Here is a 144,179-nt window from a genome sequence, read left to right as displayed (position 1 = left end):
TGAGTTGCAATAATAACTTCATCAAGGAATTATTATAACCTGAGTTTTTGTGGTACAAGAACAAGCTTATATCAATGAAAAATCTAAGAGATGAACTGCAAGGTGGTACAGATGACCCCTGGGAAATTTTCCTTACGTCTTCGCCTTAAATATACAAAAGTGGGTGGTGGGTATTGCTATCACTGCTGTTGCATGGGATTGGGTGAACTAGAAGTGCACTGTTAGGTGAAGGATTAAGCCCTCTGAATTTAGCAGTAGAATTTGTGAAAAGCATCATGTAACGTTTTAGACAGCGAGAATTTTCTCTGTGCCTGGTGGAAATTTACCATTATCTCACGCTCCAGAACGCTGCAATATTCTGGGAAGCTTTTCTCCACCTACCCATGTTTAACACAACCAGATAATAATATGTGTACCTTCGATTGGTTTTGCATTTTACAGTTTTCAAGCATTTATTATGTATTATCTCATTGGAGCCTCACAAAAACCCCATGAGGTAAAGAGATATCATCAAAACTCGAAAATGGAAATGCTTTGCTTGCCAATTTCTTTCCAAAAAATTTCCCCCAGATGGCTTATGACTATAGCGAGTCTAATTGTCTCGAGGAAAGATGAATGGAATCACATTTCCAAAGAATTCAGCCACCTCCAATACTGGAACTGTATAATTCTCAGATTCAGCTGGAGAGGTGGTGAGCTGGGCCACTGGACACACAAGGAGAGCTGAGCCTTGGGAAGAGGTCAGGCTGCAAACCAGAGGGGTAGGCAGGTGCCAAGGAAGCAAGGGCAGAACACCTCACTGTGGTCACAAATCCTGAGTCATAACCCAGGTCACCGCATGAGACTGTTGACTGGTGGGTTTTGGGGGCAGTGGAGCAGACAAACCTCAGACTTTGTGAATTTCAGTGTTTTTTTGCCCCCCTATTAATGGCATACACTTCAGTAAGTTTCTTGACCTCAGAGTCCAGCAGCCCCATCTGTGAAATGGGACTGATAATTCCTGTTTCATTGTGCTATGCTGAAGACTGAATGGGATGACAGATATAAATTGCCTCCCCAAGTACCCAGCAAACACCTGACAAACAAGACGCTTATAATAATCATTGTCTTCTACCTTTAAAAACAGTATTTTAGTTTAAATTAGCTTAAAATTAAGTTAATATGCAACATTGACCATTGCATATTGCTAAGCCCCAGGAAATACTTCAGGAGGCTCTGATTTTAAGAAATCTGCTACAATCTACAATGAAAAAATACTGAATTTTTAGGATTCATTTAATGCAGTGGTCCCCAAACTTTCTGGTAACAGGGCCTGGCTGGTTTTGTGGAGGACAATTTTTCCACGGACTTGGGGAGGAAGGTGGTTTTGGGATGATTCAAGCACATTGCATTTAATATTCACTTTATGTATATTGTGATTATTATATCAGCTCCACCTCAGATCATCGGGCATTTGATCCAGAGGCTGGGGACTCTTGATTTAACAGACACAATTCCCACCAAAAAAGTTTAGATGAATTCAAAAAGTCAACATGGTAATGAAAGCCCCAAAGGCCACCTCATGTGTTTTTGGAGCACCTACTAAGTACGCAGACTGAAAGCCTGTATGGTCACCGTTTGTTGTAGCCCCTGTGCCGTGAACTTGGTATTTACACTGCATTCACCAGGTGCCTCACTGACTCCATCTCATTCATCCTCACGACAGGTTGGAGCGACAAGTAATGAGTATGATTATCTGCACTTTACAGCTGGCTCTACCAGCCACAAGAGGAGCAAATTCATTTGCCAGAGGTCACCAAATCTACGTTTCCCAGGATTCAGTCCTGTGCTCATAAACATATCCATTATGTTATAACCTCAGAAAATGAACATAGCACTGAGGAATTCTTAAAATGCTTTCTGAATAAAGTCGTATTTTAGAGAGGTGCTGGGTTGAAATTTGTGTTAGAACATAAGAAATGAAAAGTGTTATTAAAGCTGTCCATTACATGATATGCTAAATCTGCCCCATTATAAAGCATGCTCAGTATAAGCTAAAATAACAGTAATGATCATAACTAACATTTACTGAGCTTTTTCTGCTTACTCTTTGCTAAGCACTTAAAATCCAACAAGATTTTAAATGCTGTGTTAGTAAAACACATAATATAGATATACATATGCCTTAAGAGAAGTTCTTGTGAAAAGAACTTTTGCACTGAAGTGCACTACCCTATTTTGCACATTGAGACAGAGGAAGATAATTCTCTTTCACTGGGCTGGTATATTTTCACTGGTATAATTTTCCTATATCCAAGTTCATTTTCTCAGCCCCTCAAAATATATATTATAAACCATAGTATAGAAAAATGTCACAAAATAATCTCAGAATTAAAAAATGCCTACAAGATAGTGCTTGACACCATTCATCATCTTCCAGAAATACACTGTAGTTTCAATGACGTTGTAAGCATCAGATATCTGGTTTTTTTGTTGTTTTTTTTTCACTAGTCTCTAAACTGGAAAATCAATACCAGCTTTCCCATAGATTGAAGAGATAACACTTCTTGAGAACATGACCTTTTGCTTCCAAAAACAAACTGAAAAAAAGGATAGACAAGCACTTTGTTTCCTTACTCACTGATTAAATTAATAACCATCTAATCACTATTTATTAAGATAGGATCCAAAAGATATTTTCCTTATGCAAAGTGCATATGTTGAATTTGTTATGCAAGCACATAAGTGAAAAGAAACCATGAAAAATGAGATAAAAATCATTCTGACGGAAAAGTGTTTTGGAAGAACATTAACATATTTGTATTTAATTACATCTTCTGTACAGTTTCTTTTTATTTAATACTAAAATGGTATCACAAAAGAAAATATACCACTAAAGAATATAGGTATGGAAGATGTATAATAAAAATCCAAATCTACCTTTGATAAAATTTGAAATATTAACAAAGTATGAACATTATTTACAGATGTTGAAATCATGTTTTTCACTCAGACATCACCATCATCATTATCATCATTTTGTTTTTTGACTCAGAAACTGATGTTTAATAAATTCTTAGTCTTTATCCACATCATTTATTGCACAGGAGATGGATAAGGTAATGGTAATGTTAACATGTTAACATTCACCCACAAGACTAAGAGAAAGTATTGGAAAGATATATTACCTACCTTGGACAGTGAGTGACAATTCTGCAAATGTAATATCTACATGTTTACCGATGTAATAAAAGAAACAGAAATCATTCTGAAGCTTTCACTAATATAGGTATCCCCCGCTTATAACATTGGGACCTAGGTTTGATTCCAATATGGAGAAAGAGTCTTGCTTGCCTCTCCACCTAGAACACTGTCTGGAATATAGTAAGTTCTTAAATATTTGTTGAATGAAACATAAGTTTTATAGCTTTTAATTCTGGAAATAAATGTATAGACATAATATCTTCATGTAACTAGTTGACATGGTTGTTATCTATATTGTGTGTATTAGTTTCTATTCCATCTCTAAAGGAAATATAATAAAATTCAAAATTAAATTTTGATTTTCAGGTATACATTTGCATGGCTGGTAGCTTACAAAACAGTGTGAATGTATCAGTAGGCTAGGTATGAAGTTTCTCATAAATAATTTTAGCATGTTAATTAGATTGTTTAGGAACTCTTGTAGTGAAGTAAAATAAAATGCAGACTAACTTATACTAGTTCTAGCATTTGTAAGAAGACACATTAACTTTATAATTTTTAGTTAAAAATAATAGTAAACCAAAGTTCAACTTCTCAAAGACTTTAGAGAAATATTTGCTGTGAAAAATAGTCTCTTCAATGTTGTTGTATCTATACTGATATTTGTTATCAAGTCACTTAATTAAAATATGTATTGAGAATCAGATCAGAATAGGATTAGATTTTTAGAACAATAAAGTGATGAGTTTATCACCCTACTAAAATGGTCTTAAACCAAGTGATAAAATTATATAAAAGTACCATATTTTAATATATCAACTTTTCAAAAAGTAAATTAGATTCTTTCAAGAAAAATTAGAAGTATATTAACCTGGGTAGATTCATTGGTGTTCAACCAAGAATCACCTTTGTGCCTTTGATAACGTAAAAACTGGTTAAACTTTCATGTTCACTTGCCTGTTTTCTTTGATTAAATTTATAGGACCATGAGAATTTCAAGTCTCATAAACTAGCAATTAGTTTTTAAATTAATCTTATGGATTAATATTTATATAATTGTCTTTCATGATTAAGGAAAATTACAAGTGTTCTAGTCCAATTCTGCGGGATCAAAGGATTAGACTTATGAAATTTAGAAAAAAATAATGTCTGGTGCATACTGTTACCCTGAAGTTCTAAATAGCTAACAAATAAGTCCTAAGTCTCACAGAGAACTTTAAATAAGCAGTACAAAATAGAATGGAAAGTCCCAACATTGCTTTTTGTTAGTTTCATTTTTTCAGTAGTTCAAAAGGAAACATATAGCATCATCAGTAACCATTAATGAAATAGCGCTATTTATGATACACATCTTTAAAACATTTCAAGTGTTATTTCTTTTTAAATAATGTGAAAGGTCATCAGCAGAACTCTAAATATAGCCAACCAACTGTAATTTAAACTGCTTACATGAGCTTTCTCTTTGAAAGAACTTCCATGCAAAATACTGTAAAGAAGTAAAACATACATGGATGCCTTATTTTTAAAACTGCATATATGCGGATTTTCTACACACACACATACACACACACACACACACACTCGTTCTTCTTGTGCTTGTTTATTTTTAGCTGTCTCAATAAAATGTTTTTCCATCCTCTGTTTTACTAAAACATGCCTATCTAGGAAGGGAAACAGATGTAGAATTGGACAACCACGTCTTGTTTGGGTTTTTTCCCTGTCAAGTAGAATTTATGATCATTGTCACACAATAAGAGAATCTAAATGAAACGGACAATAAGTCAGGAAGCAATTGCTGGATACTTGAACACTGTAGCTTTGGAATTCAGGATTTGGTTACTAAAACTTCATTTGATTAAGCCAAACAAGGATACAATATCCTTTCTTACACAAAAGCCTCGGAGTAATTGTAAAAATAAAAGAAGCAGTGTCATGGTGAGAGAAGAATCACAATAAACTCCTTTGTAAGAATCTTAAAACACCTTTAAAAATTATTCCTTAAACCCCAAACAGGGAATCATTGTAGAAGTAATTCACATGCACTTTCTCCCTCTTCTGCTAGTGATAAGCAATAATTTCATTTAATTAATTAGGTTTTCCACAAAACATCTGTCATTCCAACTTTTCAATGACACATTATATGTTAATTGCTTAGACATTTTTTCCAAAATTAACCAACTTTTTAAAAACTGAATTGTCCTTAGTAAGAAACTTACATACTATCCATGTAACCTAACAAAGATTAAATATGAAAATACTTCATGCAAACATTTTTCATTTAATATTTTATCTCTGAACCTGTCCCTAAACAAATTCTGCATCTTCTCAGGCAATAAGAAAAAGATTTTTTTTTTAAATGAATAATCAGCTTACACACACCTTTGACAATAGTACTCACAACATACTTCTCTTGGGATGCTAAAATCTCTCTGTCCAGAATTAGAAAAATGAAACTTAATGGCAAAATATTTACAGTGATTATCTCAGCATACCCATATGAATCTCAGTTTTTAAGTAAAAAAAAAAAAAAATAGAGTAAGACCTTTGACTTTTTTTCCCCAACAGAAAAAAAATGTTTCATTTATTAAAAAATATTGATTTTAAAACTTGCTTCTGGAAACATTCTTAAATGATAGTGAAGAGACACAGTAACTATTCAAATAACGCTTCCAATTCTTGGTACAGTCACACCCAGCAAAGCTTTTAAATACTCATTTTGTAATGTCTTTCTCCAAATATCTGCCAGTTATTTTAAGAGTTCACTGCGCCCATGCACATGCCAGGGCTAAAGTCTAATGAGATACAACCATCCATGGACATGTGCCACCGCAGAGCTTTTATCCCTTGTAAAGTGTACTCCAACTGGAGTAAAACGGTTGAGGGAGAGGAGAGATAGAGAAATGGGAAGAGAGAGAGAGAGAAATGCAGAGAGGCTTTTGTCTCTCCTTGAGGAACTGGCCTTTCTTTCTGAAACTCAAAACAGCAACAAGTAGCAGCGGCAGAGAAATTTTCCTGCAGGCTCCCACATTTCACATTGGTGAGAAAGTACAGGGAAGAGTTGCCGTGTCAGAGAAACTTCTGCACACTGAGCTCCCAGGAAGAGCCCAGAAGCAAGAGCACAGCATTCACCTTCCAGGAAATGCAAACATGTTAATAAGAAACCCTCTTGCCCAGCAGAACCAGAAGCCCAGACTCATCGGAAGGCTTTCTCCTCCATCTGACCACTGGGGCTAGGCTGGCCATACCCTCCCCTTCTAGAATAAAGTGCCCATTGTCTCACACTGTACTAATTGAGGGAAAACAGCCCTTGCAGTAAGCATAATAATTATCAAAGCCAGCAAGCAAAAGCAGTCAAGATGTAAATGAAAGGGGCAGAAGGAGAGGAGAGGAAGAAAGAAAGAAATGGAAGAAAGGAAGGAAAGAAAGAAAAGACAAACACTAATGCTCAGATGAATTAACCCAAGGATGAATTTAATATTCGTACTGGAATGCTTTCCTGCAGAACGTTTGCCCATTCATGTCACGACTATTGCATACAAGAGACCATTGTCCACACAACAGAAATCAGTAGATTGAAGTTTTTCGTGTAGCAATTTTTTGATCTGAAAAGTTTCCTTTCCCAAAGCCATAGCCTTGAATCCCAGCATCCTGATTAAAGAACATTACAACTTCTCTCGTCTCAGTATTATTTTTAAAGTTGAATCACCGGATTTTTCAATGTCCTGAATTTTTATGTTGTTTTTCCTCTTCCCCAAATTTGCAGCTGGACAAATATGGAGATAAAAAAAACCCAGCAACAACAAACCCACACACATTTGCCCGAGCAAAGAAAAATAATGAACTGAATATGCATATCCTCATTAACTAAATTTAATTACGCTGAGTGGCATAGTAATCAGTGGTTGCTCCAGTTACAGTATTCACTGAAAGGGAGGTGGATTCCAAATTAAGGCGAAGCATGGGGGACAGTCGCATACTGATGAGGGAACCGCACACAACATGATACAATACGCTATCTAAATCATTATTCACAGACGCTGCAGAAAGAAGTACATTACCCTGTTCTAAGACTAATGCAAGAACAATTAGCCAAGAAGGCTCCAGTCCCCCACTGACTGTCCCACCTCCATACATTTCACACCAGCCAGCCTGGGGCCGACTGTACCATTTGCATTTTTTTTTTTCAAAAAGTGAACAAAAACTCACACTGTCTTTTTTTTTTTTTAAAGAAGGCCTATGTCCCTGGCCACAATAGCAGGGAAATCCTATCTTACACACTGGTGTGCGGAGCCACGCCAGGCTCTCACAACTTCAGCCTGAACTTTCCCCAGGCAAGGGAACTTTATAACACGTGCATTGAACAACAAAACAGGGAGGTGAAAAGTTTGGTGGTGGGGGGGGGGGGTTGGGTTAAAAATAATGGGATCACATCAAACTTACCATCCACCAGGTCCTGGCCGACATGTCATAACATAGCTGCCATTTTATGGAGCTGTCCGACGTTTTCCCAGCCATTATGCTGTCAGCGGTCTTCATCAGATGCAGCTCATTGGAAGATAAGACACCTAATCAAGGAAACATCGGCGGTGGCTTTCTGGACTACATGTAGGCCAATCCTTATCACACTGCATCATGGGAAAAGCTCCTTTATTAGCAGGAGGAACTACTGCAACCTCACAGATAGAAAGACAAGGATCAGTTCTTTCCTTTTTTTTTTTTTTGGTCTAAAGGGATTGGTGAAAGTAGCTAGCGTTCTTTGTGTATCATGTGTACAAGAGTTAAGTATCTTGCAAGTGGGCGGCTAACTGCTTTGCTGGGCTATGCAGACTAAAGTTTATTTGCATTCTTCTCTGTTGTATATTGTTTGACATGGTCCATGGTCCTTGCTGAGCAGATGAAGGGAGGGGAAGGGGGTGGGAGGGAGGGAGGGGAGAGGGAGCCGTAATTGCTCAGAATTAATATCTCCCCCAACAAAGACATAACAGTTTCATTGACACAGTCGGAACATGGTTCAGATGTCAGTGCACACACGGGCGTGCGGGTGTGTGTGCCCGAACACACACACACACACACAGTGGAACACACAGGTAGCAGCTGCAGCTGGATTCAGCCGAGGTTGCCAAAGGCTACAAACTCCACTCTCATGCTGGACATATGGAAGCAGTTTAACTCTTTGAAATCTCTGTTCAAGAAGAGCCCTGCCGTCTGCAGAGATAAATCAGCTTTGAGAACACTTTCTCAATCAAGAGGCATCAGGCTCAGGGCTCTCTCCCATGTGAGGATAGCCTGGAAATATTATTTCCTTCATCTAGGAAAAGCTGATAAAAAATGAGAGGAGAAGGGCAGGTTTGCCTGTAATCTCAGCTCTGGACTTAATTCCTCACTCAGTCCCTCTCTGTCCTTCTCGTAGAAAGGGATTCCTTTATTTTCCCAACTGATCATTTTTTCTTCATCCTGGACTTAGAATGAGTTCTTCCAATCAGCATGCACAGAAAACAGGAATCAGCCTTTGCTCAGAAAACCACTTGCCCTGAATAGCTTTTCTTCCTTTCTAAAGAGTAAAAAGAAAATCTGAATATTTCAGGGAGAAGGAATCATACAATTAGAAATCCAGACCAAGAAAATACACTCCTGCTCTTCCTTTTAAAATACAAAAAAGCAAAGATACCTCTGTGAGTGGTGGTACTGATTTTCTGGGCCTCTACAGTCCACCCCCAAAACCAAGCCACACTTTTTAAGGCATTAAATCATCTTTTTTTCCTTCAGTGTGCACTAAAATTCTCCAAATGACTTTTAGGCTTAGAATTTACATTTGCTGCAGACAATTTAAAAGGACAAATTCCTACTTGATTCAGATAGAGTGAAGGGAGCAAAAAAAAAATTGCTGTATTACCGGCGTTTTCTTTTCTCTGCATGCGGTGCGTGTGAGGTTGCAAAGGCAACTTGTTTCAGCCTGGGAACTTCAAAGAGGAAAAGTAACTGCTGTGAGGAGCCCATTTTTATATTCACGGGGGAGGCCTGTCAGCCACGGTCTCATGCGGGACAGGAGCTCACAGAGGCCTGCCTCTGGGCTGGCAGCGAAATAATCTGCCCTTCACAGCCCTGGTGGATCCTCTCCTGGCCTCTCCCTCCTCACGTCGTTGGTGTGTTTATTCTCAGACGAGTGGGTGGGGGCAGGGGACAGGAATGCCCACCCAGGCCTCTGCCTTTGAAGTATCCCATGACCCCAAAGCCTCCTTTTTTCCTCCTTTCTCTTTCTCCACCTGCTTCTTCACGTCTTATTATTATTTTTAAAATTTTGAGCAATGATTGTATAATAAGTCCAGGAATGGAAATCACGCTTTTCTGTTTTAATTTTCTCAGCTAACAGCAGCTCGGCCGAACGCCTCCTGTGTGTCCGGCAGCCCGCAGGGGACACTGGGGCTGCAGAGGTTTATGAGATATAGTCCATGTCCCATTCCTCTCACAGCCGTCTTTACCCAAAGTTGCGACAGGCGGGCTGAGGGGAGGGGATGGGCCCAGGAAGGTATTTCGTCCTGCTGCTCAGGGCCAACATCTCCCTGTACCCAAGACCTTGCTCTACATGCATTTCCAGGGCCTTCTTGGGGGCCAGCTTGTGGGGCTGGATATGAGGCTAGTGTGGCTTGCACACTTCCTCCCTCTTCCCTGCAATCAGACCCTGCCATGGCCCTGTCACCCGTCTCAGCTGCCCTGAGTGGATGGAGGACCCGCATCCTCCTTTTTCTGCTGCGCTGCCTTCGAGGGGCTCTGTAGGGGCAGAGCCCGATGGTGGGGTGCTGGTTTGAGAACACTCTTCAGCCGCCAGCCCTTTGCTGCCTGCCTCAGAGTCCTTGAGGAATCCTGGGCTGGCTAATGCTCAGGTCTGTCTGCTGAGAGTGTCCGCTGACACTGTCATTTTGTGGGGACACCTCTGTCAGTAAGTTAACAACTGCACGTGGGAAATAATGAGATGACGGGGTAGCAGAAGCCGGTGGGGCAGAGGCTGCGGCGCTTCTCTACAAATGGGGAACCCATTGTAGAACCCGTGGGGACCCGTGGGGAACACAGCCATGGGGGCAGAAATAACAAATCTGTGTGTCTCACTTGCTCGGCTGGAAAACGCCAGGGAACAGGAGACTGGCGGGGGAGGAGGGGGTGGTCCCTGGCAGAGCTAGAAAGGGGGTAAACTCAGAATTGGGGTCATAGTCAGAAGACGCACACCTAGGGCTGATCACTCACCATTTGCGCGCCTGGAGGATGTCTTTCACCAACGGGGAGCTTCTGAGTGTGCCCATGTAGTCCACACACAGAGAGACCAGCCCAGCAGGCTCACGAGTAGAAGCCAGTGTGACTGGATTCATTAGCTGAACTAACCTCACCTGACTCAGGTCAAAAGTTTCCTCCATGTTACAAAATAATGAACTACGCTCCCAAAGCACTAATGACCAATGAGGAAGGCTTATGGGGAGGTGAGAGTTCTATCCCACCTGGCTTAATTCCATAACATTCCTCCAATCTTGGGCTATTCCCCCTTAAATTCCTCTTTCCGAAGCCTTAATCCCTACCCAGTTCTCTCCCCAACCCCTAGTCTCCCATCCTCTGTTTCCAGCCATGCTGCCTGTAGCCACCTCCCACAGTTTCTTCATTTCACTCAGTAAAACAAAAGCTCCAAAAAAGCCAGACCTTTAGCCCTAAGCAATGACCAATTATGTCCTGGGGGCTGGGGTGGGAGGTTGGATTCTTTCTCACAGACAAATAACCTAGAGATCAGCCCAGAGCTCAGGTGGAAGACCCTAACATTTGCAGACAGGCTACTATGCCCAGCAAGGCTTCCCTAGTGGTTCAGGCATAAAGAATCTGCCTGCCAATGCAGGAGATGAGGGTTTGATCCCTGAGTCTGGAAGATCTCCTGGAGAAGGAATTGGCAACCCACTCCAGTATTCTTGTCTGGGAAATGCCATGGACAGAGGAGCCTGGAGGGCTACAGTCTAGTTAATGTTAATGTCAGTCGCTCAGTACTGTCTGACTTTTTGTGACCCCATGGACTGTAGCCCACCAGGCTCCTCTGCCCAGGGCACTTTCCAGACAAGAATACTGGTGTGGGTTGCCATTTGCTTCTCCAGGGGATCTTCCAGACCCCGGGATCGAAGCTGAGTCTCCCATATTGCAGGCAGATTCTTTACTGCTGAGCCACCAGGGAAGACCTACAGTCTGTGGGGTCACGAAAAGAGTTGGACAGGACTCTTGGAGTGACCATACAACAACAATGCCCAGCACTGCATTGGGGTATTCATCGTCTCCTCTTTGAGAAGCAGTCTGGGGTGAGGTCAAGGATCCTGAAGCCACGAGCCTGGGATTCAAATCACAGTTTTGTTACCTGCTAGCTGTGTAACCTGAGGCAAGTCAGTCAAACCTCGTTGCCTCAGTGTTCTCATCTGGAGAATGGAGTTTTTAATAAGAAAGACCTTATAATTGACATGAAAATTTCCATCAATTAGTATAAGTACAGGGCTTAACCTCGTGCCCAGTGGACCAGATCTATGTGTGTGGTGGTTGCCATTAGACTTTATTTACAGATAAATAAGCAGAGGCCCATAAATTGACCAAAAGCACATAGATAAAAAATTAAGGGGAAATGAGAAAGGAAGAAACAATACCCTCCCTCCCTAAAAAAGAGAGATGTTTTTAAAACAACATATAAAAAAAGAGCTATAAAGATAATTGAAAAAAAGAGAGAGAAATAAAGGGATACAGAGATAAAAAGACAGAAGGACAGCCAGAGAATGAGAAGCAAAACTGAAGCCCTTCTGGTGCCCCCATAGCCCCTGGTAGGGGCTCTGAAGTCGACTCTGCTGGCACAGACCCTCCACAGGGTCCCTGCTGGTCAGTGGTCCAGACACTGCACAGCTCCTAACTCCTAACTCCCATGGGACCCATGGATGGGCGGTGTTACTGCTGAGGGCTCTTGACCCATGAAGGCTACAAGTTTAGATGTTGTTTGAAGACTCATTTCCTTAAACTCTTGTGACTTATTTAATTTTTAGGTTTCTGGCCCTGATATTCAATTCTAATCTAAAGCTGAGTATGTTAGCCTTGTGCTCAATAAATAGTATCCTTTCTAGGGTCATTATGAGGATCGAGTAAGACCGTGTAAAGCTCCATCACAAGACAGAGTTATTTTTAAAATCAGGACAAATTACAGTGTTGTGTTATCTGCTCCAGCTCCATTCTCAAGGTTAGGGAACTGACACGTCCCAGAAGTCACACTGAAAGGGAGGAGCTAAAATTCAGTCTTTGCTTTCTGACTCCTTCATCTAGTGCCTCTTCCCTTTCCTACCACCAAGAAGAGAGACAGGATGAAGATGTAGTTTGGAGAGTTTATTTGTTACTTTGCTGGTTATTTTATTTGTTTTGCTTTTAATGTGCTGGACACTACACTGGAGAATGAACTGGTCAGCAAAGGTGAGAAGGAACAGAGAAGCCCAGTGAGAAGGTCTGGGTAAGACCGATGACGACTTTAATTTCCTAAACTCTCTGCTTGAGGAGGGCAGGAGGGTGATGACTGAGTTCGCACATCACCCATGCCCAGAGGCTGGCACACAAACACTCAAATACTTGTCAAATGAATGACTGAGTTCAGACAGTGGTGATGCCTGTGGAGAGTTACTACAGAGAAGAGAATGGCAGGTCTTCTGTGTGTGGGCTGAGGGAGAGAGGGGGCCTACAATGCCTCCCAGGGTCCAGGCTTGGGATCCAAATGGAAAAACGTGGGAGCATGGCAAGTCTGGCTAATAACAGGAAGTGATCATTTTCCATGAAGAACCTGTTTGAAAGAGTCAGACACATTCTATGATCATTTACCTAGACCTGGCAGAAGAAGCCAGGCTGGGGTCAGGAATTTCGGTGAGCCTCCCACTGGGACCAGGTCAGGTGAGGGTATCAGAGAAGGGAATGAGAGACGTGTGACAGGGAATGACGCCAAGGGATCTACATCATGATGATTCTCCTCCGAGGGAAGCAGTCCCACTTTGCAGCCTCTGTGAGGATTCTGGGAGAGACAGTGGTCTTTTTCTACTTCCCTTCTTCCTTGGGTGCTGTCATCATACATTGCAACCCCCTCAAGTCAGAGCCCTCGCGATCTGAGCTCAGGGAAGAAGGGAATACTCCAAAGGGTGGACCGAGAAGGCTTCCTGCCCCAGGGGCTGCCTCTCCAGTACCTGAGCCCATCAAAACAGTCAGTTGTAATCCACAGTGTTACACGTTGCTGACCCTCCTGGTGAGGGTGTCAGAAGGGGGTCATGGCCCCTGGGCATCTCCTTTCGCAGGAAGCCCAGACTGAGCCAATCCCATGCCCACCCACTCAGAGGGTGCCACTCCCCACCCCATGCTGCCTTGGCTTCCAGCTGCCTTCCCACTGTGTCGTCCTGACCTGAGCTTAACTGGTCTCATTCCTCCCTAATGAGTCCCAAAGGAACTCCCTGAGCCCTGTCCAGCAAGCCGGACAAAAGGCCGTTTTTGAAGTGAGAGGCAGACTTCTTACCTGTCCAAACAAGGAGAGGGAGGCTTGAATGGAAACAGCCGGTTCTTGAAGTTGGAGCCATCACAGTAATGACCCACCTGCAGCTTCTCCTACAGACAGGTGTTAGTTTCCAGAGGGTGATTTGACTGAAATCACAAACAGTCTTAGCTTCCCTTATAAACATTCCTTTTTAAAAATAAGTGACTCTGGAATTGAAGTGTGCTCATTCTTACTAGCTTTTCTCAAGTAAGTTTCCCCACAAATGACACTTTTTCTGAACATAACAGTTTGAAATATTTTGTTTTATGTACCCATTTTCGAGAATATGCAGCACCTCTGGCCACTAACCCAGGAAGACTTTTGACTTAGATGCTGGTAAAGAAAAGAGGGTTTGCTGGATAGCATGATTACATTTTTGATCAACAGCTCCTATTGTATTAGCATATTCATTTATGCATATTGACACAATAATTAACAGGAGGAACTTGCACTGTATATATGTTTGTACTCTGAAATTTTATAATACTCATATATTACATTACATTTATAAATAAAAATAAAAAGTAAGGTGAAAAGTGCATGGGACCTTTCTGTACTTTTTTTTTTTTTTTGCAACTTATTGGGAATGTACAATTACTTCAAAAGAAAATTTTGGTAAAAGAAAATAAGTAAATACACTTCCAACTAAATATTTAAACTTGTGACCCCTAAGCCAGGGATGGATGCTCTATAGAGAACTGTCTGTTGCTATAAGCATCACGAGTCCATGGCATGGTACTTTGCTTTTGTGCTTTGGAAGGCAAAGAATAAGATAAAGAGGCAGTGAAGGCAGAGTAACAATATATTGCCATGTTGCCCCTTTTGAACAAGGCAAACCTTGCCAAAAGATAGGAGAGTTTCACAGCTAAGATTCCTAAGAACACTCAGGCAGGCTGTGCAAGTTCAGCGTATGAATAACACAGGTAAACATGAAACCCCCAAGTCCTGATGGAAAGCAGCGATAGGCGGCCTGGAGTGCCCTCCAGTGAGAAAGTTCTTAACAGGGAATAAAGGTGACTGCTGGTTTCTTAATCACTGTGTCAAAGCCTCCCCCTGCAAAGATCCTCAAGGCAGGGTTCTCGCTCCCAGGCTGCCATTAAGACAAATCTCAGGCTACATACAGTCCATGGGGTTGCAAAGAGTCGGACACTACTGAGTGACTTCACTTTCTTTCTTTCCATAGTTCCTTTCAGAGAAGGAAACGGCAACCCACTTCAGTGTTCTTGCCTGGAAAATCCCATGGGCAGAGGGGCCTGGTGGGCTACGGTCTATGAGGTTGCAGAGAGTCAGACACAACTGAGGAACTAACACAACACACATGCCTGACCTCCCCAACATCCACCCCCTCCACTCTTCTCTACATGCTATAGACAAGTAAAGGCTGGTACTAACCAACTTAGGGGAAGGGCCAAGGGGAAAAGAAAGCCCCCAAGGCAGTCTGGGGGAGCATATATGTATTTGAAATCTCAGAAGGGAGTGATGGGTGGATGGCAGAGTTTCACTGTTTCCCCTCCTTTTCCCAGACACAGTTTATCCAGCAAATATTTACTGTGCCAGGCACTGTGCCATGTGCTAGTGAGTAAAAGTACTACATGCTGCTCTCCCTGGAGCTGTTTATCATCTAGGGCTGGGGTCAAGGCGTGCTGTCAAATACAAGAATCAGATCAGATCAGATCAGTCGCTCAGTCGTGTCCGACTCTTTGCGACCCCATGAATCACAGCACGCCAGGCCTCCCTGTCCATCATACAAAGTGACATTTATGATATGGGTGCTTTGCCAGAGAAGTACCATGAACACTTGTAAATGGGAAGGCGGTGGGTTTGCAAGAGTCAGGGAAATGGGGAAAATCTTTCCAGAAGTGACCAAAGGAGAGAGCTGAACACTATTCCTCACAATGACATTCAAGGCAAGGATAATTCTCTTCCCTGTACAGAACTGGAGGCTCAGGAAAAATTAAGTCATGTGTCCCAGAGTACATGCTAGAATTTGGAATGCAAACCGGGTCTGTCACACTCTAAAACTAATCATTGTTCCTGAAGTTCACAGGGCTTTTATCTCAGAAGCTGATACTATGTTTCAGGTTTTCAGTTCAGTTCAGTTCAGTTCAGTCGCTCAGTCGTGTCGGACTCTTTGCAACCCCATGAATCGCAGCACTCCAGGCCTCCCTTTCCATCACCAACTCCCGGAGTTCACTCAGACTCACATCCTTCGAGTCAGTGATGCCATCAAGCCATCTCATCCTCTGTCGTCCCCTTCTCCTCCTACCTCCAATCCCTCCCAGCATCAGAGTCTTTCCCAATGAGTCAACTCTTCACATGAGGTGGCCAAAGTACTGGAGTTTCAGCTTCAGCATCATTCCCTCCAAAAAAATCCCAGGGCTGATCTCCTTCAGAATGGACTGGTTGGATCTCCTTGCAGTCCAAGGGACTCTCAAGAGTCTTCTTCAACACCACAGTTCAAAAGCATCAATTCTTCAGCGCTCAGCCTTCTTCACAGTCCAATTCTCACATCCATACATGACCACAGGAAAAACCATAGCCTTGACTAGACGGACCTTTGTTGGCAAAGTAGTGTCTCTGCTTTTGAATATGCTATCTAGGTTGGACATAACTTTCCTTCCAAGGAGTAAGCGTCTTTTAATTTCATGGCCGCAGTCACCATCTGCAGTGATTTTGGAGCCCCCAAAAATAAAGTCTGACACTGTTTCCCCATCTATTTCCCATGAAGTGATGGGACTGGATGCCATGATCTTCGTTTCCTGAATGTTGAGCTTTAAGCCAACTTTTTCACTCTCCTCTTTCACTTTCATCAAGAGGCTTCTGAGTTCCTCTTCACTTTCTGCCATAAGGGTGGTGTCATCTGCATATCTGAGGTTATTGATATTTCTCCCAACAATCTTGATTCCAGCTTGTGCTTCTTCCAGCTCAGCGTTTTTCATGATGTACTTTGCATAGAAGTTAAATAAGCAGGGTGACAATATACAGCCTTGACGTACTCCTTTTCCTATTTGGAACCAGTCTGTTGTTCCATGTCCAGTTCTAACTGTTGCTTCCTGACCTGCATACAAATTTCTCAAGAGGCAGATCAGGTGGTCTGGTATTCCCATCTCTTTCAGAATTTTCCACAGTTGATTGTGATCCACACAGTCAAAGGCTTTGGCATAGTCAATAAAGCAGAAATAGATGTTTTTCTGGAAGTCTCTTGCTTTTTCCATGATCCAGCGGACGTTAGCAATTTGATCTCAGTTTCCTCTGCCTTTTGTAAAACCAGCTTGAACATCAGGAAGTTCACGGTTCACATATTACTGAAGCCTGGCTTAGAGAATTTTGAGCATTACTTTACTAGTGTGTGAGATGAGTGCAATTGTGCGGTAGTTTGGGCATTCTTTGGCATTGCCTTTCTTTGGGATTGGAATGAAAACTGAGTTTCAGGTTCTGGTATTCCTTAAAACAAGCTGACAGGGTGATCACCTCCTGGAACTAGAAGCTGGGATGAAAGCATTTTTGATTCACCATGTTCGAGGGGCAGTTCTGTCTTGAGGAAATGAAGATTAGAACTGAAAGTTCTGCTTTTAGGGTCCTCCCAAGCTCCTCCTTTTACAATGCACCCAGGAGGACTGCAAGCCATAAAGACAGGATTCCTGCTGCCATTTATCATCTTAATAAATGGGAACCCACTCTAGTACTCTTGCCTGGAAAATCCCATGGGCAGAGGAGCCTGGTGGGCTATACCCCATGGGGTCACAAAGAGTTGGACATGACTGAGCGACTAACACACACACACACACACACACACAAAGTTCCTCTGAGGTACCATTTACATACAACGTTCTGTACAAATCTTAAGTGATGAGTTTTTGCAAACATATTCACCTGGATAATCCACATTCCTATTAAGATACAGAACATTTCCAATGCCCTGAAAAACTCCCCGTTGCCCTCTCCAAGGTATACCCACTTCCCCCAAGCCATACATGGCTACTGTTCTGATTTCTATCATCATTTATGTATACCTTTTCTAGGCATCTGTATACATGGAATGATTCAGTATCAATTCTTATGTGTCTGGCTTCTTCCCCTCAACATAATGTTTTTGAGATTCATCTGCATTATTGTACAACACTGGTTTGTTACTTTTTACTGCTGAATCTTATTCTATTGTATGATTTTACCACAATTTGCTCATCCAGTCTCCTGTTGATGGACATTTGAGTTGCTTCCAGGTTTTGACTATCATGAGAAATGTTATGAACATTCATGGACAAATCTTTTTCTGGGCATGTTTTTACTTTTCTTGAGTAAATAAACAATGACATTTTGGGGCATAAGATAAATGTATACTTAATAACAAACTGCCGTACAGCTTTCAAGAAGAGTTGTATCATTTTACACAACTTTGGGGGATCTACAAAAGCTCCTATCATTTATTTTTCTGGAGTTGAGATGTAGGAGTTGCTTGTATATTTTTGACAGTATGGTACTGGCACAAAGACAGAAATATAGATCAATGGAACAAAATAGAAAGCCCAGAGATAAATCCACGCACATATGGACACCTTATCTTTGACAAAGGAGGCAAGAATATACAATGGATTAAAGACAATCTCTTTAACAAGTGGTGCTGGGAAAACTGGTCAACCACTTGTAAAAGAATGAAACTAGAACACTTTCTAACACCATACACAAAAATAAACTCAAATGGATTAAAGACCTAAACGTAAAACCAGAAACTATAAAACTCCTAGAGGAGAACATAGGCAAAACACTCTCTGACATACATCACAGCAGGATCCTCTTTGACCCACCTCCCAGAATATTGGAAATAAAAGCAAAAATAAACAAATGGACCTAATTAAACTTAAAAGCTTCTGCTTTTAACAAAGGAAACTATTAGCAAGGTGAAAAGGCAGCCTTCAGAATGGGAGAAAATAATAGCAAATGAAGCAACTGACAAACAACTAATCTCAAAAATATACAAGCAACTCAGCAGATGAATGAATAAGAAGGCTGTGGTACATATACGCAATGGAGTATGACTCAGCCATTAAAAAGAATACATTTGAATCAGTTCTAATGAGGTGGATGAAACTGGAGCCTATTATACAGAGTGAAGTAAGCCAGAAAGAAAAACACCAATACAGTATACTAACGCATATATATATGGAATTTAGAAAGATGGTAACAATAACCCTGTGTACGAGACAGCAAAAGAGACACTGATGTATAGAACAGTCTTATGGACTCTGTGGGAGAGGGAGAGGGTGGGAAGATTTGGGAGAATGGCATTGAAGCATGTATACTATCATGTATGAAACGAGTCGCCAGTCCAGGTTCGATGCACGATACAGGATGCTTGGGGCTGGTGCACTGAGACGACCCAGAGGGAGGGTATGGGGAGGGAGGAGGGAGGAGGGTTCAGGATGGGGAACATATGTATACCTGTGGTGGATTCATTTCAATATTTGGCAAAACTAACACGATATTGTAAAATTAAAAAAAAAAAAAAGTTCCTATCATTCCAAATCCTTGTCAACTCCTTGTGTTGTCAGACTTTTTAACTTTAGACTTTTTGGTGAGTGTGTGAAGGCATCTTATTATGGTTCAACACGCATTTACCTGATGACTAATAGTTTGGAGACCTTTTTCACCCAGCCATTTGTATCTCATCGTTTGTGAAGAGTCTACTAAACTCTAATGTCAATCTTCAACTTTTTATTATTGAGCTGTGGAAGTCCTTTGTAAATTCTAGATACAAGTCCTTTGTTAAATATTTGTATTATGAATATTTCTCACAGTCCAGAGCGTCTTTATTTTCATTCTGATGAAGTCCAATTTATCTTTTTTTTTTTCATTTTATGACTAGTGCTTTCTATTTCCTATTGAAGAAATTTTTACTTACCAAAGGTCATGAAGATGTTTGTCTTCTGTTGTCTAGATGCATCATAATATTAGTTTTTATATTTAAGTTTATGATCCATCTAAGGTTAACTTTTCTGTTTGGGGTAAGGTAGAGATATAAATACATCTTCATATGCAGAGGTGTTTTTGTTTTTCATATGAATACCCTAATATTCCAGAATAATTTGTTGAAAATAGTTGCAATGCTTTTGTACTTTTGACAGAAAGCATTTGGTCTTATACATGTGGATCAATGGCTGGACTTTATTTGTTCCATTGCTAGATTTGTCTATCCTCTAACAAAAGACACACATTGTCTTGATTATGGTCACTTTTGAAAAGTGTAAGCCTATTAACTTTGTTTTTCTTTTTCAAAAATCTCTTGGCAATTGTAGGTCTGTTGCATTTCCATATGCACTTTATAATTGCCCTGTCAATATCTGCTTAGATTTTTTACTGGGATGGCACTGACTGTTCATGTCACTTCAGGGAGAACTGACATCTTAACAATTTTGAGTCTTCCTATATATGAATATGTTATACATTTCCCTTTATTTAGATTTTATTTTATTTTTCTCAGCAATATTTCATAGTTTTCTCTGTAGAGAAGTCACATGTCTTTCTTTAAATTTATTTCAAATTTTGGGATGCCATTGCCAATGGAATTTTATATTTTCCTTTCCAACTGTTCATTGCTAGACTGTAAAAATACAATTGATTTTTATATATTGACTTCCAATTTTCAGAAACCTTGCTAAATTTGCTCATAACTTCTTTTTGTTGGTGGTGTTGGTATGTGTGTGTGTTTTGGAACATTTCTTAGAATTTTCTTTATATGCAATCATGTTATCTGTGAAGAGAGTTGTACTTTCTTCTTTTCAAACTGTATGTTTTTTACTTCTTTTTCTTCCATTATTTCAGTGACCATAGCCTCCATGTACAATGTTGAATAATAGTGGTGAGAAAATACCTTCTTGTTCCCATCCTTGAAAGAAAAGGCTTCAATATTTCATCATTAATATGATGGAAACTATAATTTTTCCCAAGTGACCTAGATTGAGGAAATTCCTTTCTATTCCTAGATGGATAAGAGTATACTTTTTTTTTTTTTAAATCATGAATGTGAGTTGAATTTTGTCAAATGCTTTTCTGCAACTACTGAGAAAATCATAAAATTCTCCTTTAATCTCATAATATTGTGGACTAATAATTAATTTTGGAATGTTAAGCCAATCTTGCATTCTTGTAATAAATCCCCTTTGGTGAAATATTATTCTTTTTATACATTGCCAAATTTGACTTGCTAATATTTTAATATTTTGTATCTGTAGTCATAAGGGGCATTTTCTGTAATTTTATTGTAAACTCTTTGTCTGTTTTTGATATCATTGCAACCAAGCCTCATTAAATGAACTGGAAACTGTTCTGTACCTCTATTTTCTGAAAGAGAGTGGTGTTATTTCTTCCTTAAATATTTGGTAGAATTCACCAGTGAAGCCATCTGAGCCTGGAGTTTTCTGGAAAAGTTTTAAACTAAATTTAATGTTTTTAACAGCTACAGGCTATTCAGACTTCCTATTTCTTATTGTGTCAATTGTGACAAATCATATTCTAAAGAAATACATTCATTTTATCTAAGTTTCCAAATTAATTAGTAGAAAATTATTTATAATATTCTCATTATTGTTTTCATGTCTGTAGAAAATATCATGATATATTTCACTCATGAAATTGGTAATTCTTTAAATTATTTACAGTGTTCTCTTATTATTGTCTTCATATCTGCAGAATATATCACAATAACTCTTCTTTCATTCTCAGAATTGGTCATTCTTTTTCTCTCTTCCTTTGCTCAGCCTGCGTGTGTGCTCAGTCACTCAGTTGTGTCCAACTCTTTGTAACCGCACAATCAGCCTAGCTAAGGTTTAATTAATTTTACTCATCTTCTCAAAGAACTAGCTTTGAATTTGTTTCCTCTATTGCTCATGTTTTCTGTTTCATTTATTTCCACTCTTAGTTTTATAATTTCCTTTTTAAAAATTGTCTTTGGGTTTAATTTTCTCTTTTCCTATTTGCTTAAGATTGACCATAGATCACTGATTTTATACATTCTTTTTTTTGTTATATAGTCACTGAAACCTACTAGTGTCCCTCTAACCACTGCTTTAGCTGCATCCAACAAACTTCAATATATTATCTTTTATTATCATTTATTTCAAAATATTTTCTAATGTCTTTTTTTGGTTCATAGATTATGTTCCAGTGTATTTTTAATTTTGCAAATATTTGGATATTTTACAGACAGTTTACTTATGTTGAGTTCTAATTTCATATTGGGTGGCCAGAGAACATCTGCTATATAATTTCTTTCCTTTAAATTTATTGAGATTTGTTTTATGGCCTAGACTATGATACTATTATTCCTTGCTTTTAGACCCTTAAAAAGTGGTCCTCTGAATCTCTTGCTCATGTCTTCATGTTCCCACCCTTTTCCACACTCTGATCTTTAAGCTTCTCATTTTGCTGAAACACCTGTCAAGGGCCAGACTCACAGCCTTGTCTTCCTTACAAGCGTCTCTTCTTTTTATGTAAACTAGACTTCAGATTTTTTTTCAAAGACTTGCAATCAGACTGATTCTTTGAAAGATAGCACTTAGGAATATATTCCAAACCTCTAAGAAAATGGAAATCTGGGAATTAAGTTTATGTTTTTAAATATCATAGAGAAATACATGAACTGAGAATAACAACAGTAATAAAATAACAATAATGAACTCTTTAACATTTCCTCCAGTGATTTACATCTTAAATAGTATCTGAAACGAGATCATCACAAGGGAAAGATAGCCTAATATTAGTATCTTGAAGGTGTGGGTTGTATTCACCACCCCCAAACATCTGTTTAGTCATGTTTAGTGAGTTGAAAGGAGAAGACACTGCCATTGTTTCTCAAATGGAAACTCAAGTATGTTCCTGTAGCCACTTAGCACTGTTGCTGGGTAGCAGTAAGATGTGTGAAAGGGTAAAATCAAAATGGAAGTAGAGTGGAAATGACTAGTGCTGTGCGATTACGCTCACTGGTATTATGTTCACACCAGGAAGCCTCTCATTTCTGGGCACAAGGAAGACTATACTTCCCAGACTTCCCACATCTAAACAAGATCACATGACTAGTTCTGGCCAATGGGATATAAACAGAAATTATGTGAGTCACTTCATGTTATGGTTGGAGAAGGAAATGGCAACCCATTCCAGTATTCCTGCCTGGAGAATTCCATGGACAGAGGAGCGTGGCAGGCTACAGTCCATGGAGTCAGACACGACTGAGCAACTCACTCATCACTCAGGTTAAGGTAATAAATAGCACACAGGCATCCTTTCAACATCTTATTTTCCTGACTTGGCAACGAATGATATTCCAGGTAGGAAAGTCATTGTCAGTTTAAGTTCCTGAATGGCTATGTGGATGGCATCACCAACCTGACTTACTTTAGATATACATCAAGATGTAAAACCTTTATTTTGTTAAGCCATTGTGGTTTTAGGATAAAATTGTTGCTGCAACCCAGCCTAGCTCCTTTTGACTCAAAGCATCATCCCTGGACCAGCATCAGCATCACTTGGAGACTGAGGTAAGCTCAGTCTCTACATTGGACCTCTTGAATCAGAATGTGCCTTTTAAGAAGATCTCTGGACAATTTATATATTAGTTTTCTGGGACTGCCATATCAAAAACACACACACACACACACACACACACACACAGAAAAGGTGGCTTAAACCACAGAAAATGATTTCTCACAGTTCTGGAGTCCCAAGATCAAGATGTCACAATAATTGACTTCCCTTGAGGCTTCTCTTCCTGGCTTTCATGGCCGGCAGCCGTCTCGTGTCCTCACGTGGCCTTTCCTCTGTGTGCATGCACTCATGGTGTTATCCTAATCTCCCCTTCTTATAAGGCCACCAGGCAGATTGGATTAGGGCCCTCCCTGGTGGCCTCATTTTAACTTAATTACCTCTTTAAATACAGTTACATTCTGAGTGGGTGTTTAGGTATCAACATAAGAATTTTGGGGGAACACAAATTTTCCCTAACAATTCATATATATTAGGAACACTGACCTAATCTAGCCAAATGAATAGCAAAATGTCATCCTGAGACTATACAATGACTACTGTGGTCTGATTTGTGCTTAATTTAACATAACTACAAGGTTCCTTCCTGACTTTGGGTGTTTTTTCATCATTTAGACTTAACTTCCCATCAGTTTTTGAAATAAGTAATCCTCAGATTGCCCCCTTATTCTGCTTCCAAGGGTTGATAAGAAATCAATGACACAGCTCTGAAATGCAGATTTTTTTTTTTTGGTAGTATGGTTTTGACATCCCAACATCAATTCAAAGGCTAAAGGATCCTTACTGGATGCTTCCAAAATAAAACAAGAGCATATGTTATTTTCTTTTGCAGAGCTCCAACCTCTATCTACTCATAGGCATCACACAAGGGAGTTTATCTGTTGAATGCTGGACATTTAGACTAGACAGACATCTTCACAATGGTGCCAAAATCCATATACTGAGGTCTAAATTTAGATTTAGAAGGGAATCATGCAAAGTTTAAAAACATACTTTGTCATTTCAACTCACAGATTCTTAGGGATGTAGACGTGTAAGCCAATAATTTGCCCAGGCATGGGTTGACTTTACAATGTGCCCACCAAGTTACTGTGTACTCTGCATCAACAGCTCTAGTTCCAGGGGTCCTCTGTCTTCGATGCTGGCCTTCTCTCTCTTCCCACAGAGCTGTTTTTTAATCCATTGTTATCCGTGTGGTCATATCCACTGTTCCCAGCCATGACCCTTTTGTCACATAGAAACCTAGTGCTTTCTCATAAAATTGCCTTTCAGATATTTTGCTGAATAATAGCTCCCAATTTTCTCCTTCTCAGGCTAACCATACCTATGTGACCTTGGGAGGGGAAAAAAAAAAGGTAATCAAATACTCGTTTAAATCCTAATACCATACTTCTTAATAAAGTGAACATAACAAAGGGTCCCTTATAAAACTTCTTTTCTGTGACTCTGAGCGTTGATCCTGCATCTCTGATTGGCAGGTCATTTGGTATTATTTTAAAATTTCACAAATTGCAAGTTCAGAATACCATTAAATCCAGAGAACTGACACCAGAGAGCACAGCACAGGAGTCCAGAACCATGCTATCCGCCATGGCAGCCACAAGTCACACATCTGAATGGTCAGGCAACTCTTTGCTTTAATTTCAATTCTGCCACTTGGAAATGCTACTTAACCAGTAGAGTCTTCATGTTTTTTCCTCTGAAAAGTGGGAGTAGTAATAGAACTCAAAAACAGAACTCACTTTACATTACCGGTTCTTGTTATGACTTCATGTGATAATGTGAATAAAGTGTTTAATACACTAAATACACATTCCTTCTCAGAAGCTGAGAGATTAAGTAACAGGATTAATGGGAAACATCAAGTTGGGGACAGTCCATTCAAACTTTATCAATTTTATGACCAGAGTACCAACAAACCTGATGATCAGTGGTAGCTGGGAGAGAAATTGGACTGCACAGTAGCCAGGTTACTATGGCTGGAGGCTGTCATCTTAGATATTAAAAAAAAATGCACAAAAATAATAGAGTGGAAATGCTGGAAGTTAGAGCAAGGCTAAAAGGAGATGTAACAGTGCGGTCAGAAGTGGAGGGTATAGCCATGGAATGGGCCATGAGGGTGGGCATGGGAGGAGTACCACCTGGAGGCCTTGCAAGCCTGGGGTTGGAGCCCCAGGGTCAGTGTCCATCTTGAATATTTAAAACTACAACCAACAGGGGCTCCTGCGGGCATTACAACAAGCTAAGGCTTCTTTCCCTCTCCCACTTAAAGATTAAAATTCTATTCTCACTATTCCAGATTCCTTTGCTAAGGATAAACTGTGTGTATATGAACCAGCACAATTTCCTCATTAAACCAACATCATTTCTCTTTGACCAAGTGCGCATGAGCTAATCCACATTTACAGAAACACAAATGATTGTAGAGCAGACCACAGTGGGGAAAGGAACTGAGCGTGGAAGTGGAAAACGTTAAGGTCAAGCCCTGGCTCACCCGTAAAAGCCTTATCAACCACATGTATCATTCAACTTCTCTGGACTGCCAAGTCCTCTCGCCTGTAGGGTAGTGTTCCACGCCTGATAGTTGCATGGATTCTTTGGAGGTTCAGATAAGAAACTGTGGAGCGCAGCACCAATATAAATTTCCTGGGAGGATGGAATTTGAATGAGGTCAGTTTGGCTCAACTGTGACAGAGAGACATGGGCGTTGCCAGCTACAGTTCAGCTCTTGGAGTTCTTAGATGATTTAGGAGATACAGGGTATTTCTTTGCTTCCTTCTCCTTACATCACCAAGAAACTGAGCCCCAATCACCCCCTCATTCTTGCTGCCTCACAGGGGACTCAGAAACCTTGGACAGGTGCAAGAATCTCTGATCAAAGAAGCCCACAGATCTTTGGGCCAACAGAAACCTATTTTGCTTTTGATTTATGCATTTTCCCATACTTTCTGCAAATGAAGCAACACTTGGGAAAAAATCCTCTTCCCTCCCTCTCTCTGCTAGTCCCCCAAGGCCAAACCCACTCATAAATCCTATCTGGGCACCACCCACCCCCATTAACTGTTAAGGTCAGTGTTTCAGAAGGGACCCATTTTCTCTGCCTGTTCTCCCCTAAATGCAAAGACATGATGGAGAAGAAAGATGACTCAATACTGCTTTGTTTTAGGCACTTTGGAGACAACAGACCAGTTTTGCACTGGGTTTTTTAACATCTATCACTTGAGATAGAGAGCCTTTTCTCTGGTACTACTGTCCTTATGCAGTCTACCCTTCTCTCTCCTCTATCTCCTCCTCTAATTTCCCCACTTGACTTACGTCAGACCACATTCACAGATAAAGAATAGCAGCTTCCTGCCCTCCCAGGGGAATGTCACTTCCACAACTACAAAGGGAATGTGGTCATTAGTTTGTTGTTACTCGGTGGGGCAGAGCCTGGATCAAGCCTGGAAGATGCCAGAAGGCTGGCTTCTCGGTGGTCTCATCTTCGCAGATGTCACTGTATAATGGAAGAAACATGAAGTGAGAGTCTGCGGTTCCTTCTGCTCCTAGAATTTCTACAATCAGCTGTATGAACTGGGTTAACTCACTTCTCCATAGGCCTTCACCTAGTCTCCTTATCTATAAAGTAACAATGGTGAGTAATGATGATGTTACTATCATCTAATGAGAATTTACTATGAACCAGAAATGTGCTAAGCTTTTTACACGAATTTCCTCACTAGTATTATTTATCACATTTCTATGGATAAGGAAATCTGCCCAAGGTCCTGGAGTTATTTTCTCTGTAGAAGTGTGATTTACATCCAGGCTGTTCCACTGCCCGTGTTGGGGACCTCTGTGTGTACAATCATTATTTCTTCTCTGAAGACTTCTTTGTTGACCAAATAATTATAATGCATATTTTACTCTATTACTTTCACTTATCACACTGCAATGCAGAGAAGTTTGAGGGCCTGTATCTCCCATTCAGTTCAGTCAGTTCTGCTGCCGCTGCTGCTAAGTCACTTCAGTCATGTGCTACCCCAGGCTTCCCCGTCCCTGGGATTCTCCAGGCAAGAACACTGGAGTGGGTTGCCATTTCCTTCTCCAATGCATGAAAGTGAAAAGTGAAAGTGAAGTCGCTCAGTTGTTCCTGACTCTTAGCGACCCCATGGACTGCAGCCTACCAGGCTCCTTTGTCCATGGATTTTCCAGGCAAGAGTACTGGAGTGGGGTGCCATTGCCTTCTCCATCAGTCAGTTCAGTCGTGTCCAATTCTTTGCAACCTCATGAATCGCAGCATGCCAGGCCTCCCTGTCCATCGCCAACTCCCGGAGCCTACTCAAACTCATGTCCATCGAAGACAGTGATGCCATCCAGCCATCTCATCCTCTGTCATCCCCTTCTCCTCCTGCCCCCAATCCCTCCCAGCATTAGGGTCTTTTTCAGTGAGTCAAATCTTCACATGAGGTGGCCAAAGTATTGGAGTTTCAGCCTCAGCATCAGTCCTTCCAATGAACACCCAGGACTGGTCTCCTTTAGGATGGACTGGTTGGATCTCCTTGCAGTCCAAGGGACTCTCAAGAGTCTTCTCCAACACCACAGTTCAAAGGCATCAATTCTTCGGCACTCAGCTTTCTTCACAGTCCAACTCTCACATCCATACATGACCACTGGAAAAACCATAGCCTTGACTAGACGGACCTTTGTTGGCAAAGTAATATCTCTGCTTTTTAATGTGCTATCTAGATTGGTCATACTCTTCCTTACAAGGAGTAAGCGTCTTTTAATTTCATGGCTGCAATCACTATCTGCAGTGATTTTGGAGCCCCAAAACATAAAGTCTGACACTGTTTCCACTGTTTCCCCATCTATTTCTCATGAAGTGATGGGACCAGATGCCATGATCTACGTTTTCTGAATGTTGAGCTTTAAGCCAACTTTTTCACTCTCCTCTTTCACTTTCATCAAGAGGCTTCTGAGTTCCTCTTCACTTTCTGCCACAAGGGTGGTGTCATCTGCATACCTGAGGTTATTGATATTTCTCCTGGCAATCTTAATTCCAGCTTGTGCTTCTTCCAGCCCAGCGTTTCTCATGATATACTCTGCACAGAAGTTAAATAAGCAGGGTGACAATATACAGCCTTGATGTGCTCCTTTTTCTATTTGGAACCAGTCTGCTGTTCCAGTTCTAACTGTTGCTTCCTGACCTGCGTACAGATGTCTCAAGAGGCAGGTCAGGTGGTCTGGTATTCCCATCTCTTTTAGAATTGTCCACAGTTTATTGTGATCCACACAGTCAAAGGCTTTGGCATAGTCAATAAAGCAGAAATAGATGTTTTTCTGGAACTCTCTTGCTTTTTCAATGATCCAGTGCATGTTAGCAATTTGATCTCTGGTTGCTCTGCCTTTTCTAAAACCAGCTTGCCTTATGATCCAGCAATCCCACTGCTGGGCATACACACTGAGGAAACCAGAAGGGAAAGAGACACGTGTACCCCAATGTTCATCACAGCACTGTTTATAATAGCCAGGACATGGAAGCAACCTAGATGCCCATCAGCAGATGAATGGATAAGAAAGCTGTGGTACATATACACAATGGAGTATGACTCAGCCATTAAAAAGAATACATTTGAATCAGTTCTAATGAGATGGATGAAGCAGGAACCTATTATACAGAGTGAAGTAAGCCAGAAAGAAAAACACCAATACAGTATATTAACGCATATATATGGAATTTAGAAAGATGGTAACAATAACCCTGTGTACGAGACAGCAAAAGAGACACTGATGTATAGATCAGTCTTATGGACTCTGTGGGAGAGGGAGAGGGTGGGGAGATTTGGGAGAATGGCATTGAAACATGTATAATATCATGTGTGAAACGAGTCGCCAGTCCAGGTTCGATGCACGATACTGGATGCTTGGGGCTAGTGCACTGGGACGACCCAGAGGGAGGGTATGGGGAGGGAGGAGGGTTCAGGATGGGGAACACAGGTATACCTGTGGTGGATTCATTTCAATATTTGGCAAAACTAATACAATATTGTAAAGTTTAAAAATAAAATAAAATTAAAAAAAATAAATAAATAAAACCAGCTTGAACATTTGGAATTATGTCTTCCTAAGATTCTGTCCTAGCACAATTCTTGGTACATAATAGCTAGTGAGGACATCATGAATCAGCAAACAGCTTCTGCACATCATATCTGAAAGCACTAATTTGACTTAGTAACTAACTGCGCACCATTCTCCCTTTGAATTTAAGCTCTCCCACCCACCATTCTCCCAGAGTGGTGCTTTAGCCTCCAACCTTCACTCATGGGGAGGGGTGAGGAACAATATGTAGAGTTCACCAAAGGTATGAGATAATTTCCATGTGATGAAAAATAAAATGTTTAGTTTAACCAACATTATTTTAGTATCACTGCTATCTGCTCCTTCAATATATTTAGACTTAAAGGTAATAAGTTATAAGGAAACACAGCCAGAAAAATGCATAACTCAATGAGATGTGGTTTCCAATAAAAGACAGAAAGTTAGGCACAGATTTTAGCACATTTAAGGGAGATATGCTTTAAGTCTGATTTTATATAGCTTGAGGAATTTATTTCCATACTTATCACATGGTACTAAAGGACCCAAAATAGATAAATCTTTGGTTATGCCAGGAAAGCAGTTCATCTGTGATTATGGAGAAATACACATTTAATAGTCCTTACAATTTAGCATCAGCACAGCCATTTAGACTGATAATGTACGAAACCCTCCTTTTTCCTCTCCTCAGGCACAGTGAATGACTCCCTGTGCTGGATTACCTTCCACTAAGCAGATTTCATAGCTCCAAGCCTCAGTAGGGAAAATGTGAGGCTGAACCAATTTAAAAAATAAAAACCATCCCGGAGCTCACAAAACCACATAATTAAACTGAATCACTTAGCATTTTGATTGAGTGTTTGAAAAACCTGATACAAAGACTCAGAAATTGCCCCAAAATGCATCACAAACATGGTGATGCTTTTACTTATGTAAACTCTAGGCAAAGATGAATGCAGAGAGAGGAAGATGAACAGAAATGTAGGGACAGATACTATTGCTATTTCCCCAATCCAACTCCATCAATTATTATTTTTGGTGTTTAATAATTTTCATTGCCATTTTACATTTTAAATAGCAAATTGTCATTTTGCTTGTAGAAATATGCAGCAGTGTAACCACACTGTTTCTTTCAGAGTGTCTATTTGTACAAAAGTACACAGACCACTGGTGGTGATCAGACGATGGAGTTTGACACTACATTTACCCTAAGATATGTCATTCAGTCATTTTTGGTACTCAGTATTTCCATCAGTAAAAAAGGGACTGCCTGACTACCTCAAGATTAGAACTTAAAAAAGGAAATTCAGCTTGTTAGTCAAAGCCACAGTATAAATACTAAACCGGTATAGGGGACAGCACGTACTGCAGTGTGCTATCATTGCACTTATTTTTTGACACTGAACCTGAATGCATTTTTCCCATCCACTAGCTCTGCCAGCCCCTGCCTCCCCATCAGTGCCATCCCCATGCACTTGGTAGTATCAGCCTTGTCCTCAGTCTTCTCATGTTACTTTGCTTTCAGACAAAAGTCTGTCTGTAGCCAAGTGTGGTTAGGTTTCATCCACAGAGATCTCGCACAGGAACCCAAGATAGAAAGGTGCTTGATGGAAGCAAAGAATAAAATTAAAATGAATGCTTTCATGGAGGCTAATAACCTCAGGGAGGAAACTGGAAAAGCAGAGAAACACAAAAGAGAGCCCGAGAGCAGGGATGCAAAAGACACAAAGCAGAGGAGAGAGAAGGAATGAGCATGTTTTGGGGGGCCAGGGTGTAGATATATAGACAATGGCTTTTTTAAAAAGTTAGTTAATTAAAATATTACCTATAGAAATCAAACTGCACTCACTATCTCTTCCACATAAAACAAAATTTCTTTTCCTTCAAGTAGAAAAACAAGGTAAAAGAGATACCCAAAGAATTAATGTTAAAACCTTTTTAAAATGATCAGAAAAAAAACATTAGAAATAATCTAATGTTCACATCAGAGTATAACCTGCCAGACATATTCATAGCTTGTTTATTTAGGTTTTGACTTTTATGCAAAAGAAAATATTTTATATGATGTTTTATAATTTTCTTTTTTGATTTAACAGCACATCAAAACTAGCTCCCCATGTCAGTAAACATATATCAATGTCATTATTCTTGATGGTTATCTCATTTTTCAATGCATGAATGAATTAAGTTTCATTTAACCAGTCTCCTATTGGACACACAAGTGGACTGGTTTTTGGCAATTACAAATAGTGCCTTATCAATTAGCTTTCACCGGATACAAAACCACCCCAAAACTTCACAGTTTAAAATAACAACCATTTTTGGGGACCTAATTCAACTCAAAAGCTTTTGCACAGCAAAGGAAACCACAGACAAAACAAAAAGACAACCCATAGAGTTGGAGAAAATATTTGAAAACGATGTAACCAACACAGGATTAGCCTCCAAAATTTAAAAACAGTTCATGTGGCTCAACATCAGAAAAAGCAAACAACCCAAAAAAAAAAAAAACGGGCAGAAGACTTAAATACTTATTTCCCCAAAGAAGACATACAGATGGCCAAGAGGCACATGAAAAGATCTCAACATTGATAATTATTAGAGAAATGCAAACAAAACTACCATATCACATCATATCAGTCAGAATGGCCAGCATCAAAAAGTCTACAAACAATAAATGCTGGAGAAGGCGTGGAGAAAAGAGAACCCTCCTACACTGTTTTTGGGAATGTGAATTGGTATCACACTTAAGGAAAACAGTATGGAGGTTCCTTAAAACACTAAAAATAGAGTTACTATTATGATCCAACAATCCCACTCCTGGGTACATGTTCAGAGAAAAACAAGGGTCAAAAGGATACATGCACCCCAGTGTTCACTGCAGCACTGTTTACAATAGCCAAGACATGGAAGCAACCTAAGTGTCACAGACAGAGACTGGATAAAGAAGATGCGGCACATACATGCAGTAGAATGTCAGTCATTGAAAAGAATGGAATAACACCACCTGCAGCAACATGGATGGACCTGGAGATACTAAGTGAAGTAAGTCAGATTGAGAAAGACAAGCGTCATATAGCGCTTATATGTAGAATCTGAAATGATACAAATGAACTTCTTTAGAAAACAAACAGAGTCATAGACTGAAAGAATGAATTTATGATTACCAGGAGGAAACGTGGAGGAAAGGGATAAATTGGGGAGTTGAGATGGACATGTACATGCTGTTATATTAAAAAACAGATAACCAACAAGGACCTACTGTATAGCATAGGAAATTCTGCTCAATATTATGTAATAAGCTAAATAAGAAAAGAATTTGAAAAAGAATAGATACATGTATAACTGAATCACTTTGCTGTACACCTGAAACTAACACATTATTAAGCAATCATGCTCCAACATAAAATAAAAATTAAAACAACCATTTTTTCAGCTAACAGTCTTTGAGGAAACCACAGGAGCTGTCACAGGTGACACAGCTGGGGCCTCTCTTCACACGGCTTCTCATCTTCCAGGGGGCTGTCCTGGACTCCTTCACATGGCTAAGTTCAGGCAAAATCACTCAGGTCTCCTGGACCCAGCAGAGAAAGCAGCTGAGCAGGAAGAGAAAGCCCAGCAAAGTGGGCAGTGCCTTGCCTCAGGTCTGAAGCCAGAAGGACACAATGGGAGCTTAACTAAGTGGAGTTCAAGTCTCGGGGAAGGCGGAAACTGCCTACATCCCATTTCCAGTTGCCTGTGTATCACTATATTTAACATATTATATATTTAACTATATTTAACATATAATGATAGAAATTGTATGCAGTTGAGTAAGCGGTGTACAAGGTAGGGTCTTACTGGGTGGGAGTCTAAGGAAGAGTCTGGAAGGGTTGTGCTAACGGTCCTAGCAGTTGGGATTCCAAGGCTACAGAACAGGGGCTGGTACCCAGTGAACCTTCAGTAAATATGTCACATGAACATCTAATAGGGTTACTAGACAGGGGAGGAGACTGCTCAGGACACTGTGTGTCTTGATTTTGACAAACAGCAGATGAAAGTCTGTGAGTATATCCTGTGCTAAGGGCACTATGTGGGGTGGGTAAGAGCTCTATTATGTGTATTTTTACCTGATTGACCAAAGGCAGCCATACTATGGATTAATAGTTCAGGGTATATGTCAAAGGGCTCTGCCTTTGTTTTTTTCTGGTTTAATACATTCACAAACAATCTGAAATTTTATTTCTCCAAAGTGATTTCTTTTTAAAAAAATTTTTTGACAGACCCTCATGGTGCTAGTGGTAAAGAAACTGCCTGCCAAGGTGGGAGACGTTAGAGATACAGGTTCAATCCCTGGGTTGGGAAGATCCCTTGGAGAAGGGCATGGCAACCCACTCTAGTATTCTTTCCTAGAGAATTCCATGGACAGAGGAGCCTAATGGGCTACAGCCCATTGGGTCACAAAGAGTTGGACACAACTGAAGCAACTTAGCACACACACACATGCAGTGTTTGATTTAAATTATTTTAATATTACTTAAATATAGACACAAATAAGATTCAATGTTGCTGATGGCTTTTATATAACTCCAGAGCTAAAAGTTAAAAATAAAATGCAAACCCCATGAAAGTCAAGTGAATGGCATTAACATGACAGGTGATATTCCCTGGCTGACATGAAATCACTGGTTTAGGTCACATGGTCCTGACAGTGGCAGTGGGTGCTTTCGAGCTCAGCAAGGTAATCCTGGAAGGGTTTGGGGATGTCTGTGAGTCATCTTTCCACATAGCCCGAGGCAGTGTAGTCAGCCTCAGTTCAGCTTGGCACACACACACCTAATTGCCTAATTTTCTTTTCTCATCAGCCTGGACCACTTGTTACAAGGGCAGTCTTAAACACAAACTCATGCACCAAATACCACATTGGTCTCAAGACAACTAGAGCTTTCATTTTTTTATATGTTCATTGAAAAGAAAGCAGAAAGTTTCAGATTCCTATAGAGAACTCATTCAAACAAGAACAGCTGAGCACCAACAAGGTGCTGGGCAGCTGCGAGATGCTGTAGGTACACTGAGGAACTACACCGAGCACGCTCCCACCCGCAGGATGAACGAGATGCTGTAGGTACACTGACGAACTACACCGAGCACGCGCCCATCTGCAGGATGAACGAGATGCTGTGGGTACACTGGCAAGCTACACTGAGCACGCGCCCACCTGCAGGGTGAACGAGATGCTGTAGGTACACTGGTGAGCTACACTGAGCACGCGCCCACCTGCAGGATGAACGAGATGCTATAGGTACACTGGCGAACTACACTGAGCACGTGCCCACCTGCAGGATGAACTGAACTGGGGATGCTGGGATTTGCAGCTGACACAGGCTTGGGGCAGGGGAGCAACACAGGAAAACAGGACCTGGATTATAAAGAATCCTTACATTTTTTTCTCATTGTAATATTTTAAAATTCCTAAATCAACTACATTTATTGTTTAGAATTTGCAAGTGATACGAAGTCTGTAAAGCAATAACTGTAAGTTAGTGCCCTCTAATCCAACTCTTCAAGAGTCACAACTGTGCTAACTTGAACCTTACGGACTTTTCCATGAGATCAGAAAGCACTGAACAAATTGATTGTGTGCAGAATTCCTTAGTCTCTTGCCTTCTTCTCCCCTCAGTGACATTTTCTAAAAGGATTCCTTCTTCTGTGAGAGAATCTTCCTGGATTGAAGCTACAAGGAATCATAGAGACTGGCCAAAACTCTTCAATTTTGTAGAATCATTACCTTGTTCTAAGATTCGTGAAAAGAACTGAAGGTACTGTATACAAAACATCCGGCATACAGTAGACACTTAATAAATGTTGACTGCCATTATTATAATTTAAAATATTTGTTGTTCTTAAAATGTACCAGCTCTTTAGTGTTCTATGTTCTGATTATGGAGTGATGGCAGTTCTTTTTCCAACAATCCTGGAAAAAAATCGTCTTTTCATGTGGCTGCCCATTGGGGATTACAGCTTTCCATAATCTTTGGAACACCACTTCGTGGTTGCCCTTGCATTTAATATAATATCCCCTTGTCCCCACAGAGGAGATGTTGGAGGAAGGTAGAGGTTTGGTCATTTGAATTGAGACAGGGTGTAAGTGTCAGGACCATATTTCTTTTCCAACTCTAAAATCTAATTTCCTCAGAACTGTGTTTAACAGTTCAACATTTACAGCTCAAGTTCCTGGCATCCCATCCGCTCACATTCACCACATCACTTAGGTAATGCTTGGAAAGTACTCTGGAGGAAATGGGCCCAGAAGTGCTAAGTAGAATTACACGATACGAGTCGACAGTGGGGAGCCACAGTGAATAGATAAAATCTCCTGTCTGCACTACATTTCATTTTCTCCAGTGGATTTTATGGAACCCTCATGTGTTACACTGGAAATAAAGCAGGAAGTCACATTTTTATGAGTAATATGTGTGTTGAATATCGAAAAAAAAAGTAACAAAGTAGTGAAAGGGATTATTTGCACTCAGTTGGGCATAATAAAAACAGTCGGAAATTAAGGGTCAGTCACTTTCCATTAAGTACTATTTTTAATAAATAAAAAATAAAGATAAGAGGAGGTAAATCGTGATGGGGAAACAGCTTGGGAAAGTTTTCTTATTCAGGGAAAGTAGTTCTGGAGAATTTAAAAGGTTCTTTGTACATGAAGAACTTCTTAAGAACATTCACCCATACATTCCTTTGCTCATTAAATCAACTTTTACTACATCCTTCAGAGAGCCAAGTGCTGGGCTAGAGACTGATGTAGAAGGTGTGCTCTCCTGGAGGCAAGGTAAACTGTGTCCCTGCAGGACACAGAGAAGGAAATCCTCTGAGACGTTCATAGAGAGTGTCTCTGGAGGAGGTGACATCCGAACTGTCACAATGATGAGTGTTTTGTAGGTGGAGAGAAACAGAAAGGGATTCGTGGTGGTGGAACAGCAGTAGGAGAAGCACAGAGGTGAGAAAGGCAAGGACAGGTGAGGAAACAACAAGGTTTAATGACCTGGAACCATCATGTTATGTCTGGAGGTGAGACCACAACAAGACGCTAGCTCTCATTTTGCAGCACCTTGTAGGGATTGCTAAACATGAGCGTCCTTCCTCCCTTCTTCAGAGAGGCCTATGCTGACATATCTGTGGAAAGGGTGTGTTCCACTCAATTAAATTCAGCAAATATGCCCAGGGCTATCCTGAGGACATGGAGATGAACATAAAAAGATTCCCATGGTCCAATGTTTGCAACGCAGTGGCACAGTGTTCTTCCACACGCTTTCAATATTCACTTCAATCATCCGTTGCTCTATCAGTGGGTGCCACATGCTGTGCATCACTTCTAAGATCAAGGGCAGGACAGCACCTTGGGAAGTGTGTGCGAGGTGTGGGGCTCTAGCGCTGGACTTCCTAAGCTCAACTCTCGAGTCCCACAAATACTAGTCTAGTCGTGTGACTTCCGGCAAGCTACCGGGTTTCCTCCTCTGCCAAATTGGAACCCTCATGGTTCAGACTCACAGGGCTGTTGTGTAGATGAAGTGCGAGGAGGCAAGCACACCACTCAGTTGGCACCTGGCAAGTTATAAGCAGTGGAGAAATGGGCGCCATTGTTACAGGCACATCAGATCTGTGCTCCACAGAGGACCCGTGCCGCTCCTTAGGGAAGAAACCACTTGTGCCCTCGGCTCCTGTTCTGGGGCTGCTCTCTGTGTACTCAGAAATAGGTAAGATGGTAGACTATATGTTACAAATATTTTGCCACAATTAAACAAAAATGTTTTTAAAGCAGGCAAACAGGTCAATGGCCAAATTTATGCCTTGGGCCATAGTTTGCCAACCCCTGGTCTGAGGTTGGGGGTGATGATAATCAAAGAATAGAAAGAAAACTTTTGTGTTAAGAGCTGGTGAGCGCTGTGGAAGCAGGGCATTTTGGAGGCCTCTCTGAATCTGTGTGGGTGGTCAATCACAGACACTCCCGACACATCTGATGAATGAACTGTAGTTCCTGAACAGCAAACTCGTGGAGAGGGTTGAGTCTGGAGTGAATCAAACAGGGAGGGAAAGAAGGGAAGGAGTAACAAACATCATTTCCATTGGAGGAAAACTGGTTTCAGTAACACCGAGGCTCTCCCCCAAAAATAAAAGTTCCAATCACCCACATTAAAGGTATCCCATGTCCAGGGATCCTGTAATAAGCCTCTGAAAAGCCACCATGTCTGTCTCCTGTACAGAGCTGCTTTCTTTTCTGTGTTCATTGCATTAAATGGTGTTTTTCCCCCATAGCAGTAAGTTGAATCACTATGCAGTTACAGGAGAAGGCAATGGCAACCCACTCCAGAACTCTTGCCTGGAAAATCCCATGGATGGAGGAGCCTGGTAGGCTGCAGTCCATGGGGTTGCACAGAATCAGACACGACTGAAGCGACTTAGCAGCAGCAGTAGCAAGGCCATGTCAGAAAATCTTTTGGGAGGATTTCCAACTCTCCTGCTGTACTGTAAATGCAAGGTATCTAGGTTTAAAATAAGAGAACAAAGTCATCACCAGTGGCCTGAAGACCCACATCATATGCATTCTCTTGGCGCCATGTTACCCGAGGGGGGAATGGGTGACAAGGGGGTGGCTTGGTTTCCTCACGCATAAACCCTGGAAGCTGCCACCTCAGGGACAGCATTCATGTCCTCCACTTATGCCCACGCTTCCCCATTCTCTCTGAACTACCTATGGGCACAGTTGTTCTATTAAACCCATTTCTTTAAAGTACACCTCCCCTCAAGTTTGGAAAAGATTTTACTGAGAAGTGGAAACGACACAGAATCACATTATCAAGGAGCATCTAAAAAATTTCTGGAGCCTTCAGAACTAATGCTCAGTTCTTAGCCTTCCTCTCAGAAAGCCAGACCCGGGTCGGGCATGGGGAACTCTAAAATCCATTTCCAAAGCCAAGACCTGCCCCCGTTTTATAAGGTTAAATGTTGAAAGTGGATTTGATCGCTGGCTCTGCAAAAATGGAAAAGGAAGAAAAGGGACAAAAATGTGGCTTTTCGGGGTAAGACTTTTATCCAAAGCAGGTACACTGTTCAACCCAAGCTGAGAGACAAAGGGCGCCTTGTGTGGCTCCCTCCACAGGTGGTTCTCAAGCTGCAAGGGGAGGAAAGGAGTCAGGGAATGTTTTCTGTGTGCCCGGGAAAAGAAAGAGCGATTCACGAGAGCTGCACACAGGACCTGGCTCTGAGGTGTGCCTGCAGGCCCAGCTGGGCCAGCGGTCGTGTTTCATCGTAAGGAGAGGAGGCTTGCAGGGAGCCAGGCCTGAGGGAGGCAAAGGTTTCCCCATGGCCCAAGGGCAACGCAGCCTCTCCTGAAAACATAATCGGAGCAGGCAGGAGTTCAGCAGGTCCCTGTGCAGGCCTCCCCAGGTCTGGGTGCCCAGCAGGGAGGTGCAGGTGATGAGAGACAAGCCTTCTGCTTGGCAGTCTGTTCTCTGAGGCACTTCCGAGCGCAGTGGACCACACCGTCCACCACGCAGCCACTGGCCAAAGGCCCCCACTGAGGGCTGAAAAAGTGGCTGCTCTGAGATGAAGTGTCCTGAAAATCTAAAGGCAATTCCAAGAAAATGAGCTCAAAATAAGGAGCTGTGAAATGTCTCAATAATTTTACAATTGGTTTTGAGCTTTTGAATTGTTATGAGAGGATATACCAAGTTAAATAAAACATATGATTGATTTATCTGCATCGTTTTACTTTTTAATATGGTGACTGCTAGAAATTTTTAAATGGTATATATGGTTCACATTATATTTCCTTCGGGCTGTGCTACCTTGCAGAATGCTCAGCCAGAATGGCTCTGACATTCTGAACTGATTTTCTCTGGGGTATTGGATAAAGGAGAGATAAGAGGCAGGGACACATCGAGTCAAGAATGTGCTTATGGCCCCGAGCCCTGCGGCTCCTGATTTGACGAAGCTCATTCCTAGAGCACCAAAGCAGCCTGTCTCCCTCTCTGTGCTTGTGTCTCTCATGTCTGATTCACACTGTGGTCCCAGCACCCAGCCTGGTGTGGAGAGTGGAGACAAATCCAGCACCCACCCTGGGTTTGTCCTAGGAAGGGGTATCTTGTCGGGTCTCGCTTAAGCTCCCTGTGTGTGTGGTCATCTGTAAGTCACCCCAATGGCTGCTTCTGGGGACTGACAGGCTATCAGCGAGGGGGACAGAGAACACTGGGTCGCATGTCTCTCATTCTCCAGCAGCATACTTGAGCTCGTGGCACGTGGACAGGTTCCAAAATGGCAAGTAGAAGGTGCAAGGCCCCTGTGGCCTAGTCAGAGCCATACACCGTTCCTCCTGCCACATTCTGTCGACCAGAGCCATCACCAGGCCAGTCCAGATTCCAGGGGCTGAGGAACAGACTCTCCTTCCTGACGGAGGAAGCTTCAGAGTCATATGGTAAGAACTATGCCTCAAGGGAGGGAAAATTCGGTTCATTTTTAAAAACCAATCTATCACAGGGGCTGTCTACTTCCCTTGGTTATCCCTTGTCCATTATAGCCTAGACTCCAGCCAAACTGTAATCCTCACTTCCCAAACACGATGCCAAACACTTTCAGACATCTCTGTTCTTGCTTGGACTTGTTTCTTTGACCTAAACTGCCTTTTTCATCCCCTCATGCCTTCACAATTACTTAAACTGTCTTTGAAAGGGTAACTTACAAATCCAGATTTAAAGGAGCTGATTGAAGATGTATCCTCCTCTGCTCCTTCTTGAAAACCTAGGAAAAGGATATAAAGGGGACTTTTTATAAAGATGCATAAACCCACAAAGGCAAAGAGAAGAGAAACTGACAGCTGGTAAAGTATTTCAACAAAATGCAGGGATGTGGAAATCAGATGCATCGTGCCTAACTGAGCAGACCAGAAAGGGATGTGTGCCCAAAGGAATGGCAGTCAAGCGATCAATCTCCTGCAGAACCCGAGCATCCAGGAACCAGGGGCTGGGTGCCCGGCAAGGCAGGGTAGGAGGCGCTGAACTGTGCATTTGTTGAACGTACAGGAAGCCACTGATCCCTGGATCTTCCCATCCTTCCCACACAGGCAGGTGAATAGCCTTCTTCACCCAGAGGCTCATAGGTTTCATTCTCAAGAGGCTTAGCCTGAGGAACTCTGGAGTTGGGAAGAGCAGGCATAGCTTATGGCGCCATTCTGAAAAGAGAGATTAAGGAGATGTCTTTGCATGAGAGGGTGAAACTTTTAGCTGCATGCCCAGCCTGGCTCTGGAAAAGCTGGCAACCAGCTTTATACATCCTGAGCAAGAGCCCAGAAGATTCCTCTTTAGGGAAACGGACCAACTCAAAAAGAAGATGTAAAAATACTGACATTTGTGAGCTGCTCAATAAAATATCAAGATAGCTGCCTGATTCCCCCATAGGGAGGCCTCCAGGAACAGGCCTAGCTAGCTCTTCCATACAGGTTGTTCCAGGCAGCTTGAAACTGGAACTATTTGCCAAGGTCAAGAGACATTCGAACAAAGCCTCTACTATGACAGACAGCAATAAAACCAACAATAACCAAAGAGATGGGGAGGTGGGTGGCAGAAGTCGGGTAATAAGAAAGGCAAGGCTAAGTTTGTATAAACAAAAGTCAATATACACTACTTATCTCTGAAAATATTAAGCAGTAGCATCATAAGCATATTAGTTAGAAATATATTGGTAGCAGAAATAAAACTGGAAAGTGCTGGAAATCATTGTTTCTAAGGAGGAAAAAGAGGGCTTGGCTGATTTCATGAAAAGTCATAAAACTATTAGATGGACTCAACTCTGTACATGCATTACTTTGTCAGGAGAAAAAAATATTGTTTTTTTAAATAAACAACACCTACTTAAACATCCTGTCTTCTGAAAAGACTTCCCAGTCTCCCAAGCAAGCCCATGGCTATATTTTATGTGTTTTCCTGTGACTACATTCAAAGGACTATGTTCATAGTTTATTGAAAGTCATAAATGAATACACTGAGGAAAATACAGTCATACTTTTAACCATGTTTTATCTGTAATATATCTGTTTGACTGCTTACCTTTTTACTAGGCTTTATGCGGAGAAGGCAATAGCACCCAACTCCAGTACTCTTGCCTGGAAAACCCCATGGACGGAGGAGCCTGGTGGGCTTCAGTCCATGGCGTCGCTGAGGGTCGGACATGACTGAGTGACTTCACTTTCACTTTTCAGTTTCATGCACTGGAGAAGGAAATGGTAACCCATTCCAGTGATCTTGCCTAGAGAATCCCAGGGACAGCGGAGCCTGGTGGGCTGCCATCTATGGGGTCGCACAGAGTTAGACACGACTGAAGCAACTTAGCAGCAGCAGCATGCTTTTTGAAGTCAGAGCTAAGCCTTAATTTAGCATTGGGCATTCAGAAGATGTTCCCTACATATGAGGGGTAGGGAATGGAGATTAAATTACATCCACTTCATAAGGCAAAATTTTCTCCCTTTAATTCATTTTCTATTTTATTTTTAATTTATCAATTTGTAATTAGTCTTGTTCCTAAAAGGAATCTACACTGACTTGTTAAAACATATCCAGGTATTAAAAAAAAAAACAAAAAACAGTGAAGAAATCAGGGCGCATGGGAAGCCTGTCTTTAAAAACTTACACCAACATACTATTTAAAACAAGAAAGAAGGAAGAACTGGGGAGGAAGGGATGAGAAACACAAGCAGGACAGCAGGAAGGAAGGACATTTAATTCACTCAAATGGCCAAAAGAATTTGCCCAATGCTTGCACTTCATATCCGCCCCACCATCCACTCTGGAAATTTCACAGCCAGCTCTTCGCTCAGGCTGTCTGTCCTTCGCACTAACCAGTCCTTTCCATTGGCCAATGGCTGGTACCGACTCATTCTATGAGACCAGGCCAGTCAAGGTGTAGTCCGTGGATGTGTACCTGTCTGTTTTCTGCATTGTTTTTAAATTGGGGTATAATTGCTTTACAATGTTGTTTCTGCTGTACAATGAAGTGAATCAGTTGTATGTACAAGTATACGCCCTCCCTCCCTCTTGTACCTCCCTTTGACCCCCCATTCCAACCCTCTGTTATCACAGAGCACCAAGGTGAACTTCCTGTGCTATGCACGGCAGCTTCCCATTAGCTATTTTAAACCACTTAATTGAGGTAAGCCTGCAAGTTGAAAGAGAGCATTTAGATATGTTATAATATGTTAATTTCATATCTTTTTACTCTAATAACAAAGTTGGGCTTGATTTTTAAAAAAATTTTACTTTCCTAGTCAATCATTTTATTGTATCTGCAAGGTAGACTGAAAATTAAAAAGAAAAAAGCATTAGCCGTTTAGTATAGTTTGAAAAGCTACTTTAAGACTCCTTTCAGATATCACCTCCTCCAGGAAGCCTTACTATTTTCTCTCAGGTTCAGGGAGAGTGCTTCTCCTTGGCTATACTTTCACAAAGCCAAGCAAGTTTCTGACTTTGTGCAGTTCAAGTATCCGTTTGTAACTATTTCCTCCAACAACTGTGAGCTTCTTGAGGGCAAGCACTATATCACCATATCTTAGTTATCTTTGCATCAAGGAAAAAGCCCACAGCGGATGTTTAATAAATGTTTGCTGAATATAAGAAACTGAGCAGTCTTGCTTGGGTATACATGGCCAATATGGGATTCAGTAGTACCTGCTTATCTAAGTTTCCACTATTAATCAAATCATCTTCTAACTGACAATCTTTCTTTAAAATATGTTTAATTATTAGACAGCTATTAGATTAGATCTGATAGGCAAACTGCCTAAAGAACTATGGATCGAGATTAATAACACTGTATAGGAGCCAGTGACCAAGACCATCCGAAAGAAAAATAAATGCAAGAAGGCAAAACTGTTGTCTGAGAAGGCCTTAAAAATAGCTGAGAAAAGGAGAGAAATGAAAAGGAAAGGAGAAAGGGAAAGATATATCACACTGAATGCAGAGCTCCAAAGAATAGAAGAAAAAGATAAGAAAGGCTTCTTAAGTGAACAATGCAAAGAAATAGAGGAAAACAACACAACGGGAAAGACTAGATATCTCTTCAAGAAAATTGGAGATACCACGGTAACATTTCATGCAAAGATGAGCACAATAAAGGACAGAAACAGTAAGGACTTAACAGACCAGAAGAGTTTAAGAAGATGGTGCAAGAGTATATAGAAGAACTGTACAAAAAAGGTCTTAATGACCTGGATAACCACCATGGTATGGTTACTCACCTGGAGCCAGACATCCTGGAGTGTGAAGTCAAGTGGCCCTTGGGAAGCATTACTATAAATAAAGCTAGTGGAGGTGATGGAATTCCAGCTGAGCTATTTCAAATCCTAAAAGACGACACTGTTAAAGTGCTGCACACTGGAAAACTCAGCAGTGGCCATAGGACTGGAAAAGGTGTTTTCATTTCAATCCCAAAGAAGGGCAATACCAAAGAATGTTCAATTTTGAACAACTCATTTCACGTGCTAGCAAGATAGAACTCAAAATCCTTCAAGCAAGGCTCCATCAGTATGTGAACCAAGAACTTACAGATGTACAAGCTGGATTTAGAAAAGGCAGAAGAATCGGAGATCAAATTCCCAACATCTGTTGAATAATAGAAAAAGAAAGAGAATTCCAAAAACATCTACTCCTGCTTCATTGACTATGCTAATGCCTTTGACTGTGTGGATTACAATAAACTGGAAAATTCTGAAAGAGATGGGAATACCAGACCACCTTACCTGCCTCCTGCAAAAGCTGTATGCAGGTCAAGCAACAGTTAGAACTGGACATGGAACAATGGACTGGTTCCAAATTGGGAAAGAAGATTGCCAAGGCTGTATAGTATCACCCAGCTTTTTCAATTTATATGTAGAATACATCGTGTGAAATACTGAGCTGGATGATTCATAAGCTGGGATCAAGATTGCAGGGAGAAATATCAATAATGCAGATGACACCACCCAAATGGCAGAAAGGAAGAGGAATAAAAGAGCCTCTTGATGAAGGTGAAAGAGGAGAGTGAAAAAGTTGGCGTAAAACTCAACTTACAAAAAACAAAAATCATGGCATCTGGTCCCATTTAGTTCAGTTCAGTTCAGTTCAGTCACTCAGTCGTGTCTGACTCTTTGCGACCCCATGAATCGCAGAATGCCGGGCCTCCCTGTCCATCACCAACTCCCAGAGTCTACTCAAACTCATGTCCATCGAGTCGGTGATGCCATCCAGCCATCTCGTCCTCTGTCATCCCCTTCTCCTCCTGCCCCCAATCCCTCCCAGCATCAGAGTCTTTTCCAATGAGTCAACTCTTCGCATGAGGTGGCCAAAGTATTGGAGTTTCAGCTTTAGCATCAGTCCTTCCAATGATCTCCTTTAGAATGGACTGGTTGGACCTCCGTGCAGTCAAAGGGACTCTCAAGAGTCTTCTCCAACACCGCAGTTCAAAAGCATCAATTCTTCGGCGCTCAGCCTTCTTCACAGTCCAACTCTCACATCAATACATGACCACTGGAAAAACCATAGCCTTGACTAGATGGACCTTTGTTGGCAAAGTAATGTCTCTGCTTTTGAATATGCTATCTAGGTTGGTCATAACTTTCCTTCCAAGGAGTAAGCGTCTTTTAATTTCATGGCTGCAGTCACCATCTGCAGTGATTTTGGAGCCCCCCAAAATAAAGTCTGACACTATTTCCACTGTTTCCCCATCTATTTGCCATGAAGTGATGGGACCGGATGCCATGATCTTTGTTTTCTGAATGTTGAGCTTTAAGCCAACTTTTTCACTCTCCTCTTTCAATTTCATCAAGAGGTTTCTGAGTTCCTCTTCACTTTCTGTCAGGGTGGTGTCATCTACATATCTGAGGTTATTGATATTTCTCCCGGCAATCTTGATTCCAGCTTGTGCTTCATCCAGCCCAGCATTTCTCATGATGTACTCTGCATAGAAGTTAAATAAGCACAGTGACAATATCCAGCCTTGATGTACTCCTTTTCCTATTTGGAACCAGTCTGTTGTTCCATGTCGAGTTTTACCTGTTGCTTCCTGACCTGCATATAGGTTTCTCAAGAGGCAGGTCAGGTGGTCTGGTATTCCCATCTCTTTCAGAATTGTCCACAGTTTATTGTGACCCACACAGTCAAAGGCTTTGGCATAGTCAATAAAGCAGAAATAGATGTTTTTCTGGAACTCTCTTGCTTTTTTGATGATCCAGCGCATGTTGGCAATTTGATCTCTGGTTCCTCTGCCTTTTGTAAAATTACTTCATGGCAAATACATAGGGAAACAATGGAAACAGTGACAAACTTCCAAAATCACTGCAGATGGTGACTGCAGCCATGAAATTAAAAAACGCTTGCTCCTTGGAAGAAAAGCAATGACAAACTAGACAGTGTATTAAAAAGCAGAGACATTGCTTTGCCAACAAAAGTCTGTATAGTCAAAGTTATGGTTTTTCCAGTAGTCATGTATGGATGTGAGAGCTGTACCATAAAGAATGCGATTGCCAAAGAATTGATGCTCCCCAATTAGGCTGTTGATTGTGCTCTCAAGATTCTTGATAGTCCTTTGGACATCAAGGAGATCAAACCATTCAATCCTAAACGAAATCAACCCTGAATATTCATTGGATTGTCCAATATTCATTGGACAAATGCTGAAGCTCCAATACTTTGGCCACCTAATGTGAAGAGTGACTCACTGGAAAAGACCCTGATGCTGGGAAAGATTGAGGGCAGGAGAAGAAGGGTATGACAAAGGATGAGATGGCTGGATGGCATCACTGACTTAATTGACATGAGTTTAAGCAGACTGTGGGAGATGGTAAAGGACAGGGAAGGTTGGTGTGCTGCAGTTCATGGGGTTGCAAAGAGTTGGACACAACTTAGGAACTGAATATTACTATCCTGGGAGCCATTCTGACCAGTTTGTTTAGCATAAAGTTGTAAATCCTTTCTCTGTATTTCATTTTGTGTTGATTTCATAGATTAACTTGAGTAATTTTTCTAATTTTTGAGTTCAAATGAAATTTTTGCTCTACTGCACTGCTCATATGGGAAAATGAAACCATTTCCTTGTATCACTATGAGGAAAATAGCATATAGTATATTCATATAACAGTACTATACATAGCACATTTTAGACTTACAGTAAGTATTTCTTTCCAGGTATGGCAAACTTTAGGCATGCAACTTCTTCCCCTTGTATCTGAGGCAAACATTGCTAAGCAATCATACTTTACTATATTAACCTAAACCACCAGGTTTCCCTGGTGGCTCAGTGGTAAAGAACATGCCTGCAATGCAGGAGATGCAGCAGGAGATATGGGTTAGATCCCTGGGTCAGGAAGATCCCCTGGAGGAGGGTGTGGCTACTCCAGTCTTCTTGCCTAGAAAATCCCATGGACCTGGAAGGCTGCAGTTCATAGGGTCACAAAGAGCCAGACACAACTGAAGAGACTTAGCATGCCTGCTGCATGCACCCACTGGCATAAAACAGACCTAGGCTGCTATTCAGCCACCATCAACTGAAGAGAAATGGAAACACACACCTTATTTGTCACCCTCAGTACACATCATGCAACTTAGGATGTGAGTGTAGTCTAAGGCTGAAACGAGTGATGATCCCAATTCCAAACAAGATTTTAACAAGTATAGGATAGCAAGTCTAGTCAGCTTGCATTAGATGGTATAGAAAATGAGAACATACTTCTCTTCAGATTTCCTGAAGATGCAAGAACTATCACACTATGGAAGGAGAGGCAGGAAGTCCTTCTGGATGATAATGCAGTCTCTGATTCTAAGAAACCAGAAGAAATGTAAACAGGTTACAGCTGGATTAAGATCTAACATATCAGACTTCCCTGGTGGTCCAGTGGTTGGGAGTCTCCCTGCCAATGCAGGGGACATGGGTTCAATCTCTGCTCCAGGGAGATTCCACATGCCATGGGGCAAGTAAACCAATGAGCCACAACTACTGAAGCTCGAATGCCCTAGAGCCCATGCTCCACAACAAGAGTTGTTGTTCAGTTACTCAATCATGTCTGACTCTTTGAGACTCCATGGACTGCAGCACACCAGGCTTCCCTGTCTCTCACTGTATCCCAGAGTTTGCTTAAACTCAGATCCATTGAGTCAGTGATGCCATCCAACCATCTCATCCTCTCTTGTCCCCTTCTCCTCCTGCCTTCAATTCTTCCCAGCACCAGGGTCTTTTCCAATGAGTCAGCTCTTCCCATCAGGTGGCCAAAGTATTGGAGCTTCGGCTTCAGCATCTGTCCTTCCAATGAATATTCAGGGTTGATTTCATTTAGGATTGACTGGTCTGGTCTCCTTGCTGTCCAAGGGACTCTCAAGAGTCTCCACCAGCACCGCAGTTCAAAGGCATCAATTCTTCAGTGCTCAGCCTTTTTTACTGACTGGCTCTCACATCCATAGATGACTACTGGAAAAACCACAGCTTTGACTATATGGACCTTTGTAGGCAAAGTAATGTCTCTGCTTTTTAATACACTGTGTAGGTTTGTCATTGCTTTTCTTTCATGGAGCAAGTGTCTTTAAATTTCATGGCTGCAGTCACCATTGGCAGTGATTTTGGAGCCCAAGAAAATAAAGTCTGTCACTGTTTCCATTGTTTCCCCATGTATTTGCCATGAAGTGATGGGACCAAATGCCATGATCTTTGTTTTTTGAAAGTTGAGTTTTAAGCCAGCTTTTTCACACTCCTCATTCACCTTCATCAAGAGGTTCTTTAATTTCTCTTTGGTTTCTGCCATAAGGGTAGTATCATCTGCATGTCTGAGATTATTGATATTTCTCCTGACAATCTTGATTCCAGCTTGTGCTTCATCCAGCCTGGTATTTAGCATGATATACTCTGCATATAAGTTAAATAAGCAGGGTGTTCAATATACAGCTTTGATGTAGTCCTTTTCCAGTTTGGAACCAGTCCGTTGTTCCATGTCCAGTTCCAACTGTTGCTTCTTGACCTGCATACAGGTTTTGCAGGAGGCAGGTAAGGTGGTCTGGTGTTCCCATCTCTTTAAGAATTTTCCACAGTTTGTTGTGATCTACACAGTGAAAGGCTTTCGTGTAGTCAAAGAAGCAGAAGTAGATGATTTTCTGAAATTCTTTTTCTATGATCCAATGGAGGTTGGCAAGGAGTCACTGCAATGAGAAGCCCAAGCACCTCAACTAGAGAGTAGCCCCTACTCGCTGCAACTAGAGAAAGCCCACACAGTGATGAAGATCCAGTGTAGCCCAAATAAATAAACACAACCTAACCAACCAGTGCATTTCCCTCAAGAGAGAAGAGCTGGTCAACACCCGATTCCCAATAACTACGTGACAATGTATGAAACCTTTGTGTCACTCCTTAGGATGAGGCCTGGAGAGCGAATGGGTGCTTCAGACATAAAACTAAAATGAAAACCATATAAAACTGTATTAGACAGTGAGTACAATTAAGTAATAAATACGCATAGCATGAAAAGACTGGATGGGAATACATCAAAATAAAGGCTGTGGTCTCTCTTAGAATGTAGTTATAGACATTTTTTTCTTGTTTTGGGGTTTTCTATAAGCAGTTTTATTAAAAATGGGGAGGGAGGTTCAAGAGGGAGGGACCAGCTATATACCTACGGTTGGTTCATGTTCATGTATGGCAGAAACCAATAAACATTGTAAAGCAATTATCTTTCAATTACAAATAAATAATTTTTTAAAAATAACATTAAAAATGAATTAACTCTTTCACATCCTACAATAGTCTAAATAAAAGAACACTTAAGAATAGGGCAAACAGGGGTCTCTTTAGCTGTAGGGGCCTGAAGCAGGGAAGTTGAATCAGTAAGCAATGAGCATTTTGTTGGTTTCCTGAATCTTTCCTGGCTAGGTACAGGAAGAGAGAAGACAAACCCATCTAAAGGAAGCCATATGCCAAAAGCATAAAAAACTGAGATTCCCATATCCCCCAAGAAGGAGAGATCCTGATATCTCAATGAGAGAAGTGAGGTTTGATCCGTTAACTGCTATTTTAGTGTGTGTGTGTGTGTGTGTGTGTCTTTCAAGGTCAGAGGTAAGTCTGGACCATCTGGGATGAGTCTCTTCTTTGCATAACCTGGTTTGATTCCAGAGCACACAACAGTATTACCACATCCACACAGCTTATGAACTGGAAGTTTGTGAATCCTCTTCAAATATGCCAGTGTCAACTGGGGGTTTCTGAAAGGGCCCATTTAAACCTGACCATCACTATAATGCGTTACTGAGACAGCAGCATGCAAAAAAAGTATCAAAGGAAAACAAAAGAATGTTGTCCTTTTATTGTAATCCGTTGGAAGAGAGGTGACGAATGCTTTGAAACGAAGCATTTAACAGGAGAACACTGAATACTGTGTCACTAGGAGGAAGCAGTCTTGTTTAATCTACAAGATAAGGGCCTGTGTTGCCAGGTGCATTGCTAACTCTTTCCAGAAACTTGGTGTCTGGGTTGGAAATGACCTGAGTATCTCTTCCCCCAGAGGCTTTGGTTTTCTAATTATTAGTGGAATGTGGTATAAAGGCCAAAGTTGTGATCTTTTATTGGGTTACAAGTTCATTGCCAGCCTGAGGTATTGTATTTTTTATCCATTTTCTTTAGAGTAACTGCCTTAGAGGTCTCCTTCATGTTGAGTCCTAATGCTTTTTTTTTTTTTTTCCTCCAAGTCTCCTGAAACCTAGATAAACTCAACACATACCCACATCCTCTAAGGTACAACTGTCAGGGGCTCTTTTGCATGCTTAAGAGACTGAAGTGACGGCGTTTAGATTGACAGGGCAGGCTGGGCACTCACTGAGCCCATGAGAACCTCTCATTAGCACACACGCACCAGCCATGAGGCAGGGCCAGATCCCTGTGAAGTTGCCAAAATTCAGACACTAACTATAGATGCTATCAGATGGGCTGCTAGGAAGGGCTATTGCCATGTGAACCTCCTTCTCCTTGACTATCTGTTCACCCTTTCAGCTTGATAGTCAGGAGTTCTTTTCTGTTGGTTGGTTTTGTATGTTTTAGGGGACGGGGAGCATGATGGGAAAAGGTACTCATTTCTATACTGTTGCGGCTACTAAAAGGCAAAGTTGAGGGTAGCTGCCAAAGGCTACTCCTTTCTCTTCTTTTTGTTCACTTGATCTGTTTGGACCAATGCACAAGGGAAAAAGGCAGACAGAATGGCTCTGAAAAGTTGCATTCTGTTTTAAAGCTGATAAAAGGATATGTTTCAGCTTAGGAGAAAAATACATTATAAAGTGCCTGAGCAATTAAACAAATGGTATTTGCAAACATCTGTCGTCCAGTACTGTTGCCTGTGTTCAAACAAAGCCTCCCAGTGTCTTTGGCAAACCAGGGTGAGATAAGCTGGGTGCCATTTGCTAAATGAACTCTTCCAGATTACAGTTCTATGGCCTGAGGGAATTCATTCAAACCCACATGGGAAAATTAATTGCCAAAGAGGTAGTTATTCCCTTAAAAAAAAAAAAAAACCCTAAAAACAAACAAAAAAACTGGACCCTGGAGTGAAGTTGGCAGTAAGTCAATGAGTATTTTATTAATCTTTGCCAAACCATGTTTATTATTTACATCTGAATCACAGAATCCTAAAGTTATAAAAGGGAAAAATGAGACTTCTGGTTGAGAATGGCTTCTAACAGGACTACTGCTTCCCTTGCAATTTCTCCAGTCCATACCTATAAAGATAAACCCAAAGATAGAAACTTTCAATAGCATCAAAGATGACCAGTCCAATGCACAATATGGGGAAAATGGCTAAAAATGCAGACGCATTCTGAACTTTGGCTCTCCTATTTAATAGTTGCGTAACTTTTTCTCATCTGCAGAGTAGAGATGATGGGGACATTTTCATAGGCTGGTTATGAGGATTGGAGAAGATATGCCTGTAAAGCCTTCACCACTATGCATGACACCAAGTAAATACTTAGTAAATGTTAGCATGAGTAGCATAGCTTCATGGTTATTAATGTTGTCATTATAAAACAGGATTTCCTCTGTCGTCCTGAAATTGTAGCAAATGGAGAAAGTAATGGCAAAGAATGTTCTAGATTTACTGAGAGGTGCTCATTTTAGAGGTGCTCCTATTCCTAGTCCCAGTCCTATCTGCAACTAATATAAAGGAGAAACTGGCAGAGAAGTGTGTCCTCTGGGTGAGTATTTGGAAAAAGAGACTATAGTAATCTCCCCTTCCCCATGGGGGAAGACACCTGATGTTTCTTCTCTAAGAGGTTAAGGGAGGGAGATCCTAAGAAAAGTTCTAAGTTTTGGGGTTTACAACACCCCATTTTTCATTAACTAAAAGACTTAATGACTATCCTTCCCCTGAAGGTTGGTGAGGCAATAGGTCTGCTGAGTATCCAATGTGTTCCTTGGTCTTGGAGAAAAGACAGGAAAGAGATGGTAGAGTTGATGGAAGAAGTGACTGAGAGGCAGCTTAGATTTCCACTGCATTCACGGCAAGGCTAAACGAATGTTCCATGGTTGGGTGGACACCACCTTGAGATGGCTGGCCTTTTTTCATTTCATCTATGTCTCAACAAGCAGCCCCATCTACCATGTAAAAGCAAGAGGCTGTTGGAATCAAAAGTGGGGAGAGAAACCCAATCCCTCAAATCAAGGGCTCTACAGAGTCCAGGATCCTTTGTCTCCCAGCTCCTCCAAAGAGACCATCAGAAAGCCAGAGCCGGCAGGATGAAACTGGCCACACAGAAGTGTCAACGATCCACTAGCTGCAGTCAGAGAAGCGGAGACAATGAACAGTGAAAGGACCTGCTTCTTGTCCTCTGTCCTGTCCTTCTTTCCTACTTAAATCCCTTGAGAGGAGACAGCTCTGTAGTGCCATCTTTGCAGTAGGGATGGGGATAGAACGAGCTTTGAATTGCATGTAAGACTGACACTTAAAACTCATTATGAGTGAGGCTTATTAATCTGTTCTAATAATCAAAAGTGACTGAAAACACTGCAGAATCTGAGCAAAATACCAACAAGGGAACCATCACCCAGTGGTGGAAATGGCAGTTAACAGCACATATTTAGAAAAACTTTCATATTTTTGATTCATTATGTGAGATTTCTCAATAAAGTATCAGTTCAGTTCAGTTCAGTCACTCAGTCGTGTCCGACTCTTTGCGACCCCATGAATTGCAGCACGCCAGGCCTCCCTGTCCATCACCAACTCCCAAAGTTCATCCAGACTCACGTCCATCGAGTCAGTGATGCCATCCATCCACCTCATCCTCTGTCGTCCCCTTCTCCTCCTGTCCCCAATCCCTCCCAGCATCAGAGTCTTTTCCAATGAGTCAACTCTTCGCATGAGGTGGCCAAATATATGTTATTATTATTACTAGTTATAAGGCTGATGGGGCAAGATTTAAAAAGAGAACTGCTGGCTTTAAATCATGAAACAGAAATTGTCTGAGAAAAGGCATAAACGATGCCAATCGTTCTACCATGAGCCTACTGACCGAGATGATCAAGCTGACACAAACCAGAAAACAGGGCTACTACCCTTCTCTATCCACTAGGAATGCTCTGTGAAAACGTTTTTTCCGCAGTAGTCCTCATCAGCATCTTCTTGTAACCAAGCAAGTAACAGACACACACAAAAGACCTTGCTCAGAAATTTAAGGACAAACCGTGGTGCTGTCTGAAATCTAGAGCCCGCATCACAAAGCGCTGGTACATGGAGGGAGCCTCGACAGTGTACCCTGATCACTATACTTCTCCATTCCTTTTCTTGGCTCAGAATACCAGAGAATCACACAGGAAAAGAGGCAGCATCTGTTGAGGGCAGAGGTTCACTAGGTCAAAGTTTCTATAAATGAAAAACACAACATCTAAAATGAAAAATTCACTGTATGGGATTAGTAGTAGATTAGACACTGCACAAGAAAAAGTGCTGAACTTGAAACATCAAAATAGAAACTATTCAAACAGAAAGACAGAGGAAGACTGGAAAAAGTCTTAGTAACCTGTGAAACAACACAGAGTGTTACAGTGTATGTTTAAAAGTGATGGGGCAGACAAAATCTTTTGAAGATATAATGGCCAAAGTTTCCAAATTTGATAAAAATAATAAACCCATAGATTTAGGGTATTTAATAAATGTAAGCAGCATAAACACAAAGAAAACCACACCAAGACACACTGTAATTAAATTGCTGCAAACAAACGGGTAAAAAAATTATAACACAATTCTCACCAGAAAATAGGCATGCCAGAAAACAAGAGAATGGAAGGGGCTGAATGTGTGTCTTGTGGGGTGAGGTGGGGGGTACAGAAACCCTATACTTAGAATTCTATATTCAACAAAAACATCCTTCAAAAATTAAAGTGAAATAAAACTTAACCAGACAAACAAAAGTTCAGTAAATTCATTACCAGCAGGCCTGAATCATAATAAATACGAAAAGAAATTCTCAAGTAGAAGGAAAAAGATTTACTTACATCAAGATCTATAAATGAAAAAAAGAAAAGCACCAGAAGTGGTAAAGAGATGAGCAAATCTTTAAAATATTTTTCCTACTTTAAAATTTTTTAAAAGACTATTGACTAGTAAAAGAAAGGTAGTAACAACATAGTGAGGTTTATAACACACGTATCAGTAAAATATATTCCAACGAGATCCAAAAGGGGAAAAAAAAGCAAAACAATATATGCTTTTTATATCATACATGAAATAGAATAATATTTAAAATTAGACTAATAAATTTAAAAAGGCGCATTATAATTTTGAAAGAAACCATTAAAATTAAAAAGAGGTACAGTTAGTAAACTAATAGTGGGGATAAAATGAAATATTAAGAAAACACTAAATTAATCCAAAAAGGTAAGAAAACAGAACAAAGGATAGGACAAACAGTAAATAAATAGCAAGATGACAGATTTAAACACAACTATAAAACTATAAAAGGGTTCCCTGGGTAGCTCAAATGGTAAAGAATCTGCCAGCAATGTGGGAGGCCTGGGTTTGACCCCTAGGTTGGGAAGATCCCCTGGAGAAGGGCATGGTAACCAGCTCTAGTATTTGTGCCTGGAGAATTCCATGGACAGAACAGCCTGGTGGGCTACAGTCCACTAGGGGTCTACAGTCCATGGGGTTTCAAAGAGGTGGACACAACAGTGTGATTCACTCACTTTCACCCATAAAAGCAATTACATTAAGTGTAAATGACCTAAGTGAGTAGCTCTAAAACTGTGGTCTACTTGTCCCTTAACAGAAATCAACATAGAACATCAAACTGTATTGGCAATCACTGTACTGTTCATTATCATTAAATGCACAGAGAAAAGAGTCAGTCTCACTTAAGAAAATGTTTCATGTAGCAGTACAAATTATTGACATTATTAAATCATGACCATTAAGTACCTCTTTTATAAAATATTCCTGCCTCTTTGTCTTTTGTAATATTTCACAGCATAAAATCTATTTTGTCTGACATCATTATAGCTATATTATCTTTCTTATGATTACTGCCTGCATGGTATATCTTGTGTAATCCTTTTATTTTTAATCTATTTATGTTTTTGGACATAAATTTTGTCCCTTGTAGGCAGCAAATAGTTGGATCTTGCTTTTTTTATCCAGTCTGACCTTCTGTGCCTTTTGATAGTTGTTATTCAATTTATAATAAAATAGTAATTGATATGGTTATATTTACAGTTAGGAAGATATAGCAATTACAAGTCCAGTCTCATCTAACAACAAAACCTTAAAATAAAATGGTGCAAAAACTAAAAGAATTGAAAGGAGAACTCACAGTTCAACAATACATTTGATCACTTCAATAGTCTACTCTCAATAACTGGCAAAGTAACTAAACAAAAAGCCATCAGGGATAGAGACTTGAACAAACATATTAATCAACATCCCATAACTGACACTTGTAGACCGCTGCATCCAAAACCAGCAGAATATACATGCTTTTCAAACTTACTTGGAACATTCTTCAAGAGGTCCAATATGCTAGACCATAAAATAAATCTCAAGACATTTTGTAAAAGTTGAAAAAGTGTACTTTTCAACCATAATGAAATTAAATTAGAAATCAATAGTTGAAATAAATTTGAGAAATTCCTAAATTCTTCAAATTAAACAACACGCTTCTCAATAATCTTTGGTCAAAAAATATGTCATCAGAGAAATTAAAAGTATTTAAAATTTAATGAAAAACTACAGCATATCAAAATTATGGGATACAGCTAAACAATACTAAGAAGGCAATTCATAGCTTTGAAAAATCCATGTTAAAAAAGAATAATGGCTTCAAATCAGCAATTTAAGCTTTCACCTTAAGAAACTAGAAAAAGAAAAGCAAACTAAACTCAGGATAAGCAGAAGAAAAGAAATAGAGTGGAAATAAGAAATTATAGTACAAATCAATGAAATAGGAAAAAGGAAAATTCTGAAAAAAATATCTTTTACAAAAATCAGAAAATTTACAAAAAAGAAAAATTGGTTTTCAAAATTAAGAATAAAAGAGGGGACATTGCTACTTAAACTACTGAAATGAAAAGACATCTAAGGGAATACTATCAACGACTTTGTGTCAACAAATTAGACAAGTTGGATGAAAAAGACAAATTTCTAGAAAGATAGAAATTCCCAAAACAGACATAAGAAGAAACAGATTCTATTTGTGTTTTTTTGTTTTGTTTTGATTACTCTAGGAGATTAAAAAAAAATACTGCTGCAATTCATGTCTAGAGTGTTCTGCCTGTTTCCCTTCAGGAGTTTTACAGTATTGGGTATTACATTTAGGTCTTTAAATCATTTTGAGTTTATTTTTATATATGGTATTAGAGAATGTTGTAATTTTATTCTTTTACACACATCTGTCCAGTTTTCCCAGCACCATTAATTCAAGAGACTTATCTTTTCTCCATTATATATTCTTGCCTCCTTTGTCGTAGACTGATTGACCATAATTGTGTGGGTTTATTTCTGGGCTTTCTATTCTGTTCCGTTGATCTAGAAGTCTGCATTTTGTTTGTTTGTTTTAACTTTTAATTTTATATTGGAGTATGCTTGTTGACAATGTGTTAATTTTGGATGTACAGCAAAAGGATTCAATTATACATATAATGGATCCATTCTTGTTCAAATTCTTTTCCCATTTATGTTGTTACATAATAATGAGCAGACTTGCTTGTACTATACAGTAAACATCTGTTTTTTGCCAATTCCACACTATTTTTACTACTGTAGCTTTGTTGTATAGTTAGAAGTCAGGAAGTGTGATTCCTCCAGCTCTGTTCTTCTTTCTCAAGATTGTTTTGGCTATTTGGGGTCTTTTGTTTTTCCATATACATTAAAAATTTTTTGTCTTAGTTCATGAAAAATGCCATTGCTAATTTAATAGGAATTGCATTGAATCTGTACATTGCCTTGAGTAGTATGGTCATTTTAACAATATTGATTCTTCCAATCCAAGAACACATATATCTTTCCGTTTGTGTCACCTTCAATTTCATTTTTCAGTGTCTCATAGTTTTTTGAGTACAGCTCTTTTTGCCCCTTAGGTAGATTTATTTCTAGATATTTTACTCTTTTTGATGCAATGGTATATGAAATTGTTTCCTTAATTTCTCTTTAAGATAGTCATTGTTAGTATATAGAAATACAACAGATTTCTGTATATTAATTCTAGCAATCTTATGAAATTCACTGGTGGGCTCTAATTTGGAAGCGTATTTAAGATTTTCTATGTATATTATCCCCTGGAGAAGGAAACGGTAACCCACTCCAGTATTCTTGCCTGGAGAATTCCATGGACAGAGGAATCTGATGGGCTATAGTCCAGAGTCGCAAAGAGTTGGACACGACTAAGTGACTAACACACACACATGTATATTATGATCTCATATGTGAACAGTGACAATTTTACCTCTTCTTCTCCAATTTAGATTCCCTTTTTCTTCTCCAATTGCTGGGGCTAGGACTTCCAAAACTATGTTGAATAAAAGTAGTAACAGTGAGCATCCTTGTCTTATTCCTGACCTTAGAGGAAATGCTTTCAGCTTTTCACCATTGAGTATGATGTTAGCTGTGGGTTTGTCATATATAGCCATTATTATGTTGAGGTATTTTCCCTCTATGCTCACTTTCTTAAGAGTTTTTATCATAAATGGATATTGAATTTTATCAAAAGCTTTTTCTGCATCTTTTGAGATGATCATATGATTTCTATTCTATAGTTATTTAATGTGGTGTATCACACTCATTTGCAAGATTTTGAAAATTCCCTGCTTCACAGAAATAAATCTCAAACTACTCAAGGCAGTCTACAGACTCAATGCAATCCCTATCAAAGTATCAATGGCATTCTTCAAGACAAAAAATTTTAAATATATATGGAAACACTGCTGCTGCTGCTGCTGCTAAGTCGCTTCAGTCGTGTCCGACTCTGTGCGACCCCAGAGACGGCAGCCCACCAGGCTCCCCCATCCCTGGGATTCTCCAGGCAAGAACACTGGAGTGGGTTGCCATTTCCTTCTCCAGTGCGTGAAAGTGAAAAGTGAAAGTGAAGTCGCTCAGTCGTGTCCGACTCTAGCGACCTCATGGACTGCAGGCCACCAGGCTCCTCCATCCACAGGATTTTCCAGGCAAAAGTACTGGAGTGGGATGCCATTGCCTTCTCCATATGGAAACACAAAAGATCCCAAATAGCCAAAACACATGTATTGTTGAAGTTGGTTTGCTAGTATTTGAGGAATTTTGCATCTATGTTCATCAGTGATATTGCCCTTACAATTTTCTTTTTTGTGATATCTTTGGTTTTGGTATCAGAGTGATGCTGGCCTCATAGAATAAGTTCAGAAATGTTTCTTCCTCTGCAGATTTTTTGGAATAGTTTCAGAAGGACAGATGTTAACTCATCTCTAAATGTTTGGTAGAATTCACCTGTGAAGCTATCTGGTCTTGGGCTTTTGTTTGTTGGCAGTTTTTAAATTAATGATTTCATTTTAGTACTGATAACTGGTCTGTTTATATTTTCTATTTCTTCCTGCTTTTGCACTGCAAAAGAAGCCATAAACAAATTGAAAAGACAACCTATGGACTGGGAAACATATTTGTAAATGATGCTATTGACAAGGGATTTATTTTCAAAATATATAAACAGCTCATTTAGTTTAATATAAAAAACACAAACAACCCAATCAAAAATGAGCAGAAGACTTAACCAGACATCTCTCCAAAGAAGATAAATAGATGGCCAACAGTCACATGAAAAGATGCCTAGTATCATTAATTATTGTTGTTTAGTCACTAAGCTGTGTCCAACTCTTTTGCAACCCCATAGACTGTAGCCTGCCAGGCTGCTCCATCCATGGGATTCCCCAGGCAAGATTACTGGAGTGGGTTGCCATTTCCTTCTCCAGGAGATCTTCCCAACCCAGGGATTGAACCAACATCTCCTGCATTGCAGGTGGATTCTTTACCACTGAGCCATGAAGGAAGCCTTATCACTAATTATTAGAGAAAGGCAAATCAAAACTACAGTGAGGTGTCACCTCACACCAGTCAGAATAGCCATCATTAAAATGTCTCCAAATAATAAATGCTGGAGACAGTGTGGAGAAAAAGGAACCCTCCCATGCTGTTGGTAGTGATCTGAATTGGCATAGCCACTATGGAGAACAGTATGGGGGTTCCTTAAAAATCTAAAAACAGAGTTATATGATCCTGCGATTCCACTCTTGGGCATACATTTGGAGAAAACCATAATTTGAAAAGATATATACACCCCAATGTTCACTGCAGTAGTGTTTAGAATAGTCAAGACACGGAAGCAGTCTAAATGTCCATCAGCAGAAGAATGGATAAAGAAGATGTGGTACGTATATACATCTGAATATCACTCAACCATAAAAATAATGAAATAGAGCCATTTGCAGTGACAAGGGTGGATCTAGAGATCATCATATAAGTGAAGTGAGTCAGAAAGAGAAAGGCAAATATCATGTGATATAACTTATACGTGGGATCTAAAAAAATGATACAAGTGAACTTATTTACAAAACAGAAACAGATGCACAAATATAGAAAACACACATATTTACCAAAGAAGAGGAGGGGAACACAGGAAGAAGTAAATTAGGAATTTGGGATTAACATAAACACACTACTATACATAAAATATATAAACAGCAAGGACATACTGTATAGTACAGGGAACTATATGCAATAGCTTATAACAATATATAATGGAAAAGAATATGAAAAAAGATATATTTATATACTATATAATATATACATATGTGTTACTGAATAATTTTGCTTTTGCTGTATAACTGAAACTAACAACATTGTAAATTAACTATTTCAATTAAAAATGGTTAAAAATTTAAAAAAAAAGAAGAAATAGAAAACCTGAGTAGACCTCTAACAAAGTAACAAATTGAGTAAGCAAAAATTTTCTAGCAGAGAAAAGCTTAGGTCCAGTTAGTTTCACTGGTGAAATCTATCAAACATTTGAATAAATAATATCAATCCTTCCTAACTATTTCAGCAAGTATATTATACTAAAAATTAGGATTATTTATAAAACAAAATACCGCTGTAAGAAAAGGAAACAAATTGATACTCACAATATGAATGAATCTCAAAAATATAATGCTGACCAGAAACCTGTCCAAAAAAAGGACATACTATATAATTCCATCTATATGAAGTTTTAGAAAAGGCAGACCTATAGCGAGAGAAAGCTGACCAGTGTTTTCTGGAACTGGGAGTGAGCTTCCCCAGGGGACTTTCTGTGGTGACTGAATATTCTGCGTCTTGACTGTGCTGGTCGTCACAAGGTATGGCACTAACCGAAATGTGGGCTTCCCTGGTGGCTCAGACGGCAAAGAATCCACCTGCAATGCAGAATGTCCAGATTTGATCCCTGGGTCAGGAAGATCCCCTGGAGAAGGGAAAGGCTGCCTACTTCAGTATTCTTGCCTGGAGAATTCCATGGACAGAGGAGCCTGTCAGGCTACAGTCCATAGGGCCATAAAGAGTCAGACACGACTGAGTGACGAACACTTTCACACACACACACAGCTAAAATGCACATGTAAAATGGTTACTTTATATTTCATGCAACTTACCTCAGTAAAACTGATTCTAAAATGAAAGATATAAAATATTATCTGACTTTAAAATTTTAAATTATATTTATTATAAAATAAGTGGAAATATGGAATGAAAAAATAAAAAGTTTCTTGCTTCAAATGGGTAGAGGTGTTAAAAATACTATTTTTTAAATGAAGGTCACAGTGAGGAAAATACAGGTGAATGCTTCTGAAATTTTAATCAATAATTATTAGAAGCATTAAATGCACACTACATATATTCAAGAATATAATTAACATTATATATCATATATGAAAAAGTGAACTGTGCAAAAAATTGTGTTGGTGATATGCTGTGTATGTAAACAAATTTAAAGTTAGTCTTCTGTGTGTGTATGTGTGCTCTGGCACTCGGTCACGTCTGACTTTCTGTGGCCCCATAAACTGTACCCCCCCAGGCTCCTCTGTCCATGTGATTTCCAGGCAAGAATACTAGAGTGGGTAGCCATGCCCTCCTCCAAGGGATCTTCCCCACCCAGGGATCAAACCTGCATCTCCTGCATTGCAGGCAAACTCTTCACCACTAGCGCCACCTTTCTAATATACACTTATTACAAAAACAAAGGCTTATAGAAATACACAAAAACACTGAAGTTTTAAAAAATTAAAGTTACACTGGAGTTTGTAATAGTAAATAGATTCAGCAGCCTAATACAAATGAGTAACATTATCAAAGTTTTCTGAGAAATAAAATACATAATGTTGATTTAGGAAAGACTTTTTTTAATAATATAAAACCCCAGATATCTTATAATGCTTAAATTTCAAGTTAATTTAATACTTCCATAAACCATAATGATTGTGGCAAATTTTATTATCCATATTTGTCCTCAACAATATCTTCCTTTTAAAATGATTTTCCTGTTAAATGTGAACTTGACACTCTTCCCCAGAAGAGTGTCAAATTCTCTTTCACTGAATCTGGGTAGGCTTATGACTTCTGAAACTAGGTCACAAAAGGTGATACAGCTCTCACCTGGTTCTCTTGGGCCACTCTCTCTTCTGGAACTCAGCCATCATGAAGTGATGAAGCCCGAACAGACTTATGGAAAGAACCATGTGGAGGTCCTCAATGACAGCCCAGTTGCAGTCCCAGCTGAGAATCAGCATCAACCATCAGACATGTGAGCAAATGATGCTCTGGATGACTGTAGTTTCCAGTAATACATCCCTTCATAGTCTTCAAAACTTTCTGGCTGAGGCCTGACACACTATGGAACAGAGAAAAACTGCTGTGCCCTTTCTAAATTCCTGACCCACAGAATCTGTGACCATAAGGAAATGGTTGTTTGTTTTGTACCACTAAGCTTGGGGTTATTTGTTACACAGCAGTAAAGAAAAACCATAGAGAAAAAAAGAGCCTAGGCTAAAATATAGAAACATGTTGAATAAGTTAAAAAATAACATCCAGAAAATATGAAGAGTTAATAACACTCAATAAGGAAAAGCAAAGAGTCCAGTCAAATATTCAAATGCCATACACAAGGAACTTGGAGAAGAAATAAATGAGCAGATGCTCACCTCTATTAGACTGACACGAATTTTAAAGATTAATAGTACCCAGCGAGGCTGTGTGTAAACACTAAAGAGGTTTAGAAGGCAATTTGGTATTTTCTATCAAAATTTAAAATATGTACATCCTTTGACTTGTCCATTTCACTTCTAGAAATCTACTTACAGAAATACTAGCAAATGAATGTAAAGATTTTTGTACAAGGGTTTACTGTAACATTGCTCCTAATAGCAAAAAAGAGTATATTTGATGTTCATTGTAGAGGCATAGTTAAATATATTATAGGATACTGATATCATGAAATCTACACTAAAGGTAGAAAGAATGGGGGAGACTACTATGCCTCGATATGGATGATCACTAAAATACATTGTTAACAATGAAAACCACAGAAAAATTAGTTTGGTCTTCCCTGAAAGCCAGTTGCAGTCCCAGCTGAGAATCAGCATCAACCATCAGACATGTGAGCACAATTGTTTAATTGTGCATGTGAAAATAGGTTGTTGGGTAGGTGGGTAGATATGAGATATGTGAAGATAAGGAAGAGAAATGATGGATACTAAGCTACTGTCTGTGTGGATCACAATAAACTGGAAAATTCTGAAAGAGATGGGAATACAAGACCACCTGACCTGCCTCTTGAGAAACCTATATGAAGGTCAGGAAGCAACAGTTAGAACTGGACATGGAACAACAGACTGGTTCCAAATAGGAAAAGGAGTTCGTCAAGGCTGGATATTGTCACCCTGCTTATGTAACTTACATGCAGAGTACATCATGAGAAACGCTGGGATGGAAGAAGCACAAGCTGGAATCAAGATTGTCGGGAGAAATATCAATAACCTCAGATATGCAGATGACACCACCCTTATGGCAGAAAGTGAAGAGGAACTCAAAAGCCTCTTGATGAAAGTGAAAGAGGAGACTGAAAAAGTTGGCTTAAAGCTCAACATTCAGAAAACTTAAGATCATGGCATCTGGTCCCATCACTTCATGGCAAATAGATGGGGAAACAGTGGAAACAGTGTCAGACTTTATTTTTGGGGCTCCAAAATCACTGCAGATGGTGATTGCAGCCATGAAATTAAAAGACACTTACTCCTTGGAAGGAAAGTTTTGACCAACCTAGATAGCATATTCAAAAGCAGAAACATTACTTTGCCAACAAAGGTCCATCTAGTCAAGGCTATGGTTTTTCCTGTGGTCATGTATGGATGTGAGAGTTGGACTGTGAAGAAAGCTGAGCACCAAAGAATTGATGCTTTTGAACTGTGGTATTAGAGAAGACTCTCGAGAGTCCCTTGGACTGCAAGGAGATCCAACCAGTCCATTCTGAAGGAAATCAGTCCTGGGTGCTCAATGGAAGGACTGATGCTGAAGCTGAAACTCCAGTACTTTGGCCACCTCATGCGAAGAGTTGACTCATTGGAAAAGACTCTGATGCTGGGAGGGATTGGGGGCAGGAGGAGAAGGGGACGACAGAGGATGAGATGGCTGGATGGCATCACCAACTCGATGGACATGAGTTTGAGTGAACTCTGGGAGTTGGTGATGGACAGGGAGGCCTGCCATGCTGCGATTCATGAGGTTGCAAAGAGTTGGACACGACTGACCGACTGAACCGAACTGAAGCTACTGTCAGTAGCTGCCTCTGGGGAACACAGTAGAAGTGGGGATTTTTCACATTTTGTTCTAAATGGTGTTAAGTGCTTGGAGAAAAAAAAATAGCAGGGACAAAAGATAAATGCTGGTACCAAAACTGAAAAAGACACATGTACCCCAATGCTCATTGCAGCACTATTTACAAAAGCTAGAACACGGACGCAACCTAGCTGTCCATCAACACATGAACAGATAAAGAAGCTGTGGTACATAAATGTAAGAAACGCATGTGAGTCAGTTCTAATGAAGTGGACAAACCTAGAGCCTATTATTCAGAGTGAAGTAAGTCAGAAAGAGAAATATAAATATCAAATACTGATGCATAAATATGGAGTCTAGAAAGATTGTACTGATGAATTTATTTTCCGGGCAGCAATGGAGAAATAGACATAGAAAACAGACTTATGGACATGGGGGGAGGGGAGGAGGGTGAGGGTGAGATGTATGGAGAGAGTAACATGGAAACTTACAACACCATATGTAAAGTAGCCAATGGGAATTTGCTGTATCACTCAGAGAAGTCAAACAGGGGCTCTGTGACAATCTAGAAGGGTGGGGAGGGAGATGGAAGGGAGGTTCAGGAGGGAGGGGACATGGGTTCACGTATGGCTGATTCTTGTTGAGGTACGACAGAAAACCACAAAATTCTGTAAAGCAAATACCCTTCAATTTTTTTAAAAAAAAAGTGGAAAAAAAAAAGAAATGCTAGTGAGGAGGTTTATTAATCAAAATATATTTCTCATCTTTACACACATGAAATTACAAGAACACCTTTGGAAATAATACATGCCAAATTTAGAATAGTGTTTGCTTCAATGGAGGGAAAAGGGGAAAATCCTCTAAGAGTTTTAAAGCCAGGAGATGTGGATACCTGAGGCCCTCTTAGAGATTATCTACCACAGAGATCACCCAAATTACTGAAATTATTTTCAAATATCAAAAAATACATACAGAAAATGAATGGCAAAAATTATAGCACTTTGTATGGATTGGTATTTTCCATATTGTGGGTAGGTTTTCCATATTGAGATTTGAAATACTTTGAAACACTTAAGAACTCCCTAAATCAGACATCAAGTTATAGTGTAATAGACCACCCCAAATTTTTGATATTTCTTATTTTTAGCTACCATTAAAACATGAATCTATTAAATGGAATGAGGGTTATTTGGCCCAACTGCTACACAGCTTACATAATTTATAGAATGAAATTTATTAACTTGATGGTCATTCCTTATTCATCAAGATTACTCACCCATAGTTTCAAGGCTGAACTATAAAAACTCCACATTGTAATAGATCCTCAATCATTCAACGTATGCCAAGAACCAGCACTAGCTAGAGGGCCCACTTGTAGTTACAAAAATAATAAATTTCAGTATTAAGAAGGCTAAGTTTCACCTGAACCATTCCACAGTTTACTACTAACAACACACATAAGCACTTACGCACAGCACCATCTAAATGTTTGGATTTGTATAATCCAAGTTTCTCTATTTCTTGAATTATTCTGGCTTTTTTACATGCAAAACACATTACTATTTGGGTGTTTGATCTTTAAGCAGAGGCACGTTTTTGTTTGGAGAAAAGGACTAATTTGAAAAATACTAGGCAACCAGAGGACATATAAAGAATGTGCTGTGACTGATACAAGTATTTTTTTAAGTAAGCTTAGATGTATTTTTTTTCCAAAGCAACACACATCCTCTATCCTTCCTCGGTCCTGTTTGCTCAGCTGGATGTCCACAGGGTCCAATTTTCCCTCCAATTGCCCTTGCACGCTAATATAATTGCTGCTCATATGGGTAATTGGTCAGCCTAGAGCAGCATTTGTATGCATTTGTTCACTTACAGTATCTGGCAGCTTCTCAAATGATTTTGCAGTATTATAATACTGTCATGTGTTTTTAGTTTTTGTCTCTTTATAACTAGCTAAATAGAGGTGAATCCTTAAGAATGCTATATTTTAAGTGTTTCAAAAGCAGGCATATAGAAATACAAATTCTCTTTTTAAGCAGCTCATGTTCCTTTTCACTTATGAAATGAAGAGTAAATGAACTGGAGTCTCAAATGGATAATGTTCTGTCTTACCTTCCCTCATTGCTTTCCTCCCTGTGTATGTGTGCTCAGTTGCTTCAGTCATGTCCGATTCCACAACCCTATGTACAAAAGCCTGCTAGGCTCTTCTGTCCATGGGATTTTCCAGGCAAGAAAACTGGAGTGGATAGCCATGCCCTTCTCCAGGGGATCTTAAATTAAGTAGATTCAAACAAACTTCAGCTTAAAAAAGAAAATGACAAGCCAGTTTCACTTAATATGCCCTTGATGAATCAGTAAAAATAATAATTTTACTAAATCTCAGCCTTTGAGTACATTTTCAATAATTTCTTTGACAGCATAGGAAGTAAACACGAGGCACTCTACCTGTATTCCAAAGTATGACTCTTCATTCTGGAGGGAAAAAAGCACTGGTGTAACTTTTGAGTTGCAAGCTGAACTAACCACATTTTTCATGGATAGCATTTTTTACTTGAAAGAATAACTGGCAAACTTTCATTTTTCAGGCAAGGATATATGGCAAATATTTTCTCAAGATGAGTGAAGTGAACCTGCCACATTAAGGGAAATCACTGAATCTGTGGTTACCAATAATAAAACTCAAGTTTTCACATGAAAATTAGGATTTTACCAAATGTAATGCATGAGCCGAACAGTGTTCTAATACTTACTTTTCCTGAACAAGATCAGTGGTGATATTAGTTTTAAATTTTAATTTAATCTAATTTTTATTTTTATAGAATGAACGTGTCAACACTTGAAAGATCTGTGTTACTCCAGTAGCTTCTAAATGACTAATGAACGATGTCACAGAATCATGTATGGGTTAAGAGAACTTTCCAAAGTGAAAAAGAGACCAGTGGCTTTTAATGTAACAGAGTTGGAAAAGTCCTTGGTATTGTTTCTGGTTCTACAATGTAACTAAACTTTAAGGAACAATAACTTGTTAAGATTTTTATATTATCAAAGAAGAATATACACAGACAATTGAAAAGACTATTAAAATATTATTCCTTGTTCCAATTCCATTACTTGAATGAGATGAGATTTTTCCAGATACTTCAGCTAAAATAACAATGCAATGGATTGAGTGTTCTATGAAGATCCAACTTTCTTTTTTAAAGCCAGATATTAAAGCTTTGAAAAAAAATTTAGAATCATGACTCTCTAAGTAAAAATCATTATTTACGTTAACAAGCAATAGGTTTATTATATGTTTAAATGAATAAATAAGCATTTAAAATACTTCTCAGTTTTAATTTCTAATATAGTCAATATTGATAAAGACATTCTATATAAGCAAAGACTCTTTGGGGCATGTAATAATTTTTATGAAAATAAAGAAGTTCTGAGACCAAAAACTTGAGAATTACAATTTATCATCACTGAGAAAGCACAATTATCGTATACGCTGCTTAGAATCAGAGCAAAGGAAACTGAAGAAGGAACAAGAGTAAAGTTTTACAATCCTTTAAGACTTGTCAGCAGGCAACAATTTGCTTTGAATTACCAACGCAGCAAAGTTGGTACTGAAATCCTACTAACTTATTTATCTATTAATTCAAAGTATTTATCAAATTATTTTTCTGGTAATGAAAATTTAAGAAGGGGTTTTAAAAATAAGAGTTAAGCCCCTATCTTTCAATCTCAGGGTAGTTTCTTCTACTTCTTTCTTCCTAACACACACTGATTTGTGTTTTCAGATGATATTTTTGACCCATTTATACTCATTAATATGTCTCTGTTCTGATTTCTTGCATATACATGTAAAGTAACTAGTCGAGACTTAGGAAGGTATTTTTAGAACATAACTAGGTAAGAGCAGAAGCTCTAAGTAATACCCCTAGAAAATAAACAATGCCTAGACATATACTCTCTGCATTTTACCTTACATAGACTACTCCACAAAGAGAAAATATTTCCATAAAATAATGTCTGACACAATAAATGCTAAAGGGATGACTGAATATAGTCAGCTAGGTCATCTCTACACAAATATGCCTAACTAGAAATACTCTGTCAATTTCAACTCCACTGTGTATACTGTTTTTCTTGAATATGTAAACAATTCTGAGATTATGAAAGAACAAAATCCTAAGGGTACTAAGTACGAATAATTATCCAAATTATATAAAACTAAACAAAGTGGCCAGTCATACTGAGAGTCCTAAATTCTAGAATTTGGGTTTATTTTAATAAATACAGAGGTGTGAAAGAAAAATAGTCCTATGTTTTTAAAAAATATTTATTTAAAAATAAGATATCTAAAAATACAGTACATAATACATTTTGAGAGAAGTAAAAACTTCACAATTGAAATTAAAAAACAATCTGCAAAGAAAATAGAAATATTACATGAATAAAACTAAGTAAAATAAATTAAAAACAAAACAAAACATCGTTCTTAAGGTAGATAGATACATGGTTTGTTTTCCATTCAAAAACCAGTGTAGACTTTTCAACAAGTGTATCTCGGATACATGGCTCCCACTTATCATTTTCCTCCCTCTTCTCAATCTAGTTTCATATCCCTCAACAATATTTTCTTTATTACCTTTAGCACAAGAAACGTCAGTGACAATTTTTCTTTAAATGCTGTTAGGGGAACTGACAAGGTAACACAGCGGACATGCAGCAAAATAACACTCAGATTTAAAGAGATGCACTGAATGTAAAAATGCCCAACAAATTTAAGAACAGAATCTTCACATGGCACTTGGAACATACCACTATCAAAATAAAAGTCTTTTATTTTAAGGAGGATATGATATTAAACATCACGAGGTTGACACAAAATTTTAAGAGCCTCAAAATATCACAAATTTTGCCTATTCATTAAACTTGCCAGTCACATTTTAAAAGACTAATTCTAGGGACACAAAGCCCATACAAGCAAGATCATCTACACTCAGTTCCTGCAAAAGTCTATTTTATTCCCTCAGGTTAAACTTACAACTCACTTGCCTGAGTATCTCCAGTTGTAGAGAAAATTCTTCCTATGATATCATTTAGTCACTTTATTCTACCTATGCTAAAGCAGACATTTCTTTTTAATACTCTAGAGGACAACAGTTGTGAATCTTCTACTACCCAATAACTTAAATAAATGACTGCATTTAGCCACATTAAATTAAGTAACACATAAACAATCTGAGTAACTCAGAACTGATACTGCAGCAACAAGATCTGGAAAATATATTTGGATAATTAGAGACAATGTTGTTTCTTCCCAGTTTGCGTTTAAATTTTGTCTTTCCCCCTAATAATATATACATCTGTATTTCAATATATCATTCACGTGATCCTAAGTCACATTTCACATTAGTTTTAGGCATGATTTTTTTCCATTCAGAATTCACTGCAAAACCATATATTATATCTACATTCAAAGACAGAACGATTTTAGTTGATTGAAAACTATGCGGAACATTCTCAAATGTGATTGTCTACTTTCCTAATACGCACACTCAGTTATCTTCTTGCCAGAATTTTTAATCAATTCAGCTACATTTTTTAGGGACATTAAATGAATGCTTTCAAGGTTTGTGGGGAAAAGAACAGGGAAATAGGATAGTAAACATAACAGTATTACATTTGGACGATTACAACTACTTCTAAAGGATGTTGTCTTTCATTTTTTACAAAATGAATCACTAAGCAGAATTAGTTTTTAAAATACTCCTAACTATAACTTATGTGAAGTGAGTAACAACATCTAGGTTTTTTGGGGGGACGTAAAGTTCAATTTCTTATTAGTTTTGTTTAAATCAAAGTTTTGCATTTCCTCTTAGAGAAGCATATGTGTGTGTGCGTGCATGTGGTGTGTGTGTACACACATATACATGTGTATATTTTACCATTTCCTTTAATTTTATCTTTATTTGCAAAATAGAAAAATGGCAATATCATTCTTTAATACCACTAATACACACACAGAGATGCAGAAACCTTCATCTGTTATCAGAATGAGCCCTTAACTTTTCCTTTTAGCATTTTGCTTCAGAATTTATTAAAAGGGCCCAACAAGCCATACAGTTCATTTGTAGGACTAGTAGAGTTCTTATTATTTCTCATTTATTCCTGCAGATTAAGACAAAAAAAAAAAATCTTGTGAAAAGTGTTTTAATTAACTTCTGTAAGTTCAACCTACCATACTACATTTTAAAGTGGCCAATCTGTATGAAAATACAAAATTAAATGTCATACTAATCTTCCTAACTAAAAAACAGAAAGTCCAAATGAGAGACATTTAAAGCCAAATAAATTGAGGCAGTAGTGTGCAAAAACTAACATCTATTAATCAGAATTGTTCTTAGTAACATCAAATTCTTCTTTATAAACACAAGGATGTGAGAAGAAAACCCTCAGGGAACTGAAAAGAAAATTAACTCTTTGGTACGGGAGTTAAAAATGTCACTCAAGGCTAAAGTGAGTAGCACCAGGATGTTTTAGTTATTGAGGTTGTAAAACACTAACTTCAGGCACCAGTAGTGCAAATACCACCCAACACATACTGGCAAGAATGAGCTTGCAATATGCAGGCAAGCTTTCCCTTTAGTTAACAGCCTACGCAATTAAACCCTGTACTTAGTCAACAGACAAGCAAAGCCACAAAAAGAAACACACCTTTTGTTGCTACTGTTTTGTCCACATCTCTGTTTATATATAAAGCTATCAACACCAAAAAGATCAGAGCGCTGCACGACTGTGGTAGGCACCGTATTACATGTTGCAGGAATTCACAATACCAATAGCTATGGAGACCCTCAAGATCTCAAAATATCTGAAGTAGTCCAAACTTTAAAGTGAAAAATCACCCTTCATATACAAACAGTTGATTTTCTCTCTGTTGACAAATTCTACTTTAATACATGGTATCCTTTCTCCATAATAGGAGACCTATAATAAGGTCCTAGTTTTTTCAGTCAAACTTTAGGCAACCTATTCACTTCTCCTTGGCATTAAATAGCTATACTACCACATAATTCTTGGAACTTCCTGACGGCAGACACTATACGATTATGATGTTTAAAATTAAAAAGAATTTCTCAAAGGCATCTGACTAGCTGACAAGAATCAGCAATATAAACTCCTTAGGTAAAATAACTCAAACTAAATGCTTACATGCATTAACAACTCTTACAGTAAAACGGTATCAACAAGAGATAAGGCTAAAGTGATTGTAGCAGGGAAATTCTGTGTCCAGTAAACCCTGCTGTTAAGATGCTGATTATACATAGTCTGTCTAGCCCTCTCTCTCTCTCATTATGGTCCTCTACTCTATCCAGTTTTGGCTACTCACTCCTCATTTATACCTGTACTCTATGGTAGTAAAAGGAAAAAGGAAATAATATAGCAAAAAAAAAAAAAAAAAAAAGATAATGGAAAATACCGAAAATACTAACAACATAAGAATAAAGATCACTATTATTTCTGTTTCAAATTAGCATAGCAGGCAGCATACTATAACATCTGAAGAACAGACAAAAATGCACTAAATTTAGTTGTTAAAAATTGCACAATGATAATGAAAGGAGACATAAGAGAAAACTTTCCTGAAGTTAAACCATCACCATCCCAAACACAGCAGAAATGTTAAATACTGACTGATATACAGAACAACAGCATTGGTTCACAATACTTCAAGCAAGTTGGTTCTATTACTTTTTCATGTTCTACTGAAGAATATTCTAGGATTCAATTGAGAATGGCTAAATTCAGAGTTCAATGAATTTAGTGATTTACAGAGAAATTCAGAGGATTCTTAGGATCTAAAGTAATAAATGTGGACATTAAATACTACATTCATTCATTTATTAGTTATATGGCTACTAACACTAGCAAGTAGAACATACTAAATGTGTATGACTTACTAACTACATTTGCTAATACTTATTTTTTTAAAGCAACAGTAGGAGAATTGGGTAAAAAAATCTCATATCTAATAATAAATTATTTAATGTTTATAAGTATAAACTGTACCAAATAAATTCTAGATATATTTACATATATAGAGGTCATGTCAAAAACGTATTTAATAAAGCAGCAATAGTTTAGTAAACTTGAGTTAAGTAGTCTACTCATACAGGAAGCACTAAGGGAAGTAGACAGTAGAGAAATGTCCAGGGAAAGACTAGCAGCTCTGTTAATATTAACGCTTTTGTAAACTACAGCTGCATACATTGTGATTTTATACCAACGTAAGTGAGAATATTCAAACCACTCCATTATCTAACACATAGAAGGCTACATGCTTAAAAATCAAAATTACTTCATACGTCTTGGGTGGAGGTGTTCTCCTAACTCAAGTCTTCATGATTAGCATCAAAACACCCTTTGGGGTGAAACATACCTTCAATTTATTATTTGTACAAAAGTGGCCTGAAAAAGCCTGATGAAGAATAGTTAAAATTAGCCACGATCCTAGAGAAAAATACCCCTAAGCTTTAGCAAACAATCACTAATGCCCATTCTGACAGAAATTTTAACTTAGCTGTTATACTAAACTTTACCTACGCTTATGTTTTCTATTTCTATTATTTAAAACTATGTTTTCTTCTGCTTAAAGAGATTAATATATTACTATTTTAAATATACCTATTTCTTAAGTTAACCACAAATATTTTTAATACAATTCTTAAGCAAAATAGTTATTTTTCTTACAATGGAACATCAGCTGATTTAATATTTTTAAAATTTTGAACTCAATTTTTGCCCACAATCTTGAGCCTATAAAATATTTTTGTTTGCATAAATAAATAGCAACAAACATAACTGTTCAAGAGATGTAAGTTCTAACAATCACTTAAAAATCTTTCATTTCCAGAAGCCCAATTAAGAACATCCTTTAACATACATTTCACTTAAAATGAAATGGAATGTTTATAAGGAAATACTTCATTCAATATATAGATTACATCAATAATCTCACTGCTCATAATTATTTTCTAATGTTCAACATCATTAGTTATTTTCATGGTTATCCAGAATACGTAATAAATCGGCTACTAAAGGTACAGTTCTAACTCACAGTAGGATAATTAAAAGGAATGAAGAAAATTATAGAAAGAATTAGTAATCTCACTATTTTAATGCAATTGAATCAGTAAAAAAACAAAGTCATTCCAAAACTGGGATTAAAAACTAAATGTACTTTTTTATATATTCAGTAAAACACACTAGATGCTTGCTTGCTATAAACTACAATAAATTTTTTTGTAGTAAATTGGTAATTTTAAGGTAATGGTTTTTTCAATTCTAAGGTTTAATATGCCAAAATAAGGTTCAAAATAAAATTCATGAAATGGTTTCATATGTATTTATCCTCATCTGATATAAATCTGACAGTAAAAAAAATACAATATGAATACACATAAATGAAGAAAAGAGGTCATACCTGGATGAACTAGACATCAAAATCATAAACAGGAACACATTCATTTTCATAAACCCTTATATTTTTTACACAGACTTCCCTTAAATTTGTACCTTTGAAATGTTCAGAATTTGACTATACAATTCACTTGTGGGGCAATAAATCTCTAAAGCCAGTATAATTACATCAATTAGCCAAAAGAGGGCGCAGAGAGAACACTAGAGTTTATGCACTCCCTAGGAAAGTGCCAGGTGGCTTCTCTCACGTGGTCTACCAAGAATCACAAAACCCAGTCATGTGTGCTAACTTGAAAACACTTAAAGTTACAGCATAAGTATATACAGCTATACTTTATATAGATTCTTATATAAATATATTGATATGTAGCATTTCTGCCATTCAAAGAAAAATAAATATATGCCTTGCCTAGTGTATTAGTTTGCATTTCAGTAACTTAGAAGAATCAGCTACAATGGGATCAGGATCAGGGAAAGTAAAGAGAAAGAAGCAAAAAGAATGTGCCCGATAATTGGGAAAGCTAAGAAAGCCAGAAACAGAGACCCTTAGAGTAGGAAAGAGACCACCTCTGGTTCTCATCACTGAGGCAGAGGTTGGCACTGACCTCCCCAGTACCTTTCAAGGTAGCTACTGCTACTACGTGAAGTATAAATACATCCAAAAAGCTCTTTAGGAGTCCTCACTTGGCTACGCTGTTTTCTCAGGGTCCTCATTTGAAAGGAATGTACACAGCATAAGGCATTTGACTGATATCTATCTACATTATCTATACTCCTTATAACTTCTGTCACCAGGCCAAATTTGGTCAATATGTTAGCTTGCACAAAACCCTACCCATTTATTTGCCTGGCATGAATATACTAATTTTGTGGTTCATTAAGCTCTATAAATATATTTCTTATATTAAATTTACTATGCAACTTATCAGCACCAATAAATATTTTTATCTGCCACGTCTAAGTTTTTAAATAATAAAGCATTGTAATCAGAACATGAGAGACTTGGCACTTAAATCTCTGAGAAGACCTTATTCTATCACTTTAGAAGACTATTTACAGTTTCTAAAAACTAAACACAGCAGAGTTAACTAGCTGACAATGGTTAACCTTCTGTTCCATGATTTCTCAGGTATGACTCCTTACTATCAAAATTAACTAAAAAGAAAATATTGCTATGCTCCAAGAACACTAGACACCCCTTCAATCTTCTCTTCAAGAGAAAGACTGAGTACATAATTTCTTTAGAAAAGATATATGGATTTTGCAGTATTCTAATGGAAAAAAAATTTAAACTGAATTTTTTTTCAAAATATACTAAATATTTTTTTCACACAAATGTTCTTTACTTTCCAAGAGACCATCACTATCAGCAATTCAAATTTTTATAAGGCTAATCATGAATACAGATCACTATATTTTCTTTTTTTTTTGTGGTGGATTCATTTTGATATTTGGCAAAACTAATACAATTATATAAAGTTTAAAAATAAAATAAAATTATATTTTCTTATTTTAAGGTCATTTCCTAACATTAGCTACAACGAAAGGTCTCTCCATCCAGATTACATATGGGCAATTAAAATTTAATTTTAATTTGGGTGATTACAGGTACACAAAAGTTACTTACTTTTACTAGTAACTTTCTATAAATAAAGTTTCAATATTAGTTGGCCAATATTTATTACATAAAAATCTTAAAGGTGTCATTTTAGATCTAATAGGTACAAGTATAAAGTATACATTTTTTTCAAAAGCACAATACTCCTCTTTATACTATACATACATATTATCTAGTTTACTAGCATTTAAAAAACATAACACATTCTAATATAACTACACGAAAAAAGGTATCAGTGGAATTATTGCAAATTCTTTACCCTTTTGCTCATCAAAATCTTAGGGTAAAATAGGAACACGTCTCTTTAGTCAAAAATTCTTCCTTGGAGCAAACATCTCAACAAAAACCAATAATTACAACAGCAGAGGGAGAAAAAATGGGAAAGTTAATGTGGAAAAAATTAATTTTTACTTTGAAATAAGGTAGGTAGTTGGTATTTTACTTTAGTGGTGTTTTTATTTAGTTTTTGGTGAAGAGAAAAAAAATCAAAAAGCTACTTCTAAGAAAACACAGTCCTTTTTTTGTGCTGCTGCTTTTGGTTTTTGTTGCTGTTCAATCTTATATGCTGCATTTAAAAAAAATCTTGCAGCACATATAAAAGGGAGTATATCATATTTTAAACTGTATTTGAAAAAGAAAATTTACATAAAAGGTACATCAACTTTTGTAAAATTTGAAGAATTAAATTCAGATTTGGTTAGTACTGCTTAAGAGTGAAAATTTTAAATAAACATCTGAAGTTTCCCATAAATTGAAATCTGTAACACTGTTAGTACTAAAAGAAATTATGTACAATTATTTCATCCCAATCAGTGCCTTTTGAGTTTAATAACAAAAGCATTTAAAGAAATCCCTGTGGAAAGCTAATTTGAAAGTAAACATGCTTTAAAACTTAAATATAGATCTTTTATTAGTCCCACAACAGGATCAAGATCACTATTAAAATAAAGCCTGGGGCACATTATGATGCTTAAGATTGGTGGGTGGATTTTAATTGACTTGAAGACTGTCATAGTTCTATTATCAGAAAACCTGTAACGCATTTCCAGCATGGAGGACCCATCTGTGCCCACCATCCATCTGTTTAGACGTGATTGGCAAAGTGGTAGGGAACTCGCAGTGGTTGCCTCCGCCTGAAAGGAATAAACCACAGGATCTTCCAACGAGTGCCAAAAACTTCTGAGAAGGTCTGCTGCCATGGCTTTCGGGGCCTCGATCTACAGAAGACAGCATTATTAGTGAAAGACAGCACTCCCATGGTGCACTTCAGTCAGCTAAAACAATACAGGTTGGCTGGGGATCCATTACTGGACTCTGATGAATTGTGTCCCAGCATCACAAATACAGCTTTTCTTTCATTATGGCATGCAGCTGAGTTTTAACTCTGGATAGCAGATATTGTATCTGTGTCGTCAATCAACCTAGGCAACTTTTGAAGCAGAGGAGAATCTCAGGATTAACAGAATGTGTGTCAACAACACAGTAGCAAATCTCTTTTGATGTACTTTCAGGACAAATAATTTAACTTACTTTAGTTAGACAAGGGACAAGAATGATCAGTACTTATTTTGTTTGAAAACTATTACAGCTAGAAGACCCCTACTGTAAGACTGGGTCATGCTTGTCTAGCTCAGACCTTAGACAAGGTACCGAGAAAAAGCCATCATTATATTATCTTTTCACTACATGCACACATTTTTCAAATGTAACCAGTTGTTCACATTTTTAAATAAGAACATTACAGAGTTCACTTTTATACTTACATTTCTTCACAACAGTTTGACATCTTTTCAATAGATGTTGTATCCTATCAAAAATTTAAAAAATTATACTCAGGTATAACAAAGTTTTCAAGGCTTTATTCTATATCTATTTTATGGGCTTTATTCTATATCTACTTTATGATGTTTTTAATCATATTAAGAGAATATTCTGAAGAAATAAACAGTCGGTACTAAGAACTCTAAGTTATCTATGTACATTGCTGAAATTCCCTTGGAAAAACAGAATCAATATTACCTTGTGCTAAAAAAAAAAAAAAAAAATTCAATTACAAACCCCATTCCCCAAATTGTAGGAGTCTCACTTCATTAAAAAATACCTTTTATTACATTTTCCTTGTTGATAATTCTTTTAAAGCCTATAGTTAATTCAACTGTCACATGCATTCAAAATTAAATATCAAAATATTAAATTAAAGACACTAGTGAACAGAAAACTTTAAAGAGTCAAAAATTGCTACTGGTTATGGATTTCTGTAAACCAACACAAAATTCAACAATGCAGTGTATGCATTTACCATGCTACCGCACTATTACTTGAAAAGTAAAGCTAACTGATTAGTATTTAGTAAAAACTGCTTCAAAAGAAAAAACAGTCCCTTCATAATAATGCAATTTCTCATTATGTGTTTTCTAAAAGGCTGTTAACACAAATATATAAGAAAAAGAACTCAATAAAGAGAATAAAGTTTCTAGACATACTAGTCTAATTCATGTTAATGGAAGACTTATCATTAGTCTGAGAAACTGGGATGGATAAGGAATATAGAAATCATTAAAAACACAAGTTACATAATCTTATTTTATATATATATTTACATTTTAAAAATACTTTTAAATAGTACAAAAGAAATTTATTCTTTTTAAATATACAAAAAAGTTAAGAGTTTTCCTCCCTTTACCCTATTTATTAGCTTTCTCATATACAGCAGGTGGGCTGCACTATTATTAAGCAGTACTATTCATGCAAATATTTCTAACTGCAACTCCAATTCCAAGAACTTCTTTACATGTGATTGTCTTCCAATACTACTACTAAAAAATATCTTTGCTTCAAAAAATTCTTTAAAAGAAGTTACATGAATGGCTCACAATAGTAAATTCTTACATATGAACAGCTGTCTAACTTCAGTTGGCCCACACACAGGAAAACAAATCTATGGTTTTTTTAGATGACTAGTAACCAATAACAGAGTTTCACTTGCAGATTTGTCAGGAATGTGTGAGGAGGTTATAGATTAGTTACTCTATATTCACTAATTTCCCTAGCATTTTCTGAAATTCATGATATCCAATGACAATTCTACTCATAATTAACCTTTCCTAGTTCTATTGCATAATTTGCTCAAAATAATGTTTTACTTTGTGAAAACACAGTCTGCAAATACATGTAAACATTGATTAGAGACTCAGAGGAAAGTTGGGGCTCTGGTTCTGTATCTGAAAAAAAAGTGAAGAAAGTAATTTAAATAGTTTCTTAGAATTGATGGCGACAGGTTATTATGAAACAATTAAGACAGCGTGCACAAAAATATGAAGGAAGAAACAGAAAAGAAATTTAAAAGTGTTATGAGGAAAGGTGTATAAATGGCCCTGAATCACAGGTGTGGATAATATTTGAAACTAAAAACTATTTCAGGATAAGGAAAGCAATTATAAGGTTAGACTATTATAACTAGCTAACAGTACGGGAAATTTTTTACCATGCCTAAACTCACAACTTGATTATAATTTTGAGGAATGTGTTTGTGACAGTAAAAGATCAACTTAAAAGACTTTGTATTTAGACTTCCTATGGGGAAAGCTCTTACTTTCAAGTGCTTTTGTTGATATCTTTCTAGAATCTGGTTCAAGAAATAGCAGGAATACTACCTTTCAAGTCATCATAAACAGTTATTCTATCAAAGGATGTAGTGGTTTACCATGACTTTATGAACAGGATTTGTGAGGCAACCTATAAAGGACTATTTTTTTCCTTCTACAAAGGGCAAATGCTTAGCTCTCAGCTATCCAAAATACTATTATAAGAACAATAAATGGCCAAACATGTCATGAAGTTTTTGCACTGGCCTTTATACAACATACTCAGGGCAACAAAAGTTATCAGCTATCACATTCATACACACAAGAGAAACAGTAAACTAGAAGAGAGATTACTAGTGAAGGAACGGTGACAATCACAAGTTATTTTCAAGTGCCAAACTACGTTCAGTATACTTTTTGTTTTGATTTATTTAAGCAGGGAATTGTGGAATATTTCACAGAAAAACTAAAAATAATTTAAATAGATTTTGTTGCAAATAATTCTATTGAACATAAAAGACTCAATACCTTTAGTGACTATCACAGAAGGACCACTAAGATAATTACTATCTTCAAGGAGTAATAAATAATACAATCTTTTAAACTCCTGCTATATGTAGGACAGCTATCTAGAAAAAATAAAATTCCTCAAGGAATGATAAGAAACACATTTTTATTGTGTGTTGTCTACAATCAAAATACCTTATTTCCAATGAAATATTTATGTCTTGTTTATGGTCTAATGATCAAAATAGCCAAGACTTGTGTCAGTCTGTATAACTGAGATAAATGAAAATCCTTTCCTAGTTTAAAAACCAGAAGTTTTCTAAAAAAAAAGAATAAACTAGAAACAAGCAAGACTTACAGAAATATAGTCCTCATATATTTTTATCAAATATACTTTGTCTTCTCCTGATGGCTGACCTTACTCTAAGAAATGATTTTTCAGTTTGAGTCTAAGGAAATATGTTTGACTATAAAAGAACGATGTATCTCTCAACTAATTAAGACTATAACTGAAATTAAAAAAAAGTTTCTAATAGGAAGGGAGAGGGAGGTATTATTGCCTATGGGAAAAACTGGGGGTGAGAGAGGTGAAGAGCAAGTATTTATCACCAAACATTTCCTGGTTAACAGATCTGAGAATCTAGTCCTCTTGGGATAGACTGCTTGATGATACAATTCATCCAACTAACTCACTCTGCCTTGAGTTCATCCTCACCAAGCAACACTTTGCTGTGTACATAGCTGTACAGGAGAGTGTACTGCAGAGTCCTTTGGTACCTGACAGTCGTACATAAGGGAATAAATAGTCACCCTGGCTTATATGACTATCACTTTTGCACCTAGAAATGAGAGTTACTACTTCTAGGCCTGATTAACCCTGGAAACATTTTCAAAATGGAGTTTTCAAATCTATCAAAACAAAGGTCTGAGGGAAATAAGAACATTCTATCAGAAAGAAGACAGTTCAACCTAACTGCCTGCTCTCATTCATCTTAGTATAGGTCTTCTTGATAGTTTTTACTCTGCTGCACATACCTGACTCAATAACTGCTGATTTAACCTGGAGTAAAAAACACTTTTAAGGAAAGTTTATTTCAACTAGAGATGACATACCTGTTGTGTCTACTAATAATTTCTGTAATTCTAAAACAGACATTAGTTGACTTCCTATAATTTCTGATCAACATACAGAGAGCAACTCATTTCACTTTGTATCTTTCATAGCACCAAACCACACAGAAAGTGGATACTCAATAAATGTTTGCAGCACTAAACTAATCGAACATGGACAGAAATAACATTATTTCTTATCTTTTTTTTTTTTTCAATCCAGAGAGAGAAAACTTCCTCCTAACCTTAGACCTCTCTTATCCTTTGAAGTCAAACTCACTATATTACTCACTTGGAAGAGAAAGTTCTTTAAAAATCCATCTTTCACAAAGGATCAGCTATATCTTTTATTAGAGATCTTAAGTTCATATAAACATTTAATCAATCATGAAACCAAACTGATAAGGCAGTAGATCTTACATTTATAGCCACTGAAAATTTCTTTCCAAAAGAATTTCTATACTCCTTTTGTGTGTGTGCTTGGTCGCTCAGTCGTGTCCGACTCTTTGTGACCCCGTGGGCTGTAGCCTGCCAGCCTCTTCTGTCCATATGGATTCTCCAGGCAAGAACACTGGAGTGGGTAGCCACGTCCGTCTCCAGGGGATCTCCCCAACCCAGGGATCAAACCCAGGTCTCCTGCATTGTAGGTGGATTCTTTACCATCTGAGCCACCAGGGAAGTCCAAGAATACTGGAGTGGGTAGCCTATTCCTTCTTCAGGGGAACTTCCCAACCCAGGAATCGAACCAGGGTCTCCTTCATTGCAGGTGGATTCTTTACCAGCTGAGCTACTCAGGTTTTTAATCAGCCTTTTTCTGGCTGTTCAAATACTACTACTGGGTTTTTGTAGGAATCGAATTAATATGTTAGAGCCCTTAATAACTCAATAAATGGCAAACCTAAGTTTTTACTGTAGGACTTAGAGATATCTCAGTTATATTAGATTGTAACTAGACAAAATTATGTTTAAACAAAAGTGGTTTTCATAATTAAAATGACATGGACTGTGGAAGACTACACAGATAAAATATAATGTCCACAAGGGACTTATAATCTGGTTGAAAAAATAAGTAGTAAGTATTATACATAAACCATGATTCATTTACTCATTTATTCCTCTATCAAAAATTTAATAAGTACATACTATACAGTAACAAATAGCTTACAGGCTAGTGACAGTTAAATATATAAGAAATAATTATAGAGAAATATACAGAAGATATCAGAGAGGACGATCATGTATAACAACATATAAGTAAGCCATACACTATTCTAAAACAGCTGAAAACTTATGTTTGCAATCAACAATCAACTCAAGGTCAATTATCCTTACATTTTTAATACAAAACTATACTTTTAAGAAGATTTTTTGTTATCAGTAGAAGATGGGCTAATGTGCCCCTTTGGCTTGGATTTGAGGAGTAAGTAATATAGGGACAGAATGTGACAGAGAAAAACGTAAGAATCACTGTGGAAAAAGATCTACAAAGTTAACTGTAAATATAAAGTTCACTGTTTTCTCCAATCCTGTAAGTTGTAAAGTCAGAGTAAAAATTCATGTGGATTCAGAACATGAAACAATAAAGTAGGGAAAAATCACAATTAAAAGGGAAACTCATAAATGTTTAGCTTCCTTACCAAAAAAAAAAAAAAAGCATCTACTTAATCACTGAAGCAATTAGTCATGCCTAAAGAAAATTAAAATGCACTATTCCTATTTTAAAAAGTACAGAAATAGACCTAAGTTGTTTTAAATGACTTTTAATCTTATCAGAAATAGTTAATTAATTACACTGAATAAAGAGAGAGGATGTAGTATAAATACATTTACACACAGGAACAGTTTTATGCTAAAGAGCAATCCAATTCCACACATAATAATCATGATGCTAGGAGGCATTTTTAGAAAGAAAGCTTTTCTATTACTAGGCAATGTAACTTAGCATGTATTTAAACTAATTCTTTTGCTAGAGTGAACCTAGTTTCCATACAGGTCTCTACTGTATCCAAAATTCAAAGAAATATTATAGCCAATATTAGAATATGACACTGAAAACATATAAAAAGTAACATTTTAAATTTTAATGATTTTTCTAGGTTTTAAAAAGCTACACAAATACTTCCTGTAATATTATAATTAGAAATGCTGTATTAGAAACATATTTTGTTTTTATTAAATGAAAATATAATTCAGAAAGGAAAACAAAATGTTGCACAGAACTCCCTTTATAGAAATGTAAGTGAGCTAGGTTCGGCATAATTGGCAATGATATCCATATTTGCAATGCTGATTTGGAGCTGAGTAAACCAAACAATTTGTACAGAGATTGTACTGAACACTTAATTCATCACATTGATTCAGGGGATACTTAGCAAAATTTCATGATAAGTCTTAGGGCTACATTTTTGGGTACATGTCTAAAAGGCAGGTAAGTTCACTAACTCTGATTAGTAAGAATGCTATTTAATAGATAATCTCATTTAAGCTAATTTAACATTTTGAACATAAGATACTCTTCACTGTAAAACATAATCAAGTTAAAATTAAAGTCACTCCTGCATCTGTGAGTCTGTCTATGTTTATTTAGGTGATCATGAGTGAGAATTTAGGGAGGAAAACATTTTCTCCTTTTATTTTGAAAAGCTTTGCTCTAAGCTATCCTCAGTAATTTAAGTAGTGGTCCAAAAATAGTACCTGTGAGACCAAATATAAAAAGCTCAAAATTTTTTTCTTTGGGAACTTAAAGCCTTTTACAAAATTGCAACTAAATATATCTTCCTCAGCCTACCCTCAACCTCACCACAACTGAGAAAAGCACTGAGCTCCAGAGACGCCATCAAAAGCTTCAGCTTTTACACAAACTCCACGGTGCCCTGAAAATAAAAATGCATGTATACAAAACTGAGATAAACTGTCAGAACAGTGTCATGGTATACAATAGCTCACTGTCAGACCCTCACCAGAAGGCGCTGTACCAGCTGTTACAGGCTTCTTGATTAACTCTCTCCAAGCCCAGTGACTGAAAACATGACTGATACAATCACCCAGCACTATTAGTATTGGCGCTCATCAGAATGGACATTATTCTTGGCTGTGTGTGAACTACTGCATGATAAGAAATACTGACAACAGCAATTACACTAATAACATCACTATCCATTTCATTCAGGAACAAACAAAAAGGCTAAATAGTCTAAGTGAGGAATAATTAGAATAATCTGTTCCCTAAATAAAGAATGTTTCAAAGCAGACTTTGAAAACACTTTTAACCTCAATATTAATTTTAGTCAAAAGGAGAAAGAATATATATTTAAACCTTGTTTTTTAAAATTAAGTCTAAAATAATCAAAGGTAATCCTGAAAAACTGGGTTTAAGATTAGTCTATTTCATAGGAACATCTGGCTGGGTTGAAATCTTTTAACCTTGGAAATGGGATCACAAATAGAATATTTTTAAATTTAAGTAATTTCTAATTATTTTATCTGGGTCACAGTAATTTGTCTTACCAGGTCTAAAATGACACTGGATTATCATTAACTATGATTATCCTGTTACCTTCTACTATCAGTAAAAAGATGGGATTTTCCCTCTTCTACAGGAAGGAAATGGTTTATTTTTCCAAGTAAGGGCAGATGATGGGAAAAAATTACCAAAAATGAACATGTAGCTTCCTCAAAACTTCAATCTAAACCTAAATAGAGACAGCATTTGCTCTGCTTGTTTGTTGTCTATTTCAAACTATATAATTACATAATTTCTATAATGAAATGATATTCCTACCAATGTTTTCCAAAAATGTATCTTGGTCTTTGAGGTGCAGGAGTAGGGGAAGGAGAAACACATCAATGGAAGGATTAAATTTACCATGATTCCTTCTCCTCCTTTTCTTTTTTAGGCTACCTGACAAATTTGTCACTACTTTCACATTGTAAAGAGAGATCCATGGATTTTGACAGTGACAAAAAGATGTCCAGATGTGAAATATCCTACAGGTAGTATCAATTTTTTTCATTAAATTAAACAGGAGGCATATGTTATAAAGAAAGGAAGCAAAATCTATATTTTAAACTTTAACATTAAATCTATTTTAAATATGAATAATTCACTAGATTTAAAATTAAATATTGAATACATTAACGACTTTATATAATTAAGCCCTAAAGAACCTTAAATCAATGTGGGAAGTAGTGCATTCTGGAAACTTTAAAAAAAAAAAAAACTTTTTTTCATTAAAAAGAGTGGTACTTGAAGTACCTTATGAGAACCCTGGTAAATGCAATTGAAATTTACTATAATTTTTAGGGATTTAGATTCAAGAGGAAGTACAGTAACTAAAGGTTGGACTAGCAAATGGAATATATAAACAGCAGGTAAATTTTATAAAGAAAGGAAGCAAAAAATCTTCATTTTAAACTTTAATTTTAACACTAAATACTATTTAAAATACTAATCAATTCATTATATTTAAAATTAAACAATGAATATATAATAACTTTATATAATTAAGCCCTAAAGAATCTTATATCAGTGTGGCTAGTAGTGCATTCTGGAAATGAAAAAAATTTTTTTTCTTCAAAGAGTGGTACTTGAAGTACACCATGAATGCCCAGGTAAATGCAATTGAAATTTACTTTTTTTTTTTTAGGGATTTAGATTCGAGAGGAAGTGCAGTGACTAAAGGCTGAACTAACAGAATGTATTCTGTCTCTTAATACTTGCATTCTTTTTCAAATGTTTCACAAATGTTTAATTTCTATAGACATGAGACCTGTCTACTATACTGTATGTATACAGAAAGAGATGAAACTTTGGGAGAGAGCTTTATTAACAACTGGAATTTCTACTCAGGGGCTTCCCGGGTAGCTCAGCCGATAAAGAATCTGCCTGCAGAGCAGGAGACCTGGGTTTGATCCCTGGGTCGGGAAGATCCCCTGGAGAAGGAAATGGCAAACCACTCCAGTATCCTTGCCTGGAAAATACCATGGACAGAAGAGCCAGGCAGGCTGCAGAGTACAGGGTTGCAAAGAGTCTGGCACGACTGAGCAACAAACACACACTCAGGTTTAGAAATGTCACAACCTTAAAACCAATATCCCTATCTTAAGAAAGACAATGAAATGTGGTTCAATATTATAGCAAAAGAGAACATACAATTTGAAAATATTAATGTACTGGTAGTCTGAAACACAGAAGGGAACCTGATACTGTATATCCTTGAAAAATCATAAATAACTATATATATATAAATTATATAACTATACTATAAATAACTTTAGGTCCAACTCAGAAGTGAATCAGATATGATAAGTAGTTTTATATCCAACTCAGAAGTGATACAAAAATTTGAGAGCAGACATTCTTAAATGATCTTGAAGCCTACGCTGCCAAACCCCATTTTCTGAAGCTACTAGGACTGCTTAGGTGAGAAGGAAATTGTTACTGTCAGCTATAAGCCTGACGACTCTCAGAAGTAACTTGTAGTCTTAACAGCAATGCTATCAAATGTCCATTTCCAGTCATTAACCATAGGAAATTAGGGAAATCAGAGAAACTTCATTTCAGGAAATATAAATATGATTTGGAAAAACCCAAAAGTAGAAATTTTTAAATGCAAGCATAATCTGGCAATTTAGACTCAACTTATGAATGGACTATAAAGTGATAATTATGAATGGGTATAAAAGCAGAGAAAAAAGATTTTAGGGGAAGATCTATCCTCGTCCACAGGAATATGATCAATATCATATTATTTATCAACACCATTAGATATCACAAGAGATATTAGAAAATAAATCAAGCCACTGAATAATAACAAAGGTATATCTAAACAGATATCATCCAATCCATGAATGACCAATAAACACATGAAGAAGTGTTAAATATCATTAGTCATCAAGGAAATGTAAATTAAAACAACTGTTTATTATTAAAACCTATAGAACAGTGAAAGTGAAAGAGGAGAGTGAAAAAGTTGGCTTAAAGCTCAACATTCAGAAAACAAAGATCATGGCATCTGGTCCCATCACTTCATGGCAAATAGATGGAGAAACAGTGGACACAGTGGCTGACTTTATTTTTCTGGGCTCCAAAATCACTGCAGATGGTGACTGCAGCCATGAAATTAAAAGACATTTGCTCCTATGAAGGAAAGTTATGACCAACATAGACAGCATATTAAAAAGCAGAGACATTACTTTGCCAACAAAGGTCCGTCTAGTCAAGGCTATGGTTTTTCCAGTGGTCATGTATGGATGTGAGAGTTGGACTATAAAGAAAGCTGAGCACCAAAGAATTGATGCTTTTGAACTGTGGTATTGGAGAAGACTCCTGAGAGTCCCTTGGACTGCAAGGAAATCCAACCAGTCCATCCTAAAGGAGATCAGTCCTGGGTGTTCATTGGAGGGACTGATGTTGAAGCTGAAACTCCAATACTTTGGCCACCTCATGAGAAGTGCTGACTCATTTGAAAAGACCCTGATTCTGGGAAAGATTGAGGGCAGGAGGAGAGGGGGACGACAGAGGATGAGATGGTTGTATGGTATCACCGACTCGATGGACATGGGTTTGGGTGGAGTCCGGGAGTTGGTGATGGACAGGGAGGCTTGGCATGCTGCGGTTCATGGGGTCGCAGAGAGTCAGACAAAACTGAACGACTGAACTGAACTGAACAGCTGCAATTAAAAAGACTGGCAACAATAAATATTGATGAGTATGTAAAGTAACCAGAATTCTCATACACTGTTGGTGAGATTGCAAAATGGTACAATCACTTGGGGAAGAGGCCGGGCAGTTTCTTATGAAATAAAAGATAAACCTATCTTAGTTCAGTACAGTTCAGTCACTCAGTCGTGTCGACTCCTTGCGACCCCATGAATTGCAGCATGCCAGGCCTCCCTGTCCATCACCAACTCCCGGAGTTCACCCAGAATCGTGTCCATCGAGTCAGTGATGCCATCCAGCCATCTCATCCTCTGTCGTCCCCTTCTCCTCCTGCCCCCAATCCCTCCCAGCATCAGAGTCTTTCCCAATGAGTCAACTCTTCGCATGAGTCGGCCAAAGTACTGGAGTTTCAGCTTTAGCATCATTCCTTCCAAAGAAATCCCAGGGCTGATCTCCTTCAGAATGGACTGGTTGGATCTCCTTGCAGTCCAAGGGCCTCTCAAGAGTCTTCTCCAACACCACAGTTCAAAACCATCAATTCTTTAGTGCTCAGCTTTCTTCACAGTCCAACTCTCACATCCATACATGACCACTGGAAAAACCATAGCCTTGACTAGACGGACCTTTGTGGGCAAAGTAAAGTCTCTGCTTTTGAATATGCTATCTAGGTTGGTCAAAACTTTCCTTCCAAGGAGTAAGCGTCTTTTAATTTCATGGCTGCAGTCACCATCTGCAGTGATCTTGGAGCCCAGAAAAATAAAGTCTGACACTGTTTCCACTGTTTCCCCATCTATTTGCCATGAAGTGATGGGACCAGATACCATGATCTTCGTTTTCTGAATGCTGATCTTTAAGCCAACTTTTTCACTCTCCACTTTCACTTTCATCAAGAGGCTTTTTAGTTCCTCTTCACTTGACCAGCAATTCTTCTCCTAGATATTTACCCAAGGATATGAAAACATGTTTCCACAAAAATACTTGAACAAGAACGTTCATAGCATTTTTATTGATAATTACCAAATTCTGGAACCAGACCAGTTGTCTATTAATAGAATATATAAACAAATTGTGGTATAGTCATATAATGGAATATATTCGGTAATAAAAATAAATTATCAGTACATGTAAAACATGGATAAATCAAAAAACATTATGCTGAAAGGAAGAAGACCTAGATAAATGGATACGAATCAAGTTCTGTAACCAATTCTGATCTATGATAAAAAAAAAAACCAGATCAATGCTGCTTCTTCATAGCACATAGATCTGACAAGAGGCATGAGAGAACGTTCTAGGGTAACGGTAGCAGCTCTACTGTGAAAGAGGGTTGGGATGTGCATGTATGCATTTATGCCACTGTATGTAAATCTTGTCTATGATACATTTGGAGTAAATTTACATAAATGTATGAGTTAAGGGCTCAACTTCATTCTTTTGCATGTGGATACCTAGTTGTCTCAGCAGCATTTGTTGACTTTTCCTTCCCCCATTGAATATCTGTTCTAGATACAAATCCTGTATCGGTACTCATATAAATGGAGTCATACAAATCTGTAACCTTTTGTGACTGGTTTCTTTCACTTAGCATAAGGCTCTCTGGGTTCATCCATGTTGTTGCATGCATCATACTTCACTTCTTTTCAAAGCCAAATAATATTCCGTTTTATGGACACACCACATTTCATGTATCCATTTAGCTGATAGATATGTGGACTGCTTTCACTTTTGGCCTATTATGACTAATGCTGCTATAAATATTCATATACAAATTTTTGTGTGAACATATGTTTCAATTTTCTTGGGAATATACCTAAGAGTGGAATTGCTGAATAAAAGATAATTTATGTTTAACTTTTTAAAGAACTGTCAGAATAGTTTCTAACGTATACGCACCATTTTACATTCCCACTAGCAGTGTATGAGGGTTCTGATGCCTCTGCATTCTCACCTCTGATATTATCTTTATTATACCCTCCTGGAGAAGGCAATGGCACCCCACTCCAGTACTCTTGCCTGGAAAATCCCATGGACGGAGGGGCCTGGTGGGCTGCGGTCCATGGGGTCACTAGGAGTTGGACACGACTAAGCGACTTCACTTTATTTTTTCACTTTCATGCATTGGAGAAGGAAATGGCAACCCACTCCAGTGTTCTTGCCTGGAGAATCCCAGGGACGGGGGAGCCTGGTAGGCTTCCGTCTATGGGGTCGCACAGAGTTGGACACGACTGAAGTGACTTAGCAGCAGCAGTGGGTGTGAGAGAACTTCCCTGGTGGCTCAGTGGTAAACAATCCACCTGCCAATATAGCAGATGCAGGTTTAATCCCTGGGTCAGGAAGATCCCCTGGAGAAGGCAATGGCACCCCACTCCAGTACTCTTGCCTGGAAAATCCCATGGACGGAGGGGCCTGGTGGGCTGTGGTCCATGGGGTCACTAGGAGTTGGACATGACTAAGCGACTTCACTTTATTTTTTCACTTTCATGCATTGGAGAAGGAAATGGCAACCCACTCCAGTGTTCTTGCCTGGAGAAGAAGTGTTCTCTCCCTCCCCGGACATGACTGGTGAGCTGCCGTCTATGGGGTCACAAAGAGTCAGACACGACTGAAGCGACTTAGCAGCAGTAGCAGCACCCCCACCAATAACAAATGAGAAAGCCTATTTACATCTGAAATGCAGTGTATTTCCAAATGTTTTTTTGGAAGTTTTTTTTTTCTTGTTTTGTTTTTCTCAGTGTTATTTTTCACATTTTTAAAATCTTTTCTGTTGTGACAAGTCCACTTTGGCTAATAAACACATGCAAAAAAAAAAAAAAAAAAAAAGCCCTTTACTTACTAATAAAATGTTTATACCTGCAACTCTATTTTTTGGAATTTACCTTAAATTAGTAGTTAAAAGAGAAAAGTAGAGATGTTCAAAGAACTATTTGTAATATAGAAAAAAAACTGCATAGTAGATACTGATCAACAGAAAAATGATTAATTAAAATATGATGTAGTCACTAAAAAGTACATCAAACTATCAAAAACTATAAACATGAAGTTTGAAGCCATATAAAACTACTTTAAGCTAATTTTAAAAGCAGGATACCAAATTACATGTACATTCTGTACATTGATTATAACTACTTTATAATTACACAGGCATACAAAAATGGTACTATATAAATGACTATGGGTAAGTTTTTCTTTATATTTCTAAACTTTCTGTAACTTTTTAGAATTAAGTTCATAATTAGGACATATGTTCATAAATACATTACATTAAAAACATACTTACTGTGATGATGCCAATTAGTTGAGTATAAAACAGTCCAGTTATTCCAACTAACATTGTAATGCCCATAAAGGCAGCTAGTCTCATTATGGCCAATTCATGTCTGACAACAAAGAGGTCCTATAAGAAAAAGAAAGTCTTAAAAACAATTGAAAAATTACTTACAATTGCAATAATAATCAAGAACTGAGCCATAACAATTTCCCTTATTATCTTAAAAGAACTATACTTCCCTTTTATGAGTTTATTCCACTTTTAGAAAATATATAAATATCTGAAATAATCAAAACTAATTGTTTGTAGTTCACAGTAGCAAGCTGAAAAACAGGATTTTACTACTGTATTATCAAATAAAAACTCAATCCTAAAGTTGCAAATTACCCATGCTCATTTGGAGCAAAAACAAAACATTCTTCCAAAAAAAAAAAAAAAAGATGGTGCACAATTTCTGGTTCATCAAACAAAAGTTTTATTATGGCACTGCTAAAAAGCTTGAATGTACAAGTCTGATTCATAATATTAAAGTTCAAATGGCCAAGATACCTGGAGATTATGTATTTTGGTCAAAATGAGAGGGACACACAAACAACAGGATCACATGAACAGCTCTCCTCAATTCCCCCTCATTCATTCATTCATTCACTCATCCAGCTACCACTGCCAAGCACTGAGCTATGTAGGAGAAATGTAAAAATGATAAAGTTATGTTTGTGCCCTCAAAAAGTGTGCAATTTATTCACAGAGAGAAGCCAACTTCGCAAAACCCCAGAACAATGAGCTATATGGAATCTATATATGGAATTTAACAGGAATGTGTGCACAGAGGGCAGGAGAAACACAGAGGAATGCCTGGAATGGAAGGTTAGAAAGAGAAAAGATGTGAGGGGAAGCTGATTTTCCAGCCCAGGGCATGAAGAAGAGAATCTTGAAAGTGATCCAAAGAAACTGTGGCAGGAGGTCAGGAAAACAAGGAGAAGCCATTTCAATTACCCTCACAGTTCTTTCATTCTCTCTCCCTCCTCTGGATAGACTAGTCCAGTCAAGGGAGACAAAGCGGAAGAACAAAGACTTCTGGAAGCCTGTTGCTGCGAAGCTTTGGAGTAAAAAAGTCATGGTGGATAAAAAGCAACAAAGGAATGGGAAGGACCCCAAAACATAACCATCCACATGCTTTTTTTAATACTGATTCAGGTTAAGGCTTAACAGTACTCTGGTAGCAATACCAGCAACAGGGAGGTCACTGAACATAATGATCTTGTTAGAAACAAAAGAACTGATGCTCTTCTGTGTACCACAGGGATCATCCACCAGGCTCAAGCACAACTCTGAGTCCACACTCAAACCACCCAGTTTATTAGCCGGGAAGAAATTAAAATTCACCAAGACACTTACGATGTTACATAATAGTCACATATTAGGCAGTCATTTCAAAACTTGAGTAAAAACAGAATAGAGAATCCCTACAAAACATGTAAAGAGGAAAAGATGGGACTATAAATGCCACCACGAATTCAGTACAGTAAGCTCTCTACGATGCTTTTTCAAAGCACAAATATGTTCCAATATGACTGATATATTAAGTAACAATTTGACCATAGCGAGGCTCTTGTGTTTGTTTATACGTGATTTTATCTGCAAGAAACCCAAGATGAACAATAAAATCTTCACCCAAGCCATGCTGGAATACTCAAAATACACACTGTCAAACATCTACCCGCTACCTCAACTTGTCATAAGTGTTATAAGTCACATTCATCCACATCTGGTATTAAATTTCCCCTCCAATTTCACATGACTCTCCTCCCATCACTTGTAATAACTCACATAAGGCAACCCTTCTGGATACTCACTTCCACGAGAAAATTTTAGGTCTCTTCTAAGGTAAAATGCTATGTTCCTTATAGCATATCTTAACTAGTTAACATGTAAAACCATGCTGCTGTTTTTATTAGGTGTCCTTTTTAAGTGTCACTGACAAAGTTTTTGAATATTTTCATTTCTCTGCATAACCCCTATGGTTTTCTTTGAATGATTTTGCACAGTGGGGCAAATTTTAGGAATTCACACACTGTGCTATGTAGAGCTCACACTAATAAAAAAACATATGGTCCCCAATTTACAATGGTTCACCTTATGATTTTTTGACTTTAAGATAGTGCAACTTCAGATATTTTCAATTTAGGATGGGTTTATCATGATGCATCCCACTGTAAGCCAAGGAAAATCTGTGACACATGTGACCAAATAAAATGCATCCTCTTTTTCCCCAGTGAAAAGATTAAAAAACTCTTTGCCAACTAGAATTTATACCTCTTAGGGATGAAAAGATCTATGTAAAATTACATTTATCCACTTAGATATACATTTATTATTAAGAGTATTTGTGTAAAATAGTAAAATAATTCAAAAGTTGCTTTTTATCACTTTTTCAAAAAATGTATTTCAATTTTATACACACATAATTAACATTAGTACTAAATCCATATTTTGAGGCATTTAACACACATCTCCAGAGCACAACATCTTTACTTCTACCTTCGATTTTTCTTTATTTTTTTTTTTAGATACAGTACTTTTGAATCCAAAAATTGGCTTGGGAAATTTTATCTAAATCACAAGTACCCATTTGCTATTCGAAGCTTTACTACATAATCAGTGTTAAGCCTGAATTATGGCTCTCCAAAAACTTGTATGTTGAAGTCCTCATCCCACCCCATCTTCAGTACTTCAGAATGTTACCATATTTGGAGAAAAGGCCTTTAGAGAGCAGATGAAGTTAAATGCGACGCTTAGGGTGGGCACTAATCCAATCCGACGAGTACCCTTATTAGGAGGAAACTGAGAAACACAGAGAGACACACGCATGTTGAAGCCCATAGGCGAGACCACACGAGGGCACTGCGGCGAGGGGCCACCTGCAGAAAGACCTCCAGCGGGGCCAGAACTGCTGGCGCCCCAATCGTGGGCTCCCAGGCTCTGGAATTATGAGAAAACGTCTTTCTGTTGTTGGTGTCCCCCAGTCTGTGGTAAACTGGATCAGCCCTAGAAAACTAATAATACAGTAACTGTGTTTATAGTTTTCATTTCTTCCCATTTTTGTTAAGAAATGAGTTTATACATAGATGAACATGGAAAACACAAGTTCAGTTTAGAGAAAAGAACCTGGACATCTGAGAACATACACAGGCTTTCCTCACTGCATTTCTTCCCCGTCATATCCAATCCCTCATCCCTAACTTAAGGGAAAGGTCGCTGATAGGTTCTTCAGACATTTTCGATGCTATGTTTCTACTGCTTATTACAATATCTTTTCATACTCTGAGTCTACTTTTTCATTCTCTTTATGGCAACTTTTGATAACCCCACATTCTTAATGTAGTCCAATTTATCAATCTTTTCTTTTAGTGCTTTTTGTTCCATATTTAGTAAATCTTTCCCAATCCTGAGGTAATAATGACATTCTATATCATCTTCTAAAGCTTTTAAAAGCTTTATAATTTTGCCTTTCATATTTGGGTCACTAATCCACTTGGAACTCATTTTTGTACACAGAGAAATACATGGTTCTGAATTTACTTTTATTGTATGGATATTCAATAGTTCCAAGATGGTTTATTTAAAAACCTGGCCTTTCCTCAGTGATCAGAGGTCAAGTCTCCACACATGCATGAGTCTGATGTGGGCTCTTCCATTCAGTTTTCTTGGTTTATTTACCCCCATACTTGTGAGCACATCTTTGTTACCCTGGCTTTGTACTAACTCTCCATATCTAGGTGGCCAAATTATCCCAACTTGTTCTTTTTCAAGAATATCTTGTTATGGGGTTAAGAGACACAAACTACGAAGTGTTAAATAGATAAGCAACAAGGATATATTGTTCAGGATAGGGAAATTCAGCCTTTGTATTGTAATAAATTTAAATATTTAAATATTATAAAATATTGAATCACTAAGTGTGCTACATCTGAAAATAAGATATAATGGTAAATTAAGTATACTTCAATTAAAAAAGGAATATTGGCTATTCTAAATACAGCTGACCATTGAACAACACGGGGGTTAATCTGTATGTAATTCATAGTAGGCAATCAATACCCACAGTTCCTCAGCATCAGGAGATTCAACCAACCGCTGGAGTAGTTACTACTGGAAATACACACAGGTAAGCAGTGCTGCATAGTTCCAATCTGTGTTGTTCAACGGTCAACTATAATTTATATTTCCATAATAACTTTTGAATCAGATTTCAAGTTATGACATACACACTCAGATACACACACACCTGACATATTCTCTCCACTAAGAGTCACAATTTTCCACTAGAGGTCTTGTGCGTCTTCTGGTCAGATTTAATTCAGGAACTTCCTATTTCTTGATTCAATTATAAACAGTTGTGCTATTAATTTCACTGTCTAAAGCACTGCTTGCTGGCATTCAGAAGTAAAACTGATTTTTTAAAATATTTTACTAGAGTCACACTTCTTAAACTTTCTTTAAAAATCCCAAAGAATCTATGAATAAATTATTTACACAATCATGCCATCATGACTTTTACATTATATTTACACAAGAGTAACGATGGGCTTATTTATTTCAGCAGTTTTACTGTTTCGTCTTCTTGCTTCACTGTATAGACTAGAATTCCTAGCACCGTGTTTCATAACAATGGTTACGGGGGCACAGAGGCATCAATACTTTGTCCCACAACTCGGAGGTCAACATTTTATCATTAAACAAGCTACAGCTGCTGTGTTGTGTTCTGTGTGTGGTTTTTGGTTGTTGGTTTGTTTTGGAACCATTTATCTCACTCAAAAAGCTCTCTAGTTCTAGTTTGCTAAGAGTTTATACATAAATAGAGGCTGAATTGTATCTTTGTCTTCATACACTGATACATGTAGTCTTCATACACCTGGGGATCTTCCCTAATCTGCTAGTGTGATAAAGTATACTGATTGATTTTTTAGTGTAAAAATAACCTTTCATTCCTAAGATAAACTTAACTTGTCTAGGCTGGTTATATATAACCAGATACAGTTGGCTAAAATTTTGTTTAGGGGTTGTTTATCTATGTTCATAATCAGACTAGTCTAATTTTCTTTCTTTTTCTTATTATCTTTGATAGGTTATATATCCAACATATGTTATACACATAAAATGAGTTGGGGAGAGTTCCCTTTACCTATTATTTTAATAAGTCGGCATAAGACTGGAATTATCGTTCCCTTTCATACATGACAGAGTTAGAACTCACTAGTAAATGTGTGGATATTCTTTTCAGAAAAAGTTTTAACTACTCACTCATCATCATGGGATTACCCATGTTTCCAGATTGTTCCTGCTGCTATACTATGTTAACGATCAGGAAACTCAGTAATGCACAGATGTCAGTTATCCAAACTGACGTAGAGAATTAATACAATCCCAATAAACGTCCTCCACCAGTAGAGTCCTACTGGTAGGAGTTTTTCACTTTCTTTTGATTTGTAAACTGCCAAGTAAGCAGTTTCCAAATTTCATTGGAAAAATAAAGGCAAAGGACAGCACAGCACTCCTATATAAAAAGAACAAGGGGAGGATTTGTTCTATTGCGTGCATTCTCAGTAGGGGCAGTACTGCCCCCAGGAGAGAGAAAATTGGTTCCTGGAGGATAAAAAATCTTAGCTATTACAGTGATTTGTGGCCAAAATCAGTCCTAGAAGGCAATGGCACCCCACTCCAGTACTCTTGCCTGGAAAATCCCATGGACGGAGGAGCCTGGTAGGCTGCAGTCCATGGGGTCGCTAAGAGTCGGGCACGACTGAGAGACTTCACTTTCACTTTTCACTTTCCTGCATTGGAGAAGGAAATGGCAACCCACTCCAGTGTTCTTGCCTGGAGAATCCCAGGGACGGGGGAGCCTAGTGGGCTGCAGTCTATGGGGTCGCACAGAGTCAGACACGACTGAAGTGACTTAGCAGCAGCAGCAGCAAAATCAGTCCTACCTGATAAAATCTTATTCCTTTAGTATTTAACTTCACAGAGAGAAAAGGAGAAAGCGTCTAAAAAGGCTCCTGAGGGGAACAGAAATAATGGAAATAAAAAGGCTGAGAAACACTCCTATACTATATAACAAGATTTATTATAAAACAACAGTTGTCGATTTTCCCAGGAGCGCAGTGGATAAGAATCCACCTGATTCCATCCCTGGTCCAGGAAGATTCCATGTGCCATGGAGCAACTACCCGATGTGTCACAACCACAAGCCCTTGCTCGGGGTCCACAAGCCACTACTACCGCAGCCCATGCTCTTAGAGCCTGTGCTCTGCAACAAGATAGGCCGCAATGAAAAGCCCACACACAGCAGCTCCAGAGTGGCCCCTACTCACCACAACTAGAGAAAGCCTGTGCACACCAACAAAGACTCAGTGTAGCCAAAAATACATATTTTATATTTTAAAAAGCCCTAAAAAAAAAAAAAAAAGTTGTAACACATAACATTGTACATGAGGTGGTGACCAAAACCATCCCCAAGAAAAAGAAATGCAAGAAGGCAAAGGGGTTCTCTGAGGAGGCCTTACAAATAGCTGAGAAAAGAAGAGAAGTCAAAGGCAAAGGAAAAAGGGAAAGATATACCCACCTGAATGCAGAGTTCTAGAGAACAGCAAGGAGAAAAAAGAAAGCCTTCTTAAGTGAATAATGCAAAGAAATAGAGGAAAACTACAGAATAGGAAAGACTAGAGATCTCTTTCAGAAAATTGTAGCTACCAAGAGAACATTTCATTCAAGGATGGGCAATAAAGGACACAAACAGTATGGACCTAACAGAAGCAGAAGATATTAACAAGAGGGGGCAAGAATACACAGAAGAAGTATACAAAAAAGATCTTAACGACCCAGACAACCACAATGGTGTGATCACTCACCTAGAGCCAAACATCCCGGACTGCGAAGTTAAGTGGGCCTTAGGAAGCATCAGTACAAACAAAGCTAGTGGAGGTGATGGAATTCCAGCTGAGCTACTGCAAATCCTAAAAGATGATGCTGTTAAGTGCTACACTCAATATGCCACCAAATTTGGAAAACTCAGCAGTGTCCACAGGGCTGGAAAATGTCAGTTTTCATTCCAATCCCAAAGAAGGGCAATGCCAAAGAATGTTAAAACTATCATACAATTGTACTCATTTCACATGCTAGCAAGGTAATGCTCAAAACCCTTCAAGCTAGGCTTTAACATTACATGAACTGAGAAATTCCAGATGTACAAGCTGGATTTTGAAAAGGCAGAGGAACCAGAGATCAAATTGCCAACATCTATGATCTTCAAGGTCATAGACAAAAGCAAGGTACTTCCAAGAAAACATCTAGTTTGGCTTCACTAACTATGTGAAAGCCTTTAACTGTGTGGATCACAACAAACTGTGCAAAATTCTTAAAAGAGATGGAAATACCAGACCATCTTACCTATCTCCCGAGAAACCTGTATGCAGGTCAAGAAGCAACAGTTAGAACCAGACGTGGAACAATGAATGGACTGGATCAAAACTGGGAAAGGAGTACATCAAGGCAGTATATTGTCACCCTGCTTATTTAACTTACATGCAGAGTACATCACTTGGAATCCCGGGCTGGATGACTCACAAACTAGAATCAAGATTGCAGGGAGAACTATCAACAATCTCACATATGCAGATGACACCACTCCAAAGGCAGAAAGCAAAGAAGAACTAAAGAGTCTCTTGATGATGGTGAAAGAGGAGAGTGAAAAAACTGGCTTAAAACTCAACATTCAAAAGACTAAGATCATGGCATCCAGTTCCATCACTTCATGGCAAACAGAAGAGGAAAAAGTGGAAACAGTGACAAATTTTATTTTCCTGGGCTCCAAAATCACTGTGGATGATGACTACAACCACAAAGTTAAAAGATGCTCACTCCTTGAAAGGAAAGTTATGACAAAACTAGGCAGTGTATTGAAAAGCAGAGATATCACTTGGCCTACAAAGGTCTGTGTAGTCAAAGCTATGGTTTTTCCAGTAGTCACATATGGCTGTGACAGTTGGACCATAAAGAAGGCCGAGTGCTAAAGAACTGATGCTTTCGAACTGTGATGCTGGAGAAGACTGAAACTAGAACACTTTCTAACACCATACACAAAAATAAACTCAAAATGGATTAAAGATCTAAACATTTAAGACCAGAAACTATAAAACTCCTAGAGGAGAACACAGGCAAAACACTCTCCGAGAGTCCCTTGGACAGCAAGGAGATCAAACCAGTCAATGCTAAAGGAAATCAACCCTGAATATCCACTGGAAGAACTGATGCTGAAGTTCCAATACGATGGCCACCTGTTGTGAAGAGCCGCCTCATTGAAAAAGATCCTGATGCTGGTAAAGATTGAAGGTAGGAAGAGAAAAGGATGACAGAGGATGAGATGGCTGGATGGCATCACAGACCTAATGGACATGAGTTTGAGCAAACTCCGGGAGATAGCATAGGATGGGGAAACCCGGCATGCTGCAGTCCATGGGGCTGCAGAGTCAGACATGACTGAGCAACTAACACACACAGAGCTTAGCCTTAAGATCTCTTCTTGTCTATCTATACTCACTCCCTAGAAAATCTCCTATCAGTTTCCATGGCTTTAAATGCCATCTTTATACCTAAAGGCCCCAAACTTATATATCTAGCTCACACCACTCTACTGAAATCCAGACTTCTATATCTGTCTACTTAACATCTGTTCTTGGATACTGAATTGGTACTTCAACAGATACAAAATTTAACTTTTTCCTAAAATTTAGTCTTCCTCCAGGCTCCTCCCTCTCAGTAAATGGTATCTCTATTCTTCCAGTTCAGGACATAAAACCTTGCAATCATACTTAGCTTGTCACTTTCTATCTCATATCCCACATCCCAATCATCTCCAAATCCTGTTAGCTCTTAAACTATAAGGCACCACTTTTCAACACTTTCACGATTACCCTATCCACTGTCACCTTGTTGGGACTGTATTTTAATAGTCTAGTAACTGATCTTTTTGCTGCCATCATTGTCCCTAAATTTATTCTTCCTAGCAATCAGTTTTCCTTCTAAAATGTAAATGAGTTTGTGTAATTTTGCTAAAAATCCTTCAATAGATTCCAAAGTCCCAATCTTTAAATTAAACCTCCTGAAAAAACAAAGCCTCCAACCCCAGCTCTCACTGCTCTCAGTTATCTCCTACTACTGCTGTCCTATCTCTCTCCACTCAAGATACACTGGCCTCCTTACCGTACCTTGAAAATATCAAGCATGCTCCCACCTCACATTCTTGGCATGGGTGCTTTCCTCTCTCTGGAATGCTCTTCCTCCCAGTATCAGTGACATGCTTGAGTTTCAGATCTCTGCTCTAGTGTCAATATGGGAAAGGCCGCCTATGACTGTATCAGCATTACTTTCTATCCCTTACCCACCTTTATTATGTACTTCATAATACTAACCTTGTATACCATATATTTGCTTATCACCTGGCTCCTCCAATTAGGATGTAGGCTCCTTAATTCAGGAACTTTACTGTGGTCTCTGCTGCATCTTCAGAGCCTAGAAGAGGCACTGTGCACAGAGAAGACACTCGACAAATATTTTTTAAATGATTCATGAGTGTTTTTCAAAATTTTTGAAAATAAAAAACTGTTTTACAAAGAAAACTTTACATCCAAAGTGGTAATACTCTTAATCAGTAGAAAGCAATTTTATTTATAACTATTGTGGAAAAAGCAAGAGAGTTCCAGAAAAACATCTATTTCTGCTTTATTGACTATGCCAAAGCCTTTGACTGTGTGGATAACAATAAACTGTGGACAATTCTTCAAGAGATGGGAATACCAGACCACCTGATCTGCCTCTTGAGAAATTTGTATGCAGGTCAGGAAGCAACAGTTAGAACTGGACATGGAACAACAGACTGGTTCCAAATAGGAAAAGGAGTACGTCAAGGCTGTATATTGTCACCCTGTTTATTTAACTTATATGCAGAGTACATCATGAGAAATGCTGGGCTGGAAGAAGCACAAGCTGGAATCAAGATTGCCGGGAGAAATATCAATAACCTCAGATATGCAGATGACACCACCCTTATGGCAGAAAATGAAGAGGAACTAAAAAGCCTCTTGATGAAGGTGAAAGTGGAGAGTGAAAAAGTTGGCTTAAAGCTCAACATTCAGAAAACAAAGATCATGGCATCCGGTTCCATCACTTCATGGGAAATAGATGGGGAAACAGTGGAAACAGTGTCAGACTTTATTTTTCTGGGCTCCAAATCACTGCAGATGGTGACTGCAGTCATGAAATTAAAAGACGCTTACTCCTTGGAAGGAAAGTTATGACCAACCTAGATAGCATATTCAAAAGCAGAGACATTACTTTGCCAACAAAGGTCCGTCTAGTCAAGGCTATGGTTTTTCCTGTGGTCATGTATGGATGTGAGAGTTGGACTGTGAAGAAGGCTGAGCGCCGAAGAATTGATGCTTTTGAACTGCGATGTTGGAGAAGATTCTTGAGAGTCCCTTGGACTACAAGGAGATCCAACCAGTCCATTCTGAAGGAGATCAGCCCTGGGATTTCTTTGGAAGGAATGATGCTAAAGCTGAAACTCCAGTACTTTGGCCACCTCATGCGAAGAGTTGACTCATTGGAAAAGACTCTGATGCTGGGAGGGATTGGGGGCAAGAGGAGAAGGGGACGACAGAGGATGAGATGGCTGGATGGCATCACTGACTCAATGGACATGAGTTTGAGTGAACTCCGGGAGTTGGTAATGGACAGGGAGGCCTGGCGTGCTGCGATTCATGGGGTCGCAAAGAGTCGGACACGACTGAGCAACTGATCTGATTTGATTATTTGTAAGTTATTTTCTGTTTTTTGGTTTTTTTTTTTTTTGCTGGCCTAGCATGTGGGATCTTAGTTTCCCAACCAAGGATCAAACCTGTGCCCCGTGCAGTGGAAGCACATAGTCTTAACCACTGGACCACCACAGAAGTCCCCATTTTCTGTGTTTTTATGAGACTAGCCTGAAAATTAACATGAGAGGTATCTGTGATCTTTCTGCTACTGTGAAGGGGTTTGTCAGCCTCCTCATTACTACACTTTGTGCCAAATCATCCTCTTTTGTAAGGGATGGCACTATGCAGGACATTTAGCAGCATCCCTGCTAAATGCCCGTAGCACTCTCCCAGTTGTGACAATCACAAGTGTCTCCAGATATCCTTATCAAACTCTCCCTTCTTTCCCCACTGTACTCCTGGCAGGGGTTTGTTTTCTCTGTTTTTCAAAAATGAAAATAGCTAAGATCACAACTAAGATATCTAAAATATACAGATTTAATTTTGAAAATGGCTAAATAAGCAACTTCACATGCTGAGGTTAGGTTCGTGTGGCACTTGCTTTTGCATAAAGTAAAATCCTACCATATATGTACAGTTAGCAGCACTTTCTGCAATGCGCTTCAGCTTCAATTTTATCATTACATTCAAAATCACAGACAAAGAAGTTACAGGATTATACTGTACAGTACTCTCACCTCTAGTCCCCAGGTAAAATGTACTTTTCAGTTTTGTTAAATCCTAATGGAAATTAATATCTGAATGGAAAAAAAAAATCACTCTCAAGGCTCTTGCTGAGTGATCAGAATCATACATTATATTTGGATACAGATATAAATGCCGCTTTCTCAGGGAGCAAATTTCACTGGCACCTGACTGCCAGGTTCATGACTGAGGGTAAAATACCTCAGAAAAATAATTTTGTCTGCCTTCCTATCTTTTAGCAGGAAAAACTCTAGAAAAGTTAGAGCAAATTGGTAAGAAAGCAGGATACCATACTTTCTTGCTATATGTGTTTGATAAAAAATGAGAGATGAGTGAGATTATAAAATTGCCGTCAGCATTTAACCACTTAAACTCACAGTGACTGAAATATTCTCACAGAGAAATAAAACTGCTAAGTTTTTACACTAAGTGTAATAATATTCATAAGTAATTAGCTATATAGAATTTAATGAGGACATACATTCAGGACACCTGGCACTGCAAGGCAAGGTCAAGATTTAGTATAAGGTTTCTTTGTTCCACCTGTCGGTAAAAGCACAAGGATATACGACACACAGAACTGACAACTGTTAGAACAGTAGGGTATTCTTATATAGTTGTTTTTTACATATATTAACTAATTACACATCTGACACCATAGCTTCCAAGCAAAAAAAAAAAAACAAGGAAAGAAAAATTTACCAAGAGATGCTACTTCGACTAGCATTTCAGGAAAGAGCCAAAAAACCCCCAAATTATCTCTATACTTGTTAATGAAATAATTTTCATTTCATATTTATCTCAATTTCACACTATTCTTGGCTATTCTTGCCAAAAATAAACTAAATACATATTTCCAGAAATTGTATTCATTCTAAAATTTCCACACTAAATGACTCTATATAAATATAGAGTAAAGCCTAAATCATTTTTTAAAATAGCAATAAATAATTGAAGTACTCAGTATACTTTAAGATTGATTATATAAGAAGATTAAACTAAATTATAAAGAGAGTTATTAATACTCAAAGCTACCTGCAACCAAGTCCTCTAGCTACTTCTATTCTTTGTTAGCCAAAAATCTATGCAAATAACTCCATGGCAAGGTTCTATCTGACATCAATCCCTAGCAACACTATTAGATAGGAGCTAATTGGAATAATAATAAAGCATCTTCCTAGCAGAAGAGTTGGCTGGACTGCTAAACATTATTTATTTTCCTCTCCTGAATACTGGCAACATGTCCTTTATTGAAATTCTCTCCCATCCTTTCCCACTTCTGCCACTTACCCCATAGCCTTAAATGCAGTTAATATATTAGTTTTTGCCCTTCATATAAAAATAGATACAAAAGAATCAACTAGAAATTATCTGAATCTACTTCATCTAAAAACAATTTAAAAGATGTTACTTCAGAAATGATTAGTTGCATAAACTCTATGCTAATAGTTACAAATTACTGAAGAAAGAAAATAATCTCTTATTTTCTCACATAGAAAGTATAGAGATAGTACTGCCTACAATGTGTGATTGTCAGCATGTACATATTTTTTAAAATATTTTTAACTTTCTATAATGCTTTTATCACATGTATTTTGACAATCTTTACATTAGATTAACTACTAAAAATGTGCTGATTCAATTAAAAATGAAAACAGCCAAGTATGAATTTACCAATCAGGAGATTCAATAAGATTTCTCTGGAGATTTTGTGGATGTTTGACTATTTTTTAAACTGCTGAAAAATCTTCCTCAGGGAAAAGTGCAAACAGTGAAATAGTAACTTGATAAGTACAGAAAGAATACTCACTCAGGGACAGACAGAAATGGACCCAAACACACCTCTGCCAGGTGGGATAATTCTCTGCTTAGACAAGTTACTGGACCTCTCTGAATCTCAGTACCTTTTCTGTACAATGGGAACCACACTACTTATCCTCTCATGGTATTTTAAGAGAGTTGACATTTTCCACTAATTCAATTGTTACAAACCAAGCAAAATATACAGTAAAATTTCTGAAATAAATGAATGAAATATTCATGGATCAATAAATAATGAACTATAGAAAGCATACTCCCTAATTATAGTGATATTTTCCCTCATATTTAATTAAAATGTTATAATTTTCTAATAACAGTTTTGGTAAACAATTAGCATACAATAAGATCAACTACATTTTTGTAATTTATTCTGTAAATAAACTACATTTTTATAATTTAACAAGATGCCAAATGACCAGACATTTGCTTATAAACATTTAAAATTTATTTAAAATGTAAAAAATAGTCAAATACAGACTCTGACCAAAGAAAATTTATTTTCTTTAATATCTGTCCATTTTATTAATTTAAAATGCCAAATTGCTCCCCAATGTAGAAGTTTTAAAATCTTTAAGATGATTTTCATTCCAATCATACTTAAAGGAAGACATTATTTTCAAAAGGATTTTAAATAAAAAATAACATTATAGTCACATGATAAATACAAATGATGGTTGAATTAATCTGACATCTAACATTTGAAAAACTCCTACAAATATCTCCAAGTTTATAATTTTTATTAATTTTGGATTCTATGATTCTAACTGAAAATATTTTATTTATCCCCATTTATTTAGAAAGACACCTATTACTTATGTTTCTGCAATTTTCTAAATATGAATTTTTGTCTTAATATTACATGAGAATTTAGAGATTTTTTAGTTACTATTCACAAAGAAGATGGTAATACTAATTCTTCTTGGGTTTGTAGGCCTTCTTTAGTATAAGACTTAGGCTATAAATCAATATTTACAACACAAAAATAAATCCTGATTTGGGGCACTGATTCACAGTGAATAAATTTCTTGTCTTCCTTTTTTCTTATTACCCCTTTCTCTAACTAAGGGATATATTAAAGCATTTCCTTAAAACTTCACATAGTAAAAACACATAAATCCTTGAAGCCCATGATAGGTGGATATTTTAAAAGTAAAGATTAAGAAGAAATCTAAAAAGCATTAAGTTACTCTCAAAAACAAAGGGGTTATTACAAAGCTATTAAAACAATCCAGCAGAGAATGTACTTTCCTGAAAAGGCAAAGCCAAGAAAAGAGAGAAATGGAAGAAAATCAGGTTCCAAACCCTTTACTTCCCAGAGTTTGTGAACTGGCCTGCTTTCTCTCAATTCTTTCTTTCCTGTGCATTTAACCGATAATCTACCAGTTTTCTCCTAAATACAGGTTAAGTAACATCACCACAAGTTTAAAAGTGAGTCTTTTTCTCTTCTTTAATGAATACTTTCACATTTAAGAAAAAGAAAAAAAGAAACAAAAACCTAAGCAAGAGTTGTTAACACTTTCTTTTCCCACCTAGAGAATAAGCACTCAGCTTTAGAACTGAAGATGGTCTAGAAAAGATATATGCTGCCATCTATCTACCTGAAGGGGCATAAAGAAAATACAGACTAAAGCTTTCACTTCCTTTGGCTGACAGAATACAGGGTCAAAGACCACGGCATACTTTGATTGTACTTTTTCTCCACAAGAAAGAAGCACAGTAACCAGTAACACGATCTCCAAAGATAATTAGGGATATCTGGGGATCTTTATACCACAGCCCAAATAACAGAAAGAACAGCAAGTTTTATGAAGAAGGTTTCTGATACTATCAAAACAACTTTACATACAAAACAAAGAGCTGGATATACCTTTTTTGTTTGTTTTAGAGAAAAATGAGTCAGGCAAGGGCTTAGGAAAAAATGGACGGGGCAGGATTGTTTGAAGAATATTCCACTATAAAACACTACTTTATAAAAAACACCAGTAGTGATTTTTGTACTGAAATTACTGGTAGTTTTCTACCTTTATAGAAAATATGATAAATGTCATTACCAAAATAATAATAATAATAACCTGCTATAGTAAGGAGAGTTTTCTATTATTTAGACTTAAGAATATTTTCTATAGAGTTTATCAGTATCTTAGAACAAATGTGACCTTAAAACCAATTTCCAATTAACTGCCTCAAGCCTTTTAGCCTTTTGTTATTCTCTTGTCCAGCAATGATTTCCTTCGTTTCTCCATCTGGTTTAACTCTACTGATACTATAAAGTCCATCACCAGCTTAATTCTCTACAGTACAATAACAGCTCTCAAACCTTACAGTTACAGGAGCATTCTTTTGTACAACTCCAAAGGATACTGTTTACACAGATTACGATATGAGGGCTGTCTCCTGGAGTTGTGCAGTCAGGAAGCAATGATAAAATCACTAGGGAAGAAATTTTTAAACAAAACTGTATGCCAATGATACTTATGAAAGAGGAGATTGTATGAGAATAACCCTACCAATAAGAACACTACTAAAAATCAGATAAGACCCAATTAATTGGTAAATAAGCAGCTGACTGAAGACACTGAGAAGCAGCCAAATTAGCCAGGACATAAACGACCAACATCCCAGAAAAGGTAGAAATGCACTAAGGTGAGTCCTACATCCCACAGTTTTTTACCTAAAGGTAACTGTCAACTCATAAACAGGACTGTACAAAAGGTCAAGCAGAAGTGGAGGCTCAGAGCCGTCTACACTCCCCCAGCGCTGGGAAACAGCACAGCGGAAGCCACTGTACACAGTGAAGTTTCCAGATGAAAAAGCCCTGAAGGGCTACAACATAAGAGAACGGAGAAACGGAAACTAGTTCTTCATGAAGACAAAACCCAAATCGTAAGCCCTTACAAAGTCTCAACAAATGTTGTAAATTTCATCTTCAAAATAACTGCTGTATTAAGACCACTGTTCTGTTACTTAGCCTTAGAAATATTTATTACACAAATTTTTGGCTGGATCAAGATGAGTCCTCTCTTACTGACTGCCCACAAAGACAAGTAAATCATATCTTGAAAAAGAAAGCATCAACCAGGTGCTTTCATCAACCAAATGCCTAGTATCTAACAAAACTTATCAGATGTATCAGAAAAAAGGACAAATATCTGAAACTAAAAGAGAGAAGAACAAAGTCAACAGTAACAGACTCATAATTGGATTTCAACACTGAAGATATCAGACACAAACATTAAAAGAACTTGCATTAAAATGTTCAAAATTTAATGCCAAAAGAAGAATTTCACCAGAGAAGTGATCTATGAAAAAACAGAAATTCTAACAGTGAGAAATATTGTACAAAGCCAGTATTAACCAGATGTAAAAACCAGTAACACTAAAAGTATAGACCCATATATCTGATGAACAAAGATGTAAAGTTCCTCAACAAAATATTAGCAAGCCAAATTCAACAATATGTTAATAGGATCACACACCATGATCAAGTGGGATTTAATTCCGGGGATGAAAGATGCTTCAACATCTGCAAATCAATCAATGACTGATTGTATCAATACACTACATTAATCAGATCAGACCAGATCAGTCCCTCAGTCGTGTCCGACTCTTTGCGACCCCATGAATCGCAGCACGCCAGGCCTCCCTGTCCATCACCAACTCCCGGAGTTCACTCAGACTCACATCCATCGAGTCAGTGATGCCATCCAGCCATCTCATCCTCTGTTGTCCCTTTCTCCTCCTGCCCCCAATCCCTCCCAGCATCAGAGTCTTTTCCAAAGAGTCAACTCTTCGCATGAGGTGGCCAAAGTACTGGAGTTTCAGCTTTAGCATCATTCCTTCCAAAGAAATCCCAGGGCTGATCTCCTTCAGAATGGACTGGTTGGATCTCCTTGCAGTCCAAGGGACTCTCAAGAGTCTTCTCCAACACCACAGTTCAAAAGCATCAATTCTTCAGCGCTCAGCCTTCTTCACAGTCCAACTCTCACATCCATACATGACCACAGGAAAAACCATAGCCTTGACTAGACGGACCTTTGTTGGCAAAGTAATGTCTCTGCTTTTGAATATGCTATTTAAGTTGGTCATAACTTTCCTTCCAAGGAGTAAGCGTCTTTTAATTTCATGGCTGCAGTCACCATCTGTAGTGATTTTGGAGCCCCCAAAAATAAAGTCTGACACTATTTCCACTGTTTCCCCATCTATTTCCCATGAAGTGGTGGGACCGGATGCCATGATCTTCGTTTTCTGAATGTTGAGCTTTAAGCCAACTTTTTCACTCTCTTCTTTCACTTTTATCAAGAGGCTTTTGAGTTCCTCTTCACTTTCTGCCATAAGGGTGGTGTCATCTGCATATCTGAGGTTATTGATATTTCTCCCGGCAATCTTGATTCCAGCTTGCGTTTCTTCCAGTCCAGCATTTCTCATGATGTACTCTGCATATAAGTTAAATAAACAGGGTGACAATATACAGCCTTGACGTACTCTTTTTCCTATTTGGAACCAGTCTGTTATTCCATGTGCAGTTCTAACTGTTGGTCCCTGACCTGCATACAAATTTCTCAAGAGGCAGATCAGGTGGTCTGGTATTCCCATCTCTTGAAGAATTTTCCATAGTTTATTGTGATCCACACAGTCAAAGGCTTTGGCATAGTCAATAAAGCAGAAATAGATGTTTTTCTGGAACTCTCTTGCTTTTTCGATGATCCAACGGGTGTTGGCCATTTGATCTCTGGTTCCTCTGCTTTTTCTAAAACCAGCTTGAACACCAGGAAGTTCACGGTTCACATATTGCTGAAGCCTGGCTTGGAGAATTTTGAGTATTACTTTACTAGCGTGTGAGATGAGTGCAGTTGTGCGGGAGTTTGAGCATTCTTTGGCATTGCCTTTCTTTGGGATTGGAATGAAAACTGACCTTTTCCAGTCCTGTGGCCACTGCTGAGTTTTCCAAATTTGCTGGCATATTGAGTGCAGCACTTTCACAGCATCATCATTCAGGATTTGGAAGAGCTCAACTGGAATTCCATCATCTCCACTAGCTTTGTTCGTAGTGATGCTTTCTAAGGCCCACTTGACTTCACATTCCAGGATGTCTGGCTCTAGGTCAGTGACCACACCATCGTGATTATCTGGGTCGTGAAGATCTTTTTTGTACAGTTCTTCTGTGTATTCTTGCCACCTCTTCTTAATATCTTCTACTTCTGTTAGGTCCATACCATTTCTGTCCTTTATCGAGCTCATCTTTGCATGAAATGTTCCTTTGGTATCTCTGATTTTCTTGAAGAGATCCCTAGTCTTTCCCATTCTGTTGTTTTCCTCTATGTCTTTGCATTGATCGCTGAAGAAGGCTTTCTTATCTCTTCTTGCTATTCTTTGGAACTCTGCATTCAGATGCTTATATCTTTCCTTTTCTCCTTTACTTTTCTCTTCTCTTCTTTTCACAGCTATTTGGAAGGCCTCCCCAGACAGCCATTTTGCTTTTTTGCATTTCTTTTCTATGGGAATGGTTGATCTTCTCCAAGGACACAGAAAAGCACTTGACAAAATTCAATATCCATTCACAATAAAAACTCAACAAGCCAGGTATAGGGGGGAACGTATTTCAATATAATAAAGGCCATATATGACAAGCCCACAGAAACATCACACTCAATAAAAAGCTGAAAGATTTTCCTCTAAGAGCAAGAATGAGATAAGAACAACCATTCTCATCATGAATATTCAACACTGGATATCAAAACAATTAGGCAAGCAAAATAAATAAGATATTCAATTAGAAAGGAAGAAGTAAAACTGTAAATTATTATAAATTTTTGTAATTATAAGTAAAATTATTGGCAGATTACATAGTAGTAAGACCGGGAGCTGACTGTGGCTCCGATCATAAACTCCTTATTACCAAATTCAGACTTAAATTGAAGAAAGTAGGGAAAACCACTAGACCCTCAGGTATGTCCTAAATCAAATCCCTTATGATTATACAGTGGAAGTGAGAAATAGATTTAAGGGCCTAGATCTGATAGATAGAGTGCCTGATGAACTATGGAATGAGGTTTGTGACACTGTACAGGAGACAGGGATCAAGACCATCCCCATGGAAAAGAAATGCAAAAAAGCAAAATGGCTGTCTGGGGAGGCCTTCCAAATAGCTGTGAAAAGAAGAGAAGCGAAAAGCAAAGGAGAAAAGGAAAGATATAACAATCTGAACGCAGAGTTCCAAAGAATAGCAAGAAGAGATAAGAAAGCCTTCTTCAGCGATCAATGCAAAGACATAGAGGAAAACAACAGAATGGGAAACACTAGAGATCTCTTCAAGAAAATTAGAGATACCAAAGGAACATTTCATGCAAAGATGGGCTCGATAAAGGACAGAAATGGTATGGACCTAACAGAAGTAGAAGATATTAAGAAGAGGTGGCAAGAATACACAGAAGAACTGTACAAAAAAGATCTTCACGACCCAGATAATCACGATGGTGTGGTCACTGACCTAGAGCCAGACATCCTGGAATGTGAAGTCAAGTGGGCCTTAGAAAGCATCACTACGAACAAAGCTAGTGGAGATGATGGAATTCCAGTTGAGCTCTTCCAAATCCTGAATGATGATGCTGTGAAAGTGCTGCACTCAATATGCCAGCAAATTTGGAAAACTCAGCAGTGGCCACAGGACTGGAAAAGGTCAGTTTTCATTCCAATCCCAAAGAAAGGCAATGCCAAAGAATGCTCAAACTCCCGCACAACTGCACTCATCTCACACGCTAGTAAAGTAATACTCAAAATTCTCCAAGCCAGGCTTCAGCAATATGTGAACCGTGAACTTCCTGGTGTTCAAGCTGGTTTTAGAAAAAGCAGAGGAACCAGAGATCAAATGGCCAACACCCGTTGGATCATCGAAAAAGCAAGAGAGTTCCAGAAAAACATCTATTTCTGCTTTATTGACTATGCCAAAGCCTTTGACTGTGTGGATCACAATAAACTATGGAAAATTCTGAAAGAGATATGAATACAAGACCACCTGATCTGCCTCTTGAGAAATCTGTATGCAGGTCAGGGACCAACAGTTAGAACTGCACATGGAACAACAGACTGGTTCCAAATAGGAAAAGGAGTACGTCAAGGCTGTATATTGTCACCCTGTTCATTTAACTCATATGCAGAGTACATCATGAGAAATGCTGGACTGGAAGAAGCACAAGCTGGAATCAAGATTGCCGGGAGAAATATTAATAACCTCAGATATGCAGATGACACCACCCTTATGGCAGAAAGTGAAGAGGAACTCAAAAGCCTCTTGATGAAAGTGAAAGAGGAGAGTGAAAAAGTTGGCTTAAAGCTCAACATTCAGAAAACGAAGATCATGGCATCCGGTCCCACCACTTCATGGGAAATAGATGGGGAAACAGCGTCAGACTTTATTTTTGGGGGCTCCAAAATCACTGCAGACGGTGACTGCAGCCATGAAATTAAAAGACGCTTACTCCTTGGAAGGAAAGTTATGACCAACCTAGATGGCATATTCAAAAGCAGAGACATTACTCCGCCAACAAAGGTCCGTCTAGTCAAGGCTATTGTTTTTCCTGTGGTCATGTATGGATGTGAGAGTTGGACTGTGAAGAAGGCTGAGCGCCTTAGAATTGAAGCTTTTGAACTGTGGTGTTGGAGAAGACTCTTGAGAGTCCCTTGGACTGCAAGGAAATCCAACCAGTCCATTCTTTTTTTTTTTTAAACTTTACATAATTGTATTAGTTTTGCCAAATATCAAAATGAATCAGTCCATTCTGAAGGAGATCAGCCCTGGGATTGCTTTGGAAGGAATGATGCTAAAGCTGAAACTCCAGTACTTCGGCCACCTCATGCAAAGAGTTGACTCAATGGGAAAGACTCTGATGCTGGGAGGGATTGGGGGCAGGAGGAGCAGGGGACGACAGAGGATGAGATGGCTGGATGGCATCACTGACTCGATGGACATGAGTCTGAGTGAACTCCGGGAGTTGGTGATGGACAGGGAGGCCTGGCGTGCTGCAATTCATGGGGTCGCAGAGAGTCGGACATGACTGAGCAACTGGACTGAACTGAACATAGTATTACATATAGAAAACCTAGAGACCACCAAAAAAGTGTTAGAACTAATAAATCAAACCATAAAGTTGCAGAATACAAAATTAATATACAAATATCATTCACGTTTCCATCAACTAATAATAAACTATCAGAAAGTTAAGAAAATAATCCTATGATAACCGTATCAAAAAGAATAAAATACTTAGGAATAAATTTAAACAACAAGGTGAAAGATCTGTTTGGTGATGAAACTTATGAAAGAAATTGAAGACAACTAATACATGGAAAGCTCTTCAAGGCTCACAGATTGGAAAAATTAAATACTCTTAAAATGGCCATAATACTCAAGCAGTCTACAGAGTCAATGCAATCCCTATCACAATTTTGACTTCATTTTTTTCACAGAAATAGAACAAATAATTCTGTGTATAGAACCACAAAATGTCTCAAATGACCAAAGTCATCTTAAGAAAATCCAAGCCGGAGGCATCTCATTTCTTGATTTGAAAATACATTACAAAGCTATGACAATCAAAATGGTATGATACTGACATAAAAAGACACTGAGACCAATAGAACTGAACAGGCAGCTCAGAAAAAGAAGACAAAAAACATTCTTACATGGTCAATTAACTTATGATGAAGAAGCCAGGAAGAGTCAACAGGGAAAGGACAGTCCCTTCAATAAACGGTCCTCGGGAAACTGGACAGTAACATGTAAAAGAATGAAACTGGACCCAGACTTTATACTACACACAAAAATCAATTCAAAATGAATCAAAGACTTGAATGTAAAACCTGAAACCATAAAATTCATGGGAGAAAGGGTTTTGGGTAAGCTCCATTACACTGGTCTTGGCAATGATTTTTTGGATTCGACACCAAAAACAAAGTTACCAAAGCAAAATGAACTAGTGTGCCTACATCAAACTAAAAACCTTTTGCACAGCATAGGAAGCTACCAACAAAATGAAAAGGCAACCTATGTGATGTGTAAAAATATTTGCAAATCATCTCTCTAATATGGGGTTAATATTCAAAATACATAAAGAACTCATATAACTCAACAGAAAAAAAAAAAGATTAAAAAAAATGGCAGAGTACTTGAATAGACACTTTTCCAAAGATATACTGATAGCCAACAGGGAAATGAAGAGGTACTCAATATCACTAATCATCTGGGAAATCCAAATCAAAACCCTGAGATATCACCTCACACCTGTTAGATTAGAATGGCTATCATCAAAAAGTAAAAGGTAAGTGTTAACAAGGATGTGGAGAAAGGGAAACCCTTTTGCACTGTTGGTGGGAAAGTAAACTGCTCTAGCCACTATGGAAAGCAGTAAGCAGACCTCTCAAAAAATTAAAAAGGGAACTATCATATGACCCAGCAACTTTACTTCTGGGTATATATGCAAAGGAAATAAAAACAGAATATCAAAGAGATATCTGCACCTCCATGTTTACTGCAGCATTATTCATAATAGCCAAGATATGGAAGCAACTGAGGCATCCATTAATGGACGAATGAATAAAAAAGATGTTTCACACAGACACACACACACACACACACACACACACACGATGGAATACTATTCAGCCATGAGAAAGGAGGAGATCCTGCTATTTCTGATAACATGGATATACCTTGGTGGCATTACACTAAGTGAAATAAGCCAAACGGTATCACTTACCTGTGGATTTTTTTTTTTTTTAAGTTAACTCTAGAAACTGAAAGTAGAAAAGTTCCCAGGGGCTGGAGTTGGGGTAAAAGGGAGAGATAGGTAAAAGGGTCCAAATTTTAGGTGTAAGATGAATAAGGTCTAAGGACCTAATATAAAACATGGTAACTACTGTTTTATTACCATACTGCACAACTGAAATTCACTGAGAGAGAAGACTTATATGTTCTCATAAAAAAGATTAATATGTAAGGCGACAGATGTATTAACTAGATGTGGGAATTCTTTTAAAGTATATGTGCTGTGCTAAGCTGCTTCAGTCGTGTCCAACTCTTGGCGACCCCATGGACTGTAGCCTGCCAGGCTCCTCTGTCCATGGGATTCTCCAGGCAAGAGAACTGGAGTGGGTTGCCATGCCCTCCTCCAGGGGATCTTCCTGACCCAGGGATCAAACCCAGGTCTCCCGCATTGCAGGCAGATTCTTTACCGGCTGAGCCACCAGGGAAGCCCTTCAAAGTGTATACAAACATCAAATTATCATAATGCACAATTTAAGTATCTTATAAATTTATACATTAATTATGCCTCAACAAAGCCAAAATAATATAAATAACTAAATCATAAAAGCAGTTAGAGAGAAAGACACATTACTTCAATGAATGAACTATAAAACAACTGACTTAACAGCAGAAATGATGGAAACCAGGAGACAAGGAAATAGTATCTTTTAAAACCTGAAAACAACTCTAACCTATAATTCTATGCCAAGCAAATAAATCATTCAAAAATGAAAGAGAAATAAAGACATTTTCAGGTGAACCAGAAACTGGCAAAATTTGTTTCAGTACATTTCCACCAAAAGGCAGGAAAAAATATTCTCAGAAAGAAGCTTAGAAAACTTATGAAGTCATGAAGGATCAACAAAGCATCAATATGTCAGTAATTCTAAACAAATACTGACTTTATATAATATATGTATTATAACACATAATTTATAAATGAAAATTAAATCTTATCGTTATGAGTTTTATTTCTACATCTATTTTATGCCCCACAATACCAAAAATGATGATGATAGGAGGGGTTCTAAAGCTACTCCATTTATTATCTTGGTAATGTTTAAAGTACCAATTTATATTAAACTTCAGAAAACCAAGGAAGAATGTTTTGATCTCTGGGAAAACCATTTTTAAAAGAGTAAAAGCCTCAGAAGGGATATGTTGGAAATTTCTTTTACTTGAAAATTTCAAAGCAGATAAGAAAAGGAGAAAAATGGAAACAAAGAACAGAGGGGTAAAGTAAAAAATAAACAGTAGAATGACAGGATTAATATCAGTCTAAATAAATGAAATAGACCATTTCAATTAGAAGACAAAGATTATCAAACTAGACTTCAAAAACAAGAGAAATATTTGGTGTCTACAAGACACAAAGACAACTGATAAAGGTTGTAAGTAAAAAGTTGAAAATACTAACCAAAAGAATAATACAGCCAAATTAATAACAGAAAACACGACAAAGCAAGAATAATTACTGCAGATAAAAAGGTATAATTTATAATGATACCAGAGTAAACTCATTAGAACAGTATTAGAATTCTAAGATTGTATATACCTGGTGTGTCACTTCAGTCGTGTCTCTTTGCAACCCAAAGCACTGTAGCCCACCAGGCTCCTCCGTCCATGGGATTCTCCAGGCAAGAATACTGGAGTGGGTCACCACACCCTTCTCCAGGGGATCTTCCCGACCCAGGGATTGAACCTGAGTCTTTTAGGTCTCCTGCATTGGCAGGTGGGTTCTTTACCACTAGCGCCACCTGGGAAGCCCTATGTACCTGGAAACATAGCTTTAAATTATCAACATCTTAATCAATGAAATGATTAGAATTCATTTCAGTGAATGCTAAGTACTATTGAATATTCATTTGCCTTCAGATCCTTGGAATATTTAGGGCTATATATTCCAAGGATCTGAAGGAAAATTCAATCCCTGGGTCAGGAAGATACTCTGGAGAAAGAAATGGCAACTCACTCCAGTATCCTTGCCTAGGAAATCCCATGGACAGAGGAGCATGGTGGGCTACAGTCCATGGGGTCGCAAAGAGTCGGAGACGACTGAGCAACTAACACACTAGTAAGTTTAAGTAGGTTAAAGACACCAATAATAAACATACTATATAAAAACAGTAGTAGTCAAACAAAATAGTCTTTTCTTATACTGGATAACATTATGGTAAAATTCTCCTCTCCATTACCTAACTTAAAAATATTATGAATCACTTCATTCAGAAAATACACCATAAACAGGGTTAAAACACAAAGGATTCTTCAATAGGATGCCAAATGCTCTCAGAAATATCATAACATAAACCCTTTGGGTTTCAATTTCATTATATCTAACATGAAGGTAATTATAAAAACATCCTACTTAATACAACAAGGATACTATAAACCTTGAACAATTCCTGCTCAGCGCTACTAGCTAAAACTCTGTCAGGTCCCTAAAACTATCTGTAATTTATAGCTATTACCAAAGTAGCTTTATTACAACCAATATGATAGAGTTAATTATTTGATTTTCATCTGGTTATCCTACTAACAAAAATTTTAATTTTTAAGAATTTTTAAATTATCTGTATTGTTTCTACAAGTGATTGCTCTAAAGAAACTCAGGTTTGAATTTTTAAAACCCAACTTGTACTGCCTTTTTATATTTTCATCCTGGACTTCACATTTCTTAATAAACCTTTACTACGCAGCTAGTCTTTCGTCAGTATGCATGTAAATACATGTCTATGTATATGTTTCTAAGTATATCGTATCATCTGTAATCAGTTTTTCCATTTTAACAAAAAGGGCTCTTTCGTCTAAGTGATATTAATTTTTCCAGAGTTTCTATCTTTCGTTTGGAGAGACAAATCAGTTTGTAATTTGTAATGTCTTAATCCTTCACTTAAATATTACCATTATATTCTTATTTGAGTGTTGGAACTTTTTCATTCTGTCATTGATCTCCTAGTAATATTGTTAAACAGTCTGTTAAATGTTCATAAAATTAAAAGGGCAAAGAAAATCTGTTCCCTTCTTCTGAGAGCTTTCACCAAAATCAAATGTAACATAAATTGAAAATCTCTTATCTCCCAAGAACTTTTACATGTGTTATCTCATTAAATCTCATTGCTATTCACATTTTTCAAGTGGATATTATAATTCAGAAAGGTTAAAGGATGTGTCAAAGCTTATACTCACAGTAAGAAAAGCCAGGCTTAATTCTAGGTGTGTCTATTTATAAAATCAAGATCTTTCCACTACCAGAAGCTGGTAAATGCAAGATAAAAAGCCCGATACCTAATCTTTTAGGCTTATCAGGACATATGCCTCTGTCACAGCTACTTAGCTCTGCTGTTGATTACAAAGGCAATTGAAAACAAAACATAAACAAATGAGAGTAGCTATGTTTCAAACAAAACTTTATTAATAAAAACAGGTAGCGGGTCAAATTTATCCCAGCACCCATACTGTGCCAATCCCCCCACAGTGCCACGGTGCATTCCCTCCTCGAGAAACTCTACTAGCCTTTCATTAATACCACTAGATTCTACCTCTCTCTCCATTCTTAAAACATTCTGATCTTAATCTTACAGCTACATTTTTATTTTAAAGCTCTTATTAGGCTCAATCTATTGAATATTTGAAACAGGTTACTTGGAAAATACATATAACCTTTTACATGTTCTAACTACAATACCAAATACATCAGAAATTAATCTATTATTGAGATTCAAACCCAAGGAGTCTGGCTTTAAAGTCACACTCACATCTAGGCCACCTCACATGGTGTAGGAATTATAAGAAATGACACGTGCAGAAAGCACTTTGCTAACCCTAAACGACTCTTTAAATATTAACTGCTGTTGTTTTAGGGCTTCTGATCTGGATGCTTTGAGTGACCATTTTTTTGTACCTGGTTTTATCAGAAAGTAAAATTAAAATATAAGAGAGCATAAAAAAGAAATTCATCTGTAAGATAAAACATTTCTAAGACTATAGTATTAGTATGCACTAAATTCTCAATGTGATAAATGCCAAACACCTATATTTACAGTTCTCCCCCTTAAACTTTTTTGAGTTATTTGCATCTAATTTTAATTGCTCATTCTGCATTTAATACGTAGAATTACCTTGACAAGGCCCACTAATATATGCAACCAAGCAACAACAGTAAATATCCTTTTAATTACACAAAATGATCATGCGTACAAAAAAGATCTCTAAATACACAGAACTCAAAGACCTTCTCTCAACTGTTTCATTATTACAAAATTTAGTTGTATGTGCCATCACTAAGCTTGTTATTTTTAATGGAAAAGACTTAAAGAGTATAAAATGACTTAAATAGGAAATAAAAAAACACCCTTCTTCATCAGAAATTCTATTCCTCTTCCCTGTCTCCTTCCCTATCTTGCTTCCTGTAAGCACACATACTTTCTCTCTCTCTCACACATACACCCATACACAGTGCATTCTAAAAACACAATCTAAGTCAAAATGGCACACAGGATCAGGCTGAAATACAAGTTCTACAAACAAAGCACAAAAGATACAATTCAGAAAACACAAACCCAGATTCAAATCCCAGTCTACAACTAAAACCAGTTGAATAATCACTTCCTAGCTTTGTGCCTTCGGTAACTACCTTATTTAACCACTATTAGTCTATTTCCTCATCTATAAAAAGTGGAGGAAAAATCATACCCACCTCATGTGATTGTGGTGAGCATTTAAGGGAGAATTAAAATCACATGTCCATAGCACAGTGCTGACAATACAGTCAAGACTTAAAACTCCTGGTTGATGCTATTACTACTACTACCTTTAACACCACCGTTCTGGGCAAATCTTATTAACATATATTGTAGTTCCTCTACAAAGTGGGAAAAGCATTGCCTCAAATGGATATATAACAACAACTTTTTAAAGCATCTGCAAATTCATCTTATCACCAATGTTAAACGTTGGAGTTGGGGTGCGGGGGAACGAATCCTTTTCTTAAAATGTTCCTTTGAGAACTTTTAAGAATTAAACAAGTCTATTTTTACTCCTGAAAAGAAATAAGAAGCTAACCTCTTTCACTTTGCTTTTCATTACTGTAGATTTAAAATGAAAATATGTATACATTGAGAGATCTAATATGTCACTTTTTAAAGAACTTGACACTAGCAAGTAATCATAAATAGATTTGGTTAAAAGGCAATATCAGAATAGGTCCATTTTCTCAATTCCAATACATTTTAAAACGCACCAATTTGAGGGTTTATGTTCATTACTCTTGTTTTCGATTTTCTACACTTTTAAAAGCACCGCATGTTAATAACTATATACTACAGCTGTTCTAACAGTAATGGATATAAACATTTCTTACCAAATTACGCTTTTTTAGTGGAAGAAAGTAATAATAGTGGCAGAAAGAAAACATCAGTGCGTAGCAAGTAAGAAGTTCAGTGTAGAAACACAATTGCAGAAAAAGCCAATGGTTATCTTCACCAACACAATTGTTAATCCTGAAGAAAAAAAAAAAGGAAAAAGAAAAAATATTTCAAACTTTAATAAGATGTTAAGTTTAGGATGGTAAAACTAGATATAAGCACAAACAACTTCTTAAGTGCTTAAGTTCATAGAGATAAGCCAAATCCACTCGAACCTAAAAGCAAAGAGTATATAAGAAAAGACATGACATAAACACGCCATCTCACATTTGTAAAGCACATTCTACTTGTCAAAGAAGTCCTGTATATGATTCCCCATTCAACTCAACAACAAGCCAGCGAGGCAGGAAGAACAGATGGCAATCTCCTTGCTTCACTGATACAAAAGAGGAACAGAGGAGTTAGGACAATTGCCAGAGGATGTACAGTTAGGAGAGACCGTGGTCAAGAGAACAAGAACCCTCTTCTGTACACTGCTCTTTCACTGTAGCATTCAAGCTATGGAGATCAAGTTGAATGATATGAAGCAAAGTAACTTAAGCCTGCCATTCTGACACACTGCTAAGCATTCACAACTTTTCTCACTTTTACAGTCTAACCCTTGGTGGCTGAAAATAAACATATATTCAAAAGTATGTATAAATTCTTAGAGCTACAAATTATATATATATATTATATATATAACCCCCAAAATTATATAATATTGAGTTTTTCAGTGTGAGTGATTATCACTTACCTGAATACTTCACACAGCTTTTAAAAGCAAACCCTATTGCTATTGTAACTGTAAACAGATCATTGAAGTTTATAAAATCATTTGAGAATTAATCTGAATAAATTCCAGGCACATTTTTAAAACACCAACTGTATGTTATATACTAAACTATCTTGTGATGGAATTTTAAACCTTTTTACATAGTAACACAGTGCTCTTATTTTTTCTGAATTTCAAGAAATTATCTTCTAGTCAAATAATCATTTTATAGTGAAAACCATCTTCCCACTAAAAGCTTGCTGATAACTTGTGCTATCAAAAATAAAGGAAGCTCTAAATGATTAGCATTACTAGACAAAACTAAAATTTACCCTTGAGACAACCTCAGATAAATGCAGTTATAAATTTAAGAAGATTATTATGTAGCTAACTTTGTATACATGTGTGTATAAACATAAATATACATGTATATAGATATATTTATAAAGTGCTACACCATACCAGTTTAAATATTTATGCAGAGATCCCATGCTAGAAAAACAGAATTAAATACAATATCTTTTCACAGATTTTTGTGACAGCTTTGAAATGAGATACAATGCAGAACTCTCACAGCATGTTTTCAAATATTGTTTCTCAACTGAACATTTTCTTTAAATATTACAAGAGAGCCCCCTACTGACCAAAAATGTTGGCAGTCAGCAGAATCAACTATCACTTTTTTTGCTTCTGCTGCTGCTGCTGCTAAGTCGCTTCAGTCGTGTCGGACTCTGTGTGACCCCATAGATGGCAGCCTACCAGGCTCCTCTGTCCCTGGGATTCTCCAGGCAAGAGCACTGGAGTGGGTTGCCATTTCCTTCTCCAATGCATGAAAATGAAAAGTGAAAGTGAAGTCACTCAGTCGTGTCCGACTCCTAGCGACCCCATGGACTGTAGCCCATCAGGCTCCTCCATCCATGGGATTTTCCAGGCAAGAAGTACTGGAGTGGGTTGCCATTTTTGCTTCTAGCTAGCATGTAATATTAATCCCTATATCCAACACAGAACACTGAAAAAAAGGCTGAAAGGAAGTGAAATGAGGTATAAGGTATATGAAATGTTACTCTTTAATTAAATTGGAAGGGAAATACAAACAATGAGATGTATATGGTTTACATTACAATTAGAAACAATAACAGCTACTATATTTAAATTTAAGTACTATCTATATGTCTTATACTATACTAAATGCTTTACCTATACTGCCTCATTTAATAAGACCACTTTAGTTCTTTTGTATATTTGGGTGCATGTTAATTTTCAGTTTTCTGCTCAAATATCTCCTTGTTAGAAAAATCTCTGAAAAAATGACCCTGGGAGTTGATAGAACCATATGATCAATTAAAGGTCTCCTTATAAAAAGGCTTTCTTAAACTGTATAACTCTGATATAACCTTTGTTTAAATCTGCTAAGTACCAAGATCTATTTTTTACTACATTTTTTTTTTCAAAAGTGAATTATTCATTTCTTACCATGGGCAGTGATGATCCATTCTCCTAACACAGTGGCCGCAGCGGCTGCAGTGATGGGAACGCTTCGGTCTCATCAAATTACACTTGTTACACAATTCCCAGAACTCCCTTTCTAGAGAAGGAAATTAAAATTCATTTAGTAAAGGAACATGAGTAATGTTGAAATTTAGCAACAAGTGTTTAGAAGAGTTATAGGAAGTCTTCGAGACATGTGCCTAAGTCTCTATTGTAAATGTTTGCCGTAAACGTTGCTTCTCTATTCTCTGCATGTTTTATTTTGTACATTTCTAATTTTAAATATTATAAAATAAGACTGTTAACAGTCAAACTAAGGGATAAAAATACAGCATATTTGGGTTTAAGTATATTGCTGTAAGTAAAATCTAATGACAAAACTCTTATTTAGAATCAAATTATTACGTTAAAACAGAATTTTATTGAAACAAGTTAATTTCTAGAAATTTATTATCTAATGGTTCTAAAGAAGAGATAATGCTGAGTACTGGTTTCATAGATTAGTAAGTCAAAATCAACTGCATAAACAGAGACAGCATCCCCCCAAACTTCCCACACAAAACCATTTTTTGAATGGATTTATTTGGGAATATTTATGACAAAGGGATGGAAAAACAGTTCAGATGCATTTAAGAGGTACTAAAATAGTTTCAGAAGTGAAGAAGATTACAAGAAAATTACTCTTTAATGGAAATAAAGGAGTCCTTTACAAAACTCTATCCTACCACCAAGTAAGTTTCCTCTAGTCTGCTGTGAATGAGCACACAACTAGGCTTGGTGCTAAAAACATGAAGTTTACAGGAATAAAGGAAAAAGTAATTTATTTCCATTAAGAACTGCTCTAGCTAGAGCCATTAAAAACTCTACGGGACTGTCATCTACCAAGACAACTGTTATACAGAATATATAATCTTAATATCTCTTGACATGGAATTTTACCTTTATAACAATTCTGAAACTTTGTATCACTTATGGAAAACTATACCCTAACCTCACTAAACCTCACTAAAATGAACCTCACTAAAAATCAACCTAATTTCAATACTCCAAATGAATATTAGTATATGCAAAGTGTGACCGAGCACACCTTAGATAGTCACTAAATCCTTGCTAAAACATGACAAGTTTAATTTTTTTTAATGAAAGATTCTAAACATAAGTAACAAAAGAGAAGAGTACATAGTTTTCAATTTTTTAAAAAGATACCCTACTTTAATTCCATTATTTCTAGTTTAATGACCAGAAGTAAGATCAATATACTGGAATTTTATAGTAAAGTGTTGGAAAAACATTCTGCTACAAACATCTCTGGAGAAATCAATAAAGCATGAATAACAGCTATAACAAATTAATTGCTCTCAATGAAAGTTGAGATATTTTTTACATTTAAAATATTTCATTTTAAAATAAAATTCTCTTCCATTTCTTACTTACAATTCTTATTTTAATGAAAACATACTACATGAGAGAGCAACAATATTGAAGCTTAATTTAGGTACAATTAAACTACTGTTATTTAACTGTTGGTGAAATAGAAACTCATTTCATATGTAGCATAATACAATGTCACATACATATCACTTTTTTTCCCCAATTAACTAGATGTTCCCAAATATCCCAAGGTTAAAACTCTGAATTCACATATTTCAAGGAATATGTGAAGGTAAGCCCATTTTCATTGAAAGACAACATGAAAACTATGTTCTCAAACCAGCTCCTTAAAAAAATAAATATGAGGTATTCACTATTGGCAATTTCAGCATAATATTCCAAAGAATAAATCATTTATTTCATACTTAAAATGCTGTACTCTCAGGAAAAAAGAGAGAATTTGGCTATAGTCAGAGAAAGACTGTAATTCATTCTGTGGTGTAAACTATGGTTGGCAAACTACAGTCCACAGGTAAACCCAGGCCATCACCTGTTCTGGGGTGATCCATGAGCTTCCCAGGTGGCGTTAGTAGTAAAGAACCCACCTGCCTGATGTAAGAGATGACTGGGTCAGAAAGATCCCCTGGAGAAGGGCATGACAACCCACTCCAGCATTCTAGCCTAGAGAATCCCATGGACAGAGGAGCCTGGAGGGCTACAGTCTACAAAGAGTCGGACACAACTGAAGCGACTTAACATGCACGTGTGAGCTAAGAGTATTTTTAACAATTTTAAATGATTGACAATAACAATAACAATTTGTGGCTTGTAAAAATCTTGGAATTTAAATTCCATGTCCATAAAGAAAGCTTTATTTAAACACAGCCATGCCCATTCTTTTACATACTGTGTATGTTGGCTTTGGGGCTACCATGACAGAGCGGAGGAGTTGTGACAGAGATTATATGGTTCATAAAGCTAAAAATATCTATCTTGCACTAACGCTACAGTAGAATTTGCTGACCTATGGTCTGGACCATAAATTTGTTCAAACAAAGAGTTTGAGTCACTTAATGCTCAATTTAAGATACAAAAATCTAAAATGAAGATGCACATTTTATACACACAAGCACACACATTTATGTTTTTAGAAAGGAAAAAAAATCACTATTTTTAAAATTTGGAAATTTAAAGTATTATCTATGTTTTTTGCTTTGCAGAACAAGAAAAAAGCCATCCATCTTAACCTACCCTATGTATCCAGAAACCATTTCTAAGTCTTCTCCATTTTTTCTTCTTCAGGATTTATTCAAGTCCTAATAGGATCTTGGTGACTGATACATTCTGGTGTCTGATGATTACCTATAAGACTTTTGCACTACCCATCTAACAAAATAAAATAAAAGCCTATGGGAGACAGTATCTACCTGCTAATTTATGGCAGCTATATAGAAAGTTAAAAATTAAGATACATTTTTTAAAGGAAAGAAAAATCAAAACATAAAACAAAAGAAAAAAGGTAAAATCTATAAATGATCCTCTTTAATATAAGGTAAACAGTATCATCAGAGGAGGCAATGGCACCCCACTCCAGTACTCTTGGCTGGAAAAAAATCCCATGGACGGAAGAGCCTGGAAGGCTGCAGTCCAGGGGGTTGCTAAGAGTAGGACACGACTGAGCGACTTCACTTTCATGCATTGGAGAAGGAAATAGCAACCCACTCCAATGTTCTTGCCTGGAGAATCCCAGGGATGGGGGAGCCTGGTGGGCTGCCGTCTATGGGGTCGCACAGAGTCGGACACGACTGAAGTGACTTAGCAGCAGCAGCAGCAAACAGTATCATATGGTTTAACAGGGAAACTTATTAATGCTGTAATTGCATGAAAGACTATAAAGACAGATACAGTTTGGTTTGGTTTATCCCTCAAAAAGGAACAAATCACCTTCCATTTGAGTCTTTCGAAAGACTCACATATTAGGGGGACTTTTTTCAATGACTATATTTCAGATCACAAAGTAATGTTTTGGGGAGAAAAATATAACCTGAAACTAACAAAAATCAATACAAGGATTGGGTCTTTATTTATTTAGAGGTTTTCTGGCAGAACTGGTTGGCAATGCAAGAAATAAATGAACAAACAAAACAGAAACCGACTCAAGAAATAAAAAACAAACGAGTGGTTGCCAGAGGGAGAGGGGTGGGAGTGGGGCAAAATAAGTGAAAGGGACTAAGAAGTACAAATTTTCAGCTATAAAATAAATAAGCCACAGGGATGCAGGGTACAACAGGGGGTGTACACAACAATAAAAAATAAAAACAAAGCGGCACTAGTGGTGACAGAAACGGAAGTCTAACGTGCACGTTAAGAGCTTAATGATGACAATGTTCTGAGACTGACTGTGGTAATGGTTGTACAAATCTGTGTATATATAAAAGACACTAAATTGTACACTTTAAACAGGTGAATTATACGATGTGTGAATTACACTCAAAATTGTTTTTTAAAAGTTAAGAGACTAAATAAAATCATTTCATAAAATTCAAAAATTACAGAAAGTAATATTTCTGTATTTCAAACACACATGTAATTTAAATAGACATTTAATAGTTTCATTTGACTATTCCATCTACATATCCCAAAGTTTATAAAATCGAATTTTGGGGATCTTCACACGGAAGCATTCTCCTATATTCAAACTGCCTCATACTTGGTGGGTCATATAGAAAGGCATGTAAAATATTTCAGAAAGGCATGTAAAATTTTTTTAAAGTAGCTAAAATAATAAAAGCATTAGGGTTTAAGTTTCCTTTTCTAAGGAAAACTGCTCACCCTTAAAACAATGCTGAATAAAGGTCACTATTTTGTAGACCCCAACACCTTAGTCATTATTTTTCACTATTAAATTTTTATTTTTTTAACTAAGTTAAAACTGTATCTACACAATCATCAAGTAACTGAGCAAAAAGCACAGGATAGTTTTAATTAATTTCCTTCAAACCAAAGTAAAGATGAATAAAGAGGTAAGATAATTCATCTGTAAGAGGATTCATGATAAAAAAGATGATGGAGACAAGGATCTGGGCTTCACAGCAACTCTAACAACCTACTGTATGACCTGGGAAGGACAATCCATGCTCCTGATTTATCCAGTCTACCCACCTCATACAACCACCGTGAGGATCATATGACAGGAGATACCAAAAGACTTCGGAAACATCAAAATGTGATAAATAAATGTGTGGATTTTTTTTTTTTGGGGGGGGGGGGTTGGGCAAAGGGGAATTCTCCACTGAAGAAAAACAGCCCAAATGTCAATGAGAGCAGATATAATGCAGATAATCAAAAGGTTGGCAAGATGCCATAGTGTCCTCATCACTGGAGCCTATAAATTAAAGGTAACACAGCAGCTTCAGGTGGATTCAATCTGGCCCTCAGGTATAATCTGTTTGGTATTCATTAAACACAATGCTTTTAAAATTTTGAATTTGTTGCTAATATTTTTTGAAATCATAAAATGTCTCATAAAAATTGAGATTCTGTGTTTTCTCTTCAAAAATTCCAAGATCTAAAAACACCCGTCCTGCCTGACAATTTCAGTGTAGCTGACGAGTGCCACTTCCTTTAGATAAGACAGGAGATTTTCAAGGTGAAATAGTTCCTCCCTGGCCCCTTTCGATAATTTGTACTATCTGACAGATGTAGGCATTTGAATATTTGACCACAGCAAACTGAAGTTTTCATCAGAAATGAGTCCTGAGTTAGGAAAACCCTGCTTCCTTGATTTTCTGGGAACATCAGGTTTTAGAGTTGAAGTAGAAAAATACATGTACCAATATTTTAGACAGTCTTTTGTTTTAGGTTAGTTGAGAAGAGAGATTCTATATAAATTACAGACTGCCATCCTCCCTGCCCAAACACAGGCGTACACACACACACAATAACCGTTAAGTGACAGTGATACTGTTCTACAAATTAATAAAAACTAAATACTCAAGATTATTTTCAGAAATGTCTACAGCTACATAAATATTAGTGTCATTCCCACTTAATCATTAAATGTGCAAGGCCTATTAAGCCCCAAAATCATGGATCTCAAAAAACAATCACAAACTCTAAGGAGGCTAAGTGACTTGCCACTTAAACTAATTTTGGAAAGAATGACTACATTGCTTTCCAACCTTCTATGCATTAGATTCACCTGGGATCTTTCAAAAGCATGGATACCTGGCTCTTACCCCCAGACATTCTGATTTAATTAATATGGGATGTGATTTGGACAGTGAGGTTTTTAAAGCTCCCTAGGTGATTCTAAAGTACAGCAAGTTCAGGAACTACTGAATTACTATAAAGATTCTCTGGTTCTATAATGCATAAAAAAGACATATAAATTTGTTCCTAGAAGAAAGTACAGGGTTCTCAAAAATTACATAGCAAATGTTCAAAAGCAAAACTCAGGAAAGAGGCTAAGGGAGGTTTACTATATCTGGCAAGCAATACATTTTTAATTTATTTCTGTGATCTAAATGGTTACTATGCAATAAGGTGACCAAAAATTACTTCTACTGACACTAGAACAAAAGGCTTTCAAATTTTTCACTGAACTGTTCCAACTTGGAGAAATACAAGCAATAGCATTATAATACAACAGATATTTATTTTGTAAATATTTGTAAATACATTGTAAGCAATATTATACTTATAATATCATGAGGTAAGTGGCACCATCAAAACTCCTCTACTAAATAAAGATGTAATTTTTCAGAGACTATCATTCAACAAATATTTACCCAGCAATTATTACTAAGTGACAGAGACTGTTTAGGCCCTAAAGATACAGTACTGAACAAAATAAGAAAACAAAACAAAAAATCTACACCCTCACAGAGGTGATACAGATCTAGAGTGGGAGTAGTGAGAGACAAATAAAGAACTAAACTGAAAAGGAGGGCCAGAGACGGCAGATACGAGGAGTAAGCTGGGACTTGTGGCTTTAAATTGAGAAATCTGGAAAGAAAACACTTGAGAAGAGACACGAAAGTGGCTTAGATGACATATGTAATTAAAGTACTAAAGGCAATAATATACATTAATAAAGAGGATAATTCTGACATAGTAAAACTGATGAATCTGAAGAGCACCATACCTCCATGTGGGATCTTTGGGTTCTCAGGGAGTCTTCCTGGATCAGTTATTGAGGCCCTCACTAAAGCAACCAGACAAAACATGGCAATGCCATAGAATACTTGAAAATAAACAAATGAATAAAATTAGTATTTACCCTTCAAAATGTTTTTTGACAAGTATGTTTAAAGGCTAAAAGTATATTTTAATTAACAGCATCAGCCTAAATTCTCAGAGGTAAGATGGAAAAACAATTAACTCATTTCATTCATCAAATAATACTGCCAAGAGGACTTTCTAAAATATACTAATTTTAAATAGTTATTTTGCATAACAATTGATAAACATGTTGTAAATCAGATTCTTTATTAACAGAAATTAATGGTATATTAACAGAAATTAATTTCTTTTAATTACTACATATACTATATTTGATAGAATCAAAGCAGCATTTTTAAACTATTCTACAATTAAACTTTTTCATTAACTCTAACTGGCTAGCTTCAAAATTACATTGGATTAGCGATATTCAATTGCTCTTTTCAATAGATCTTGAGATTCTTAATTTGAAAATACAGAATTTAGAAACTTTTGTATTTTACAATGAATAAAACTTTAAATTATATACATTTATACATGTACTTTAATTATCTAAATTTAAATTGTATAACAGAAACATTAAAAATATACACACACCTACATAAATAGAACTATTGTGCCAGTGTAGCTTTAAACAAAATGGTATTTGTAGATTTTGTAGAGTTAGATATGAAGATATGCCAATTACCTTACCCTGCAAAAAATATAAAGATCATTCTTTTAAAATGAGTAAATAATTTCATATTAATAGCCCTGAATAATATTAAAAGGAAGGTTATTAAAGTGGTATTACACTCCAAAAATATTCACAATGAGAAAAAATCTTTAATTATACAAGAAAATAAAGATTTAGAAACTTACTTATTATTAATATGCCTGGAATATGTCCTTCTTCATAGTGAGGAAAGAGGACAATCTTAGGAATTAAAAAAAAGTTGTATAACCAGACAAAGACAATCAAACCCATGCAGCACCAACCATGTGGGTCAACAACAAAGTGAATCCGGAGACCCATTCTGCAGCCCTACGACTGCCTACCAATCCACAAGCGAAGATGAACCTAAGGAAAGGGAAAAAGAAAAAAATTACTTATATAGGAAAAATTATCGGACTAAAACAAAACTACCTTATTGGCAACTATAAAATGACACGAGGAGAAGGAAATGGCAACCCACTCCAGTATTCTTGCCTGGAGAATCCCATGGACAGAGGAGCCTGGCGGGCTACAGTCCTCGGGGTCGCATAAGAGCCGGACACGACTGAGCAAGACACTCCCCACTCCTCGTCTTTCAGAGAAGGTATTTCTCTTTTCTAGATTAGCATGAGTATGTGTGTGGTCTTACAACATGGAAAGTGCTGTAGTTTAGTGGATGTATCCTAGGTATATGCTTCTTTCTAAGACAACATTTTTCTTGTAAGTACACTTGGTCTTTGAACAACAAGGGTTTGTGCTGTGTGGATCCACTCGTATGCAGATGTTTTTCAATAAACACGTACTGTAATATCAAAAAAAAATAAAAAATAAAATGACACGAATTTTCTTTGTATATATATTTTTGACAATATAAAACCCTTTGGAAAACAAAGGGAAGTTTTAGGCTATTCAAATTTCACCATAAGCTTCCAATAATTTAATTTCAATTTTCATTATGGATGGAGATCACAGAGTAAACTGGTATTACCTTCTGAAGTTAAACACAAGTCTGTCTTTAGCTCAGCAATTCCATGTATAAGTTCAAGGGACATAAGTGCACATATTCACCAAAAGATATTATTAAAACTACAAAAAAAAATCTTGTACATAAGACTGGCTGATGGTCATCCAAGTCAAGAGTACCCATCTCATGGTGGGAAGTATGTTTACTGACTGGAAAGGGACACAGGGGAAACTCTGAGGAGCTAGAAATGTTCTATATGTTGACCTGTTGCTTTATGGTATGCATATATGTAAAAATTCACTGAGCAATACACTTAAGATTTGTTCAATTTAATTCTTAAATCATAATAAAATGCTTAAAAATCATTCTGAAAAATTATAATAAAAAATGAAAAGTAAATACAAATTGCCAGAAATACTTAAGTTCATGGAATGAAGCCCAACTAATATTATTAATACTACCAATTCAAGAAGACTCCTGCTTAAAATGTGGGTTTTTTTCAGTTCGGTGTTAACAAAATGCTAATACGTCTCACAATGAGATGCCTGAAGTTAAGATATTTCTACACAGGTATGAAAAAGTGACTTAAAACATGTCCTTTAGTGGATACAACTTATAAACCCTCAATAATAAATTACTATGTAAGGTCTGGGTTTCCCATGTGACACAGTGGTAAAGAATCTGCCTGCAATGCAGGAGACATGGGTTTGATCCCTGAATCAGGAAGATTCCCTAGAGTAAGAAATGGCAACCAACTCCAGTAGTTTTACCTGGAAATTTTCATGGACAGAGGAGCCTGGCATGCTACAGTCCATAGGGTTGCAAAGAGTCAGACACAACTGAGCGACTGAGTATACATGTAAGGTCTAGGTGGCAACTTTTTTACATAAAATACAATGGAATAACACAGTAATAAACTAGTTCAATATTTCTCAAACCTGTAAGCAAGCAGGAATCAGTTGAGGAGCTTTTTAAAAACACTTATTCCCAGGCCTCATTCTAGATCTACTAAATCATAATCCTTTACAGAGTAATGCCCAAAAACCAATAAAATGTTCTGTTGATAAAATGGTCTCCAGGTGTCTCTGATACAGTTGACTGGTATCCAGGAACCACTAATCCAGGAGCTTCACTATGGCTTCAAATGTAGAGCAATGAGTTGAACTCAGTTCAACAAATATTCAATGAGCCTCCACCATACACCAGTCACTTGTTGGACACTGTAAATACAATGATGAATAAGACATGATCTTTGCTTGTAGGAACTAACAGTCTAATGGAAGAAAAAGTCATAAAATGGGTTTAATATGATATAATACACCCACGGATGTGGACAATATATTCCTATAGGCACAAATGGGGACTAATTAAATCAGGACAAGACTCCCCGAAGCAGAGTTCAATCTTAAAAGAAGAGTAAAAGTTATCCGACCAAAGAAAAGTGACAACAGCACTCGAAACAGAAGGAAGTGCAGGAGGCATTTAAGACTAAAACCTGTTAGGGGAGAGCAAGCGGGAAGAAGTAAGGGGCTGTATCATGTGGGTGTAAAGATGCCATTCTTAGACAAAGATGCCACTCAAAGACAAATTCTTGGAAAACTACTAAAGCATGGGGGCAGGGCAACACAGTGAGGTTTATACTTTAAATAAATTATTAAAGCTCTGGTGTGGAGGATGAAATTAAAGACGACGACTCATTTGGGTTAAGAGAACACAAAAGTCAAAGTTAGTTTTGGAGAAATTAGTTGTAGAATCAAACCAGTACGCTTTTGGAGGGTATCTCCCAGATTTCTAACATATATCAGACTACTTCATTCTAGGAATAATTTATCATCAGTTGAAGAGCCTCACAGAACTACCCTTTAGAGGCCTTGCCAATGTTCTTTAAAGTTACAAAGCTACCAGGACAAAGAAAAAAAAAGATTAAGGATTACTTAATTCTTAAAGAACACTCTTATCCTATTATCCCTAGAACCTTGAAACACTGGAAATGCAGGGGAAAAAAAAGACAAGAACTCAAATGCAACACCACCCAACTCTTTAAATCAGATTTGGTCTCTTAGTATTTATGCATGAATTTTAAAACTGAAATAATGCCTAGACCTTTAAAAAAGTAAAGGTTGAACTTCATTACCTTTTAACTAAAAAATTAAAAGATCTATCAGTATCATCAATGTAAGGAAAGCCACAGAGGATAAAGCATGCTATTTAATTTTCTAGGCATCATTATTTTAAAAAGTCAATGAACTCAAATGCAAATGATAAGCTATCAACATACCTAAAAAAGAGAAACATTAAAAAGAATGTGTATTTTTACAATCTTGCCAACTATCAAGTGCTAAAGGAAATGACAGAAGTCTGTCTCTCAACATTATCAGTATCATTAACTTCACGCATCTTCTTTCTTTTAATGTTTTAGTTCCATTCAGAACTAAAAAACAGACAGTGAATTTCAATAATTATATAGAACAGAGTCATTTCATTACTTATTTCTAAATATATTAGTATCAGAAACAGAGATGCATAAAACCCAGCAAAACAAGTAGCAAAATTATCAAACACTTTTAAACTCTATTTTCACTCTCCTCTACCAGAGAATAACAAATTTTTCTTATCACTGCAACACATTCCTCACAACACACACAGAAGTCGCTCAGTCGTGTCCGACTCTTTGCGACCCCATGGATTGTAGCCCACAGCACAGTTTAAAACGTGTCTGTTTTTCCTGGATATAAACATACACAGACAACAAGCTCTAAAAGAACAAGAATCCCCAAGGAAAAGTGAGCTAAGGGTAGAAATATATAAGAATGAACAAGTAAGATGTTGAATATTTTTTTAAAAAATACCTGATCAGTGAAAATTAGTGCCACTTAATCCTTACAACTGGACTGTAGAGACAAAAACAGTAGCCTTCCAAGAGCTCCAAATCAGATTACAGCCAGAAACATGTAACCGGTAGGGCTGCAGGATGGCGCCTCTCAGTTAATACCTATCAGGCGTGGCTCACGGCTGAACAGAAACTATTACACATCCTGAGCAACAACCAAATTGAACACTATGTTGCTACATGGTTTTAAGGGTGGCATCTGTAAATACTTTCATCAGCTAGAGAATTCAATGCATTAATTTGTGTATTAGGTGATGAGCTCATAACTCTTTGATGTAACTAGTAGACACACCAGTATTTCAACATTTTTGAAGATTGCTATCTGGTAACTATACTTGGGAGCTTCATTAATAATATAATTTATTAATAAGTAATAATTATTAATACTTAATTAATATAAATCACTACAGCACAACTTTTTTTTTCAAATAAATTATAATTCAACTCTAATAAACTAGACCATGTAAATATTTACAATGTTCAACCTACTCTGGTAGGAAACCACCTTTCCTTTTCTGCCTTCTTCAGGCAACTAAATTTTACCATGTATTTTCTCCAGGAAGAATATTGAAGTCACTACAAAAAGTGACAGAAAACTATGACGGAAAATTGTAACACCAGAATGCAGATTTTGGAAAATGATAAAAGTGAGCCAAAATAATTTACAAGAAATCGACCCAAATGAATATCTCTAAATTCACAGTTTTATACGACTCACCATGTCAGCCAGTGGTCTTATTATTGTTCCATGAATAAGAATATATATACCTCTCTCATTCCTTCTGTCCAAAATGTCCCTGCCATTTTGTCTGCTCTATTCAAATTCAACTCATACTTCAAGGTTAATTTGAATCTCACTCTCCATATGAAATTTTTTTACTGGCACCTAAGTTCACAGTGAATTTCTCTCTTCGAAATTTCAAATAAAAAGAAAAACTAACAGAAAAATATATATAGTAAGTGATTTTATAATCTTAGAATGAGAAAGATTTTTAGTAAGACCCCATCAGCCATGTTTGATCACATGAAGATTAAAATTTCTGAAGCTCAAAACACAGCAGAAACAAAATTAAAAGACAAAGCATCCTTGGAAAAAAGAATATACCACATTATTAGTAAGAGTCATTAAATACATGGACAGGCAATTCACAAAGGACAAAAAAAATCCAATGGTTAATCACTGCTGACTAGAAAAATGTGAAGTCTCTAGTTGTGTTTTTCATCCTTTGTATTGACAAAATTTTAGAAAGACAGATGACACCCAATGTTGAAAGGGCACAGAGAAAACGACACTTGCAATTCATTGCTGATAAGCATGTAAACTGATATAATCATCTTTGGAGGGCAATTTGGCAGTTATCTATGAAAATGTCAAACTCTCTGACCCAGCAGTTTTATTTCTAGTCACATCTATAAAATCATTCACTAGAGTGTACAGGTATACATGTACATATAAGTATACATATAAGGATGTTCTATGTAGCACTTTTTATAATCACAAAAATATGACACAACCTATATACACAGATAGGGGCTTCCCAAGTGATCTCAGTGATAAAGAATCTGCTTGCCAAGCATAAGTGAGGGAGGGGTTCGATCCCTGAGTTGGGAAGTTTCCCTGGAGGAGAAAATGGCAACCTTCTCCAGTATTCTTGCCTGGGCATCTGGTGGACTATAGTCCATGGGGTTGCAGAACACTGGACACAATTTAGCAACTAAACAACAACAAATGCCCATACAGAGAGAGGGAAATGGTCATATACTGTAAATCACAGTACATCCACAGCATAGACTATTTCCAAGCTATTGCAATTTTTAAAAAAGAAAAGCAAGTTGATCAAGATTTGCATATGGCTACCCACACAAGTGCTGAGTGAAAAGAAGAGAGTTATATGGTAAAATCTATGGGGGGTGGATATCTTCCTAAAAGGAGGGCAGGATAGAGGTGAACTAGGAAAAGGTATAAGGGAACTTTCTGGGGTGCTGATAAAGATCTCTATCTTGACACAAATTTGAGATATATAGGTTACAAATTTGTTGAAACCCAGCAAATGTGCACCTAATATGGGTGCGTTTCACAGTATGTCAATTGATCTTTAAAAAAAAAAATTCTTTAAACCAATGCTGAACTCTAGTTAATGATATGTGCACTGAAGTATTGGGGAGAGGGGGAAGGAAGTGCACAGATGACCGCAATTTACTTTCAAATGGATCCCAAAAAACCCGGATTAATGGATGGACTCAGAGATGGATGAGCATCTCTGATGTAGTTCAGTAAAACATTAGTTGTAGAATTATGGTGATGGGTATGAAGGTATTATAGTATGAAATTCTTTCAGTTCTTCTGCTTAGAATCTTTCATAATTAAATGCTGGAGGGGAAAGTTACAGAAAAGTTTATGCAATGTGATTCTTTGTTAGAAAAAAAAATAATGTGTAAGTTATTTCTGTATGTGTGGAAGAAAATACACCTATGAAACTGTTAACAGTGGTTATCACTGGGCTGAGGAAGGAAAGGATAGAGAGAAGGAATGCCATCACATTTTGTACATATATTTATGTGTAAGTCAAACTCCGGGAGTTGGTGATGGACAGGGGGGCCTGGCGTGCTGCAATTCATGGGGTCGCAATGAGTCAGATACGACTGAGCGACTGAACTGAACTGAACTGAAGCTTATTAAGAAATAAGTGTGCTTTTGCTCAGTCGCTTCAGTTGTATTCAACTCTTTACAACCCTATGGACTATAGCTTGCCAGGCTCCTCTGTCCATGGGACACTTCAGGCAAGAATACTGGAGTGCGTTGCCATGCCCACCAAAAATTTTCATTTTAGCCTCTCTTTATCACTACGCATTATCTTTATATGGAATGTTTTTCAAATTACTATCTTTAAAAATGTAGCACAGAAGCATTAGCAATAAAGCCATATAAGACATACAATTCAGAAAGATGTTTCAGTATTATTTACAGATTTTTTTTTTCCCTCTGTGGAAAAAGCCTTGTTTAAGAAAATGTGTAGTAAAATTTTAATATGAAAAACTTTACATAAAGTAACTTTAATTTTTTGCAAATGAAAAACTGTTAAAACTCATCTAACTCATAACACTTTAAGGATACTATGCCACAGAACTAAGAAACATATTCCCATTAAAATTAAATGCACTTACCACTTGCAAATTCACCGAGATGTGTTGTAATTTTTCTGGTACTTGGCTTTAGCAGTTTTATCTTGATTATTCTTTTTTTTTTAATTGCATCCCAACAAATGGATCTCTCCTCAATAGCAGTTCTCCATGAGACTCTATTAATGGTTTAATAAAAATGATCTCACAACAATGATACAAACTGTAAACAACTAAATATTCTAACTGAAAAATCACCAATTACAAAAGTTTAAATTTAGAAATAAAATGATCCAACTCCACTTAATTCTGTCTTCATATCTAATCCCGCCAGCCCCCAAAAATCTTTATCTGACTGCCATTATACATTAAAGTTTTCTCTTTTGAAACTACCCAGTTCCCATAAAATCAAAGTAAGTGTTGTGTGTCCAGTATTTAGCTTCATCAAACTTCCAGACCACAAATCACAAAATAACAGTAGATTCTGAGGTCACTGATCTGACAAAATGCAATGTAATATCCATCAAGATGTTAGGCTAGGACTATCTAACCACAATTGATAAATGTAAAATAAAGAGTTTAAAAATAGAAGCACATATTCACTTAAATGTTTTAAGGAACAAAGTTATCCTCCTATAATGAAATCATTAAGAGAATCATTAAAGTTAATTTCTGCAGTTCAGGCTTAAACAGTAAGAGTTTAAGAGTTACTGTAAAGAGTTCTAGAAAACATACTGATTCAGAAGTTCACTAATTCAATCCCTTCTTGTTGTTTATATACCAAGCCTTGGCACTGCATATAGATTTAAAAAAGAAAAGAGACCAGCCCTATTCTCAACAGAGACAAACTAGTAAACAGGCGTGATCAACACCAACCAAGACAAAGTAAGATAGCGGGCAATGGGGCAAGAATGTGTCTCATAGAGGAAGGGTACTGGTTCATGGGACTTGTTTCAGGCATGTGAACATGTATGTGTCCACCAGGCTACAGTGAAAATTTTATTTCTTTTGGTGTTGCCATCAAGAAAAGATTTCTGGAGCAAGTGAAACCTGTGAAATGAAAAACGGAGGCTCTTTTGAATAAAAGAGCAAAGTAAGCAAAGGTATAAAGGCAGGCAAAGAAAATCTAAATACACTGAAATGACTAGAGTCATTTCATATGCAAGAATCGGATAAAACATGTTAAACCTTTTGAGAACAATCATCTTTAAGAAATACAGTTCAGAACATCTAGTAGTAAATATACAGAAATACATAAGATATGTGATTATATATTTTATATGTATAAAATATATAACTGAAAAAGTTTAATAAAGTGATATTTATCCAGACTATATGTGATATATACTGCACTATTTTATTGTATTTCACTTTAATGAAAATATATAATGTTGGTCACAGCCTACTAGACTGATTTCATAACCTACAAGTAGACAGAGTAAAAAACACTGTTAAACCATGCCAATGAGTTTGTACTTCACCCTGAAGACAGTAGTTTAGAAAACACTAAAGGATTATAGGCAAAAGAATGACATGATGAAATGTGCATTTTAGAAAGAAGAGCAACACTCTGAAGAACAAACTTGGGTGGATGGATAAAGCTCCAAGACTGACTATATGAAATAAGCTAGGTTTACTGGTTATTCAGTTGAGAGATGAGGGCATATGGTAAGTACCCCAAAAGCAGTAGTTTCTAAAGGAAGTAGGAAGGAGTAGGGGTGAGAATGGAAAACTTAAGACAGGAGGTATGCTGGAAAAGGGCAGAATAAGAACTTAAGAGGAAAACTAACAGGACTCGGTGATCAATCACACATAGGGCAGATTCTAGGATGACTCCCAAGGTTTGGTTTAGGGTCTAGGTGAATGGTGGTACCATTCCCCAAGAAAGGGAATAAAAGACAAGTTGTGAGTTTGCTATGCATGCTGCTTACCATAGCAATAGGAACCTATTACATATAGAGGATGTGGAAGAAAATATCAAAATTATTATCACTGCATTTTCATTCCCTTTATAGGCTTTAACGGCATTTTTCTCCCAGGGTCACTTTTTCTATGGATCATGATTGTTTGTGAAATGTAACGTGTTTCTACTCTAGCTTGCTAGAGTGGTCTCCATGGCTGCGTATTTGCTTCTCAGAGACAAAATACAGAATGACTTAGCAAAGGAGCTGTTACTCTAACAGCAATGAATGAACTCATCTTCTAGAAAAGACCTCAAACAGAATTACGTGTGGTACAAGGAAGTGCTCTGAAACATGGCCAAAGTCAGTAATTCTGCTAGGGCTACGACTCCAGGGTGGCTTCTTAACGTTACAGCAAAACAGTAGTTTCTGTCAGTAACATTAGGTAACAGCACAAGTCAACCATCCATGAGTCAAACCCTAGGCATTCACCAGCTTAAAATCAAGGGGAAAAAATCCTACTTTGTATTTACAGGTATTAGAACTACATCACAGCCATAGCACTGAAAATGAGATAAGCATTTTATCTATTCAGCATGGCCATTATTGTAGAATCAAATCTCACCCATGTGACATAAAAGCAATCCTAGTCTTAAAAATCCAAGAAATTTTGTGACAGCAAAGAATATCTCAAAGTTCTATAACTACAAAATGTTAATTATTTTTAACATCGCTATGTGTGAAAGACTGCAATTGATGATTTACATGGCAAACCAAAAAAAAAAAAAAAAAATCATCCCCCAAAGTGTCAAAATAAAATGGTTAACATATTATACAAATATATAAAATTTAAACCTTATAATTGCAGTTTTAAATGAATCTTAAAAACATATATAACTATATATATTTATATAGCTATTTAAATTCCAATTTTATCAACTCTGAGAAACTAGTCAAGTAATTCTACCTAAAATATCAGGATATAGATGTCATTAATAATTAGCCAAATAGGTCATGCAATTTTTTAAATATCACAGAGGTATTCAGTTTATTTTAACAGAGTAGGAAATTAATCTTAAATGTTTAAGAGAGTCACATTCAAATTATGACAGAGCCTTTTATTAGCTCTTCAAGCTTCAGTTTCTTTTCAAGCTTCAGTTTAACCATCTCTAATATGGTGATTAAAATATCAACACACAAGGTGACTGTCATACCTAAAGGAGAAATTGCCTGGCAAATAAGAAACACCTCCAACAATGGTAATTTTAAATGGGAGTTTGTAAAGGGAAGGAAGGACTTAAAGATGAATTTTACATCTAGTCTTAAAAACTACAAGATGAAACAATGTTTCTGGGTTGCCATCATTAAAGCAGTGATTTGAGGTGGTGCTAGAGGCAGGTAAGAGACGCAAGTTCAATCCCTGGGTAGGGAAGATCCCCTGGAGGAGGGCATGGCAACCCACTCCAGTACTCTTGCCTAGAGAATCCCATGGACAGAGGAGTCTGGCGGACTATAGTCCATCGGGTTGCAAAGAGTCGGACACGACTGCAGTGACTTAGAGGCACACACAATTTAACTATACCCAGCCATCTACTTTTTCTAACACCAGAGTCTGAGAACTACTTCTCAAGGGATGTAAAACCTCAGACAGTATTCAGCCTTTTCCCTCGCATCATACTATAAACACGTAGGGAGCTTGTATTTCCACCAGGCAGGCATGCAGGAGGTCTCTTCAAGCAAAAAACCAAAACCAGAGATTTGATCTAAAAATAGAGTGACTGAGCTAACTCTTTTTCAGGTAAAAGTACAAGGCCTGGTGAGTTAAGGAATGAAGCATGAGAGAAAATCAGGACCTGATTTCAAAAGCTAAAGAAAAATGCAGAATTATAGTTGGAAATTCTGGCCCATCTGCTAAGGTCTCCAGCAAGACCCTGTGAAAATGTGGGTGAACAAAGTGTCAAACCTGTACCACTGATGGTTTCAAGAATCCACTTCCTAGAACAAGTCTTTAAGTCACTATTTTCTGGGCAGAACTTAACATAAGCTGAGGCTCTTCTGTATATCTGCTTCATAGGTGAAAAAAAAAAGTAAATTAATAACATTATTAAAAGTATTGCAATACAGTGACTTCTAACAAAAAACAAACCTAACAAAAAAACAAAAATAACTTAAAAGGTGTGTGATGATATGAATTAAAGACTAGCTAATATTGTTTCAGTCAGTACAAACGGCCTATGTGGGACTCTTCATTTAGGAAGAGGGACAGGGCGGCCAGGAAAAAAATGGTATTAAATGCAGGGTAGGGACAGAAGCTCCCTACCTTTGAACACAGGTAACTTCCACTCAAAAAACAGCACAAGGAAAAAACCTTCAGCTACAAGAAAAGCCAGAAATAAGGCTCTGGCATTTCCTGGATGTGAATTAGGCATGTTCTTCCATGAGGAAAGGCAAGTCAGCTACTTACCCCTATCTAGTACCTGCTGCACCAAGAGCAGATTGGGGAAAAAAAAATACCAAAAGGCTAAATTACATTTCCTTCACACCAGGCTTTACCAAAGCAGACATGATTTAACACCAATAATACTGAAAGAAAAAATATCTCTCCTTGCTTGCTGAAGCTGAAAATCCTACAACAGTTTAAAAAAAAAAAAAAAGGTATTTATTCCATAATTACTGATAAAAGGCTTAAAATCAGAAGTCAGGTTGAGACCACAGTGGAGCATGTTAAGTTAAAATTAAAATGAATCAGTGAGTAGAAAAATACTAATTTTTACCTAACCTGCCCTTTTGTGGAAGTGGTAGCAACAGACAGAGAGCAGAAACTTATTCAGTTCTTAAATGGACAAAGTTAACCCACTTGAGAGAAAAATCACCAGGAAACAGGGGTCTAAAAGGCAGAAGACAAACTTTGCAAATATCACATTTTTTTGCCAGAATACATCAAAAGAAGGAAATAAGTTAATAAACTACCATCACATTACTTTGGGACAGGTAGCTACCAATGCAAGTAATACTATTTTGTATCTATTAAGATATGGTTTTCAAACTAGGCTAACTCAATTTCAGTTCAGTTCAGTTGCTCAGTCACGTCCAACTCTTTGTGACCCCATGGACTGCAGCACACCAGGCCTCCCTGTCCATCACCGACTGCCAGAGTTTACTCAAACTCATGTCCATTGAGTCAGTGATGCCATCCAACCATCTCATCTTCAGTCGTCCCCTTTACCTCCTGCCCTCAATCCTTCCCAGCATCAGGGTCTTTTCAAATGAGTCAGCTCTTCATATCAGGTGGCCAAAGTATTGGAGTTTCAGCTTCAACATCAGTCCTTCCAGTGAACACTCAGGACTGATCTCCTTTACGACTGACTGGTTGGATCTCCTTGCAGTCCAAGGGACTCTCAAGAGTCTTCTCCAACACCGCAGTTCAAAAGCATCAATTCTTCAGCGCTCAGCTTTCTTTATAGGCCAACTCTCACATTCATGCATGACTACCGGAAAAACCATAGCCTTGACTAGACAGATCTTAGTTGGCAAAGTAACGTCTCTGCTTTTTAATATGATGTCTAGGTTGGTCATAACTTTTCTCCCAAGGAGTAAGCGTCTTTTAATTTCATGGCTGCAGTCACCATCTGCAGTGGTTTTTGGAGCCGCAAAAAACAAAGTCTGTGACTGTTTCCACCGTCTCTCCATCTATTTGCCATGAAGTGATGGGACCAGATGCCATGATCTTAGTTTTCTGAATGTTGAGCTTTAAGCCAAATTTTTCACTCTCCTCTTCCACTTTCATCATGAGGCTTTTTAGTTCTTCTTCACTTTCTGGTTCCAAATAGGAAAAGGAGTACATCAAGGCTGTATATTGTCACCCTGTTTATTTAACTTATATGCAGAGTACATCGTGAGAAATGCTGGGCTGGAAGAAGCACAAGCTGGAATCAAGATTAACAGGAGAAACATCAATAACCTCAGATATGCAGATGACACCACCCTTATGGCAGAAAGTGAAGAGGAACTAAAGAGCCTCTTGATGAAGTGAAAGAGGAAAGTGAAAAAGATGGCTTAAAGCTCAACACTCAGAAAACTCAACTTACCACGTTCTTAACAAAAAAAAAAAATCAATATTCGAATAATAAAAAAGACGTGTTTTTCCATTTTTTCTTGTCATTCACCTATATTTTTTAACATTTTCAACTTTAATAAGATGTATTAATGCACTGATTTTTCTCAATGCTAAAGTGCCATTTATTTTTAGTGTGTTTGAGAAACTGAAACTGAGTCCTAATGTTTCACTACAGTAAGATAAAATGCCTTCATTTCTTAATACAAAAGTAAAACTGAGCTTAGGGGACAACTGCCTGGTAATACAAATAGCTTTTCCTTTGCCTTCCCTGTTATGTCTGGTAGAACTGATAACATCACTATGTAGTCTTCTACACTGAGAAAGATTTTATTGACTCACATTCAATTACAATTCCTGAAAAAAAAGCTCCATGGAGACATTACTAGACTTCTCAATTCATTTCTTCACTAATACATGACATTATTTTACCCATGTGCTTTTCCACAGGCTCTGAATCCATCTCTATGAATTAGAGAAATCAGGCAGTGAGTACATAAGAAGTAAAAAATTTTATGACTCACTGATTACTTCTTAAGAACCTACCTGTTAAGCTGATGGTTCCATGTTTGCATTTTAAAATGCTTAAATTTCTTTCATTAAGCAAAACACCCCAGAGGTAGGCAATGTGACACAGTTATCATTTCATTTAAAATACGCGCTAGTTCATTTATTCCAACTATGGCTTCAAAAGTATGTTAAATTAAACAGAAATCACAACAGTTTGAAAGGACTTAATATAACCCTATTGTTTGATCTCCAAATGAGGAATTCTGGAATAGTACTACACCAAATATTATGCTAAAAGTATGGAATTATACATTTTTGGTTCTATTTTGATATACTTTTACTAGTACTCCTTCGGGTATCTTTAACATGTTAAACGGTCTTAAATTATTTACAAGCTTAGCATATTTCAAATAACCATGGGACAGCTAAAATAAGGCTGAAAGACTTTGGCCCGACTTCCTGGTTGCTCAGAAGTTAAGGAGTCTGCCTGTAACGGAGGAGACCAGGGTTCAATCCCTGGGTCGGGAAGATCCTCTGGAGAAGGAAATGGCAACCCACCCCAGTATTCTTGCCTGGAAAATCCAATGGATGGAGGAGCCTGGCAGGCTACAGTCCATGGGGTTGTAAAGAGTCGGACACGACTGAGTGACTTCACTTCACTTCACCTGGTTGTGTAGATGAAAAATGTCATTGGTCACTGACCTACCCATGAAACCACAGCTAGACAGTGACCGAGTTTTTCTTTCCACAACACCAAATTATTTGGTTCTTTCTTTCCAACTGATTTCTCATCTTTTCAAAAGTAGTTTTTGCCATGACAACACAGCACACCTAAACCAAAATAAAGCAACTCTCTGGATTTTATTCTTAAAAAAAAAAATGAGGAGTTGGAAGGATTTAACAAGACATTCCACCAAAACGCCTTTAGTCAAGGAATGGCATGTACTGAACAGTCATCAAATGAAAATTATCATTATTACTTTTTACTTCAAGGAAGGTAGTGAATATTGAAAGTATACATATTAGCATAACAGATCTTGGATCCATTTGACAAATATTTTTAACCTGCGTGCTTAATTATACTTACTGGTCTTTATTTTATACTGTAACTTTACACTATGATTTATGACCCGCCCACAACGACCTTGACTTTTTTTCCTCTTGTACTTTTATAGATGGCTATACTGAAATATTTTCAAATAATAACCGGTCAGGTTCCCTTCGCCCTAGAGGTACAGACATCCTCCACTGACTCACAAAGGATCTTAATACATGACCCAAATACAGCTTGAAAAAGACCACAGCATTAAATGGTTAAAATTCAGTGGCCTATTATAGTTGAATGGTAACAAGTGCAAACTGCTGCCATCCACAAGCCATTTTCTCAAAACCACTCTTGGATCTAAGGGAGGGAGGCAGAAGGTCAGCAAAGGAGCAAGTTGTTTCTCCTCCCGCAAATCCTCTGAAGCCTCAACCCAGCGATCTGGGAATGAATGAAAAGCTGTGATGGCAAGAACAAATCCCAGATCTCTAGCAGGTCTCCGGGCGTGGGTACAGAGACGGGAAACTAGAGTTCATACGTGAGAAGCTCAGGGCACAGATTTTTTACACCAAACAAAAAAACTACCCCAAACCATCTAGACTGGAACAGGAAACCACCAAACTACCAGTAATGGGAGGGGCAGCTGGCGGGTGGCTGCAGCTCCCTGGCTGAAGATGCTGGGAGAAAGGCCAGACCCCAGGGGGGCAGGGCACGGAGAAGACCCGGGGGTGAAGGCAGGTGCGGGCAGGGGACAGCGTGCGGGGCAGGGCGCGGGGCTGGGGCGGGCGCCGGGCTGCCGTGGCGTTCCCGCGCCTGCACACACTCACCGGCGCCGGGGGCTCGCTCTCCCCGCTACTGCTCTCGCGGCTGCAGGCGGCTCTTCCCCCTTCACCTCCGCCTCCTCCTTCTCTAGTCCCGCCGCCGCCGCCCAGCCGGGCCTGCGCTCCCCTTCCGCTTCCGGAGCCAGAGCGCCGGGCCGGCGGGGTAGGTGCACCCGCCCGCGCGGTGGAGTGACCGGTTGCGGTTGCCGCCGCTGTCCCCACAGCGCGCCCGGGAGCCGCGATGGGAGCCGCCGAGGGCCCAAAGACCAGAAATCGCGCTTGGGGCGGGCGCAGACTCGCCGCGGCCACGTGCCTCCCGGACCGCCGCTACCCGAACGCTAGCACTTGCCGCACCTCGGCGCCGCCGCCTTCCCTGACTGCCACCTTCCCAGCTTTGCCCAGGCCCTCCTCCTTCCACACCATTGTCCCACTCTCCTGAGTGACTGGAGAGGGGCCTTTCTTTAAGGATCGCCTTTATCCTCTTTCCTTCGAAAGGGCTGTCCCGCGGGCCTCTCTACCCGTAACTCACACTGGATGGTCCCTGGTACCTTGCCTCAAATTACAGTCCCCAGCATCAGTGTCCTCTGGAAACCTGTTAGAAACGCGCCATTTCAGGCGTGCTGAATCAGTATCTGCGTTTTAAGAAGGGTTACGAGGGGTGCCTACACGTGCACCTTGAAGACTGAAAAGCACTGAACTCTAGTGTTGCCCACTGCAGACCCTCTGGTAACGAAAGCCAAAGTTGCCCCAGACAACCAAGGTTTGTCCTTTTTCT

General features: G+C 37.7%; 1 protein-coding gene across 3 annotated transcripts; it reads right to left on the bottom strand.

The window, feature by feature from the left end:
- Window positions 1-68,001: 68,001 nt before the first annotated feature.
- Window positions 68,002-143,500, bottom strand: ZDHHC21 (zinc finger DHHC-type palmitoyltransferase 21). 3 transcript variants are annotated; one of them, XM_061425265.1, is made up of 9 exons: window positions 143,411-143,500; window positions 135,062-135,195; window positions 128,210-128,408; window positions 127,272-127,370; window positions 120,740-120,851; window positions 118,449-118,587; window positions 89,924-90,040; window positions 76,548-76,591; window positions 68,002-76,001 (listed from the first exon to the last, which is right to left on the bottom strand). In XM_061425265.1, the coding sequence occupies exons 3-9, from the start codon at window positions 128,361-128,363 to the stop codon at window positions 75,869-75,871; spliced, it is 798 nt and encodes a 265-aa protein (XP_061281249.1). In that variant the 5' UTR covers window positions 128,364-128,408; window positions 135,062-135,195; window positions 143,411-143,500; the 3' UTR covers window positions 68,002-75,868. The 3 variants fall into 3 exon arrangements, with proteins under 3 accessions (XP_061281249.1, XP_061281250.1, XP_061281251.1); XM_061425266.1 differs by lacking the exon at window positions 135,062-135,195 and having other exon boundaries at window positions 143,411-143,495; XM_061425267.1 differs by lacking the exons at window positions 128,210-128,408; window positions 135,062-135,195; window positions 143,411-143,500 and adding an exon at window positions 127,946-128,143.
- Between the last annotated feature and the right edge of the window lie 679 nt (window positions 143,501-144,179).

This window comes from Bos javanicus, chromosome 8, assembly GCF_032452875.1.
Source record: "Bos javanicus breed banteng chromosome 8, ARS-OSU_banteng_1.0, whole genome shotgun sequence".
Classification (NCBI taxonomy): Eukaryota; Metazoa; Chordata; class Mammalia; order Artiodactyla; family Bovidae; genus Bos; species Bos javanicus.
The sequence above is the reverse complement of the archived record's forward strand: the minus strand, read 5'-3'. Positions and strand labels throughout refer to the sequence as shown.

Coding starts and splice junctions, on each gene's coding strand:
- ZDHHC21 (XM_061425265.1), bottom strand. CDS start 128,363: ATGGGTCTCCGGATTCACTTTGTTGTTGACCCACATGGTTGGTGCTGC. Junction 120,852..127,271: donor CCCAAAGATCCCACATGGAG/GTATGGTGCTCT, acceptor TTCCTTCTCTAG/AAAGGGAGTTCTGGGAATTG. Junction 76,592..89,923: donor AACTAATTGGCATCATCACA/GTAAGTATGTTT, acceptor AATTTTTGATAG/GATACAACATCTATTGAAAA.